The sequence below is a fragment of the Nerophis ophidion genome, linkage group LG02, assembly GCF_033978795.1.
Source record: "Nerophis ophidion isolate RoL-2023_Sa linkage group LG02, RoL_Noph_v1.0, whole genome shotgun sequence".
Taxonomy (NCBI): domain Eukaryota; kingdom Metazoa; phylum Chordata; class Actinopteri; order Syngnathiformes; family Syngnathidae; genus Nerophis; species Nerophis ophidion.
This window is the reverse complement of record NC_084612.1, coordinates 33,490,228-33,608,190: the sequence shown is the minus strand read 5'-3', so window position 1 is coordinate 33,608,190 and position 117,963 is coordinate 33,490,228. Positions and strand designations below refer to the sequence as shown.

The 117,963-nt window shown below is 39.9% G+C and overlaps 1 protein-coding gene and 1 long non-coding RNA gene across 2 annotated transcripts; one reads left to right on the top strand and one right to left on the bottom strand.

The window, feature by feature from the left end:
* Positions 1-10,920: 10,920 nt before the first annotated feature.
* phlpp2 (PH domain and leucine rich repeat protein phosphatase 2) lies at positions 10,921-107,936 on the bottom strand. The gene is made up of 18 exons (XM_061882311.1): positions 107,407-107,936; positions 99,081-99,214; positions 66,301-66,491; positions 66,000-66,125; positions 51,046-51,200; positions 43,954-44,100; positions 43,542-43,772; positions 39,202-39,404; positions 38,968-39,028; positions 38,262-38,357; positions 34,751-34,906; positions 27,643-27,843; positions 27,378-27,540; positions 27,179-27,309; positions 26,999-27,109; positions 17,238-17,432; positions 16,931-17,162; positions 10,921-13,461 (listed from the first exon to the last, which is right to left on the bottom strand). The coding sequence occupies exons 1-18, from the start codon at positions 107,730-107,732 to the stop codon at positions 12,187-12,189; spliced, it is 4,134 nt and encodes a 1,377-aa protein (XP_061738295.1). The 5' UTR covers positions 107,733-107,936; the 3' UTR covers positions 10,921-12,186.
* LOC133539941 (uncharacterized) lies at positions 17,058-23,742 on the top strand. The gene is made up of 2 exons (XR_009803513.1): positions 17,058-17,574; positions 23,357-23,742. It is a non-coding gene; the product is annotated as an uncharacterized LOC133539941 (long non-coding RNA).
* Positions 107,937-117,963: the final 10,027 nt, after the last annotated feature.

Here is a 117,963-nt window from a genome sequence, read left to right as displayed (position 1 = left end):
TTCCACCTATCCACAACATCCGCAGTTGAGGTCAGCAGAACACCATCCGCACCATACACGGTGTTGATAGTGCACTGCTTCCCCTTCCTGAGGCGGCGGATGGTGGTCCAGAATCGCTTCGAAGCTGTCCGGTAGTCGTTTTCCACGACTTCCCTGAACTCCTCCCATGTCCAAGTTTTTGCCTCCGCGACCGCTGAAGCTGCACACCGCTTGGCCTGTCGGTAGCTGTCCACTGCCTCCGGAGTCCTATGAGCCAAAAGGGCCCGATAGGACTCCTTCTTCAGCTTGACGGCATCCCTCACCGCTGGTGTCCACCAAGGGGTTTTAGGATTGCCGCCCCGACAGGCACCAACTACCTTGCAAATGTCCAGCCAATTAAAAAAAAAAAAAAAAAAAGGCCTTTTTCTTTTCAATTAATGACAAGGATTTCACTAAAAGATTTTTTTTTTTTTAAACATAAAAAGATAGGCTCCAGCACCCCCAGCGACTCCAAAAGGGACAAGCATTAGAACATGGATGGATGGATGAATATTTCAAATCCTCCATCATTAGTTCAGACCGTCATTCTGAGTTTCACCAACAGATGGCAGATTCAGCTTTTGTACAGTTTTCAACTTTTATTCAAGGGCTCTGATTATGTACTGTAAGGTGTAATATTTTTGCTCAGGTTTATTTTCTGCACTAATGTGTGGACATGACATTTGGCACAAATGACCACATAACACCCAATCCAATATAAAATTCTAACAATATTAAAAAATACATGACATTTGTACGAAATGACCATTAAATGTTGGACACTGGACAAAAAGATTCACAGTAAAAAGTTTTATTGCTACATGGCAGCATTTTTAATTAATTAACAGACATTTTTCACTCTCTCTTATTCTTTTTCCTAAAGATTTTCTCTTACTAATAATCCTAAATGAACAAAATGCAGCAGCAATGTGCATGCTATAGTAAAAACAACAGAAGTCTAGATAGGTATTCTCCACTTTATTATATATACACACACACATTTTATATATATATATATATATATATATATATATATATATATATGTATATGTGTGTGTATGATATATATATATATATATGTGTATATGTGTGTATGATATATATATATATATGTATCATATATATGATATAAATATATCATATGATATATCTATGTATATGATATATATGTATCATATATATGATACACATATATATCTCTATGTGATATATATACAAACCCCGTTTCCATATGAGTTGGGAAATGGTGTTAGATGTAAATATAAACGGAATACAATGATTTGCAAATAATTTTCAACCCATATTCAATTGAATGCACTACAAAGACAACATATTTGATGTTAAAACTCATAAACTTTATTTTTTTTTGCAAATAATAATTAACTTAGAATTTCATGGCTGCAACACGGGCCAAAGTGGTTGCGAAAGGACATGTTCACCACTGTGTTACATCATCTTTTCTTTTAACAACACTCAATAAACATTTGGGAACTGAGGAAACTAATTGTTGAAGCTTTGAAAGTGGAATTCTTTCCCATTCTTGTTTTATGTAGAGCTTCAGTTGTTCAACAGTCCGGGGTCTCCGATGTCGTATTTTAGGCTTCATAATGCACCACACATTTTCAATGGGAGACAGGTCTGGACTGCAGGCGGGCCAGGAAAGTACCCACACTCTTTTTTTTTTTTTACGAAGCCACACTGTTGTAACACTTGTCTTGTTGAAATAAGCAGGGACGTCCATGATAACGTTGCTTGGATGACAACATATGTTGTTCCAAAACCTGTATGGACCTTTCAGCATTAATGGTGCCTTCACAGATGTGTAAGTTACCCATGCCTTGGGCACTAATACACCCCCATACCATCTCAGATGCTGGCTTTTAAACTTTGCGCCTATAACAATCCGAATGGTTATTCTCCTCTTTGTTCTGGAGGACATCGTGTCCTCTGTTTCCAAATATAATTTGAAATGTGGACTCATCAGACCACAGAACACCTTTCCACTTTGCATCAGTCCATCTTAGGTGAGCTCGGGCCCAGCCAAGCCGGCGGCGTTTCAGGATATTGTTGATAAATGGGTTTGGCTTTGTATAGTAGAGTTTTAACTTACACTTACAGATGTAGCGACCAACTGTAGTTACTGAGAGTGGTTTTATGAAGTGTTCCTGAGCCCATGTGGTGATATCATTTGAACACTGATGTGGGGTTTGATGCAGTACCGCCTGAGGGATCAACGGTCTGTAATATCATCGCTTACGTGCAGTGATTTCTCCAGATTCTCTGGACTTTTTGATGATTTTACAGACCGGAGATGGTAAAATCCCTAAATTCCTTGCAATAGCTCGTTTAGAAATGTTGTTCTAAAAATGTTGGACAATTTGCTTACAAAGTGGTGACTCTCACCCCATCCTTGTTTGTGAATTACTTAGCATTTCATGGAAGCTGCTTTTATACCCAATCATGGCACCCAACTGTTCCCAATTAGCCTGCACACCTGTGGGATGTTCCATATAAGTGTTTGATGAGCATTCCTCCACATTATCAGTATTTATTGCCACCTCTCCCAACTTTTTTGTCACGTGTTGCTGGCATCAAATTCTAAAGTTGATTATTGTTTTCCCCCCCAAAATTTTTTTCTGTTTGAACATCAAATGTGTTGTCTTTGTAGCATATTCAACTGAATATGGGTTGAAAATGATTTGCAAATCATTGTATTCCGTTGATATTTACATCTAACACAATTTCCCAATTCATATGGAAACAGGGTTTGTAGATATGTATGATATTTATGTGATATACATGACATATGTATCATATATAGATATATTTAATATGTGTATATATTATGTATATGCATAAATAACATTTATATATATATATGTATATATATTACATATAAAAACTTATTTATCATATAAATGATATATATATATATATAATTATATATAATATGTGTATATATTATGTTTAGAGTATGCATAAATAACATATATGTACATATACACGCACAATGTGTATATGTATATACAGTATGTACATATATATGCATACATATATACATACATATAACACGTATATACATATATATATATATAATTTATGCTTATACATAATACATACATGTATATTATAATTGTATATATGATAAATATATATATATATGTATATATATGTGATATATAAAAATTTTATTTTTACATATACAATATATATACACATATATTAAATATATCTTTATATGATATATATGTCATGTATACATATATGTGTGTACATATATATATATATGTGTGTATATATATATATATATATGTGTGTATATATATATATATATATATATATATATATATATGTATATATATATATATATATATATATATATGTATATACAGTGGGGCAAAAAAGTATTTAGTAAGCCACCGATTGTGAAATTTGTCTCACTTAAAATGATGACAGAGGTCTGTAATTTTCATCATAGGTACACTTCAACTGTGAGAGGAATTTGATATTGTAGGAATTTTAAAGACTGTTTTTGTAAATTATGGTGGAAAATAAGTATTTGGTCAACCATTCAAAGCTCTCACTGATGGAAGGAGTTTTTGGCTCAAAATCTCACGATACATGGCCCCATTCATTCTTTCCTTAACACGGATCAATCGTCCTGTCCCCTTAGCAGAAAAACAGCCCCAAAGCATGATGATTCCACCCCAATGCTTCACAGTAGGTGTGGTGTTCTTGGGATGCAACTCTGTATTCTTCTTCCTCCAAACACGACGAGTTGAGTTTATACCAAAAAGTTCTATTTTGGTTTCATCTGACCACATGACGTTCTCCCAATCCTCTGCTGTATCATCCATGTATCCTTTTTGGTATAAACTCAACTCGTCGTGTTTGGAGGAAGAAGAATACTGAGTTGCATCCCAAGAACACCACACCTACTGTGAAGCATGGGGGTGGAAACATAATGCTTTGGGGTTGTTTTTCTGCTAAGGGGGCAGGACGATTGATCTGTGTTAAGGAAAGAATGAATGGGGCCATGTATCGTGAGATTTTGAGCCAAAACCTCCTTCCATCAGTGAGAGCTTTGAATGGTTGACCAAATACTTATTTTCCACCATAATTTACAAATAAATTCTTAAAAATTCCTAGAATGTGAATTCCTGGATTTTTTTTTCACATTTTGTCTCTCACAGTTGAAGTGTACCTATGATGAAATTTACAGACCTCTGTCATCATTTTAAGTGGGAGAACTTGCACAATCGGTGGCTGACTAAATACTTTTTTGCCCCACTGTATATATATGTATATATATATATATATGTATATATATATATATATATATATATATATATATATATATATATATATATATATATATGTATGTATGTATGTATATATATATATATATATATATATATATATATATATATATATATATATATTGCTGTCAACATTACATATAGTAAGATTTAGGACCATCCGGAAGTAGAATGAGACCTCATCATTAGAAATTCTGAAGGGGAGAGGGAAATGTTCATTTGCAATAAAATGTACAAAAATAAACATTAGCTTCTTGGTGTTGGGGAAAACAAAACATTCTCAAGCCACTCCAGACAACATGGTGATTGAGCAACGACTACTTTGGTCACACATGATTAATAACCCATGGGTCTCACAACATGCATACATTTACATACACTCTTTTTACACACACAAGACATTTTGTAACATTAATACAGGATTTTTGCAGAATGAAAACCGTTAATACTGTGTCATCTGCAACACGGCCATAATAAAGAGAATATAATGGACCCGCTCCACTGAAGAATTAAAGGGACTATTGTCAGCAATGCACTACCCTGTGCCCCTTATCTCCTATCTACACATAGAGTAGGCGCATCTACATGCACACACGCAATGTACAACATACAAACATTTTGAACTTGAGTAGAGTATAGATGGAAATGTAATGACACAAAGAGACTTGTATAAAAGCAGATATAATGAATGGTCGTGCATTGCAGTCCAGGCATTGAGTAAGGAAACAACACACATGTACATTCAATTCATCAGTGTCAGACACAATAACCACATTGTTTTATTGGTTCTGCAAACATGGCAATGCACTGCACATACAGTCTGCACAGTGTAGTTGTTAATGGTGAAGGACAGGCTAAAGAGCCTAAGAGGAGCTTATTACTAATCAGTTTTTAAAAAAACACCACCCAAACCATTTCAGTGTGATTTGATCATTCATTTTTTATTATTTTCTTTATAGTTAGAATCGCATTGTTTTGGTTGTCTTTGTAAAGAAACACATTGTGATAGCAGCTTTTTTGCAGTATTACAACAGACCACATTTAGTTTCTTACATGCACTCCATTGCACTTGTGGGTTTTTTAAATTATTTTTCTTTATATTTAATATTTTTTAAATTCTATTTTACATATTGATAATTGATTCTTATACCTGATTTTATTCAAGTTTTTACTATTTTGGCTTGTCTTTTGTACTTTTATATGTATTATTTTTAGTTTTTGTACCAAAAGTGACAAACGCCTCATCTGTGTAAAGCAGGGGTGTCCAACTCATTTTAGATCAGGGGCCACAGGGAGAAAAATCTACTCCCAAGTGGGCCGGACTGCTAAAATCACGGCATGATAACTTCAAAATAAAGACAACTTCAGATTGTTTTCTTTGTTAAAAGATAGAACAAACACATTCTGAAAATGTATAAATCATGTTTTTTTACACTTGCAAGTTGCGGTTAATAGTATTCTACCTTTATTTGTCACTATTTATACTTTCTGAATAAATTATGTGATAATGTTCATCAGTCAACTCATTGGTGTTAATTTTCAATGTATCAAGATAAAAAAAATAATATCAAATTGAAATAACAGTATGTTATTTATGTAGTTTGATCATTTTCCTCAACTGGAGCGCTAACATTGTGTGGTTTATTTTTTTTTTACATATGTAGCATCATCTACAAAGATACAAATAATTGCTATCGCGACATTAGGTGGACACATTTAGAACAGCAATTTCTTTCATTCAAAAATTTTGGCTCATTTTTATACTTTGCAAACTCATCCCGCAGGCCGGACAAAACCTGTTTGCCGGTCTAATCCGGCCCGCAGGCCGTACGTTTGACACCCCTGGTGTAAAGGATTCTAATTCTAAAAGTATCCTATAAAGAAAATGCATGTAAAATGTGTAGTGTGCCATTAATTTATTGTATTCAATATAAATTAGTCATAAAATCCAATAAATACTGATTCCAACCAGGAGTGCTGTATACTGTGGTGTTAATGGGCTTAAGGATGTTTGGGAAAAAAACAAATCATATTTATTTTTCCCAAATGTTCTTGTGATTAATATTTCTTATGTCTCATCTTCATTCCCGTTTAATTATTTCAGTACCTGTTGAGTACCTCTGTCTAAGACAATACAAATACATCTTGAGATTGTTTTGAGATAAAAGCTGTCATCCATCCATCCATCCATCTTCTTCCGCTTATCCGAGGTCGGGTCGCGGGGGCAGAAGCCTAAGCAGGGAAGCCGAGACTTCGCTCTCCCCAGCCACTTTGTCTAGCTCTTCCCGGGGGATCCCGAGGCGTTCCCAGGCCAGCCAGGAGACATAGTCTTCCCAACGTATCCTGGGTCTTCCCAGTGGCCTCCAACTGGTTGAACGTGCCCTAAACACCTCCCTAGGGAGGCGTTCAGGTGGCATCCTGACCAGATGCCCAAACCAACTCATCTGGCTCCTCTCGATGTGGAGGAGCAACGGCTTTACTTTGAGCTCCTCCTGGATGGCAGAACTTCTCACCCTATCTCTAAGGGAGAGCCCCGCCACCCGGCGGAGGAAACTCATTTCGGCCGCCTGTACCCGTGATCTTGTCCTTTCGGTCATAACCCAAAGCTCTTGACCATAGGTGAGGATGGGAACGTAGATCGACCGGTAAATTGAGAGCTTTGCCTTCCGGCTCAGCTCCTTCTTCACCACAACGGATCAATACAACGTCCGCATTACTGAAGACGCTGCACCGATCCGCCTGTCGATCTCACGATCCACTCTTCCCTCACTCGTGAACAAGACTCTGAGGTACTTAAACTCCTCCACCAGGGGCACGGTCTCCTCCCCAACCCGGAGATGGCACTCTACCCTTTTCCGGGAGAGAACCATGAATTCGGACTTGGAGGTGCTGATTCTCATTCCGGTCGCTTCACACACGGCTGCGAACCGATTCAGTGAGAGCTGAAGATCCCGGCCAGATGAAGCCATCAGGACCACATCATCTGCAAAAAGCAGAGACCTAATCCCGCTGCCACCAAACCGGAACCCCTCAACGCCTTGACTGCGCCTAGAAATTCTATCCATAAAAGTTATGAACAGAATCGGTGACAAAGGGCAGCCATGGCGGAGTCTAACCCTCACTGGAAACGTGTCCAACTTACGGCAATACGGACCAAGCTCTGACACTGATCGTACAGGGAGCGAACCGCCACAATCAGACAGTCAGATACCCCATACTCTCTGAACACTACCCAAAGGACTTCCCGGGGGACACGGTCGAATGCCTTCTCCAAGTCCACAAAGCACATGTAGACTGGTTGGGCAAACTCCCATGCACCCTCAAAAATCCTGCCAAAATTATAGAGCTGGTCCACAGTTCCACGACCAGGACGAAAACCACACTGTTCCTCCTGAATTTGAGGTTTGACTATCCGGCGTAGCCTCTTCTCCAGTACACCTGAATAGACCTTACCGGGAAGGCTGAGGAGTGTGATCCCACGATAGTTGGAACACACCCTCTGGTCCCCCTTCTTAAAGAGAGGGACCACCACCCCGGTCTGCCAATCCATAGGTACCGCCCCCGATGTCCATGCGATGCTGCAGAGTCTTGTCAACCAAGACGGCCCCACAGCATCCAGAGCCTTAAGGAACTCCGGGCGGATCTCATCCACCCCCGGGTCTTGCCACCGAGGAGCTTTTTAACTACTTCAGCAACATCAGCCCCAATTCGAAGACCTCTATGAATAACACAAGAAAAGGACTCAGATTTCCCTCGCCCGGACGCGGGTCACCAGGGCCCCCCTCTGGAGCCAGGCCCGGAGGTGGGGCACGATGGCTCAGCCCGAAGAGGCAACATGGGTCCCCACTCCAATGGGCTCACCACCCATTACAGGGGCCATAGAGGTCGGGTGCAATGTGACCTTGGCGGTCCGATCCTCGGCTACATAAGCTAGCTCTTGGGAGATAAAAGCTGTCTCTCGGCTAATTGTTAAGTTTTAAATTTCAAGCAAAAATTTGAGTTACAAACATCGCCGCCATTGATTTGTGTAGCAAAATATCACAGTGAACCCAGTACGTTCCGAGCAAAGCATAACATAACTCTGTTTTTCCAGCCATTTGACTGACAAAAGTGAGAGTGCTGAGATACGAAAGAGGATGATATTCATTGAATTAAAGAAAAAAATAATCAAAAACATGACAAAGTGTGTAGTTAAGTTGGTGCGTATCACTGCTAGTCTGCATCACACTAAAACAGAATGAGTCTTACGCCAGCCAAGAATGTTAAAATAATATATAAACGGTATACATTTATCCAGGAAAATATGGAAAAGCTGATGATGTGCTAGACGGAGAGGCGGCTGAAAGGAGACTCTCCAAAGTAAATGCTGTATATTATAATTACATTACTTCATAAAACTACTGCAATTGTTTGTAGTATATATCTATTGCTTTTCATTCTACATTAACTATATTATATTTGTGTTTCTTTTTAAAAGGAATGTTGAACGTAAAAAAAAAAAAATGCAGTTTTTTTAGACATTGATTTCAAGTCATTTGCAATGGGAGACATTGATTTGACATAGGTTGAGGTACAACTATAGTACCTCATCATTATTTACCATTTTTATGTCCCTTTGAGATACAGTCTTACTTAAAATTAGTGCACCCGCTATCAATCAATGTCGAACCCTGCAAATACTAAAATAAATGCTTGATATGATAACAAAAAAAAAAGTAAATGTATTTTCTTTCATTCATAACTCACGCACATTGTTTAATGGCCACATTCTCATATACTGAACTTGGTACAAAGTGCTTGACTATTGAGCGGTGAATCCATGAAGAAGACAACTTTAACAAGATAAACTCACATCAATTAAGGCTTCTGAGACAATCAACACAACATGAGTGGGATTCAAACAATGGCTCCTTTTCCTCTGAACAGATACTGAGCTGTGACGCTTTAAGGCTAAAAGGGAAAACTAACAAGTCCAACTGTGATATGTCACAACACTAAAACACGAGAGGCAAAAATCGAAATGTCATTGGAATGTGTAATTACCTGACTTTGGCTTTTTTTTTTAAAGCACAGCATACTCTTTTGGCACCAGGAACAAGAAATCCTATCAACATTCTTGTGTATGAACTAAAAGACGTGCAAAGCTGATCTAATAAGTTTGCGTGCCTCTTAAATGAGCACATTAGACAATGCAATCAATTTAGCGTGTGCGTCCTTATGTGAATGCAGAATATATGCTGATTATCAGAAAACTCACAATAGTAGTAGGAGGATATGCAAATATAATCCTTTAGCGCTCGCAATGTGATTTATCAAGACTGCTGTTTTGCGTCTCATTCAAACTGGCACAGTTAAGCACAAATGGCTGTAAGAAAGTAGGCTATCGTGCTGCAAAGGACAGACCATTGAGTCTGCGTGTGTGCCAACATATTTGGGCTGTCAGAAATGGAAAATCAGACATATTGTCTATTCAGCGATGGCATTTTATAATTTTACCATTTATGAATAATGGGCTTGATTAAAAACCGATTCATATGATTTGTTTTGGTGTCTGCTGGCTTTTTTTTAATTAAATGTTTCACTTTTAACGTGCTAAAAATAGGATTTGCTGTCCAACTCGTGCGTTCATATAGCCCAGAAAAGGTGCTACATGTTATATTTCTGTGCTGCATGTTAACAACATGAAAAAAACGCCACAGGTTGGATGATCTGATGCTGTAAATGTGGAGGGAAATAAGTGTCTCCATGGTGACAGCCGGTAAACACGACAAATCCTCATTTGAATATGGCCGTCTGCACCACTTTAGCACTTGTTGTCAATGATACACGCAGTCTTAGTAGATCACCCGCAACAAATCTACTACTAGTTTGCACGCTCTATTTAGCACGTGTTATTTGGAGTCCTTCCAAATACAATATCAATGCCATAATTAATTGAACTAAAAAGTAGGTCAATTGAATAAAAAAAAACACCATCACAGACTGCAGTGTGATGAAAACTCAATGTCGTGATGGCCTTGCACAGTTAAGACTTGAATACGAACCATATTCTTTATGCCAGTACTTGTTAGTTATGTGTGTGTATTCTATCAATAGAATGTTATGCTAAATCAAATCCTGTAATTTGTTTTCTGCAAGTGTTTTCTCCATACTTGCCAACCTTGAGACCTCCGAATTCGGGAGCTGGGGGGTTTGTTGAGGTACGGGGAGTTGGGTGGCGGGACTGGGACGGGGTTAAGGGGGAGGAGTATATTTATAGCTAGAATTCACTGAAATTCAAGTGTTTAACACACACACACATATATATATATATATATATATATATATATATATATATATATATATATATATATATATATATATATATATATATATATATATATATATATATATATATATATATATATATATATATATATATATATGTATATATGTATATGAATATATATAAATACTTGACTTTTATATATATATATATATATATATTTATATATATATATATATATATATACATATATATATATATATATATATATATATATATATATATATACACATACACATATATTTATTTTATTACTGTCCATCCTCGTTTTATTCTCTGTCACTATCTTTCTAACCATGCTGAACACCTTCTCTGATGACTTGCAAGCGTACTTCTTCTTCTTACTCGTCGTCGCCATGACTGTTCTTTGGCTTCATCTATGTTATGTTTTTGGACTTTTCTACTTGCCGTAGGTTTGAAGCAATGCATGATGGGAATCCGGATGTTGTGTGTCAGTGTATTAACGTGGCAGCTGGAATAAATACACGCTGAGAAATAGCTCCGTGCCTGCCTACTTTATGGGTTATAGATAAACCTATGGATAACGGAGACATATATAATAGTCTCCTTCTTGTTCTGTGTGCAGTTGTGCACACTCCAAAAGCCGTAGATGTTATGACGTGACTGGGCCGGCACGCTGTTTATATGGAGGAAAAGCGGACGTGACGAAAGGCTGTTCTCACTCAGGTCCGCATGGACCTGGAGGGGGCGTGCCTTGTTGTCTGTCTGGAAATCGGGAGACATTTGGGAGAATGGTTGTCCCGTGAGATTTTCGGGAGAGGTACTGTAATTCGGGAGTCTCCCGGAAAATTTAGGAGGGTTGGCAAGTATGGTTTTCTCTCCAGCAGTAGTACAGATTGGTTAATCACATTTTTTTTGCGTTTTCATTGTCAAGAGTGTCAAAACAAGAAATGCATACTAGACAACCACTATGTATCCCCAGAGGCATCCTTCAATTGCTTACATTAGTGTATCAATACTGAACTCCATTATGACACACTTCCATTGGGGACCAACCAGAGTGGAACCATAACAAAAAGGGTGTGGACACACATTACGGTCCTCGTCATCCTCAATCAGGGTTAAATGTTTCCAAACTATGTTATGGAAAACTGAATTGAAACAAACCACTTAGTGGAAATGTGATGAAAGGTGGTTGTGTTGTTTGATTTCATTTCATAAGACACATGAGGAAGATGATGGTCTTTCAGACACACCGTCCTTCCTTCTAATATTCTGTGAGTAAGAAGCTCTATACTAAGACTTGGGAGGCTGAGTCGTCTGCAAGAGGCACTTTTTCAAGAAGAATGTGACCTGCAATGAACACCATCCTGCACATGCTCGACCAAACTGAGGATTTCCAGGTAACAAAGGGTTGATTCATGACACTTCCATTTCATTTCACACATTACGTGAGAAAATGGAGTGTTGGTGACTTTACTGAAGAAGTATGTCCTTTGCTTCCCTGGGGAGGGAGGGGGGCACAATAACAGCATCGCAGCCAAGTTGGGCGGTGTTCCCCTTTTAGAGGGCAGTATCATACACCTGCTTTAGGATGGGAGTCGCTCCAGGGCCTGGCACCATGTTGGGGGCAAAGGGAGGAGGGTGGGATTGATTGCACCCTGAGTCTTTCAAAGAAGGGGGTATGGATGTAGCAGATGGGCCTGAGACAACAGGGCTCTGCCCTTTAAGCTGCTCCCGTACTTCCTGCTCCAGACAAGGAGGCACAATCAGCTGGTCTTCTGGGTCTTGCTGTGCTGGTGCAGTGAAATACCCAGACTTCTTCTTAGGAGCTTCCAGGGCCACTTCGATGAGATTATGACTGTCCTCTGGGGCCACCACTGAACCATTGGAGAGTTTCTTCCCGAATAAGCTTGATGCAGAAGGTGACTTCTTTAGGTCGGAGCTCTCTCTTCCACAAACCGCCAACAGACAGCCGTTTGTTGAAGAGACCACAACGCTGTTCTGCCTGCGCATCTTTCTATTGGGATAATCACAACCCCTCTTTTCCAGCTCAAGGTCCTTGGTACCCTCAGGGGCGCTTGACCGCAGCTGAAAAGCACAGCAGTGAATGTCCACCTCTACTTCCAACTTGCTGCCATTGGAGATGACGCCCTCCAGAGGAGTCTCGTCGTCACTGTCTAAGCCGTTGTCCGAGTGCTTGCTGGAGAATGTGGCACAGGACGGTTGCCGCTGGAATACTCCCATGTGGCTGACTAGTCCCACCGAGGCTGGGACAATGATGCCACACAGAGTCGTGCTAGGATGAAGGCTACACCGTCTTTCTGGGCGGGGAGCAGCTCCTGAGGATGGATGCTCATCAGAAGCAGTGGATCCCGCCTCGCTGCCTATTTCGGATGCTGACGTCTCACTGTTGAACTCTGAGACAACCCCACTAGTGGAGGACAGGGTAGCTGTGTCGCTAGGAGCTGGCGTCATGGACACAGGCAAAGGGACAGGCGGAGGACCGGTGGTGTCCACTGGTGGCCCGCAGGTGCAACTGTCCTCTGCAATGTTCAACGCCACAACTACAGCTCCAATGTTATCCTTGCATCCATAGCTCTGCGCCAGCGAGCAAAGCTTCTTGGCAGCAGCGTGTGGATCCCGCACGGCCTGAACGGTGCCTACAGCTTCCTGGTAGGACACCCGCTCAAACAACGCTCGGTTCCCCAGGATCAGGAAATCGTCGTGGGAAGAGAGCGGCTCAGTGTGTACCCAGGGCTTCGGAAGCACCCAGGGGGCCAGATAAGAGCAGCCCAGCAGGCGGGAACAGCATGTCACACCGCTCACTTTGTTATCCTACAAAACAGAAAATCCATCATGGTAAGTCTGGCTTTGAATGTGCAGCCAAACATTAGCTATAGAGCAGACCTTTTTAATCACCACTCAACACCGTGCTATTTTTATATGGCAGAAATAGGTAGGCTACGTGCCAGGGAAAACTGATCATAAAATTAACTAATTATTAAAAATGGCAGAAATTAGATTTGGTGGGAACTCTACAGTTGAATGACGCAACGTTCAGAATATGCACGATACTTGCATTCAAATCCGTAAGACTAAGATTTACTGTTTGTTTTCTTACACGTGTGTGACAATTAGAATGTAAACGAGTGAGAAATGTGTGAGGAACTTCTGTTGCAGCACATTTCGGCATGCATGATGCTTTTCTTTAAAAGTTAAAACTGGGAACTCAATCTACTAAATGTTTACGTCTATGACATAAAACACGTGCACACTTGATAGCGCATGCAAAGCGGATCAACTAATGCACAGAGAATTGCTTCTTTTAAATGAACAAAATAGAGAGCACAATCTATTAAGCGTGTCTGTCTTCATGTATATGCAGAATATTTGCATATTATCTGAACACCCACAATACTGATGAATCACAAATCCCAGTTTGATTTGTCAAGACTGAAACTGTTCTGCGGCCACTGTTAGGAGCTACATTTAACCAATTTGAAACAGTACGTGCAAACTGGCAGAGTTACACACAAATGGATGTAAGTAAGGAGGCGATAGCGCTGCAAAAACAGACAACTGAAAGTCTGTGTGCGTGTCAACATATTTGGACTGTCAGAAATAAAAAATATTAGACATCTATTTATTCTGTATTTTATCAATTTATAACTGTTGGATGACTTAAGGGGCTGATGAAAACCAATTTTGGTGTCTGCTGGCGTTTTTTTTTTAATGGTGTTAGTTTTTTGATATAAGAGATATATTATTATACTGTATTATATCCCCTTTATGAAAATGGAAAGTGCACCCAGAGTGCACCGTCAGTGTGCTAAAAGCAGGTTCTGTTGTCTAGATTGAGCTTCAGTATAACCTAGATAAGGTGGTACATATAATATGTGTGTGCTGCATGTCAACAACATGACGAAAAGCCACAGATTGGACTACATGATGTCATAAAGGTGGTGGGAAATGAGTGGCTCCATGGTGAAAGCCATTGTACATGCAAAAGCCTCATTTATTTGGGAGTTCTGGACTACTTTTGCACTTGTTATCAAATATACATGCAGTCTTATTAGATCACCCGCAACACACCCACTAATAGTGCATGCAATACTATGGTTTGCACAAGTTAGTTATTAGGTGTTATTTGGACCTTAGTAGATCAGCCCCTTTTTCTATTGCGTTTTATGTTTTACTATTGACAGCGGTTAACTTATTTTTACGCTTGTATGAATGTTAAAATGGTTCCCACAAACAATACACCGTTTTTATTATGGCTACAGTTTGACCCTGTAACTATTTTACGTCATAGAAAACTTGTTTTGAAATATTTGCAAATCGTAGGTAATATAGAGACAGTGTACAAGTCTAGAGGTGCCATGTTTTAAATAAACACAACAGTAAAGAGTCATAGTTGACCCATCGGTTAATAAAAACACTGTCAAACAGGAAGTCAGACGGACAGAACAGGATAAAGACAAGACAAACTAATCATCACACTTGAATTACACAATTTGATCACCGTATGAAATACAGTATATTGCCAAAATTATTTGGCCACCTGCCTTGACTCACATATGAACTTGAAGTGCCATCCCATTCCTAACTCATAGGGTTTAATATGATGTCGGTCCACCATTTGCAGCTATTACCGCTTCAACTCTTCTGGGAAGGCTGTCTACCAAGGATCTGGTTGTGGACCTGGGAAGGAGGAGTACTCCGGCGACCCCTGTTTCCATCAGGGGGGTCGATGTGGACATGGTTGAGGATTATTAATACCTCAGAGTACACATGGACAACAAGCTGAATGGGTCAAAACACGCTGAGGCCCTCAACAAGAAGGGACAGAGCTGCCTCTACTTCCTCAGGAGGCTAAGATCCTTCAATGTCTGTACTAAGATGTTGAAGATGTTCTACGAGTCGGTGGTGGCGAGCGCTTTCTTGTATGCCGTGGCTTGCTGGGGCAGCAGGCTGAGAGTGAGGGACGCAAACAGACTGGACAAGTTGGTAGAGAAGGCCAGTAACATTGTGGGAGTGGAGCTGGACTCTCTGGCGGTGGTGTCAGAGAGGAGAAGTCTAGCAAAACTCCTAGCCATTATGGACAACACCTCCCACCCACTACATTCGGACCTTGCGGAGAGAATGAGCACGTTCAGTGGAAGGCTCAGACTCCCACAATGTAACACGGAACGACACAGGAGGTCCTTCATACCGACAGCCATCAGACTGTATAATGCACATGTTCCTTGACTGCACTTAAATGTAGAATATATGTAGAATATATTTATATTATTCATGGTGGCAGAGGGGTTAGTGCGTGTGCCTCACAATACGAAGGCCATGCAGTCCTGGGTTCAATCCCAGTCTCGGAATCTTTCTGTGTGGAGTTTACATGTTCTCCCCGTGAATGCGTGGGTTCCCTCCGGGTACTCCGGCTTCCTCCCACTTCCAAAAACATGCACCTGGGGATAAGTTGATTGGCAACACTAAATTGGCCCTAGTGTGTGAATGTGAGTGTGAATGTTGTCTGTTTATCTGTGTTGGCCCTGCGATAAGTTGGCGACTTGTCCAGGGTGTACCCCGCCTTCTGCCCGATTGTAGCTGAGATAGGCGCCAGCGCCCCCCGCAACCCCAAAAGGGAATAAGCGGTAGGAAATGGATGGATATATTATACATTATATATATAATATATGGCATATATTATTTATTATTATTATTGTTTATTGTGAGCGAACTATGGTGCTGAATTTCCCCCAGGGATCAATAAAGTATTTTCTATTCTATTCTATTCTATTCTACAAGGCTGCAGAGTGTGTTTGTAGGAATTTTCGACCATTCTTCCAAAAGCACATTGGTGAGGTCACACACTGATGGCTTGGCTCTCAATCTCCGTTCTAATTCATCCCAAAGGTGTTCTATCGGGTTCAAGTCAGGACTCTGTACAGGCCAGTCAAGTTCATCCACACCAGACTCTGTCATCCATGTCTTTATGGACATTGCTTTGTGCACTGGTGCACAGTCATGTTGTAAGAGGAAGGGGTCCGCTCCAAACTGTTCCCACAAGGTTGGGAGCATGGAATTGTATAAAATGTTTTGATATCAGAGAGCGGCCCATTCTTTCACAAATGTTTGTCGAAACAGTCTCCATGCCTAAGTGCTTGATTTTATACACCTGTGGCCGGGCCAAGTGATTAGGACACCTGATTCTGATCATTTGGATGCGTGGCCAAATACTTTTGGCAATATAGTGTGTATAAAATATGGGGTAAAAAGAATCACTGCTTCCAATTAACGTTCTAAGTACCTCCGTAATAATGGCTTTGTTGAGTTTAACTCTCTCCATCTCCTCAGCGCAGTTCTCCAGGCTGTAAACCTTAGACAGTGGTACGGGTTGGCCGCCCCGACACAGCACCGCCTGGCAGGTCCCCACATTGGACACAGTCACACTCAGGTAGCCTCCTGGCTCTGAGGACTCATGGTGGAGATAACACAGCAAAGCAGAGGCCCCCAATTTCTGCCCGGCCATACCTAGTTTCCTGTTGCATAGGTCCGGACACACAAGCGGAGTCATGGATGAGAGTTTTGACATATTTGACATGAATCATACACACCTGTGTGACGTTAGGAAGGTGTTGCTCATATACACGCTGTCAATACTGGAATGTTGCACTTCTTCACACAGCACGTCACCCATGGTGCACTGAAGCAGCCGAGGCACTTCCTCATTGCGGTCGCCATCAAAGATGCCGTAACACGCTTCCACACTGTCTCCAAGGCGGTCGATGGCCAGCACGGACACGCACAACCTGACGAAAAATAAGAGATGGACAAGAGTTTCAAGACAGCTGACTGTTGGAAAGAAAACTGGAGTTTGCCCCTTCTTGCAGAAAACAAAAATGTCCATTTTTCTGGGACGACTTTCTACAGGATGTCCAAGTCTGGTAAAATGTATGTTCAACTAAAACAGTTGTGTCAAACATTGTGGGTCACATCGCAGTTCACATGTGAAACTATACAAGTGTATAATCCCCTACAATTATTATGACACAACTGACCCAGAATTTTACCAATAGGAATATTTTTACCCCAAATTGATAACTCGCTTTCAGACAGAAGTGTCAGTGTCAAGGGAATGATCAAGTATACTATTGTAGATTTTATTTTATGAATGGGTTTAATATCAAGGGCGTTTGGAATATCTTGATGGATTAAATATCAATGTGTTAAGGAGAATTGCAATTGCTTGAAGTACAATTTAAAGAACAAATACATGACGCAAGAAATAGGTAGTCCAGATTTTGCCCCTCGGCCTTGGGTTTGACATACTGGTATGTGGTCGAACATAGTGTTTCTTAACACCCTATAGGGCCGCCAATAAAATATTTGTCTCTCAGCTGTGGCCCGTATGAACCGCAGCGGTGCTCAATTGTAATCAACCTTTCCACCACTTGTGGGGGTAATGACAATATCAAACAAACAGAAGAAGTCTGCAGCTAAAGTCATAGAAAATTTTCTTAAGCACAAAAACAATGACTAATGTGGTGAAGCTGATTTTCATCTGCACTTCAATTTTAATGATGGTTTATTTAATCGGTATTATTTATTAATTATTTAGTTTGAATTTATTTATTTTAACACTGCGTAATTCTATGTAAATCTATTTAGTTATATATTTTTATGAGTTCTTTCTTTTGCAGTATATTGAATTAGTATGTATTTTTGTAATCAGCCTGATCTAATCCTTAATAAGAATCTTTGTGATTAACAGATGCTTTTATATCATTTAAAAACTTTAAGTAAGTTGAATATAATTATTGAATACGGTTAAAATCAAGAATAGAATTACTAATTCAGTGTTAATATTTGAGTGGACCTCGGGCCCCTCTGTAGTGGAAAGTTGGGCCCCAAGGTTCAAAAGGATAAGAACCCCTGGTCTAGAAGAACATTACTGGGGACATAGATCATTGATGTTGAACCTGAGTCCCAATGGGGCGTAATTTTAAAAGGCGTGGGTCATTGGCACCAATTGGCAGCCATGTTTTAGTTAGTCTATCAATGTAGCTAATCACCAACAGTGTGTAACTCTTGAAAGGCGCTACAGTATATAAATCACTCTATTAATACCTCTTCCAGGGGGTTATGTCATTGTTGGGATCAGTTAGTTCACAACAAAGTTCAAAAAGTTGTGGGTGGATTTTGATGAAACTTTGTCAGATGTGAAAAATAGGATAAGAAACAAGTAACTAAATTCTGGGGGTGAGCCCATATATCCGGTCTATATACATCCCATAACAGTGATTACAGTGGAACTTCGATTGATTGTACAAACCTCTCAATTTACGAACCACAGACTGAATACAAATATGCTTAGCTTCTGTATATGAACCTTGTCTCAATGTGCGCACCTTTCACAGCTGTTTTGTGCTTAACTACTATGCACAACATGTCTGTGTGTGTATGCTACCAGTACCGCCTCCACCTACAGGAACAAAGAGTGGACGATTGACAGGAGTGTTCACTCTGTTTATCTAATTTCGCTATAAAACCAAAGCAACCAGCAGCTGACACCAATAAAAAGAGAGATCCCTCCTGCAGCGGGTGACAGACAAACAAAACAAACACCAATATCATGCCAACATCATTCATCTTTCTACATGGACAAACTGACCATTGAGAGTTACGACAGTTTTCTCGGTGGGCCGATCATTACAAATACTGTTTGCAACTTGTTCACAGTTACATTTTTCAAAGCAAAATCAAATAAGAACCCCACCGGCTAGCTTCTGTTACCAACAGGGGTTTAACAGAAGACATTTGTTTTACAATTGTTTATATTTTTCACAATTACTAAATTTACTATGTTAATGTTCATGTTGAAATAATACATAATGTTGGATATAGAGAACATACAAATCCTTTATTTATTGAATCAAATATACTGAAATTCCACGACATAGTGAATTTGCAAACAGCTAAAATTATAGACAAAGCAAACTATAACCTGCTACCCAAGAATATACAACAATTCTTCTCAACAAAAGAGGAGAAACATAATGTTAGAGAAAAATGTAATTTAAAACATTTGTATGCACGTACAACACTTAAGACCTTCAGTATATCTGTATGTGGAATTAAATTATGGAATGGATTAAGCAAAGCAATCAAACAATGTACTAATATGATCCACTTCAAGAAACTCTTCAAACCTAAAGTGTTTACAAAGTACAAAAGGGAGAAAAACCATGATAAACATTCTGAATTTATTCATCCATCTATTCTTTCATTCTCAAAATAATCGTACTTATCTCATCGTATGGAATAAAACTTACTTCAGAAATGATTTATTTATTTATTTTGATTGGGATTACTTATGAAGTATACAGGGTTGTTGATTTAATTTTAAGTCCATAAAACATTTGAAAAAAATATGGTAAAATATATTTTAATACATTTTTTAGAATAAATAGAAAATAAATGTAATTCATTATTGACTGCATCCGCCATTGTCTGGAGCGTTGGACTTAATTTATATATATATATATATATATATATATATATATATACATATATTTATATACAATATACAAACGTATATCCCGCGGACGACAATCTACACCAGGGGTCTCAAACTCAATGTACCTGGGGGCCACTGGATGCAAAAACTGGCTGAGGCTGGGCCGCAAGAAAAGATTTCTTAAAAAAATCTAACATGCACTTTTTGATGATTTCAGCTTCTTTGAATGGCTTTCCCGCCCTAGCAACATACTTGCCAACTCTCACGATTTTTACGGGAAACACCCGAATATCAGTGCCCCTCCCGAGGCAAACATTCGCCCGGTTTTCACCCGGTCAATAATTTTAAGGGCGTGACGTGATGATACCGTCTTATACGTCTTCAATAACTTGCCGTCCGGTTTGCTTTTCCACCACACATAAGTGTGCCAACTCAGTCACATATTGTATGAAGCTTCTTCAGTTCCACGGAAGGGACTGCAAGACATATTTGATCAACAGCCATACAGGTCACACTGAGGGTGGCCATATAAACAACTTTATCACTGTTACAAATATGCGCCACACTGTGAACCCACACAAAACAAGAATGACAAACACATTTTGGGAGAACATCTGCACTGTAACCCAACATAAACACAATTGAACAAATACCCAGAATCCAATGCAACCCTAACTCTTCCGGGCTACAATAGGGGGCTGTAAATTGTAGCTTGGAAGAGTTAGGGCTGCATGGGATTTTGGGTATTTGTTCTGTTGTGTTTATGTTGTGTTACAGGGCAAAATGTGTTTGTCATTCTTGTTTGGTGTGGGTTCACAGGGTGGCAGATTTATAACAGTGTTAAAGTTGTGTATACGGCCACCCTCAGTGTGACCTGTGTGGCTGTTGATCAACTATGTCTTGCAGTCGCTTACTGCGTCTTCAGAAGCCTAATGCTACTTGTGGCTGGGCTGGCACACTGTTTGTACAGGTTGTGGAGGATGGCAAAGGCAGTGCCTCCTCGGTGCTCCCTCAATATATTAATTCGAGTGAAACTCGGGAGAAAGATTACCTCAGAGGGGGCACTAAAAAATGTGAATCTCCCAGAAATGTCTAGGGTATACCAATATAACGCTGTAAAGCACCATTCATATAGAACTCGCGGGCCGCAGCAACAGTAAATTTCCACATCAGTAAATTTTCACATCAAGGCGCGGGCCGCAATATAACGTCTCGCGGGCCGCAATTGGCCCGCGGGCCGCATGTTTGGGACCCCTGATCTACACAATGTTCAAATAAGTCCAACTGGAGCAACAGTGTGAAGCAAGCGTGACGTCATGCTCACTGCAGCTTGCCTTTCGTCAGGGTCATTTCGTCAGTGACAGAGGTAGTCTCTAAACACAAGTACATTTTAAAATAACACCAGAAAAAGATGCTAGATTTGTTGCTGGTTGTTTTTAAATAAAAAAATAAATAAAATCACAAAAAATCTCAACAAAAATACATTGAACAAAAAGCAGCAACAATATAGCAAACAATAATAAAATATATGTTAATACTGTTTAATGATAAGAGATTTGTTTTTAAATATATATATACATTTTCAAGCATTTTCAAAGAAATAAATATACATCCATCTATCCATCCATTTTCTACTGCTTGTCCCTATGTTATTATAGTAAATTATGCAAATTACTCAATGATGTCTTGGTGACCACGCCCATTACCACACCCCCACTGCCGCAGGTATCTTGGCATACTAGGGGATACCCTGGTTGTGGGATAGGCATGGTAGTGCTATGAGTTTCTGCTTTTGGAAGAAGCGGGGATCGATCTTGTGCCAGGGTTGTATCGGAAAGTAAAATCAGTGGGATAAAAGCCCACTGTCACATAACTTTTGGCTTTATTTGTAATTATTCTATTTTTACATTTGTTTGTTTTTCTTGTTATTTTGCACTAGAAACACATTATTGAACAAATTGTTTCTCATAGATGAAAGTATTACTTGAAAACAGGGATTGGAACAATTTCAGCTCAGGATTTAAATAGTATAACAATTGGCGGGCTTCACGGTGGCAGAGGAGTTAGTGCGTCTGCCTCACAATACTTAGTTCCTGTAGTCCTGGGTTCAAATCCAGGCTCGGGATCTTTCTGTGTGGAGTTTGCATGTTCTCCCCGTGAATGCGTGGGTTCCCTCCGGGAACTCCGGCTTGCTCCCACTTCCAAAGACATGCACCTGGGGAAAGGTTGATTGGCAACACTAAATTGGCCCTAGTGTGTGAATGTGAGTGTGAGTGTTGTCTGTCTATCTGTGTTGGCCCTGCGATGAGGTGGCGACTTGTCCAGGATGTACTCCGCCTTCCGCCCGATTGTAGCTGAGATAGGCGCCAGCGCCCCCCGCGACCCCGAAAGGGAATGAGCGGTAGAAAATGGATGGATGGAACAATTGGGGCTTTCTAGGAATGCATGGGCCAGTCTGGACCAAAATGTCCTCCCAGTCCCAGTCCTCCCTGTCTTTTTATTGATTACCTCTACCAGGAGGCTACTGCATTTATTCACTGAAAATGGAAAAAGTTTTAAGAAAGACGAAGTGATTACATATTTGTGGTTGATCCGGATCACCTTTTGGATTGAGGCTTTTTTTTAAAGGATTCTTTACTATTGGGTCTGGTAGAGGTCTGCGCTGCCACAGTGTTTTTCTATCCATCCATCCATCCATTTTCTACCGCTTAATCCCTTTCGGGGTCGCGGAGGGCGCTAGTTTGGTCATATTATTGCCATTGCTTAAAGGGGAACTGCACTTTTTGGGGAATTTTGGCCATCATTCACAATCCTAATATGAGACAAAAGCACCCATGTTTTCCTTTTTAAAGCATTCTGTTTATTTAATAAATTTGATCAAAAGTCAACTTACAATGGAGCCTATGTCAGTCGCTATATTCTGCCTATAAAGCCCTAAAAAAACATCCAGACACATCCATCAAGGTTTTATATACATGATGTAAGTATATATGTAACGTAGTAAAGGGCACAGTTATAATATAATTTAATTTTTAAGTTTTTTAATCATTTCAAGCATAGGCATTGCATTAATTTAAAAAAATGCATCACAACTGTCAGGCTTGCCATTGACAGTTTGTTTGTGTTTTAGTTTTTCCTCTGTGTTTGTTTAGTATTTCCTGTTTTTAGTTCCTGTCAGCGCTCTTATTTTGTCTGTTTTCTGTTTTTTTTCCCCAGTGCGCTGTTTTCCCCTCAGATGCGGCTGATTGGTACCTGGCCATACCTGGTACCTGCTTTGTTCCTCCAGTCAGTGGCTGGATTATTGTCGTTGCCACATGTCGGTCTTGTCGTTGCTACCTGTCGTGTCGTGTCGTATCATATCATGTCAATGCAGCGTTGCGGTAAGCTATATTTGATAGTGGTTTGTACCTTATTGTCTTTTGTTCCCTGCTTCCAAGTTTTTTTTCATACTATAAGTATAACTTCTGTTTCTTGCTCGATACCTGCTAGCTTCCACGCTAGGCCTTTTTGTTTGTTATCCGCCCATGTGCGCGCTTTTTGTTTGTACCCTTTGTTTGTTTTTTGTCTTAGTGTTTTAAATTAAATCATGTTTTCTCACTTCATGCCTGCCTCCTTCTCTCTCTACATCTTGGGGTTCGTCACAAACTAACTGAAAACAATGCTCGATTTTTCCCAATTATATCACGGACTACAACTCACAGCAAACTTTGAGAACCAAAAAACATAATAAAACATCACTTACTGTACAAGGTCTGCTGTCATTAGGATGCCGACTGATAGAATTGTGTTATATTACCATTTAGATGAAGAATGTCTCACAATCCTCACAAAGAAAAGGCTGGTGGACAAAGCATCGTTTTGTGTCGTTCTCACCATTTCCTGGTCTAAATTGGCTGTCAAAGTGTACCAACATCTCGGAATGTATCCTTATCATTATACTATCCAGGTGAGAGGCATGATTTATGATATACGATAAACGTTCACAACGTGAGAAAACAGCTGACCCTTGATGATGTATACATAGGCACACATGCCAGTGATCACGGCGCCGCTATAAATAGTTTTTCAGCGTTAGTAACAATCTCACTAATACTTGGTTAATAGGTCAAGTCATGAAATGTAATTGGAGTATTGTTGTTGCTTTTTGGGTGTTTTTTTTTATTGGGTTTTATAGGCTCCACTGTAAGTGGACTTTTACTAAAGTTTATTTATCGTTCACAATCATTATGTCTTTCATAATAAGCACAATTTAAAAAAAAAAAAAAGTGCAGTTTCCCTTTAAGTCCGGCTGAGGATGCATTCACTGACTGTAGTAACACTTAACTTGCTTAGAGCCAATCAGAGAATGTAGGTCTTTTCAGTAATTGTCGAGAATTGCCACAAATGACCATATGATTCATTTATTTAACTGTCCAAAAAATCAATAACTTGGTTGCATATGACGTCACATCCGTTTTTCTTCTTCACGGGTTAATTCACACAATGGTCAAGCAGTTTGAGCGTAGCATTAACACAAGTGAAAGTGAATGTAGAGTTTAAACAGAGAATGCCGTATTGCTGTTCTGTTCATGGGTGTTCCAGTCGTTCAAATAGAGGGATAGGAAAGAGCGTTCCTGAAAAAAGTGGCTTAAAAAGGTAATAAAGTCAGGGAAAAAAACGAAAGTGCGTCGAAGGAAATACTCCTTTCATCATCATTATCGTCAAATCAGACCATGTTCGTGTCTGCAGTGATCACTTTGTAAAATGTTTCAACATTTGATTTGCTTGATAGAATTTCTGTGATGCAATCAGATTTATTCTCTACTTTAATAGTAGTGTTTGATAGCAAAACTAAACGTAAAGAAAGGACAGGCGATTGTAATAAGTTTGAGTTCTTCTGTAGTTGCTGTGCCTAAATATACCTATAGAGAACTGCTTGTGCAAATAAACTATGGTCATGTTAAGTCTTTAGTGATAAATATTGTAATTGTTGGTCCAATCCACCATATTTCCCTTGTCCATGTTCATTACAGAAACTAAAAGCTAGTTGTCGTTGTGCAGGAAAGCCAAGTGCTTTATTCAAAACGGATGACCACATTATACCGTCTTTGGTGCTAATCCTTAGCATCAAGAAAATATCCTTAATAGTATTAAAAATTAGATGAATACATTTCTCGTAGGCTCAACAGTATATACTGAACCTTGAAGCACTTTGAGCTCCTTAATAAGGAGGCTATACAAGTACAACCCATTTACCATTTATCATTTGATATCACTCGCAAACATTGCTGAACAACATGGATATCTATAGCTAAATAATAACAAAAAATATGAACTTCACAGCATAAAAACAACTGCAGACATGAATTGTAGAGAAGGCTAATATTTGTAGCAGGAAATCAACTGCAAACAAACTAATCCTTTTTCTCATTAGTCATAATCACAGCAGCACGGCACGCGTTATGTCAATCAAATACGTTAATAAGCGATGCACAAATAAGTCCAACTTTGTCTTTCACCGATTAATGTTTAATTTGTGGACCCCTTAGACATGATGTGCCTTCAATCTTTTCTCCCATTTTAAATATATACCATATGTTTTTTTTTCTACAATCGCTTTCATATTTGTCTCTAAACCTTTCAAAATATGCCCAAATCTGGACTGATTCAGGTAAATAAAGAGTAGCCTGATGAGACTAGACCAGGGGTCCGCAAACCAAAATGTTGAAAAAGCCATCCATCCATCCATTTTCTACCACTTATTCCCTTTCGGGGTCGCGGGGGCGCTGGTGCCTATCTCAGCTACAATCGGGCGGAAGGCGGGCTACACCCTGGACAAGTCGCCACCTCATCGCAGGGCCAACACAGATAGACAGACAACATTCACACTCACATTCACACACTAGGGCCAATTTAGTGTTGCCAATCAACCTATCCCCAGGTGCATGTCTTTGGAAGTGGGAGGAAGCTGGAGTACCCGGAGGGAACCCACGCATTCACGGGGAGAACATGCAAACTCCACACAGAAAGATCCAGAGCCTGGATTTGAACCCAGGACTGCAGGACCTTCGTATTGTGAGGTAGACGCACTAACCCCTCTGCCACCGTGAAGCCATATTGGACCAAAAATACAAAAACAAATCTGTCTGGAGCCGCAAAAAATTAAAAGCCATCTTACATACAGATTGTCATTAGATATCAATTAAATTAAGAGGTCGTAAAGGAAACTGAATGAGCTCAAATATACCTACAAATGAAGCATAATGATGCAATAAGTACATACAGTTAGCCTAAATAGCATGTTAGCATCGATTAGCTGGCAGTCATGCAGTGACCAAATATGTCTGATTAGCACTTCACACAAGTCAATAACATCAACAAAACTCACTTTTGTGCATTCATGCACAACGTTAAAAGTTTGGTGGACAAAATGAGACAGAAAAAGAAGTGGCATAAAACACGTCTTAGAAAGTCGGACAAAGTTATACATGTAAACGAACTACGGTGAGTTCAAGGACCGCCAAAATTAGTAGGACAAAACGGCACTCGCCAAATACTCGAATCAGTGAAGCATGTTTAACACAAACAGTGTGAGTCATGTTTGTCCTCCTACAAAAACCATATTAAAACAAAAAATGTGTTTTTTTCCCCTCATCTTTTTCCATTTTCATAAATTTTTGAAAAAGCTCCAGAGAGCCACTAAGGCGGCGCTAAAGAGCCGCATACAGCTCTAGAGCCGCGGTTTGTCGACCCCGCTGTAGACCATCACTTGAAACCTGAAAATGCCCGAATGTGCCTCAGGTCACGTGATTGCAATCCACCAATAAGTTAATAATTCCCTAGTGCACAAAATATACGAATGAAGAAGAAAAAACTCACTTGTTCCTTTGACCTCTCATTTCCGAGTAGCCGTGGCTCCAGGGAGTGGAGGCGTTTTGTGAATCTCCTGTTGTGGTGGATTTCTGGTCCAATTTCAATGTGGTGATGTGACTTTAACAGGGAAGATCACATACAGTAAGTTATGTACAATAACATTGTTTAATCACAAACACGATTTACCTGAACAGATTAAGGGTTTTGTGTTCTAGTATCAGGCTGCTGTTGCCCGTCAAGTCAAGCTCCTGTAGGGTAGGCGGCAGCGAGTCGGGAAATTGGATCTCGTTTAGCTGGTTATAGCTCAGATCCACAAGCTACAAATGAGTGTGTTAGCAATGATGTCACCAGAGGCCATGCACAACCTTTCTCCAAACTGTCTGACCTTGATTTCTGGAAGGTTGAGGATCTCTGGAAAGCCCGTGATATTGTTGGAGTGTGCGATGAGGGTATGCAGTCTCTTACAGCTGGACACGGTGGATGGTATGCTCTTCAGCTGGTTGCCACTTAGATTGAGCTCCTCCAGCAGCTCCAGCTTACTCAGTTTACTTCAAGAAACAACAAAAAAGGAACCAATCTCATACAAATATCAACCACATTCAATTGTGAGGGTGTACCTAATATAAAGACTGCTGATTCAGCAAACAAACCTTGCAGGGAAGGAGAGCAGCTGGTTGTAGGCTATGTGCAGGACCCTCAGGTTGTGGTGTCCCACCAACAGAACACCACACTCTTCAGTGAGTTTGTTCCTCGTCAGGTAGAACTCCTGAAGCGTGCTGAGACTCTCGTCTGATTGGCCGCTGGGAGGTATAGTTTCCAAAGCATTGGCTGACGCATTTAAATGTTTTAGGCTGTGAAGGCAGGAACCGATAAAGGCAACATTATAACCGCACAATCTATTGTGTTCCAATACAAGATATCATCATCATCATCAGACTTTTTTTCATGCACAACATAATATTTAATACACCAAACGATAAAGACATAATAAAAACAGCACAATAAAGAAATTAAAAATGCGTATATATATATATATATATATACATACATATATATATATATATATATATATATACATATAAGCAGAAGAAGATAGATGGATATACATATATATATATATATATATATATATATATATATATATATATATATATATATATATATATATGTGTGTGTGTGTGTGTGTATGTATATATACATATATATTTAAATGTACAAATATATACACATATACAGTGGGGCAAAAAAGTATTTAGTCAGCCACCGATTGTGCAAGTTCTCCCACTTAAAATGATGACAGAGGTCTGTAATTTTCATCATAGGTACACTTCAACTGTGAGAGACAGAATGTAAAAAATAATCCAGGAACTCACATTGTAGGAATTTTTAAGAATTTATTTGTAAATTATGGTGGAAAATAAGTATTTTGTCAACCATTCAAAGCTCTCACTAATGGAAGGAGGTTTTGGCTCAAAATATCACGATACATGGCCCCATTCATTATATATATATATATATATGTATATATATATATATATATATATATATATATATATATATATATATATATATGTGGCTTCACGGTGGCAGAGGGGTTAGTGCGTCTGCCTCACAATACGAAGTTCCTGCATTCCTGGGTTCAAATCCAGGCTCGGGATCTTTCTGTGTGGAGTTTGCATGTTCTCCCCGTGAATGCGTGGGTTCCCTCCGGGTACTCCGGCTTCCTCCCACTTCCAAAGACATGCACCTGGGGATAGGTTGATTGGCAACACTAAAAATTGGCCCTAGTGTGTGAATGTGAGTGTGAATGTTGTCTGTCTATCTGTGTTGGCCCTGCGATGAGGTGGCGACTTGTCCAGGGTGTACCCCGCCTTCCGCCCGATTGTAGCTGAGATAGGCGCCAGCGCCCCCCCGCGACCCCGAAAGGGAATAAGCGGTAGAAAATGGATGGATGGATGGATATATATGTATATACATATACATATATATATATATATATACATATATATATATATATATATATATATATATATATATACACATATACATATTTATACATATATACATTTAGGGCTAAATAAACATTTATATATATATATATATATATATATATATATATATATATATATATATATATATATATATATATATATATATATATACAGTCAAGAAATTAAGTATTTGAACAGCCTGCTATTTTGCAAGTTCTCCCACTTAGAAATCATGGAGGGGTCTGAAATTTTCACGGTAGGTGCATGTCCACTGTATGAGAGATAACCTAATAAGAAAAATCCAGAAATCACAATCTATGATTTTTTAACAATTTATTCGTGTGATACAGCTGAAAATAAGTATTTGAACACCTGTCTATCAGCTAGAATTCTGACCCTCAAAGACCTGTTAGTCCGCCTTTAAAAGTCCTCCTCCACTCCACTGTATTATCCTGAATCAGATGCACCTGTGTGAGGTTGTTAGCTGCATAATGACACCTGTCCACCCCATACAATCAGTAAGACCCAAACATTCAGCATGGCTTAGAGCAAAGAGCTGTCCAAAGACACCAGAGACGAAATTGTACAACTCCATAAGGATGGAAAGGGCTCTGGAGAAATTGCCAAGCAGCTTGGTGAAAAAAGGTCCAAGAAGAATGATGCGTACTATACCAAGAACACCATACCTACTGTGAAGCATGGGGGTGGTAGCATCATGCTTTGGGGGTGTTTTTCTGCTCATGGGACAGAACGACTGTACTGCATTAAGGAGAGGATGACTGCAGCCATGCATTGTGAGATTTTGGCCAAAAACCTCCTTCCCTCAGTCAGATCATTGAAGATGAGTCGTGGCTGGATCTTCCGACATGACAATGACCCAAAGCACACAGCCAGGAAAACCAAGAAGTGGCTTCGTAAGAACCATATCAAGGTTCCGGAGTGGCCTAGCAGTCTCCAGACCTAAATCCAATTGAAAATCTTTGGAGGGAGCTGAAAGTCTGTGTTACTCAGCGACAACCCAGAAACCTGACTGAGCTAGAGAAGATATGTGTGGAGGAGTGGACCAAAATCCCTCCTGCAGTCTGTGCAAACCTGGTGAAGAACAACAGGAAACCTTTGACCTCTGTAATTGCAAACAAAGGCTACTCTACCAAATATTAATGTTGGTGTTCAAATACTTATTTTCAGCTTCATTACACATATAAATTGTTAAAAAATCATATATTTTAATTTCTGGATTTTTCCTTTTTAGGTTATCCCTCATACAGTGGACATGCACCTACCGTGAACATTTCAGACCCCTCCATGATTTCTAAGTGGGAGAACTTGCAAAATAGCAGGGTGTTAAAATGATTATTTTCTTCACTGTACATAAATAAATACAGTATATTAGACCTGCGAATCTTTGGGTGTCCCACGACTCGATTCAATATCGATTCTTGGGGTCACGATTCCATTTAAAATCGATTTTTTTTCAATTCAACACGATTCTCGATTCAAAAACGATTTTTTTACCCGATTTAAAAGGATTCTGTATTCATTCAATACATAGGATTTCAGCAGGATCTACCCCAGTCAGCTGACATGCAAGTAAAGTAGTAGATCTTTGTAAAAAAACGTTTATCATTGTAAAGGACAATGTTTTATCAACTGATTGCAATAAAGTAAATTTGGTTTAACTATTAAACGAACCAAAAATATGACTTATTTTATCTTTATAAAAATATTGGCCACAGTGTGTTGTCAAGCTTATGAGATGCGATGCAAGTGTAAGCCACTGTGACACTATTGTTCTTTTTTTATTTTTAAAAATGTGTAATGATAATGTCATTGAGGGATTTTAATCACTGCTATGCTGAAATTATAACAAATATTGATACTGTTGTTGATAATATACATTTTTGTTTCACTACTTTTGGTTTGTTCTGTGTCATGTTTGTGTCTCCTCAATTGCTCTGTTTATTGCAGTTCTGAGTGTTGCTGGGTCAGGTTTGGTTTTGGAATTGGATTGCATTGTTATGGTATTGCTGTGTGTTGTTTTGTTGGATAGAAAAAAACAAATCATTTTTTAAAAATGAGAATCGATTCTGAATCGCACAACGTGAGAATCGCGAATAATATTCGAATCGATTTTTCCCCACACCCCTAATATATATATATACATATACATATATATTGTGTATATATATATGTGTATACATATATATATATATATATACAGTATATACATGTATATATACATACATATACATATATATAAATACATATATATAGATATATCTCTGTTGGCCCTGCGATGAGTTGGCGACTTGTCCAGGGTGTAAACCGCCTTCCGCCCGATTGTAGCTGAGATAGGCGCCAGCGCCCCTCGCGACCCCAAAGGGAATAAGCGGTAGAAAATGGATGGATGGATGGATGGATACACACATACACAAACACACATATATATATATATGTATGTATGAATGTATAAAAATGTACATATATATGGAAGTATCTATATATATTTACATATATATATATGAATGTGTGTCTGTATGTATGTGTATATAGATATGTATGCATGTATATATATTTATATATATGTATGTGTGGGGAAAATCACAAGACTACTTCATCTCTACAGAACTGTTTCATGAGGGGTTCCCTCATTTATTTATATATATATATATATATATATATATGTTACCGTAGAACCGTTTCTTCTACGGTAAGCAGCCGCCGACCTTATTTTCCCCCGTAGAAGAAGTGCTCTACTTCTTCTACACACACATACATATATATATATATATATATATATGTATATATATATGCATGTGTATATATATATATATATATATATATATATATATGTATATATATATGCATGTGTATATATATATATATATATTTATACAGATATATATATGTATGTATGAATGTATAAAAATTTATATATATATGGAAGTATCTATATATATTTACATATATGTATGAATGTGTATATAGATATGTATGCATGTATATATATTTATATGTATATATGTTACCGTAGAAGCACTTCTTCTACAATAAGCAGCCGCCGACCTTATTTTCCCCCGTAGAAGAAGCGCTCTTCTTCTTCTACAGTAAGCAGCCGCCAACTTCCTTTTTCCCTCGTAGAAGAAGAAGCGCATGGTGAATGCTGGGATATACAGTATGACTGCGGGAGGCGTGCCGTTTCTGTGTGTTTATGTAAAGACCCCTAAATGGCTCCGATTAAGAGAAACGCTTACGACACAGAGTTTAAACTCAAGGCGATCAGTCACACAGTAGAACACGGGAATAGAGCAGCAGCGAGAGAATTTAACATTAACAGTAGCGACACTGACTCGTTTAATGACGACTTCGACGAAACGGAGCCGGGCATGTTGGATGCCGTATTCGCCCAACTGTTTGATTCGAACACTTAAGAAGACGAATTTGAGGGGTTCGTGGATGAGGAATAACTTAATAAAGTGAGCTTTACATGTTTATGTTGTGTGTTGTGTGACATTATTGTTTGAGCAACGTTGAGTTATTGATATATTATTGCTTTGCACTATTTCGAGTGTTACTATATTGTGATTGCACTAACGTTTGACTTACCGTAACAGTATTAGACTGTTTTTTTACGTGTTTATTGAATCGGGGAAAATAATAAAACAGCTGTTTATAAATTTTAGGAGTGAACAGAGTTGTCAGAACGCTGGTTTGTAATCTAGACATACATTCCAGACTATATTATACACCCCCGCTAGCACCAAACCCATGCGTCGGTTGAGGTGGGCGGGGTTTAGGGCACGGGGGTGTATAATATAGCCTGGCAGAGTCATGGATGCATGGGATTCTGGGTAATCATTATGTTGTGTTTATAATGTGTTACTGTGAGGATGTTCTCCCGAAATGTGTTTGTCATTCTTGTTTGGTGTGGGTTCACAGTGTGGTGCATATTAGTAAGATTGTTAAAGTTGTTTGTATCACAACCTTCAGTGTAACCTGTATCACCCAGTATGCCTTGCAATCTCGTACGTGTGATGATAGAGGCAGCAAAATGCATGCTTTCGGCCGGCACGCGGATAGCATAGCATAGCGTAGCATGGCGTAAAGGCGGCCGCGATGACATGTTGTAGAGGACGTTAAAAGTAAATCCATTAAAAGTAAATCCATCACGGCACGCCCTCAATATTGTAGTCCGAGTGAAAATCGGAAAATGTTGACCCCGGAAATCCGAAATCCCCCCGTAACAATCGGAGGTCGGCGATTATGCAGCTGAGCCACATCAGAGTGACCAAAGAGCCGCATGCGGCTCTGGAGCCGCAGGTTGCCGACCCCTGATCTAAAGGATGCATAACGTAACCCCAGCCTCTACTGTAGCATCTATTTTATGCGCCTTATATATGAACAAAGTTTTAAAATAGGCCATTCTTTGAAAGTGCACCTTATAATCCGGTGCGCCTTGTAGTGTGGAAAATACGGTATATATATTATGCATGTTTGCATTGTTTCTTAAAGCTGGGGTACCTAAATTATATTCTGGAACTAAAAAAAAAAAAATCCTATTAGCATCATAGAGTAATTCTTAAGAGTAATCATTTCTGAAAAAATTATATGTCTGTGTCTTGTCAGTGCGTTAAAATGAACTATTTTGGTAAATAAAATCCTCACCAATCCCTCCAGATCCAATCCCAGAAAATAGAGAAAGGGGGGTGATCAGAGCGATATAATGTGAAGCGCGTGCACGGTGCAAACTTTTTTTCAGTAAAGTATGGCTACCAAACACCCACCTGGAAAAATCGCAATACCTGCGCTTGCTGTTAAAGCACATACTGCCAAAAAATCCCTAAAGAGGAAATCGGAGGAAGAAAACAGATGCTGTATGTCTAACAAAAACAAAGAAGAGCTAAAACTCAAATAAATATTGGTCTGGCGTATTTAAGATGGAGAGCATTGCAGCTGTTGTAATTCTAGACAGTTAATCTAATGTTCCATTTTCTTATATTTTGTGTGTATCCTTTTGCGTTGCAACCATGTATATTCTAAGCAGAGACCTAGTTTGTGGTTTTTGCTTTTAGATGTTCAAGAACCAATTCATTTCATTATTCGAGATTTCACTATATGTATTTTGTAAGATGTAGAATTTATTGGATACCTTGCAGCTAAAAAGTAGATGATTTAAATAATTATCCATCTAGATTATAGACTTATGCGCAGTGTTTAAATATAAATAATACAAATCCTGAAGTAATTCCCCCAGTCAAAAATTGACACAGTTCCCTCAGTCTGGTTTCAAAATATGACCAAATAAAATACATAATATTTGTTAAGGCAAGAGCCTCCACTGCATGCCTTGGTTTAATGCAGATCTGCCGATAAAAATGACATGTTTGACACACTCCACAACTACAGGAATGTGTCCACACTGGGATATTGATTACTGAATGACTCTGGACTTTAGCTGCTTCTAATTGGAAAAGCAGCATTTAGAACAGAGGCCAACAAAGTGAACTTGCACCAATTATTATGTCTCAGGATTTGAGAGCAAAATGTCCATTAGAGCGCTTAGACGGCTAATGGGTGTTAAGTGATTTATTTCATAGGAAAGAGGCGGTTAAATAGTGCTCGCATTGCAGTTTGGAAATCCCTGCCGCATGCCTTTCATTCATGATTAGTTGTCACCTCAGAACAGGCATGGAACAATTTTGACCAATAAACAAACAGTGAGGTGGCACACAGTCATAAAGAGTTCAATGTGTAGGCTCTCTCTTACTTTAAAGCTTTGAAAAAAAGACCCTCTGGGAGTTCTCCTATCTTGTTGTGCTGGAGGTCCAGGACTTCCAGGGGGACGTGGTCCAGCAGGTCAGGCACTCTCTGCAAGCAGTTGTAGCCTGCCAGCAGCTTTTTCAAACTCAAGCTGTTGAGCAATCTGTTGGAAAGCAGACGTCAGAGAAAGCAGAACAAAGCAACACAGACAGAAACAGCAGCAAAGAGGAAAAGACCCAAAGAGCTTGATCTCCACATGTTCTAAGCTGTTCTGGGCCTTGGCCTAGGTTACAACATGAGAATTGGTAAATACAGTATACAGTATGATGATAGCTGATATTGATTATTATTATTACCATAGCAACACAGGCAATCTTACTGTCCTTTACACAAAGGTCCCTAGGCCTTAGGAGGTTAAGAAAGTCTGTTATATAAAGTTCCATCAAGCAGTACGGTTTGGTGCAAATGTCAAAGGTTGCAAAGTTCTCCAAAATAACAAATTTGTACCACTTTTTTGTGAACTACCATTCCAATAGGCTGGAGTTAAACTACATCGTCACCACCAGTGTTTAGTATAACCGCTGGTCAGTAAAAGGAGCTCTAATTAACCTGTCCCCAAAATGCAGGCTGGCCAATCACTGAGGTACATAGGACAGGCTTTATAGTTGGCAAATGTTCAAAGTGCTTTTTGATAGTCAAACTGCCCTAAGCGGCACATGGCACGGAAGGAAAGAAAATCTGCCGTATTTGTCTTCCACTCTTCAATTGTCCATCATTTCCCATCAACATTGAATTCTGCTTCGAAGGAATGGAAGAGTCTGAATCGGAAGGCCTGGACGAACTGCTAAAGACCAGTTTTTGCGGACCTCAATTGTTCTATGGGGTTATTTTCCGCCTCAGCAACTTCGGGCACTTTTCACCTGAATTGTAAGTCACCAACTGGTCGATGCACAAACTGTGAGTCATGATCTACATGACCGTTTGGTTTTTGTTCCCCCGTTTTTGTACCATTTCCTGTCATGCATAAAGAGTGTGTGCAAGCACAAAAAGATGGCGCACGCACTTCTTCACAGCAAAGTTGAGATGTATCAAGAGTGAACTATAAAAACATAGGCAAAGTGGTGCAAAAAAAAACATCCAATTATCGTAATGTTAGCCAGGTAAATGAAATTCCTATAGAAGGAAGCTGAACAGGGCAACAGTAAAGCTACATTTTATGCAAAAGCCGGTTTTCCTAATGTAATCGGAACTAATGACTGCACACACATTGCTCGCCATCATGTGACAAATATGCATACGTCAACAGGAAACATTCTCCTTCGATCAATGTACAGATCAAATGTTATGCGCAAATGCAATGAAGCAGCTTTAGAGCTATGTGGCCTGCAGGGTTCAACGTTTGATTCGAAGTAACAGCCTGGTTGGGAACAGACTACGGCTGGCGTTGTGCGCGTTCTGTGGCTTCTTGGTTTTATATCCTGTCTTTACAGCATCATTACAAGTCAGTGGTTAAAGTTAGTGACTTGCTGTTTTTTCTGGTTAAATTGTCTTAAAGCATAACGGCACATTTTTGGGGAATGTTGCCTATCGTTCACACTCATGAGAGACAAAAAAAGCGTGTTTTTTTTTTGTTTTTTTTTTGTTTTTTTTTTAAGATTTTAAAGATGATTAAAAAAACCGCTTGGAAGATGCGGCAAATGGGAATCACTATTGTAGCTTTTGAAGTCCTCTAAAACAATTTCAAAACCCTCCAGCAACGTTTTATATACACACTGCAAGTCTATATATAATGTAGTAACAGACACATTCATAACAATATTTAATATATACAATATTTAATGTATATTTTACATTTTAATAATTTTATGTTTCCTTAGCATTGCACATCTGAAGTCTGGCAATATGTGTGTTTCTACTTCCGTAATCAAACGTAACTGTCTTTTCTAATCATGGCAGAATTGGTAACAGACGACAAAGACGACTATTTTTGGACAAATGAGGATTCACAACCTTCTCTTTTTGAAGCTAAATATACTGCTGCTTATAGAAGCGAGCACGAAGCAAGAGTGAGACGGAGAAAGTGGAATTTTTCTGCTATACTTGAAGCCGAGCTATTTTGACATAAATGGAGTGCTTACCCAAAATCAACAGGAAGCAACCCCAGCCAGCTGGACCAGACGAACAACTGTTCATCGAGTGAGTCACTTTAATATTGATCATGATACACGCAACATGCCATGTGTGTGAGGACAACTGCAGTGTATACACTGTCTGGCTAGCTCAGCTTTATTCAAACAAAATATGAAAAGTGGGCTAATACTTTACAGCTACTGTAATATGATTGTTCATGTTTTTCAAAAAAAAAATTGGTGTTGTATTGCAGTGTTGTTCATTACATACTCAAACGTGTTTCATTTTGACATAGAAGCTAGCTTATCTTTTGTCGTAGCGAGCTTTTACGGCTAATACCATAGCATGGTGATGTGTTACTAAGTTGCAAAAATACTTTCTTTGTGTTCGCTCTTACAATAACAAGCTTGGTTATTATATGCGCTACGGAACGGAAAAGAAGTAGTGACGTTTTTTTGTTGCATTTTTAAAGTGATTAAGAGGTAGAATTGATTGCTCCCATTATCTGCATTGCTAACCACCTAGAACGAGCTGATTTTTGTAAGTTACAAAAGTGAAAAAATCAACAAACTTTTGTCCTCTTGTTTCTCATGATTGTGAACAATGGGCAACATTCCCCAAAAAAAGTTCCCCTTTAAGATATTTCAAACAAGCCCTTGACTGTCTCAGTGTGCAACATTTACTCATGTTAAAAACCTATGCGTAAAGTGTGAAATAGTAAACCACACCTTTTCCCCACTGCAGCACTAACTTGCAAACATAGTGCAACAGAGTATATGTTTGATCCCCTCCACTGCAGCAAGAAACACTGCCAACTCATTGTCCGTGAAAATATTTTAATTGTTCTATACCTACGTTAATCAGTTTTTTCTAGTTTCACCATGATTCGTCCTTCAGTGGTGGCTCAATAACTAGTGTATGCCAGCGTCCGAACTGTGTTACTTTTATTTTGCCTGCTACCTAATTAAACAACCTTCTACCTGCATGTCGCTTCTCTGTAACCTGGGATCATGCCAACAGCCACTATACACATATATCGTCATTCGTTATATTGTATTACGTCAAGCTGAGCTGAACTGAAGTGGAAACAAGCACCTTTTATTAGAGAATTATGTATGTTTTTACACTTCCACATTCCATTCCAGTGACGAATCTCTGACCAATCTGCAATCTGCAGTGTTTAGCGCCATCCATTATCATTCCAAAAACTAATGAGTTGGTTATTTTGTTTTTAAAAGAGAAACTCTGTCTATTGAATTAAACCGTCCCTGCAGTGGAAACAGGATTTAAATGACAGTTAAGCTGAGCCAAAGTCAAGTGTACCAACATACTGGCCTAACATAGCAGAAGGACTGCTTGTGAATCAGCAGTGGAACGGAGACAATAACCTGGAATGAAGCTCTGAAAGGAGGTTATGCGTGACATCCAGCATCTCTATGTTCTTGCAGTCACACACCCAGTCTGGGATATACTCCAGAAGGTTCCTGTCTCAACACACACAAATATATACATACACACACTTAAGTTTCTACAGTGCAATACATTACTGTATATCCAAATGTGATATTTTAACTGTCTTATATATTTTTCTTTTTATTACCAATGCAGAAGAGAAAGATGTGCAAGAGAGTCAAGAACTACGTAGTAACCAAGAAATTATAAGGATGTTGTTGAAGTGTTTGCTAGGCTGGATCAAGACATGAAATACTTATCCAAAAACAAAGGAAGTGAGGAAGAATACTGAAACACTTAAAAGTGAATGGCCTAGAGGAGAAAGGGAATGTTTTATAGAAGCAAAATGATGAAAAATATCTCAAATGATGTGTCAGATCCAAGAGTGCATGAATCCGTCCGCATGACCAATGTGAATGTGACTGGCCCTCAGATAATATACATGCCTAATTACATAACAGCTTTTCCTTATTCCTTTAAAAAATGTTGAATGGTGCAAATGTAACCACCTTAATGCTCCTTAATGTAACTTGTAAAACATGTCTGAAACAAATCAATCATAACCATAGTTAATTGATTGCATGTACTGTAGGCCCAGACTAATTGAAACCATGACAATACAGGATATTCCATAGAACTCACTGTGATAAATCCAAATGTGTCAGCTGGTTTGGCACTGGGTAAACGCTGACTGTACTAAGGCCTGTGGACAGATAGAATATTATGAGACAGAGTTATTGCTGAGTAGGCTTGGAACTCTTGCTGTACGTGGCATTCTTAAAGGTACACCTGGAAAATCTAATAATAATTTGGGACTTCATTCTTTTGTGCAAGTGTACTGACTTTTGCCAGTGAGTGACCCTCATTTACACTCACGGTTGCAGCTGGCGTGAAGCATTCGCAGGGTGAAACCGCTGACACTCAGCGCTCTCAGTTGATTACGTTGACAGTTAAGCATCTCCAGATTGCAGACAGAAGCGAGGTCCAGTGAGTCCAAACAGTTGTCTCGTAGGTCCAAGTGGGTCAGCTGGTTCACTGCTTCTGGACTTTCACCTTTTAGGCAGCGTAGTCCATTTAGCCTAAATAACAGAGGGAATACAAAGGACATAAAATATGAAAAATATACATAACAAAATAATCATAACCCAACAAAAATGATTAAAAATAATAAATGAATACATATACATACTTTATTTATCAAAGTGTACAGTGTCAATAATAAGAACATTCATATTATAATTATAATTACATTCAGATATAAAGGGAAGAAAACAGTGCCACTTAAAAATGGGCATTATGACTTCCAAGTAGAGATGTCCGATAATGGCTTTTTTGCCCATATCCGATATTGTCCAACTCTTAATTACTGTCAAGTTCTTCAGGTTTTTTTCGCAGCTGTGCTCAAATTTGAAAGGGCCAGTGGGACTCAAGAAGGACACAAAGGGACAACTCAATTCTCTTTTCTTGTGATTTATTGATGTTTGATTTGAAGCAATCAAATAAACTGGGTTCTCGGTGTAAATGAATGGATGAACAGAATGAATAGTCGAATAGTCGGTAGTTGAATAGTAAAATAGTTGAACAGTTGAATTGTTGAATAGCAGAATAGTTGATTAGTTGATTAGTTGAATAATTGGATAGTCGATTAGCCGATTAGGTTGATAACCAGTTGCGTCTTCTGAGTCCACACAGGAGCTGTCTTCCTTCCTCTTAGCAGCATGTCAAAAGGGGTGACTGACTGAAGCTCAAACATTTTGAGCATGTGCTCTGAAGCAGGTGAACAGGTGAACTCAATCAAACCAATCTGGTGGAAGCAGGTAGAGATGTTCAACCATCAGCTCTCACTGTTGCCCCTTCAGGCATGGAGTGTGCTCTGCAAATCAGTGGTGTTTTTCTGCTCTGTACTTTGACCTGTCAATTACCAATTCCAATATCAACCGATACCGATATATACAGAAAATGAATTAACACATTATTATGCCTAATTTTGTTGTGATGCCCCGCTGAATGCATTAAACAATGTAAGTCCTGAGCAAGACACTTCACCCTTGCTCCTGATGGGTGCTGGTTGGCGCCTTGCATGGCAGCTCCCTCCATCAGTGTGTGAATGTGTGTGTGAATGGGTAAATGTGGAAGTAGTGTCAAAGCGCTTTGAGTACGTTGAAGGTAGAAAAGCGCTATACAAGTACAACCCATTTATTTATTTATTTAACAAGGTTTTCCAAAATAAATCAACTCAAGTTATGGAAAAAAAATGCCAACATGGCACTGCCATATTTTTTTATTGGAGTCACAAAGTACATTATCTTTTTCAACATGCCTCAAAACAGCAGCTTGGAATTTGGGACATGCTCTCCCTGAGAGAGCATGAGGAGGTTGGTTGAGGTGGGCGGGGTTGGGAGGGTGTGGGGTTGGGGAATAGTAGGTGTAGGTTTACAGTGTGGCGCATATTTGTAACAGTGTTAAAGTTGTTTATACGGCCATCCTCAGTGTGACCTGTATGGCTGTTTACCAAGTATGCATTGCATTCACTTGTGAATGTGAACACCCGTAGATATTATGTGACTGGGCCGTCACGCAAAGGCACTCCCTTTAAGGTTTATTGACGCTCTGTACTTCTCCCTACACCCGTGTACACAGCGTTGTTTTAAAAAAGTAATACATTTTTCTTTTTGAAACAGATACTGATAATTTTGAAACTGATACCGATCATTTCCGATATTACATTTTAAATCATTTATCGGCCGATAATATCGACTGCCGATATTATCGGACATCTCTACTTCCAAGTCCGAACAAGCATTTAAACAGCAAAACATGAACTTTGGTTCTGAGAGCTTAAAGAGTTAATTAGCTAACCAATAACTAATTTAGGACAGGCAATAAATAAGTCATGGAATATAATTTATTATGTATTTATTTTTTTGCAAATCCAGTAAAATGTAAGGAATTTATTTTCACTTTTTGCTGTTAGTGATTTTGATTGATTGATTGATTGATACTTTTATAAGTAGATTGCACAGTTCAGTACATATTCCGTACAATTGACCACTAAATGGTAACACCCCAATAAGTTTTTCAACTTGTTTAAGTCGGGGTCCACGTTAATCAATTCATTGTACAAATATATACTATCAGCATAATACAGTCATCACACAAGTTAATCATCATAGTATATAAATTGAATTATTTACATTATTTACAATCCGGGGGGTGGGATGAGGAGCTTTGGTTGATATCAGTACTTCAGTCATCAACAATTGCATCATCAGAAAAATGGATATTGAAACAGTGTAGGTCTTTGCAGGATATGTACATCCAGCAGAGAAAATAGTGAGTTCAGATAGCATAAGAGCAAGTAAATACATTAGAAGTACATTTGATTATTTACATTAGGTTATTTATAATCCGGGGAGATGGGATGTGAATGGAGGAGGGTATTTGTAAAGGGTTGAAGTTGCCATGAGGTGTTGTTTTAGAGCGGTTTTGAAGAAATATAGAGATGCACTTACTTTTACACCTGTTGGGGGTGCATTCCACATTGATGTGGCATAGAAAGAAAATGAGTTAAGACCTTCGTTAGATCGGAATCTGGGTTTAACGTGGTTTGTGGAGCTCCCCTGGTGTTGTGGTTATGGCGGTCATTTACGTTAAGGAAGTAGTTTGACATATACTTCGGTATCAGGGAGGTATAGCGGATTTCATAGACTAGGCTCAGTGCAAGTTGTTTTACTCTGTCCTCCACCCTGAGCCAGCGTACTTTAGAGAAGTGGGTTGGAGTGAGGTGTGATCTGGGGTGGAGGTCTAAAAGTAACCGGACTAGCTTGTTCTGGGATGTTTGGAGTCTAGATTTGAGGGTTTTGGAGGTTCTGGGGTACCAGGAGGTGCAAGCGTAATCGAAAAAGGGCTGAACGAGAGTTCCCGCTAGAATCTTCAAGGTGCTTTTGTTGACCAGAGAGGAGATTCTGTAGAGGAATCTCGTTCTTTGGTTGACCTTTTTGATTACCTTGGTTGGCATTTTATCACAGGAAAGATTAGCCTCTAGAATGGAACCTAGGTAGGTGATCTCATCTTTCTTGGTGATAACAATGTCACCCACTTTTATAGTGAAGTCACTGACTTTCTTAAGGTTGATATGGGACCCAAATAGGATGGATCCTGTTTTACGTAAATATATGGATAGCTTGTTGTCAGCGAGCCAGGTGCAAATATTAAAGAGTTCAGCACTGAGGATTTGTTCCACCTGTGACTTGTCCTTGCCGGATACCAGCAGGGCCGAGTCATCCGCAAACAGGAACAATTCACAGTCGCATGCTGATGGCATGTCATTTACGTATATTAGGAACAGTAAAGGTCCTAGTATACTGCCTTGGGGGACTCCACAGTTTACTGAGCAGGGAGGGGACACGGTGCCGTTCACCTCTACAACCTGTTTCCTCCCCTCCAAGTAAGATTGCATCCAGCTCGGTGAGGTTTTATCGAATCCGATTGCTCTGAGCTTATCCAACAGTATAGCGTGGTTAACGGTGTCAAAGGCCTTCTGAATGTCCAGCATGACCATGCCGCAGTATTTACCCGCGTCCACCTCATGTTTGATGTGGTCGGTCAGATAGAGAAGGCATGTGTCAGTGGAGTGGTTAGTTCTGAAGCCGGATTGGAATTTGTACATTAGTTTATTAGTAGCAAGGTATCTATCAACCTGTTCATAAGCTATATTTTCCATTACTTTCGAAATGGAACTGAGAATAGAAACAGGTCGGTAGCTACCAGGTTCTAATTTGCTTCCTTTTTATAAAGGGGGGTTACTCTTGCTATCTTGAAATCCTTTGGTACTTGGCCGTGTTTGGATTTGTTCAAACTTGCTTGCATTGTGGCCAAGTAGAAGATGTGATTTGCCAGTTTTGGCAGATGGTGCTCTGGTGCTAAAAGCTTTGTGGCAGAAATCATATTCAATCAATCATATTGTGTTTTAAGGTAGAATTCCAACTGTGTTTAATCTCATTCTACCATGAATTGATTAACGTGGACCCCGACTTAAACAAGTTGAAAAACTTATTCGGGTGTTACCATTTAGTGGTCAATTGTACGGAATATGTACTGTACTGTGCAATCTACTAATAAAAGTTTCAATCAATCAATTCGAATTTGCAGGTGTACCTAATGAAGTGTCCTGTGAGTGTACTTTCCAAAAGAGAGACTTCAAAATGTTTATTTACCTGAGGTCAATGTGTTTTAGATGGCTCATAGAGAGCAGAGCACACACTTCCAGACACACCACTTGGTTTCCTGCCATGGACAACTTGTCCACGCCGCTCAGTCCCTGCAGCACAGCGGGGATGTGACTGAAGTTGTTGAAGGAGAGCCCCAGACTGCTGAGCTGGGAGAGAGCGCCCAGCTCAGCAGGCAGGGAGCTTAGGTGATTTCCATCTAAAGACAGAGTCTGGAGGCTGGGGGACATAGGACCAGAAATGAACAATATCAATTTGACATGCTATGTACATACTGTACGGCAGAGAGATAGTGTAGTGGGAATAAATAATGTGAGCTATTTGTGTGTGTATGCGTGTGTATGTGTGTGTAAGTGTGTGTGTGTGCGTGCGTGCGTGCGTGCGTGTGTGCGTGCCTCACCTTTGCAGGTTGCCGACCTGCACAGGCACAGTGTGGAGGTTGTTGCAGGAGAGGTTGAGCTCAGTGAGAGTTAGGATCTCACAAAGACATTCAGGAAAGGTTCCCAGACGGTTGTGAGACAAGTTCAAGCTCTTCAACTGAGAGAACCTACAGATGACAATACATCATTTGTTATTATTACTTTCCTAAATCATCTACTGTTCTACCTTGACACGCTCTAAATCCGAAGTTTTTAGCCATTTTTACCTCAGGGCCCCACTTTTCCACTACTAAAGGGCCCATGGTCCACTCAAATATTAACACTGAATAGGGATGGGCACAGGATCAGGTACTTTTTTGGTACAGAGCGAAACCAGCTGGTACTACCGGGCACCGATTCACGAAAGATCCAGCGGTGCCATGTTTCGGTGCCCAAGTTGCGCGTGCCGTCACCTCTGTTTGAATTTGCACTGGCGAGTGGTGAGTATTTGCTCACACTTAAAAGGAAAACAGACAATTTCGAAGCAGACATGCTTACTAATCTTGCAACCCATCAATGTTTAATGACAAAAACTCAACCATGCCAAATAGAAAACGTTCTAAAGTGTGGCTCGTATTTTCCAAATGTGATGCCGATGGAGATTACGCTCTCTGCTTTTGTGACGCCAAAATCAAGGCAAGTGGCGGGAATACTTCCGATCTGAGGAAAAACCTGGTTGAAGAGTGCAGCAAATTAGATGTGTGGCTGCAAGTCCTGCATAGCAACTCGGCTGCAGCCAACAACTCGGGGGAAGAAATGGCGTTAACATTTGATGATGATAACAGCGACATCATCATCCTCTTTGTGTGGTCCAGGTAAAAAGCCTACCGTATGAGAACACGTTAGCTTTATATTTTAAATTGTAATAGTTATCATAATAACCTCGGTTCCTCGTACTGTTAATGTAAAGTTGTTGCTTCACTTGCATTTGTACTTTAATACTTTTGAAAAATATTTAATTGATCTTTATTTTTACTCTATCCTCTTTTACTCATTTGTTATTAACTTAATTGCCTTAATTGTCTCCATGGACCCCCAGCACATATTTTCCAGATGGAAAAAGAAAGGAATACATGAAGCCGGGTTTTGTGCAATATTAAGAAAATAACACTGCATGGTTTTAGTTAAGTGTTTTTATGTTAAAGAAATTTGCAAAACAATTGCAAACATGTTACTATACAAACAATTGGATATTATTTTAATATACAGACGAATAAATGTTATATTTAAAAATTTTAAGATTTCATTATTACAAACCCTGTTTCCATATGAGTTGGAAAATTGTGTTTGATGTAAACATAAATGGAATATAATGATTTGCAAATCATTTTCACATTCAGTTGAATATGCTACAAAGACAACATACTTGATGTTCAAACTGATAAACGTTTGTTTTTTTGTGCAAATAATAATTAACTTTAGAATTTGATGCCAGCTATACGTGACAAAGAAGTTAGGAAAGGTGGCAATAAATACTGATAAAGTTGAGGAATGCTCATCAAACACTTATTTGGAACATCCCACAGGTGTGCAGGCTAATTGGGAACAGGTGGGTGCCATGATTGGGTATGAAAACATACAAAAAGCTTCCCAAAAAATGTTCAGTCTATCACAAGAAAAGATGGGGCGAGGTACACCCCTTTGTCCACAACTGCATGAGCAAATAGTCAAACAGTTTAAGAACAACGTTTCTCAAAGTACAATTGCAAGAAATTTTGGGATTTCAACAGCTACAGTCCATAATATCATCAAAAAGTTCAGAGAATCTGGAAAAAATCACTCCACGTAAGCGGCATGACCGGAAACCAATTGAATGACCGTAACCTTTGATCCCTCAGACGGCACTGTATCAAAAACTGACATCAATCTCTAAAAGATATCACCACATGGGCTCAGGAACACTTCAGAAAACCACTTTCCCTAAATACAGTTCGTTGCTACATCCGTGAGTGCAAGTTAAAGCTCTACTATGCAAAGCCAAAGCCATTTATCAACAACATCCAGAAACGCTGCCGGCTTCTGTGAGCCCGACTTCATCTAAGATGGACTGATGCAAAGGGGAAAAGTGTTCTGTGGTGTGACGAGTCCACATTTCAAAATGTTTTTGGAAATATTCGTCAATGTGTCATCCGGACCAAAGGAGAAGCGAACCATCCAGACTGTTATCGACGCAAAGTTCAAAACCAGCATCTGGGCATGGGTAACTTACACATCTGCGAAGGCACCATTAATGCTGAAAGGTACATACAGGTTTTGGAACAACATATGCTGCCATCTAAGCGCCGTCTTTTTCATGGACGCCCCTGCTAATTTCAGCAAGACAATATCAAGTCACATTCAGCACGTGTTACAACAGCGTGGCTTCGTAAAAAAAAGAGTTCAGGTACTTTCCTGGCCAGCCTGCAGTCCAGACCTGTCTCCCATCGAAAATGTGTGGCGCATTATGAAGCGTAAAATACGACACCGAAGACCCTGGACTGTTGAACGACTGAAGCTCTACATAAAACAAGAATGGGAAAGGATTCCACTTTCAAAGCTTCAACAATTAGTTTCTTCAGTTCCCAAACGTTTATTGAGTATTGTTAAAAGAAAAGGTGATGTAACACAGTGGTGAACATGCCCTTTCCCAACTATGTTGGCATGTTTTGTAGCCATGAAATATTAAGTTAATTATTATTTGCAAAAAAAATCAAGCTTATGAGTTTGAACATCAAATATCTTGTCTTTGTAGTGCATTCAAGTGAATATGGGTTGAAAAGGATTCGCAAATCATTGTATTTACATCTAACACAATTTTCCAACTCATATGGGAATGGGGTTTGTACACATTTTTACTACAAAAACACACACAAAAGTACCAAAACCGGTTCCGTATCGATTCAAATGTAAGCGGGACCCATACCTGACAGAAAATTTGTCATTTTACTCCTATTTTTTGTCATATTTAGTAATTATATCTAACCGACTTACAGTTTACAACCCTGTCCAATGACATGAAACAATGTGTTACTCACAGAGATTATTATTTGTTTAAGAAATAGGTTTAGGTCAAGCTGGTTATTAAAAAAAAATACTAATCAAATACACTGCATAAGAAGGGACGATTAATAACTGATGAATAATAAATTGACAAATTTTACATAAATGTTTTAAATGTGTTGTGCTAAACAAACTAAATAACGACTAAGTTTCTTAACTAAACTGTAAAATCAAATTAAAAGTGCAAATAAAAATACAGCTTCACAAAATGTGATGCATAACATTGTATCGTAAGCATGTTCAAAATAAAGTGAACTGAACTGAACCACCTCAGTCATATTTCTTGTGCTGAAAAATTTCTCCATGACTTTAGCTCCAGACTTTTTCGGTTAGATTTTTTTCATTACTTCCACAAATGGTGGAAAGTGCCCATACAGACCACAGCGAAAAAGGCACATTTTTTTGGCATCCCTCAACGGGGCATTTGCGGCCTAACAGTAGGCCCCGCCCCTATTGTTAAGAAACACTGATCAAAATGGCACCGCTTTAATCGCACATTAATTGACAACAACACATACAAATTGGGTCCCTAAGCAATTACTTTTTTTATTTATGAGAAACAATTTTTATATATATTTTTTTGAAAACTAAAACTTGTACGTTCTTATACCAAAACGAATTTGTGGAAATAAATTCTATCGATGTTTTTTAAGCGCAAAACGACAATATAAAAAACATTAAAACCTAAATTCACTGCCTTGCAAGGCGAACACTAACCCTGTGCACCACGGGAAGAAATATGCCATTATATTATTATTAGTGACGAAGCAGTGTTAGGAGAATTTTTTCCCACCTTTGAGAAAAATGGAACGCCTTAGAACACTGGTTCTCAAAGGTGGGTACGCGTACCCACCTTTGAGAACTTGAAGGTATGCCAAGGGGTACGTGAGATTTTTTTTAAATATTCTAAAAATAGCAACAATTCAAAAATTCTTTATAAATATATGTATTGAATAATACTTTAACAAAATATGAATGTAAGTTCATAAGCTGTGAAAATAAATGCAACAATGCAATATTCAGTGTTGACAGCTAGATTTTTTGTGGACATGTTCCATAAATAATGATGTTGAAGATTTCTTTTTTTGTGAAGAAAAGTTTAGAATTAAGTTCATGAATCCAGATGGATCTCTATTACAATCCCCAAAGAGGGAACTTTAAGTTGATGATTACTTCTATGTGTAGAAATCTTTATTTATAATTGAATCACTTGTTTATTTTTCAACACGTTTTTAGTCATTTTTATATCTTTTTTTTCCAAATAGTTCAAGAAAGACCACTACAAATGAGCAATATGTTGCACTGTTATACAATTTAATAAATCAGAAACTGATGACATAGAGCTGTATTTTACTTTTTTATCTCTTTTTTTTCAACCAAAAATGCTTTGTTCTGATTAGGGGGTACTTGAATTAAAAAAATGTTCACAGGGGGTACATCACTGAAAAAAAGGTTGAGAACCACTGCCTTAGAAGTTACTAGCTTTGGCCTAGGTGAAGCTTAAAGAAGATACAAACAATTATCTCTCTATTTAGCTTATCTATACGCAGACACACATTTTTATTCTCTCTATTAATGTGTGTGTGCTTAACAGTTACAAAAAGGTTACTTTGAGGTTCTATCTCCACCAAGGCGAGGCAGCAAGATGGACAAAAACATTTGAGGGTGGCGACCATTCTAGAGAATGCTCCAGAGTTAAGATGGCTCAGTCTTCTCTTCAGCTCTGGTATTGCTAATGTTTTTGTTTTTTTTACTGTTTTGTAGAATAAATTGTTAATCTTCAATGCTAGTCACCTCTCTTCATTTAAACAGCCTTAGAATAAAATATTTCGGAAGGACTCTTCCTTGTAAAAGGGAGTATTCCAATAGCAGTAAGCAACTAGGAATGTTTGCAGTAAAATGTTATATGAATAACTGATATTTTACATGTGCTTCTTCACGCAAAAGAGGGGATCACAGGGCTCTATGCACAGCTCGTGATATGCCTATAGGAAGGGGCCTTCACAATCGAATACAAAATCGCCTTTAAAGGTGCTGATTAACATGATGTTCTTATTAGGATTGTAGCTATAAGACTTGTATAATGGCAAAGCATCACTGAGGTATTATTATGACAATTAGAATTTAAGAGATCCAGTATGAATGCAAGTACAGAACATTAAATAGCCTATTTTAGAGAAAACTCAAGATAATTTCAGGTCACTTATACACTGACAGCTTGTTCAAATAACACAATTTGCTATAAAAAGACTGAAGTTGAGGCTAAAAGCGTATTGGATTGATGAAAAAGACTGTTTCACTTTAAGCATACTAATAAAGTTCTTATTTTCCAAACATCTAATGGGATGTTTCTCAAAGAGAAACCAGAGGCTTGATTTACTAATGGTTTGCTCGTACTAAAATATGTGCAAACTTAATAGCACATGCACTGCTGATCCACTAAACGTGTGCAAAGTAGATTGTGTCTGTTAAGTGAGCAGAATAAGGTGTGCAATGTATTTTGCGTCTGTCTTCATTAATATGCATAATATATGCTGCTCATTAAACCGCCCAGAATACTGGGGAGAGAAGCTGCAAATATATTTTTTTAGCACGTTCAATGTGATTTATCAACACTGAGCAATATTTAGCATTTTATTTTGCACACGTCAGAAGGACGTGTAAACTGACAGTTCCACACACGGCTGCAGGATCGTTGCTTGCTCTGCCCAGATGGACGATGGACAGATACAGTAGGTCGTGTGTGTGTCAGTATTTTAGACTAACAGAAATAAGACATAGTAGACATATCGTCTATTGAGCTACATCATTTTATAATTTTATACATGCGAGAAAACTAAAGGGGCTCATTAAAACAAATTCCATTGATGCATTTTGGTGTCCATTAGTATTTTCAATTACTTTTGTTTTATTATATTATTAAAATAAACTTCTTGAAATATGCATTTTTAGTCCATCCATCCATCCATCCATCATCTTCCGCTTATCCGAGGTCGGGTCGCGGGGGCAGCAGCCTAAGCAGGGAAGCCCAGACTTCCCCATCTCCAGCCACTTCGTCTAGCTCTTCCCGGGGGATCCCGAGGCGTTCCCAGGCCAGCCGGGAGACATAGTCTTTCCAACGTGTCCTGGGTCTTCCCCGTGGCCTCCTACCAGCTGGACGTGCCCTAAACACATCCCTAGGGAGGCGTTCGGGTGGCATCCTGACCAGATGCCCGAACCACCTCATCTGGCTCCTCTCGATGTGGAGGAGCAGCGGCTTTACGTTGAGCTCCTCCCGGATGGCAGAGCTTCTCACCCTATCTCTAAGGGAGAGCCCCGCCACCCGGCGGAGGAAACTCATTTCGGCCGCTTGTACCCGTGATCTTATCCTTTCGGTCATGACCCAAAGCTCATGACCATAGGTGAGGATGGGAACGTAGATCGACCGGTAAATTGAGAGCTTTGCCTTCCGGCTCAGCTCCTTCTTCACCACAACGGATCGATACAACGTCCGCATTACTGAAGACGCCGCACCGATCCGCCTGTCGATCTCACGATCCACTCTTCCCCCACTCGTGAACAAGACTCCTAGGTACTTGCATTTTTAGTGTTTTGAGCAAAGTAAGTGCAGCCTCCCTCCTAAGCACTTTCAGCGGTTAAAAAAAAAAAAAAAAAAGGGTGAAAAAAGTGGTTTCAATTTAGATGCACTGCACGACTGCTTCGAAAATGCCTATAAAAATTGGTAGATGTCTCCTGCTTCTTTAAAAAAAAAAAAAAAACTCCACAGGTTGGAGCATGATAACATGAATGTGCAGTAAATTAGAGTGTCTCCATAGTGATGCTCCATATAGTACACGCAAAATCCTCATTTAAATAGGGCGGTCTGCACCACACGCAGTAGATACACGCTTTTTCATAAATTGCACGCAATATTTACCGCGTGGTATTTAGATCTTAGTAAATCAGACCCTGAGTGTGTAAACTAAAATACAAAAATCCACTGTGTCCACCTTATTGTATGTTCCTAAAGGCAGATGATGTGTTGAGATTGTTACCTGGGGAGGTGGAGCAGACCTCCAGGCCCCAGCAGGTTCATGAAGTTGTGTCGCAAGTTGAGGTGTGTGACGTCTTGGCTGTAGAACAGATAATCAGGCAGCGCTTCCAGACTGTAGCAGGATAGGTCTACCAGGCTGACAGTCTGAGACACCACCTCAACACACACAAACACACAGGCTTAGAATATAATCATCCTTCAAATGGTAGCTAGAGTAGAGAGCCTGTATGCACAGTTTGAGTTAACATCTGAGCTTTGTGAGGGTGCTCTACAATTTACGGTCCCGAAGTTCAGCTGAAAACTTATGAAACAAAACTGTTTGTAGCAAATTCCTAAATCACTAGAATACATATATATGTATATATATATATATATATATATATATATATATATATATATATATATGTATATATATATATATATATATATATATATATATATATATATATATATATATATATATATATATATATATATATATACATATATATATATATCAGGGGTCTCAAACTCAATTGACCTGGGGGCCACTGGATGCAGAAACTGGCTGAGGCTGGGCCGCAAGAAAAGATTTCTTAAAAAAATCTAACATGCACTTTTTGATGAATTCAGCTTCTTTGAATGGCTTTCCCGCCCTAGCAACATACTTGCCAACTCTCACGATCTTTCCGGGAAACACCCGAATATCAGTGCCCCTCCTGAGGCAAACATTCGCCCGGTTTTCACCCGGTCAATAATTTTAAGGGCATGATGTGATGTTACCGTCTTATACGTCTTCAATAACCTGCCGCCCGGTTTGCTTTTCCACCACACATCAGTGTGCCAACTCAGTCACATATTGTGTGAAGCTTCTTCAGTTCCACGGAAGGGACTGCAAGACATACTTGATCAACAGCCATACAGGTCACACTGAGGGTGGCCATATAAACAACTTTATCACTGTTACAAATATGCGCCACACTGTGAACCCACACAAAACAAGAATGACAAACACATTTTGGGAGAACATCTGCACTGTAACACAACATAAACACAACAGAACAAATACCTAGAATCCAATGCAGCCCTAACTCTTCCGGGCTACGATTGGGGGCTGGGTTGGGGGGGGTGTAAATTGTAGCCCGGAAGAGTTAGGGCTGCATGGGATTCTGGGTATTTGTTCTGTTGTGTTTATGTTGTGTTAGGGTGCAGAATGTGTTTGTCTTGCAGTCGCTTACTGCGTCTTCAGAAGCCTAATGCTACTTGTGGCTGGGCTGGTACACTGTTTGTACAGGTTGTGGAGGACGGCAAAGGCAGCGCCTCCTCTGTGCTACCTCAATATTATAATTTGAGTGAAACTCGGGAGAAAGATTACCTCTGGGGGGGCACTAAAAAATGTGAGTCTCCCCATCGCCTCCCAGAATCCTTATCGAGGGCCACCATTTCTCTCATACTAAAAAAAGAGAAAGACCCCCAGCTTTGCAGCAGCTATAGACCAATTTCGCTCTTAAATGTAGATTTAAAAATTCTGTCCAAGGTTCTTAATCTCCGGCTCCAAAGGGTGATGCCTTCCATCATCTCGTTGGATCAAACAGGTTTTATGTTAGGTCGGCAATCCTCACACAACACTCGGCGCCTCCTAAACATTATTCATTCGCCAAACCCCTCGACCCTGGAAGTGGTGGTGTCCCTCGACGCGGAGAAAGCCTTTGATAGGGTCGAATGGGAATATCTATTTGATGTGATGGGTCGGTTTGGTTTTAATGAAGATTTTATTCTTTGGGTTAAACTTTATACTCGTCCCCTGTAGCTTCGGTACGCACAAATAATACACTGTCCTCCCCAGTTTTTCTTAAAAGAGGTACCAGACAAGGTTGCCCGCTGTCTCCATTACTGTTTGCTATTGCGATAGAACCCCTTGCACTTTGGCTGCGGGCGGAGAGGGGCTTTAAAGGTATCACCCGGTCGGACACGTTGCACAAAGTGTCGCTTTATGCGGACGACTTGTTCCTATACATCTCAGATCCTGCTAGCTCACTCCCAGTAATCTTTAACATTTTGGAGCGGTTTGGCACACACTCTGGCTACAAACTTAATTACCAAAAAAGTGAACTATTTCCGATCAATTCCCTAGCTAAACAGTTACCGCGATCTTTAGCTGCATTCAAATGGGCACATGACGGGATCCATTACTTGGGAATTTTTATTACTCCGGCTATGTCTGACATGCTCCGGGGAAATTTTCTACCCCTAGTTGAAAAAATGGAGAAGGACGTTGCCCGCTGGTCTGTTTTACCATTATCTCTCGCTGGCCAGATCAATCTTATCACAATGAACACTCTGCCTAAATTCCTTTACCTTTTCCAACATATCCCCATATTTATTACTAAATCTTTTTTTGATAAATTAGACAAATCAATATCCAAATTTTTATGGGGGGCCGGATCGGCCCGAATCCGCAAGTCGGTCCTACAATCTCCCAAATCTGAGGGAGGGCTTGCACTCCCTAATTTTAGACAGTACTATTGGGCGGCTAATGTACAGAAACTCCTATACTGGATGGACGGAAGCTCTCAGACCCTACCGGCCTGGGTATCCCTTGAAACGGCAGTCCCACACTTTTCATTACGTTCTTGCTTATGCTCACCACTCCCTTTTCCACTTAAACTTGAAGGCGCAAACACCATTGTATCGATCTCCTTGAAAATATGGATTCAGCTAAGGAAACATTTGGGTTTTCAGGGCCCCTCTATTTTTACTCCGCTACTTAAAAAACAATTATTTAAACCTTCCCGTACCGACTCCGCATTTATGACCTGGCAAGATCACGGTATCGCCACTGTGGAAGACCTCTATACAGACGGTGTGTTCTCATCCTTCGCTGAACTTTCTTCCAAATACGATTTGCCAAACTCCCACCTTTTTCGTTTCTTTCAGGTAAGGGACTTCGTAAAGAAGCAGTTCCCACACTTTCCAAGTCATCGTCCGGAAACTCTTATAGATACTTTGCTATCTCTGAGCCCAAATCATAAAAAATGTATCTCTGTGATATATACCTCCTTAAGCTCAGTTGCTCCAAACTCTTTATCAGGGATAAGAGCCTCGTGGGAGAGCGATCTTAACACCAATATATGTGATAAATTCTGGAACTCTGCCCTGAAACTGGTCCACTCCTCCTCGATATGTGCCCGTCATGGTCTCATCCAATGCAAAGTAATCCATAAAATTCACTACACTAATGCAAAACTATCCAAAATCTACCCCACTGTTAGCAATAACTGTAATAGATGCAAACAATCTCCGGCTGATCATGTCCATATGTTCTGGTCCTGCTCTAAATTATGTTCCTTTTGGGAGGACATTTTTTGACACTATCGGAAAGGCATACCGTCAAGACTTTCCCTCCAACCCATTATCAGCCATTTTCGGCATATGCCCTGATAACACATGCCCTGTACCACTAAAACGCGCTGTGGCTTTTACGACCTTGCTGGCCAGGCGACTGATCTTGTTCAATTGGAAGCTGGCTCACCCCCCATCACACGGCCCTTGGATTAAAGAGGTTCTTTACAATTTAAAATTGGAAAAGGTTAGGTTTTCACTAAATGGCTCTGCTCAAGTTTGAAAGTTCATGGAGTCCCTTCTTACTGTATGTCAACTCTCTTGACTTATGTCCAGACGCAGATGAGGAATAATCTCCCTTTTATTTACTATTATTATTATTTATTTTATTTATTTTTCTCCCTTTCTCTCTCCTTTTAGTCTCTTTCTGTTTTTGGTCTTGTATGGGTGTATGTGTGAATGTGTGTCTTTGTCGTCTTACTTGTTGTTTGTGCCATGTGTCCCTGGTTGGTTCGACCTGAGTGGGGTGGGAGGGTGGGCGGGTGGTTTTAAGGGTAAAGGTATGAAGAATTCACTGACTTTAAAATTGTACTATTTCGACTTGCACCTTTTTTCTGTATATGTGAAAAAGTCAATAAAAAAGTTGGATTAAAAATGTGAGTCTCCCAGAAATATTTAAGGTATATCAATATAACGCTGTAAAGCGCCATTCATATAGAACTCGTGGGCCGCACCAGCAGTAAATTTCCACATCAGTAAATTTTCACATCAGGGTGCGGGCTGCAAAGTAACGTCTCGCGGGCCGCGTGTTTGAGACCCCTGATATATATATATATATATATATATATATATATATATATATATATATATATATATATATATATATATATATATATTTAAATACACACATAAAGAATTATAAATTAAAGCTGTCAAAGTTAACGCGATAATAACACATAAAGTACACATTTTAATAATGCACTCATTTTTTTACGTCCAATTAACGCAAACACTTCCTTTTTGATACACGGCCCAATGCCGTAGTGGGGGAACTTGGCTGCAGTTCACTTGCTACTGATGAGCCACAAGCAAGCAGACATGGACCAAAGAAACCTTACTTTATGGAAATGATAGGTTCAAAGCCATGGCAAGTTGTTCTCCCAACAACAAAAGACTATTTTTTGCTGTGAGAAGAGGCAACATCCCTGCAGCAAACGCCTGATGCGTGTGTCGTTCAGAGGTAGATGGTGCTTCACTTCCGTGTTCAGATTACAATTAAGATGCAGTGATACAATAATAATAATAATAGATTAGATTTATATAGCGCTTTTCTATCGACTAGACACTCAGACAAATGTTAAAAGTAAATATAAATGTTACATATAAATATAAATGTTAACTATACACTGTTATATTTACATGTTAGATATAACAATAACTTACATTATAATGTTAGATATAAATGTTAAACATAAAGGTTAAATATAACTGGTAGATCTATATCTGAAATACAACTGTTAAATGTAAGTGTTAAATCTAAATCAAAATGTTATACATAACTGTTAGACCTATATGTGAAATATAAGTGTTGAAAGTAAATCTAAATGTTAAATATAATTCTAAATGTTAGCTATAAATAATAAATCTAAAAGTTAAATTTAAATGTTAAATCTACAGCAAATGTAGATAAACGTGATGAAGCAATTTACCCTTGGGGATCAATAAAGTTTGTCTAAATCTAAGTATCCTTGTGGGACTAAATAGTAGGGGACAACGGGGTTTGTTGTCACACTCATCGAAACAAATTTTGTTAATCATGACAGCCCTAATTATCAGTTATCAAAAATATTAGAAAGTGAGTTTGACTACCATAGAACTGAGGGGCTCAATATGAATTCATAGTTTGAAAGATTGTTAGCAGCCAATCAAAAATGAAGAAAGTGGAATTAGACCAGGGGTTCATTTTTTAACCCGCAGTATTAGAAACGTCAGTATGACGTAACGAAGTAGCGTAAATACAGTAACTTGCATAACCACGAACCACATCCACCAAAAGTCTTCAGTCTTGTCCCTGTGCCTCCTTAGAAACATCTCTGTCTAAATAGAGAGCACTCTAACCCAGTAATAGTCCATACAACCGTGGCAGAGAAAGACTGTAAAGACAATGCACTTAGAATAAATCTGCAGCTAATTGGATTCCTTTTTTGTTCGGTTGGCTTTCTTCTTTCATGGCTAATCATAGGCTGTGTCCATCTCAATGGACACTTTCAAAATGTCTGGCTTCAGTAAGAAGACCACAAAAGTCACTAAAATATTTCAAGCAAGCTTAGCATAAATGACTGACGACACACAAATTGATAAAGTACTTCTGATCTGATCTGATCTGATCTGATCTGAAAAGAAGGAATATTGGTCATTAATTATATTTGTCATATTTGCTTAAAAGGCTTTGATATACATAGCAGACATCTGATGCAGATGCTCTCACTGTGTTATAATCCTTACACTAATGATCAATGACCTATGGACTATTACACGGCGTAACCCCCAAGCCAATGCAAGGACGTGTTGCTTGATGTTATGTTTTTTAACCATCCATTAGGGGTCCAGGAAAAAAAATCGATTCAAATTCAAATCTCCATTCTCACGTTGTATGATTCAGTATCGATTCTCATTTTTCAAAAATCGATTTTCTTCTCCCACTACCGGCAATGTGTATGTGCCTTCTAGGCTACCCTAGGTTTTGCGCAATAAGCAGCGTGGCTACCTGGTGGCGAGCTACCAAGGGGAGTGTGGTGTTGTTGTGTCGCTGCTAAAATGACAATCATTGGTACTTTAACTTTGACTTTAAAATGCAGGTAGAAGAAAAAGAAACCGAGCAGCCTAAAGAAGAAATACAACCGCCTACGCGGACTTTGAAAGCAATCGTTTAGAGACACTTTGGATTTTACCGTGGCAAGAAAGGTGTTGACATGACTCATGCAATTTGCAGACTTTGCGACGCTAAAGTTAAGTATTTTGGGAATACTTCAAATCCCCGCGCTCACTTGAACAGACACCACCCAGTTATCAGAGGAAAAGGATCATCCACTAACAACACTAGCAGCTGATCAATGCATACTTCACCAGTTTACAAAATTACCACCCAGTTCTGAACGGGCAAAGATAACCAGATCCATCGCTTGTTTCCTTGCAAAACACCCGCGACCATACAGCGCAGTGGAGAGAGAAGGCTTCAGGTTCATGATCAAAATTATTGAGCCACGGTATGACATCCCATCACGCTTGGTTTTACAGACAATGTTGTACCTTCACTTCACAGAGAGACAAAGCTAAAAGTGGGGGAAGCTGTGAGTAAAGCTAGCAGAGTAGCTCTTAACTGTGATCAGTGGACCTCTAGCACCACCAAGTTCTGACACAGACTGGCAGCTAGCCTAGCCTACCAATTGTATTCCATTGATGTTACAGTCACAGAAGTTGTATTACTGTATGTTATTGTTCTGGTAACTGAGTGAGTAGTAACTGAGTGTCAAATTCAGTCACATGTTAAAACGTTTTGTTCTACTTTAAATTTGTGCAAACATGAAAAAATCAGACAACATATTGTTGTCTTGGATTTACATATTTGTGATTACATTATGGCAATCAGTTGATAAACATTGTCCTTTAAAATTATAAAAGCTATTTACAATAATCTACTACTCGGCTTGCATGTTAGCAGACTGGGGTAGATCCTGCTGAAATCCTATGTATTGAACGAATAGAGAATTGTTTTTAATCAGAAAAATATCGTTTTTGAATCGAGAATCGGGTTGAATAAAAAAAATCGATTTATAATCAAATCGTGATCCCAAGAACCGATATTGAATCGAATCGTGGGACACCCAAAGATTCGCAGCCCTACCATCCATCCATTTTCTTCCACTTATCCAAGGTCGGGTCACAGGGGCAGCAACCTAAGCAGAACGGCCCAGACTTCCCTCTCACCAGCCACTTTGCCCAGCTCCTCCCGGGGGTTCCCGAGGCTTTCCCAGGCCAGTTGGGAGACATACTCTTCCCAACGTGTCTTAGGTCTTTCCAGTGGCCTCCTACCGGTTGGACGTGCCCTACAAACCTCCCTAGGGAGGCGTTCGGGTGGCATCCTGACCAGATGCCCGAACCACCTCATCTGGCTCCTCTCGATGTGGAGGAGCAGCGGCTTTACTCTGATCTCCTCCCGGATGGCAGAGCTTCTCACCCGATCTCTAAGGGAGAGCCACGCCACCCGGCGGAGGAAACTCATTTTTGATGCTTGTACTCGTGATCTTGTCCTTTCGGTCATGGCCCAAAGTTCATGACCATAGGTTGGATAAATTGAGAGCTTTGCCTTTCGGCTCAGCTCCTTCTTCACCACAACGGATCGATACAGCGTCCGCATCACTGAAGACGCCGCACCGATCCGCCTGTCGATCTCACAATCCACTCTTCCCTCACTCGTGAACAAGAATCTGAGGTACTTAAACTCCTCCACTTGAGGCAAGATCTCCTCCTCAAGCCGGAGATAGCACTCCACCCTTTTACGGGCAAGAACCATGGACTCGGACTTGGAGGTGCTGATTCCCATCCCAGTCGCTTCACACTCGGTTGCAAACCGATCCAGTGAGAGCTGAAGTTCCTGGTCAAATGAAGCCATCAGGACCACATCATCTGCAAAAAGCAGAGACCTAATCCTGCAGCCACCAAACCGGATCCCCTAAACCAGTGGTTCTCAAATGGGGGTACGTGAGATTTTTTTTAAATATTCTAAAAATATCAACAATTCAAAAATATTTTATAAATATATTTATCGAATAATACTTCAACAAAATATGAATGTAAGTTCATAAACTGTGAAAAAAAATACAACAATGCAATATTCAGTGTTGACAGCTAGATGTTCCATAAATATTAATGTTAAAGATTTCTTTTTTTGTGAAATTTTTTTTAGAATTAAGTTCATGAATCCAGATGGATCTCTATTACAATCCCCAAAGAGGGCACTTTAAGTTGATGATTACTTTTATGTGTAGAAATCTTTCTTTATAATTGAATCACTTGTTTATTTTTCAACAAGTTTGTAGTTATTTTTTAGATCTTTTTTTCCAAATAGTTCAAGAAAGACCACTACAAATGAGCAATATTTTGCATTGTTATACAATTTATTAAATCAGAAACTGATGACATAGTGCTGTATTTTACTTCTTTATCTCTTTTTTTCAACCAAAAATGCTTTGCTCTGATTAGGGGGTACTTGAATTAAAAAAAATGTTCAGAGCGGGTACATCACTGAAAAAAGGTTGAGAACCACTGCCCTAAACGCCCTGACTACGCCTAGAAATTCTGACCATTAAAGTCATGAACAGAATCGGTGACAAACCAATTGTTTTTTTAAACAACTTTTTCAAATTGTACAGACATGTGCTTGTCTGTACGCTAAAGTTGTGGATAAGGTTCTCAGCTAAAACTACTTACAATACCAGTAGAGTGGAAAAACAAGTTGACTTAGTGTTTCAATGTATCAATTAAACCATATCCAACTGTATTTACAATCCACAAAGTATGTGAAAATACAGTCTAAACATCACAAAATGCCACAAATTCTTTCAGCCGTTTTGAATATTCTGAATACCTTGGGCTATTTCCGGAGATTGAAGTCACAGTACTAACGCTTCTGCACTCTGACCATATTATCAGATCAGTCATACTGGAAATTCGCAAATATTAGACAGACTTGGAAATAAATGTGCTGTCTGTCTATCATTCACAATTCCTAAACAAGACATTTACACATATGTACTTTGTCTTTTTAATGCATTTTAAGTTGTAAATAAATAAATCAATAAAATGTCAGCTAACAATGGAGTCTATGAGGGCTTTCTATTTCGCCCACACAACTCTCCAAATCACCATCCAAAACCTGCAAACAATACTATATTTACATCTTGTGACCTGAATATCAACCATATATTAGTAATGGTATTGCTGGTAACGCAGATAAAGTTCCTCTTTGTATGACTAAACAATATTAGAATACTTACCTGCAACCATCACACTCTTAAATAATGCATGGTGATCTTATTTATTTATTACACCATAACACATTTATGACAATGAATTTATTGGTTTATTATGTAATATGTTTTATTGTTTTACAGTGTGCCAGTGTACTGGTGATTGTTTGTGGTTATGAATGTTTGTGAATTACAAACGTCTGGGTAGCATTAAAGACACCTTGAACCTTAGAGTATTTTAGTATTGATTACCTAGAGCTTACTATACTTTATGCTGCACTGGACTCAAGGAGAGACTTTAATGAAATTATAAAAATAAACTTAAGATAGTAGTAACGGAAAATAAAATGGATGCAAATTGCCGTGAAACTGTAAAAAAGAAGAAGAAGCTTATGCAGCAGCATTGAGCCAGCAATGTCTAGTTAGCTGCTGGTCTGCTCCCTTGTCATCGAATCAGAGCTATTTTCATTATTAATCATTAACCATGCCGCTCATCTGGATAATAGGAGGGTTTAGCAATGCATCTAGAAGCTGTTCATCTGTGACATTCAGTTCATACGCAGATATGGAGACAAACACACTACGACAAAAGAGTGTCCGACTCCGCAGCAACTTTTTTAATCCTTCGTTGTGTAGATTAAAATACATTTTTCATCTAAACGAGAAGATATGGACATCCTATTAGTCATCATCACAGTGAGAGCAGACATAGTACAGTAAGCTATCGTTTTATTATGTTAATAGTTTGTACTTCTTGGTTAGCACTTAGCAATACTGCTACATGAGGCGTACTGTTTCACTAAAGCTGGATCTGTTTATATTCGGGATCAAAAATATAAGGTTCTGAACCATCATTTGCCCCAAAGTAGTTGTTATTGCCTCCCACAAAGTCTGCATGATTAGCAGTGTTGTTGGTAGGGAAGGGATCTGTGATTCCTACCTCTATGTCACACGATCACGTGTCTAACTCATTATCTCTCAAAATGGCACGGGAATCTCTGTGAGATTGATACTATTTTGATCTATTTACTCACAAACTTTTTAAGTCTTTTGGTGTCACACATCAGATATATATGATAATAGCTTCAATATAGAGGCAACTTGTTTTTCCACTCTACTTTAAGTTATACTGGGTGTTTTGCAGAGCAGTCAATGCAAACCACTGTGCCGCAGAATATTAATCAGTCCCGCTAAGATCTGCAGGATTTTTTTGTAATCGTTACAACCTAAATTGCCTGAAATTGCAGGAATGTTTTCAAAAAGTTGCAGCAAAAGTTGAATTGTTTTGTGGCTTTTTTTTTTTTTTTTTTTTTCAAAAACATCGAATCAACTTATGATTTTAAAGTTAAAGTACCACTGATAGTCACACACACACGAAGTGTGGTGAAATTACCCTCTGCATTTCACCCATCCCCTTGTTCCTCCCCCTAGGAGGTGAGGTGAGCAGGTGAGCTTGGGAAACATTTTTTGTGATTTAACCCACAATTCCAAACCTTGATGCTGTGTGCCAAGCAGGGAGGTAATGGGTCCCATTTTATAGTCTTTGGTATGACTCGGCCGGGGCAGACACTCTAACCACAAGGCCACTGAGCAGGTTATATTTTGTAAATTATATAATCATATATTATATTTTCTGAATTTGTTATCAATATTTTAACACTCCCTTGTTACCTCAACCTCAAAAAGCACAGGATTTCAACAAAAACACTCTTGTTGTTTTCGGGATGTAAAAGTATCAAATCTCACGGCGACAATATTACGGGATTAAGGCCATGGTATGGTATTATTGTGGCATATATCCAAAAAAAAAGGCTTAAAATGTTGTAGTGTGTAAAATGAAGTGGCAGGAATAATAATAATAATAATAATTAATATAAAATGTTCTAATCATATTTTTTACTACAAACATACATTTCTTTATGGGAAATAATTAAAAAAGGAAATCCACTGTTTCAAGCAAATATAAACCAAAAAACATACAGTTGAGTTTTTTTAAAGGGGAACTGTACTTTTTGGAGAATTTTGCCTATCATTCACAATCCTTATAAGAGACAAGAACACATACGTATTTTTATTTTATTTTAAAGACGATAAAAATCGCTTGGAAGATTGTAGCCTACAGAGCCCTCTAAGACAACTTAAAAAGCCTCCAACAGCTTTGTATATACACACTACAAGTATATAGATAATTCATAACAATATGTAATACAGGGGGTCTCAAACTCAATTTACCTGGGGTGAGGCTGGGCCGCGAGTAACTGGGTGAGGCTGGGCCGCAAGTAAAGATTTCTTTAAAAAATCTAACATGCACTTGTTAATGAATTCACCTTCTTTGAATGGCTTTCCCGCCCTAGCAACATACGTACTTGCCAACTCTCGCGTTCTTTCAGGGAAACACCCGAACATCAGTGCCCCTCCCGACAATCTCCAGGGGAAATCATTCTCCCGGTTTTCATTCGGACAACAATATTAAGGGCGTGCCATGATGGCACAGCCTTTAGAGTCCTCTACAACTTGTCGTCTCGTCTGCTTTTCCATCATACAGACAGTGTGCCGGCCCAGTCACATATTGTATGAGGTTTCTGCAGACCCACGGAAGTGACTGCAAGACATACTTGATCAACAGCCATACAGGTCACACTGAGGGTGGCCGTATAAACAACTTTATCACTGTTACTAATATGCGCCACACTGTGAACCCACACCAAACAAGATTGACAAACACATTTTGGGAGAACATCCGCACCGTAACACAACATGAACACAACAGAACAAATACCCCGAGTTAGGGCTGCATGGGATTCTGGGTATTTGTTCTGTTGTGTTTATGTTGTGTTACGGTGTGGATTTTCTACCAAAATGTGTTTGTCATTCTTGTTTGGTGTGGGTTCACAGTGTGGCACATACAGTATTTGTAACAGTGTTAAAGTTGTTTATACGGCCATCCTGAGTGTGACCTGTGTGGCTGTTGATCAACTATATCTTGCAGTCGCTTACTACGTCTACAGAAGCCAAATACAACATGTGGCTGGGCTGGCACGCTGTTTGTACAGGTTGTAAAGGACGCTAAAGGCAGTGCCTCCACGGTGACCCCTTAATATTGTTGATTGGGTGAAATTCGTGAGAATGATCATCACTGGAGGGGCGCTGAAAATTGGGAGTCACCCGGATAACCGCGATTCATATTAAACACGCAGGCCGCACCAACATTAAATTTTGATATTAAGGTGCGGGCCGCAAAATAACGTCTCACGGGCCGCAAGTGAGACCCCTGATGTAATATGTTCAATATTCACCATATTTTTATCATTTTAATATTTTCCGGGACTGACTTCTTTAGCGCACTGATTTCCAGTTCCATAGCAGCCCACGTCTGACTTATGGCATCATATGTTTGTTTCTACTTCCGGATTCAAACAGGAGTGTTTTTTAATCACCAGACTTTGTTGCGATCCGCTACTTGGATCACCACATATCATTGTTTATACTTCCAGTTGTTGTATCACTCCGTCGTTCTACCCTCTTACTTCCTGTTTAGTCAGTCACCATGGTTGATCATTGATCCCACCTGCTAATCACGGTTTCTGCACACCTGTCACTTTTTGATTACTTCCCTATTTAAGCCCGTCCCTTTTCATTATTCTTTCTGGGTTCATAGTTTGCTCTCACGCAACTGTACGTCTGGATTTTGATCATTTGCTTTCACGCAAGTATTTCTATTCTCGCTAACTTCTCACGTTAAGCCACTTGTTTTTTCCAATTTACATACTGATGATTTGTTTTCTCTTTTGTGCCAGCGTGCAATTTTAGTTTGTCTATTTTTACTTCCTAGTTTGCATACTAGCGTTTTTCGTTTGCCTTTTACTAGCACCAGTGTTTTGTTTCATAGATCCTTTCATTAAATAAATTGTTTATATCTTACCTTTGCTGTGTTCACTTGTTGACGCATCCACGAGGGAATCAAACCCGGCACCACGATGCCAAACGGGCGTAACAGACTTGGTAATAAAGTTAAAGTTAATGTACCAATGATTGTCACACACACTAGGTGTGGCAAAATTATTTTCTGCATGTGACCCATTACCCTTGATCACCCCCTAGGACAGGGGTCGGGAACCTTTTTGGCTGAGAGAGCCAAGAATCCAAATATTTTCAAATGTATTTCCGTAAGAGCCATATCATTTGTTTTTCAACACTGAACACAACTAAACGCGTGCATTTATAAGTAAGACCAACATTACTAGAGTATAATAGGTCTCGTATTCTTTGTAATAACGTTGATATTCTGAAGCTAACTGTGGAGGGGCGTGGCCTGTGGGCCTGCAGCGAAGCAGGGTGTGCCAGGACCGGCCTCGAAATCAGCGACAGGTGCGTAGATGGCCCACTTGGGCCTTGTTATCTGATCACCTGTCGCTCTGTTATAAGCAGTAGCCGGGAGGAGAGACAGGGTTGGAGCTGGAGCCAGAGCGCGAGGGAGAACGAAAGAGAAAAAGACAATTGCTGGAAAGCAACTGAGAGACTTATTGAAAAATAAAAAAATATTGTAACCCTGAAACAGGCTTTCATGTCGGTGCTTGGTGGTCTGAAGAACCCCCAGGGGGGCAAGCCCTAAAAAAAACAATAATAAATAAATCATGCAATTTCTTTAACAAGTGCGGTAGAAAAAGGATGGATGGATTCAAATGCATGAGAATGTTTGATATTTTGACCGTTATTTTTAACAATTTGATTACAAGTGGAATTAGTCATTACTTATCATGTTAAGCAGTGTCAGCTCAGATTTATCTGAGAGCCAGATGCAGTCATCAAAAGAGCCACGTCTGGCTCTAGAGCCATTGTTTCCCTACCCCTGCACTAGGAGGTGAGCGTAGCAGTGAGCAGCAGCGGTGGTCATTTTTGGTGATTCAACCCCCAATTCCAATGACTCGGAATGAATGAATTTAGAGAACGAAGACAACTTATTTTGGACAAATGAGGATACACAACCTTGTCTTTTTGAAACTGAATGAACAGAGGATGAACTACTATTTATTGATGCCAGCACAGAGAGAGGGTGAAACGTTGGAGCAGACAGAAGCCGAGAGAGTGAGGTCGGCCTGACACGAAGCTGCAAATGTGGAATATGGAGACCACTGTCCATCAAGTGAACCAAACTTTTTAAAATCGATCATGCGTGTTATTACAACTACAGTACATACGCCGTCTGGCTCGCTGTGTACAAACAAAACATGAAATGTGGGCTCATACGTAATTTATGAGATTATCATCACACTTTAAACACGTCATGTAAATGCTGCCTCTTTGTTAAGTGGTTATTTTTAATTCAAATATGTCCCTAATTGTGTTATCATGAAAATAAATATATATTTTGTTGATCCATCCATGCACCTGAACCTGTTTCTCCAACTATTTAAATTCAAACAAACTACAGTAATAAATAATGGCATACTTGGTGGTGTGTGGTGAGATTTTTCTAATGCAAACTATGTATTGCACAAAGATATACATAGTATGTATACTGTATATGTAGACTGTAGCTGTGGTGGAACAAACACAGCAAGGTAAACAAGATGGGTGAAAGACAAATTATTTGTCTCCTGCTTACTTTGGATGCCTGCCGATGCCATCGCTGGTAGTCAGTCAGTGTGTCAAAGTTGACAAAGTAGGTCTGAGCCTGCGATCCTGCAGAGCTGAACATCAGACAGTGTTGTCTCCTCTTCACCTCCTCCACCTCCACACAAACACACCATGAGGAATACATGTTAATTCATACAGTTGTAGTTGGCATGATACCGTAAATAGGCCGAAATATTAGAAACACCTCTGTATGATTCAGTACTCAATAATTGGGGGCTATTAGATTGTGCAGATGTGCTTTCAGCCTGCCCTGGACTCTGACCACTCACCTTTCCCCCCACCAGAGGCAGGATGTGCATCTTGCCCGTTAGGCTGTCTTTAACGGAGGCCACAATGAGACATGTTCCGCAGAGAATGACCTGCCGCTCAGCCCACTTGTGCAGCTGCGTCTTGCCCTTCCTGACGCTGAACACGCCCTTCAGTAGGGTGCGCTCCAGCTGGTCGGCATTTAGGGGTCGCTCTGGAGGACAGTGAGACAGAGAGAGAGCGAGAGAGAGAGTGAGTGAGTGAGTGAGTGAGTGAGTGAGTGAGTGAGTGAGTGAGTGAGTGAGTGAGTGAGTCCTGACTGTGAGGGTTAGTGCAGAACCACAAACATCGCACTAATGGACCGGAAGCCTCACCTCCGTCTGCGGTGATGAATAACTTCAGATCTTTCACAGCAACTGTTCTAAAGCTCAGTGAAGTCCCAGGTCAGTCAGATGTCATCTATAAATAAGTTCCCTTACTATGGCCACACTTGCTATTATTTTGTTATATGCCAGTTTTTTTATGTCAAAAGAGGGATGCATATGGAACATCTTCACCAATAGTCCAGTTTTTCACTTGGCCCCATAACAATCAGGACCTTTTAAAGAAACGATACAAATCATACTTAAATCACTGTCATGCTGCAGCTTAGAGTTAAAGTATCAATGATTGTCACACACACACTAGGTGTGGTGAAATGTGTCCTCTGTATTTGACCCATCCCCTTGTTCACCGCCTGGGAGGGGAGGGGAGCAGTGAGCTGCAGCGGTGGCCGCGCCCGGGAATAATATTAGTTAATTTAACCCCCAATTCCAACCCTTGGTGCTGAGTGCCAAGCAGGGAGGTAATGGAACTCACGACCCACCGGTTTCAGGGCAGACACTCTAACCACAAGGCCACTGAGCAGGTTTAGCAGCACTTGCAAGATTCTGCTACATTTAAAGACAGAAAGAGGTTTTGCTTTTGCCGTCAAGAAGTCATGACAGTGTGGATGCATACCGCTTTCCCTGGAAAACTCCCATAGTTTGCCCTCATGTTCCCTTATTTGTGGTACAGTATACTGTCATTAGGATTGTACGGTATACCGGTACTAATAAAGTACCACAATACTAATTAATTGCAATCGGTACTATACAATTTTTTTTAAATACCGGTACCGTTCTTTCATCTGAATGGTGCTGTGCGACGGTGACTACAGAGCCAAGGCGCATGATGTTGAGTGTGTCAAAACGCACACACAAAGTGCATACAAGCAATAACATCTTGGACAGAAAGAATGGCAAAAAACGAAAATTTTACTAGTTAATAAAAAGGGTGGTGAAGCGCAATATGGAGGTATTTGGGCTTCAAAACTAACAATAGAGGTTACGTTTTAAACAGGGAGCTGCTACTATGCAAGTGTTGCTTTAAAACACGCCTCGCCAAACCTGACGATTAGTATTACCACCTTTGCTTCAAACTTAGGTGAACATTTCAATGATAAGCATTCAGATCTGCACACAGAGTTATAAAGAGTGACATGTAAAAATGTAATTGTTACACCTGTCCTGCTCTTCGGCTCCGGTGCAGACCGTAGTCGAGGAGTACAGGGCAGACGTTCCCTCCACGGTCAATGTTTTTGCTAGGGGTAACACCCTTCACTTTACCCCAAAATGGGTCTGCTAAGCTCCGCTTTTGGCTCAGAATGACGAGTCCGCCAATCTGTGACAATCTGGTTGCTTTATTATTAGTTTTGCAGGACACCACCGGACTCGTTCATCACTCTACTGTGCAGTGCACACACTCCCTCTCCGTCTCTTTACCTGCCCACTCACTCACTGACGTCGCTCAGCCAACACGTTGACATTCTCACCAACACACACATGCTACTCTCATAAGTAAACCAGCTCCCCTGCTGTGCACATGCTACATAACATGTAGATACATAGACGCGCACACAGCTGCTTGGCTTGTTGCCAAATATTAGCAAAGTTAAGACCGCCCATCAAATGTCAACTAATGCAAGTGAAATGACTGAATTTTGTAACAAATTGCTACAATTTGTTTTTTTTCCTTAATAAATGTGTCTTACCTGCTACAAGTCTTATTGTTTACATGTATCTATACTTTTATTTTTAGTATTTACTAATAATTGTATGTTTCTTAAACCACAGACCAGGAGTGGCCACCATAAACCATGAATAATATAATACAATGTCAATAAAGCTTTTTATTGTATTTTAATCTAATCCTTGATTATGGCAATGGAAAATTGTAAATTGTTCTTTGAGTGTAACAAGAAAAACACAATGTGTTTAATGCTTTTTAATTTATATTTTAATCTTGTAAAATTGTTATTTGAGTGCAATAGGAAACATATGTTCATTGTATTGTAAGGTTTTCTGTTAAAACAAAGCCAATATTGACGTTTTTCATAGTTCCATTTATTTAGAAAAGTATCAAAAAGTATCAATATACATTTTGGTAATGGTACCAAATTATTGGTATCGGGAAAACCCTAACTGTCATAGCTTGTTACATTGTGCTTCACATGTTGCAGTGTTTTGTGTTTTTTACTTGTTTTTTAAGCAAATGATTGGACTAAATTAAGAGGTTAAATTATTTTTATTTAAGTAATATATTATTATAGTGCAATATTTGTCTTATTTTGTATTATGCTGATCGTTAAAGACAGTGGGTCTTCCATTTCCGTGTGACTGTTTGCAACCTACTCAAGTAACATTTTTATAAACAAGAAATATCAATCAATCAATGTTTACTTATGTAGCCCTAAATCACTAGTGTCTCAAAGGGCTGCACAAACCACAACACAACCACTACGACATCCTCGGTAGGCCCACATAAGGGCAAGGAAAACTCACACCCAGTGATCGTCGGTGACAATGATAACTATGAGAACCTTGGAGAGGACGAAAGCAATGGATGTCGAGCGGGTCTAACATGACACTGTGAAAGTTCAATCTATAGTGGATCCAACACAGCAGCGAGAGTCCCGTCCACAGCGGAGCCAGCAGGAAACCATCCCAAGCGGAGGCGGATCAGCAGCGCAGAGATGTCCCAAGCCAATACACAGGCAAGCGGTCCATCCTGGGTCCCGACTCTGGACAGCCAGTATGTCATCCATGGCCATGGGATCGGACCCCCTCCACTTATAGCTTATATTACAGTGTTTTAACAGAACATTTGTTTTTAAAGTGTCTATATTTAACACGATTAATAATTATATTGGATAAAAAGTTGAACCGTCTTGATTCAAGATTAGCTTCAACTTTGCTAACAACAACGCAGCTTTGGCATTAGCTACATACAATGACAACACAGGACATGCATTGCTAACAAGTGCGACTGTTGACCAAGTTTTTGCAGCCTGTGGTTTTAGCACATGGAAGCCTAGTTCTAACTTAGAGGAATTACCAAGGATGTGACTAAGTTTTTGCACGTCATGGCTGTGTTGTAGTGGCCGGATAATGGCCATACCAATAATGCTTGGTGGATCCTCCAGGCTGTTGCTCTGTACTGTAATCTCCAGTACAACACATTTAAGGCTATTATATTGGGTGAAAAGATTGTGAAGACTGAAGGGTGCTATTTCATGTTTAGAGGACTCTATGGTAAAAGAAAAAACATACATAGAAGGTCCTCAACAGTTTTGTTATGCTGTAGGAAAATATTTGATTTATTACCATCTGCTAGGTGGAAATGTTTTTTTTGCTGTCATGTCCGGTACCAATTAACCAGGATAAACAAGGGTCGACTGTAACCATAATACAACCAACGCAATATAATTTTCATGAGAGATCATGAGAACATAGTCAGTTTGTTGACACAACATGACTCATGTCCTCAATCTTATATTGTCATACTGGATTACTGAAATAATATTTTTTTGTTCCATTACATCATCCACCATTGCATCATTTATTCTTCTTTGTTTTTTTGTTTTTTTATTTAAACAGATACAATGGACAAATGACTTGTGGTGTAATATAGAGTCGTATGGAGTTAAACAATGTTATGTGGCATATGAAACAGCGATATGGTATGTATGGTAAAGCGATACACAAAAACACGGCATCATAAAACTTGTCCTATGTTTTCTTGCTTGAGTGCATGTCCTTAAATTGTTGACGTCGTGTCCTCCAGAACAAAAAGGAAAAGAACCATCCGGACTGTTATAGGCGCCAAGTTTCTAAAGCCAGTATCTGTGATGGTATGGGGTGCATTAGTGCCCAAGGCATGGGTAACTTACACATATGTGAAGACACCATTAATGCTGAAAGGTACATACAGGTTTTGGAGCAACATATGTTGTCATCCAAGCAACGTCTTTTTCATGGACGCCCCTGCTTATTTCAGCAGGACAATGCCAAGCCACATTCTGCATGTGTTACAACAGCGTGGCTGTGTAGTAAAAGAGTGCAGGTACTAGACTTGCCTGCATGTAGTCCAGACATGTCTCCCATTGAAAATATGTGGCGCATTATGAAGAACTGTAAAATACGACAGCGGAGACCCCGGACAGTTGAACAACTTGAGCTGTACATCAATCAAGAATGGGAAGGAATTTCACCTGAAAAGCTTAAAAAATTGGTCTCAGTTCCCAAACGTTTACTGAGTGTTGTTAAAAGGAAAGGCCATGTAACACAGTGGTAAAAATGCCCCTGTGCCAATGTTTTTTTCAATGTGTTGCATGGTATCGGTTCAATACAGCTGAATTTCCCCCAGGGATCAATAAAGTACTTTCTATTCTAATACCATATTTTGCAGTATAGCCCACCTCTATCAAGTGCAGGTTTCACTCATGCAGGACATCCAACTGAAAAGAAAGTCTGTTTTTTATGTTTGCCAGCAATAGTGATCATGAACTGACTGGCAAGCAGCACACCCGCTGCTCTGCCTCTTCATTACACACTTAAAGTCCTTCTGGAATACCTCAGTTAATAATCTTTTTTGATAGTTTCCATGATACACCCGACACATGAACGAGTGCTGCGGTACACCTCACATCTCCTACTGTCTCTATTACCATCGCTCAGTGGAGTGTGTTTGAACAAACTGCATTACTGCATCACAAACACAACAACCCTCCAGAGAGGCCTAAACACATCTTGGAGAAAGGAGGAAGCTTTTCTCCACACTAGAACATAAATTGACAATGGGACCAGAATCCAAAAGAGCTTTCACCCAAAGGTCGTCATCTGTAATTTGCTGAATGTGTTTACTGGGTGAAGGCACTAGAATCTGTCTATGCTGTAGCAGTGGTTCTCACATTTTTTTCAACAAGTACTGCCTCAGAAAACACTCGGCTCTCCAAGTACCACCATAATGACCAACAAGGGTTGTCTCAATACCAATACTTTGGTAACGGTACCAAAATGTATGTAGATACTTTTCTAAATAAAGGGGACCACAAAAAATTTAATTATTGGCTTTATTTTAACAAAAAATCTTAGGGTTCATTAAACATGTGTTTCTTATTGCAATCAAACAACAATTTTTTCCTTAAATAAAATAGTGAACATACTATACAACTTGTCTTTTAGTAGTAAGTAAACAAACAAAGGCTCCTAATTTAGTCTGCTGACGTATGCAGTAACATATTGTGGCATTCCCCATTCTATTATTTTGTCAAAATTATAAAGGACAAGCTGTAAAAATGTATTATTATTCTACAAGTTCATTTGCTGTTCATATTTGCTTATTTTCCGTTTCAACATGTTCTAGTTGGCAGGCTTGAACTGGGACGAGGGTTGTTTTCCCGAGGTGCGAAGCAAATGGAGTGGAAACGGCGTGAAGGTAGGTACATATTTAATTTATTTACTCATAGCAGGAATAAACCAAAAGCGTGCACGAGGGCGGAAGTACAAAAACTGGGCTATGAAACAAAAGACTAGGATAAAGGCTGCAAACTACAAACATGAAACAAAAACACTTGCGGTGTGGCATGAATAACGAAAACTTACGTGGACAAAATGAACAGCATAGCAAGGCATGAAGCAGATAATCGAGGGCGTGAAGGAAGTGATGTTGCCAGGACGAAGAAAGAAACAGAATGGCTTAAATAATAACTGTGATCATTACAAACAGGTGTGAGGGCTGAGGACCGGGGCATGACATGGAGACAAGGTGGAAACTAATGAGTTACTATGGAAACAAAAACAAACCAGGAAGTGCAAAAAAGGAAAGAAGTGTCCAAAAAACCAAACCGAACATGACCAAAAAAAACCATGATCCATAGGTGTGACAATAGTGGTTAGAGCTGGGGTGCCCATTACGTCGATCGCGAGCTACCGGTCGATCGCGGAGGGTGTGTCAGTCGATCCCAAATGAGGCATTAAAAAAATAGACATAATAATGAGCAATCATTAATGTTCACCAAGACTTCACTTTCGTCAGTTGTTTGACATTCTCGGCACCCGAGGATCTTGTGAGATGACGCTGGCTGCTGCGAGGTCATTATTACGAAAAAAATCACTTACAGGACGGAGAGAAACACTTTTTATTTCAACAGACTCTTGGGCCGTACCTGCTGTCAGAACTCTAAAGACCGACAGCACAGTTCCTGTCTTCACCATAAAAGACCTGATTCATACTGCCTGTGCTAACAAAATAAGAGTCTCAGAAAGCCAGCATGCACAAGCTAGCAATACGGAGTTTGATGCCAATGTATTTCTCCCCCGCCCTCAGCGATCGCTCCCTCACCTCGCTCGCCCACACACTCACCGACGTCACTCACCTGCTGTCAACTCATTAAAGGGCCACACACACATCTGCTGCTCTCATAATAAAGTGTTTGAAAACGAATATGCCAGTTGGACAAATGAGATGCCAAATCCAACCACTTTCATGTGGTATTGGACAGAAAGGAGGACTTTAGTTCTCCTCCATTTGAAAATGCGGACATTATCAGCACCACTGTCTGATTCCAATCAATGCAAGCCATCAGAATCAGGTAATACACCAACTTATATTGTTGTCTTCATGAAATAAAGGAATCTATATGTGTTAAATATGCTTGTATTATCATTAAACACCATTAACTTGTTAACAAAAATGTCCCTTTTCTAAATAAATAAATATAAATTATAAATATGAATGAGGTAGATCTCCTCGACTTGGTCTATTGAAAAGTAGCTCGCCTGCAGAAAAAGTGTGAGCACCCCTGGGTTAGAGTGTCCGCCCTGAGATCGGTAGGTTGTGAGTTCAAACCGCAGCCGAGTCATACCAAAGACTATAAAAATGGGAGCCATTACCTCCCTGCTCGGCACTCAGCACCAAGGGTTGGAATTGGGGGTTAAATCACCCAAAATAATTCCCGGGCGTGGCCACCGCTGCTGCTCACTGCTCCCCTCATCTCCCAGGGGATGATCAAGAGTGATGGGTCAAATGCAGAGAATGATTTCGCCACACCTAGTGTGTGTGTGACAATCATTGGTACTTTAACTTTAACTTCAACTATATACACTTCTGTAAAAATTTAATAATCACTTATTTTTCTGTTGTTTGGATACTTTACATTAGTTTTGGATGATACCACAAATGTGGGTATCGATCCGATACCAAGTAGTTACATTTGGTCATAATTTATGTTCTCATGTGTCCAGGGACGTATTTCCTGAGTTTAAGACTATAGTATGAATTTTTTTTTAAAAAAGGTTTTGTGATGATGAAAAATATTGATGTTATCATAGTAGTATCGACAAGATACGCTCTGGTACTTGGTATCATGACAGTGGATGTCAGGTGCAGATCCACCCATGGGGTTTGTTTACATTGTGACGCCGGTGAGCTACCGTATCTTCCCACGGTGTGTAGTGAACAATGTTTAGCTATTCCTCGTCCTGCAGGGATGATACTTGCAAGAACATACTTTCTTTGTCGCCATGGAGGCGAGGATTCGTGACTTAGAAGAAGTTTAACAGAGCCGATTGCGAATGAACATTAGCTGCTAACTAGCTAGCCATGTTTTAAAAGCACTTGTGGGTGTTTCCGTGTTATAACTTCACCTTTATCGTTAGTTTTTAAGCCAAAATGCATCCACTCTCCCTTTTCTGTCTACACACTGTCTGCTTGTAAGTACTCCGTGATTGTGCACTGCCGAACATGCTTCTCTGCTCGTAAACCAGCACTGTCACGATGTGAAGACGACGCACCTTCATGCTTGTAAAAAATGTTTCATGGCAACCCGGTACTTTTCAAACAGAGTATAGTACCGCCTTTAATTCATTGGTATCGCGATACTATACTAGTACTGGTATATTGTACAACCCTATGACCAACATTAAGATAAAGTAGTGTAGTAGGCCTAAGTATTCATTCAAAACAAGGTAGAGGTATTATTTTACAAGCATATTAAATATTTGTGGCCATTGTAACATTACACAAAGTTTGAACAGTAACACTGTGTTTGACTATAGCAACATTTCTGAGTCATAGAAAGGACTTCCATTGAAGGCTGTTAAACCTTTTGATAACTGCTGAATTCATGTCATTACAATATTTGGAGCCCGTCAGTTGGAGAATCACTGGTCTATAGGAACAAATCACATGTTGGTGCAGATCTGGATAAATGTGCTTACTTTCTCATCAACTATACATATTACCATGCAACTACTGCATTTGCTCTACTGTATTAGCAATTTTATAATGGTAATGTTTTGAGACTTAGCATGCAGTGTAACACAGTATTTGTTTGCTCCCTCCAGTAGCTGATCATAAACGTGCTCTGAAGGTGTTTGCTTGTTTCTGCTTTGCTAGACTGAATTGCCTCATGAGTAAAATTACACTACTTATATTCTGCAACATTTTTATTTAGTGGTGAGTCAACATGTCCATTTCCGTGTCCATTCAAAAGCCAACAGAGATAAGTGTTCCCTTTATTTCGAAAATCCTCGAAAAAATTGTTGCAGAGCAGCTAAATGAGCACTTAGCGTTTAACAATCTATGTGAAACCTTTCAATCCGGTTTCAGGGCAAATCACTCGACTGAGACAGCCCTCGCAAAACTGACTAATGATCTATTGCTAACGATGGACTCTGATGCGTCATCTATGTTGCTGCTCCTCGATCTTAGCGCTGCTTTCGATACCGTCGATCATAATATTTTATTAGAGCGTATCAAAATACGAATTGGTATTTCAGACTCAGCCCTGTCATGGTTTAACTCTTATCTTACTGATAGGATGCAGTGCGTCTCCTATAACAGTGTGACCTCGGACTATGGACTATGTTAAGGTAACGTGTGGAGTTCCCCAGGGTTCGGTCCTTGGCCCTGTACTCTTCAGCATCTACATGCTGCCGCTAGGTGACGTCATACGCAAATACGGTATTAGCTTTCACTGTTATGCTGATGACACCCAACTTTACATGCCCCTAAAGCTGACCAACACGCCGGACTGTAGTCAGTTGGAAGCGTGTCTTAATGAAATTAAACAATGGATGTCCGCTAACTTTTTGCAACTTAATGCCAAAAAAACGGAAATGCTGATTATCGGTCCTGCTAGACACCGACCTCTATTTAATAATACAACTTTAACATTTGACAACCAAATAATAAAACAAGGTGACTCTGTAAAAAATCTGGGTATTATCTTCGACCCAACTCTCTCCTTTGAGTCACACATTAAAAGCGTTACTAAAACGGCCTTCTTTCATCTCCGTAATATCGCTAAAATTCGCTCCATTTTGTCCACTAAAGACGCCGAGATCATTATCCATGCGTTTGTTACGTCTCGTCTCGATTACTGTAACGTATTATTTTCGGGTCTCCCAATGTCTAGCATTAAAAGATTACAGTTGGTACAAAATGCGGCTGCTAGACTTTTGACAAGAACAAGAAAGTTTGATCATATTACGCCTGTACTGGCTCACCTGCACTGGCTTCCTGTGCACTTAAGATGTGACTTTAAGGTTTTACTACTTACGTATAAAATACTACACGGTCTAGCTCCAGCCTATCTTGCCGATTGTATTGTACCGTATGTCCCGGCAAGAAATCTGCGTTCAAAAGACTCCGGCTTATTAGTGATTCCTAGAGCTCAAAAAAAAGTCTGCGGGCTATAGAGCGTTTTCCGTTCGGGCTCCAGTACTCTGGAATGCCCTCCCGGTAACAGTTCGAGATGCTACCTCAGTAGAAGCATTTAAGTCTCATCTTAAAACTCATCTGTATACTCTAGCCTTTAAATAGACCTCCTTTTTAGACCAGTTGATCTGCCGCTTCTTTTCTTTCTCCTATGTCCCCCCCTCCCTTGTGGAGGGGGTCCGGTCCGATGACCATGGATGAAGTACTGACTGTCCAGAGTCGAGACCCAGGATGGACCGCTCGTCGGGACCCAGGATGGACCGCTCGCCTGTATCGGTTGGGGACATCTCTACGCTGCTGATCCGCTTGAGATGGTTTCCTGTGGACGGGACTCTCACTGCTGTCTTGGAGCCACTATGGATTGAACTTTCACAGTATCATGTTAGACCCGCTCGACATCCATTGCTTTCGGTCCCCTAGAGGGGGGGGGTTGCCCACATCTGAGGTCCTCTCCAAGGTTTCTCATAGTCAGCATTGTCGCTGGCGTCCCACTGAATGTGAATTCTCCCTGCCCACTGGGTGTGAGTTTTCCTTGCCCTTTTGTGGGTTCTTCCGAGGATGTTGTAGTCGTAATGATTTGTGCAGTCCTTTGAGACATTTGTGATTTGGGGCTATATAAATAAACATTGATTGATTGATTGAAGTGCTAATTTAGCATCACTTCTAATGCCAACATTGTAACTAATTCACAGCCGTGTTTCTAAAACAATCATACTATTTCAATGGTAAATGGTAAATGGGTTGTACTTGTATAGCGCTTTTCTAACCCTTTTTAAGGAGCCCAAAGCGCTTTGACAGTATTTCCACATTCACCCATTCTCACACCCATTCACACACTGACGGTGGGAGCTGCCATGCAGGGCGCTCACCAGGACCCATCAGGAGCAAGGTTGAAGTGTCTTGCCCAAGGATGCAACGGACGTGACAAGGATGGTAGAAGGTGGGGGATTGAACCAATAACCCTCAGATTGCTGGCACAGCCACTCTACCAACTTTGCCACGCCGTCCCGTTTAAGTTTATATTGTAGATGAACATTTTCCTTACATATATATTGTCTGAAGAACATTTGTTTTTTTGAATAGTTTTTGCTCAATATTGTGTTTTATTTACTTTTTCAATTAATACCCCCCCCCCCCCCCCGTTTACCTGTATCTCATCTTTTTTGTAAGGGGCGCTGGAAGCCGACAGAACCGTCAGCGATCCTGTTCTGTCTCCCTGTAATGTTTGTCTGCTCTTGAATGGGATTGTGCTGAAAATTGTAATTTTTCTGAAGGAATAAATAAAGTACTATATAATTTAATCTAATCTAAAATAATCTAATCTAGCAGTTTTGAATTGGCTTCACTTCAGTAGGAGATATTGAACAAGTTTCTGTCTCCTTGGATTTAAGAATCTTTTTTTTTTTTTTTTTTACATATTTATATGAACTTTGGACATTTTCTGGAATATAAACAGAAACCTATTGAATTGAACTGTAGTTTTCAATGTAGTCTTTTGCTCATACATAATTATTTACAGTAAATGCAAAGCTTTACATAACTTGTAAAATATTATCAATACATTATCATATATTGATATATATTTGTTAAATGGCTCCAGGCCTGGCCATGGTAAATAATTTTCTATTAAGTGGCAATTATTCATTATAAACTGAATATGTTTATAGCTACAGCATAAACAAACTATTTACAAATGTCTAAATAGGGTTTTGAAGAAAGCCCTCAAGACATGAAATAACAGCCCATAGTCATCTTTACAACTTGGTAGCGCAATGTGGCGAGAGACGACTGTATTTCAATACTCACAAGGCTCTAGTTAGCCCTATACCTCCTTGCATGTTACACAAATGGGGCCACGGACAAAATCTTTTTGAAGGCCACAAAAAGCCTGTACATAATGCACAGTATTAAAAAGGATCTTACAGCATCTGAAGATCTACACATGACATTCCTCGAGGGTCACTCCACAGTGTTGTGTGTATCCATGTTTAAAGTATCTGAGAACGTCCACCATATTTCAACAACTGTTTTTTTTTATAAAGCGTCTTCTTAAGGGATAATAAGAAAAATACCTTTAGATACACTTTAGGGTAGTCAATGTACAGCTCATTAAGTTTCATTAACCCCTGAAAACAAAACTAAGTTGAGTACAATCATTGTCTAAATAGCTAGGATGCATTGTTCTGGGTCACAGGTGCTTTGGGTAAGAGGTGGCGTCCACCCTGGATTGGTCACCAGTCAATCACATGACATTTAAACTCACATTCACACCAATGGAACCTTTAGAGGGTATATAATTAAGCCTAGGCTGTTCAACTGGCGGCCCGGGGGCCAAATCCAGCCCAGAAATTACAACATACTGGTGGTTCAAAACCTATGAAAAAAACAGTTTTGCAGCAAATTCCTGAAAACACTATAGAGCTTATGTTATAAAGAGGAACTTCGACCACTGTAAACACATTGGCAGATCTTTGCATTGACACTTTAACCTTATTAGCAAACATAAGCTCCGAGTTGTGATTTACATAACTGAGGCATTCCTCAAGGCACCCCTTTAAGTCATCTCCTTTTTAGCGGTCCCATCCATCCATCCATTTCCTACCGCTTATTCCCTTTGGGGTAGGCGGGGGGCGCTGGCGTCTATCTCAGCTACAATCGGGCGGAAGGAATGGTACATCCTGGACAAGTCGCCACCTCATCGCAGGGCCAACACAGATAGACAGACAACATTCACATTCACATTCACATTCACACACTAGGGCCAATTTAGTTTTGCCAATCAACCTATCCCCAGGTGCATGTCTTTGGAAGTGGAAGAAAGCCGGAGTACCCGGAGGGAACCCACGCAGTCACGGGGAGGACATGCAAACTCCACACATAAAGATCCCGAGCCCAGGATTGAACCCAGGACTACTCAGGACTTTCGTATTGTGAGGCAGGTGCACTAACCCCTCTTACACCATGTTGCCCCTTTTTAGCAGGTATAATATTTAATTGTAATGTGATTTATGTAACTAAGGTGTTGCGGTAGCTTGTTTACTTCAGATGCAGTCAATATTCATTTGTTCAACTTCTTTAGTCGTACACTCAAAGCTCGATATAAAGCGGCTCAATATGACGCCATATTCTATACAAGATGATCATGCCATGAACCCCCAATTGATCACCCCCGTTTACATCGCTGTGTGGTGGCTGGTCGACTGGTGTGTAGGAATAGCTAACGGGCTAAATCTGTTATGCGTCTTAGCCAACTCACCATAGCTTGTAGGCCGTTTAGGGCTGCTACAACCTGGGCTGGTTAGCTCAATATAGCACACTGCAAAAACAGAAATCTAAGTAAGATTAAATATCTCAAATAAGGGTGATATTTGCTTATTTTCTGTCTGATAAGATAATTCTTCTCACTAAGCAGATTTTATGCTAGAGTGTAAATGATCTCAGTAAGATATTACAGCTTGTTGCTGAGATTTTATGACCTATATTGAGTATAACATGCTTGAAACTAGAATATCAACTGTTGCAAAGCTGTGTCATCAACACTCACAGGTATAAAACTACTTTTTTAAAGTAATATTTTCTTATTTCAAGCATGAAAAAAAAAAATCACGATGCTGAGCGCATATCATTATGTCAAGATAATGGCACTAGCATTTACTTAATTTAAGTATATTTTTCAAAATATTGAGCAAAAAAAGTCTGTTTTTCTCCTACCAAGAAAAGTACACTTGTTATTAGTGAGAATATAATTATTTTAAGGTACTATTGGGTTCATCGAAGTTAGTTAATTTTACCTGTTTTGGAAAGTCTTGACAACCCCAATGTTCTTGTTCTATTGGCAGATAATTTTACTTAGTTCAAATAAAATACCCCTAATTTTTGTATTTTTTTTTCTTGTTTTGTAACACTGACATTTTGCAGTGCAAACGTGTCAACAGCTTTAAAAGTTCCGAAGTTACTCTGCTATAACCGGCAGACATGTCCCTCTAGCAGGGACAACTTGTCTTCGGAGCATGGAGCTTTAGACCAGGACTAGCTTAGCTGCTAGCTAGCTGAGTATAGAGCTAAATCAGGGTCAAAAGTTTTGTACTCGGAAAAAAATAACTTTGAAACCTAAAGTTCAAGTTTTGATTTTACATTTATAAAAAATACATTAGTGTATTCCAAATAAAAAGAAGTGAACATATTTTTTTAGATCGACTATAACTTTAATCCACAAATAAAAAAACATTTTGAAAACATTTTGAATTTTAATCTTTTACTTTTATATATTTTGACATTTGCACGTGATTTTTCCAGATGTTTTTCTTTATTTTTTCAGCTTCAAATATTTTTATTTCAAATTCAAAATGTTTTTTTTGGGGAGTTTCAGACTTTTGACTAATTTTTTACGTGTGGTGCGAGGGACAGGGCTTCATGACAGACCAAACAGCAAAAGGATAAGGAGTGTCCCCCATAATGTTGCCTTCAAGGAACTTAGGAACTAATTCAGTTCAAGCCAACACTTTATATAAACAACACCATGTGATTATCAGTGAAATAAAAGATGCCAGTGAGAAGTGAAGGCTCTTTTAAACAGCAGTGAAAACAAATTACAGCAACTAATTATGCATTTTAACTGCAAAATGTGTGAACATTAGGCTAGTATGTACAAAGTTATGGTGGACTAAATGTGCTGACACTTCATTGCGCCTGTCATTAGATGGAGATGTCGACCGGTTCAAGATAGCGGCCCCAAGGCTCGTGAGCTCCAAAAGACAGTCGTGGAGCAGTTAATGCAGTTCTGCAATTTGTTCTGTTAAAAACAGCCTTCACCTCTCACTGGTATCATTTCTTTCACTGACACTCGCATCCTGTAGTTTATATAAAGTATTTGATTAAACTGAATTAGTTCCTGAGTTCCCTGGAGGCACCGTGACAGGGGACTTTTGCTGATTGGTTTGTCATGAGGCAGCGCCACTCACCCGTGCTACGCAGAAAGAAAAAACAAAACAAATGTATTACATTAAAAAAAAAAAGATTTGGATATGGAAAAACAGGATTTGATTTTGAAAAACAAAAAATTAAACAGTAAAAAACGTACTTTGAATCTGAAAGAAAAAAGCTAAAATATAAAAAATAAATTATGAAAGTGAAACATGGAAAAAAATAGAAATCATTCAATGTGTGAATCAAAATGGTATAAAACCTGAAAAAAATTTGTTCACTTTTTTTTTTAATAGACTGGACTGTTTTCCAAATTCAACATCAAAACCTGGACTTTTGGTTATATATATATATATATATATATATATATATATATATATATATATTATGTATATTATGTACTATATGTATGATATGGAGCCCTGCGATGAGGTGGTTACTTGTCATGGGTGTACTCCGCATTCCGCCCGAATGCAGCTGAGATAGGCTCCAGCGACCCCCCGTGACCCTAAAAGGGTCAAGCGGTAGGATATGGATGGATGATATGGAACTGACTACGACATACGTAGGCACTATAGAAAGCCTACTGACCAACAGCATCTCTGTCTGGACTGGAGCCTGCAGTGCCTCAGACTGGAAGTCTCTCCAGAGGGTGGTGACAGCGGCGGAAAAGATCATCAGGACTCGTCTTCCTCCTATCCAGGAAATCGCAAAAAGCTGCTGCCTGACCAGTGCCCAGAAAATCTGCAAAGACTCCTCCCACACCCACCAAGGACTGTTTTCACTGCTGGACTCTAGAAAGAGGTTCCGCAGCCTCCGTAGCAGAACCTCCAGGTTCTGTAACAGCTTCTTCTCTCAGGCCATAAGACTCTTGAAAACATCATAATAATCACCTCAATTCCCCCCAAAAATTGTCTAACTCGCTGGAATATAAAGACAATATAACATACATCCATAAACATGGATGCATTTGAAAAAGTGCAATGTATTTATCTGTACAGTAATCTATTTATTTATATCTGCACCTTATTGCTCTTTTATCCTGCACTACAAGCTAATGCAATAAAATTCCGTTCTTATCTGTACTGTAAAGTTCAAATTTGAATAACAATAAAAATAAGTCTAAGTCTAATACTCAATAAACAACAATATCTAATATCTATTTCCACAGATTGCATGTTGTCATTTGTAAAATCATGAGTCAACTTGCACATGTCTTCTTCGCCATAAAGAACTTCTCTAAAACAAGGGTTCTCCCTTGGTTGGTGTGGAAATAGGTTTGTCCTCTCAATCAAAGTCCAGTCAGAGCTCGTAATCCCGCAAATAAATTTGACCATCCCTTGTGACGTGCCAGGGGTTAGAGTGGGTTCAATACTCCTCCACGCTCGTTTCATTACTTTATGGGTTTGGGAGAGCAGGATGACAGATCTGTTTGCCACACACACCAAACTAATTGCCACCTTGTGTGGAACGCCCTCTGTGGGGAGGCGGCCAAGCCACGCAGACAGTGAGACAAGTGACAGATCAGCGTGGGCCGCAGCCTTTACTCCAGAGAGTCGTTTGGAGACGTGGCGTGCATAGTGCGCAGCGACAATGATGCAAAGTTAGAATTGTGATAGTTAATTAAAAAAAATAGGAAGTGGACATTTTAACTACAACAGGGTGGAGGACTATTTAACTTGACATAACAGGAAAACTGTGGTCCTTCACGCCTCATTGCTTTGGCCATTGACTCATAGACTAACATACACAGGAAGAACACAATTATTGAGACATGTTCAGGAAGTAAAAATAAAAGAATATACATAGTTGATCCCCGTCTTTGCAGCTATAAGTCTAACCGCTAAAAGACGTAAGAGTTCTTCCACACCAATCTCATCCAAGCATGCCTTGGCCGTCCCCAATCTGTTCCCACGAAGATGAGAGCCGTTTGCAAAATGTCTTCTTGATGAATAATTTAGACCATGGGTGTCAAACTCTCGCCCGCGGGCCAAATTTGGCCCGCCGTGTAATTTCATTTGGCCCTTGAGGCAATAATAAATTAACATTAGAGCTGGCCCGCCGGTATTATACAGTGGCGGTGCCGCTGTATCACCACATTCAACGCTAATTTTCATACTTGCCAACCCTCCCAATTCTTCCAGGAGAATCCCGAATTTCAGTGCCCCCCCCCGAAAATCTCCCGGGGCAACATTCTCCTGAATTTCCACCCGGACAACAATATTGGGAGCGTGCCTTAAAGCTACTGCTTTTAGCATCCTCTACAACCTGTCGTCACGTCCGCTTTTCCTCCATACAAACAGCGTACCCGCCCAGTCACGTAATATATGCGGCTTCTACACACACACACAAGTGAATGCAAGGCATACTTGGTCAACAACCATACAGGTCACACTGTATGGCTACTTTAACACTGTTACACCACACTGTGAACCCACACCAAACAAAAATGACAAACACATTTCGGGAGAACATCTGCACCGTAACACAACATAAACATAACAGAAAAAATACCCAGAACCCCTTGCAGCACTAACTCTTTAATATACCCCCCCGCTACCAACAAAACTCGATTTTGCATGTCACTATAAAGTTATATAAGCCTTGCTTGTTCAATTCTCAATGCAAAACTTGTGTGGGTCCCTATTAAAAGGTTAAGTTGTTCAACTTTGGCCTGCGGCTTTGTTCAGTTTAGAATTTTGGCCCACTCTGTATTTGAGTTTGACACCCCTGATTTACACTCACGGATTTAGTGCTACCAATGGGGGTGTCCACATTTTTTCGCATCACAGTTAAATTATGGGTATCCAAACATCAAAGATTTCAGACGCAATTAAAAAAAAGAAACACACTCACTCTTGTATCTAACTTTATTGTTGTTGTTTTTTGTAAATATCTGTTGAACCAAATGCAAACGAAACTGTGCATAATTCGTTTTTCAATTTCAACTGAACAAAAAACAAAAAAAAATTAAACACTTTTTTTTTTTTTTCAAATGGCATCCATCTGCAAACAGATAAAAGCATTTAAACTATATCTATATAATATCTCTGTATTTTTAGGCCATATCGTGATGTATGATATACTGTATATCTCGGTATTTTGCCTTAGCCTTGAATGAACACTTGATGCATATAATCACAGCAGTATGATGATTCTATGTGTCTACATCAAAACATTCCTCTTCATACTGCAATAATAGCTGCTCATTTCAAACTTTCATGCAGAGAAGGAAATCACAACTAAGTCAATTGACCAAAACTGTATTTATTAAACAGTTATTAGCAGTGACTTTTCAAATGATGCTACATATGCTGACAAATTAAAGTTGTCTATTCGACATCTTCCTGCTTGAAGCCGAACCACCGCCAGACGATGGACCCCGTGCTGGTTTTTTTGGGAATTAATTCTTCCTTAATTTGTTACCAGATTCGCACCTTCTTTCGCTCGTATTACCACTCGCACGGCTTCGCTAGCGTCACAGCTAACGTTACCCATGGTACCTCTCTGCTGGGCGAGGGCATATACGTATGTGACGTATGACGTGACAGTATGTGACGTATGTAAGAATCTGCGCTTACTGTCTGTGAGAAGGAGACACGGGAAAGAGCAAGGAGAGCCGGTAGTGTAATGCCCGCAGCTAAAAGCAACTGCATTAAAACGTATACTCAAATATTAAGATATAGTCATTTTCTATATCGCAAAGAGACAAACCCGCGATATATCCTGCATATCGATATATCGCCCAGCCCTAATTTAAACTCACGTTTGCTCGCTGAGCTCACGCAAATGGTGGTCTGATTCTCGGCAGGCTAAATTTTCCATACACAAAGGTCGATAATTTAGAGCATGGGTGTCAAACTCTGGCCCGCGGGCCAAATTTGGCCCGCCATGTAATTTCATTTGGTCTTTGAGGCAATATCAAATTAACATTACAACTGGCCCGTCGTTATTACACAGCAGCGGTGCCGCTCTAACACCGCAATTTCCCACACTTGTCAACCCTCCCGAAGTTCAGTGCCCCTCCCGAAAATCTCCCGGGGCAAGCATTCTCCCGATTTCCACCCGGACAACAATATTGAGGGCGTGCCTTAAAGGCACTGCCTTTAGCCTTCTCTACAACTTGTCGTCACGTCCGCATTTCCGCCATACAAACAGCGTGCAGGCCCACTCGCATAATATATGCGGCTATTACACACACATAAGTGAATGCAAGGCATACTTGGTCAACAGACATACAGGTCACACTGAGGGTGGCCGTATAAACAACTTTAACACTGTTACAAATATGCGCCACACTGTGAACTCACACCAAACAAGAATGACAAACACATTTCGTGAGAACATCTGCACTGTAACATAACATAAACACAACAGAACAAATACCCAGAATCCCTTGCAACACTAACTCTTTTGGGACGCTACAATATATTTGGATATTTACCTCAGAAGGCTGAAAATACAAAAGAGGCATTACATTTTTATTTAAATTTTATTTGATATGCCATTGATATTTTTTAATAATAATTATTATTATTATTTGAAACTCGATTTTGCATGTCCCTATAAAGTTACTGTATGTAGTATATAAGCCTTGCTTGTTCAATGTTCAATGCAAAACTTGTTTGGGTCCCTATTAAAAGGTTAATTTGTTCAACCTTGGCCCGCGGCTTTGTTCAGTTTTAAATTTTGGCCCACTCTGCATTTGAGTTTGACACCCCTGATTAAGAGTGAAACCCAAATGTTCTCATTGGATTAATGATTGTTATGTTTACTGAAGAAATTTAAACTGTCTTAGTTAAAACCATTTTTAACTTGTTTTAATTGTACATATTCTTTTTTTCATGTAGATGGATTTTATTTTATTCTCTTGTGTACCCCGCCTTCCGCCCGAATGCAGCTGAGATACAGTAGGGTCCACTACCCCTGCGAACCCGAAAGGGACAGGCGGTAGACAATGGATGGATGGGTGTATTGTCTCTTATATTTTTGATTGTATGAGAATTGTTTAAAATTTGATTTATGATAATTGATCGGCCTGATCGTTAACATTGGATCTGGGATCGTGAACATTGGATCTATGATTTGTATATTGGAACTGCCTCAATGCGTTTGTACAGGTATGTTCATTGTTTAATAAAAAAAAAAAATTTAAATCCTGCCATAGCTACCCGCTGCTAGCTAATAGCGAGTAGCTGCCACAACTCGATCAATACCGGAAGACACAATCGGTCCACCCTTACGCAAAGATTATGTCACTATTTTCTGCGTGTGCCTCACAATACGAAGGTCCTGGGTTCAATCCTCGTCCAGAGTGAAACCTGCCTTCCGCCCGATTGTAGCTGAGATAGGGGGGGTCCTTTTTTTTAATTTTATTTTTTTTTATTCTTTGTCATGAAAAAAGGACGTTTTTGTCATGAAAAAGGGAGTTTTTTGTGGTTGGTGCACTATTTGTAAGTGTATATTGTGTTTTTTATGTTGATTTAATAAAAATTAAAAAATCAAATATTTTTTATTTTTTGTTTTTTTATAAAAAATTCTTCTGCGGCCTGGTACCAATCGGGCCACGGCCCGGTACCGGGCCATGGCCCGGTGGTTGGGGACCACTGGTCTAAAGAGTAGTGTAAGCAAGGCGATGTGTCATGACAAAGTCGTTCTTCTGTGTTAGATTTTTTAGAGGGGTTTATTTGAATCTCATTAGCGACATTGTTAGCTGCCTCTTACTAGCATCCATCCGTTTTCTATTGCGTGCTGGGGTGCTGGAGCCTATCCCAGCTGCACACGGGTGGAAGGGGGGTTACGCCCTGGACAAGTCACCACCTCATCACAGGGCCAACACAGATAGACAGACAACATTCACACTCACATTCACACACTAGGGCACATTTAGTGTTGCCAATCAACCTATCCCCAGGTGCATGTCTTTGGAGGTGGGAGGAAGCCGGAGTACCCGGAGGGAACCCACGCAGTCATGGGGAGGACATGCAAACTCCACACAGAAAGACCCTGAGTCTGGGGATCGAATCCAAGACCTTCATAATTGTAGTGGCACACAGCATTATTTCAATATGTAGAACGTACAGAAAAATTTGTTTTTGTCGCACAAAGGTTGTGGGTGATGGGCAAAATTCCATCCATCCATCCATCCATTTTCTACCGCTTATTCCCTTTTGGGGTCGCGGGGGGCGCTGGCGCCTATCTCAGCTACAATCGGGCGGAAGGCGGGGTACACTCTGGACAAGTCGCCACCTCATCACAGGGCCAACACGGATAGACAGACAACATTCACACTCACATTCACACACCAGGGTCAATTTAGTGTTGCCAATCAACTTATCCCCAGGTGCATGTCTTTGGATGTGGGAGGAAGCCGGAGTACCCGGAGGGAACCCACGCAGTCACGGGGAGGACATGCAACTCCACACAGAAAGACCCTGAGCCTGGGGATCGAACCCAAGACTTTTTTATTGTGAGGCACACAGCATTATTTCAATATGTAGAACGCACAGAAAAGTGTGTTTTTGTCTCAGAAAGGTTGTGGGTGATGGGCAAAATTCCCCCCAAAAATGCAGTTCCCCTTAAGAAATACGCGGGTTGTTTTGTAAAGAACACTAAACTGTGTGAGAAATTTATCATCTAAGATCACCATCAATTGATTATAAAACATGTGAATTTCAAGACGAGTACAAAATAAGATTACGAACTTTTGATGGACACTGTGAGACATTTAAGCCAACTCAGCATTTCTTTAGTACGTCAGTCTGGTCTGCCAGTTCCTGCCTCGTCTCCTATAACTACACGGATCTCCGTCTAAGTGATATTTACACTTTTCAAATCTTTTTTTCATCAAATAATGGCTTTTTTTTTTTTGCAAATAAACTGACAAGTACTGAAAAGTCAGAACTCAGAATAGCAAACTAGGAAGCTCCTCTTGGTTGGACTGTGGACTCTTGTTAAAAGACAATATTGTAGACCAGCATGCAAGAGTGTACTATTTCATAACAATCATTCTGTGTTCTTAACATTGACTTTTACAGCTTCCAGACTTGTAAAAAGGTACAACGTTACCTTGCAGGGGCACACTAGTGTGTATGGTAAGCTCAGTGGTTCTCAAACTTTTTTCACCAAGTACCACCTCAGAAAACATAGTAGGCTTAAATATTCATCAAAAAACAAGGCAGAGGCATTATTTAACAAGTATATTTTTGGCCACTGTAACATTACACGCAGTTTGAACAGTAACACTGGGTTTGAAAATTTAATTAAGTGATTATTTGGCATACCACCAGATGGAGCCCGGATACCACTACCGTTTGAGAATCACTGGTACAGACTGAGTGGTACAAAAGAGAGACTGACTGCTCCATCACAAACATCATATGGGGGGCGGTATATCTCGGTTGGTAGAGTGGCGGTGCCAGCAACTTGAGGGTTCCAGGTTCGATCCCCGCTTCTGCCATCCTAGTCACTGCCGTTGCGCCCTTGGGCAAGACACTTTACCCATCTGCTCCCAGTGCCACCCACACTGGTTTAAATGAAACTTAGATATAGGGTTTCACTATGTAAAAGCGCTTTGAGTAACTGAGGAAAAACACAATATAAATATAATTCACTTTACTTCATATGTCAGGAAATGAGCAACTCATCGTAAAGCTCTTCCATGTCAAGTCAAGTCATAAAAAACATCTCGTGTTCATTTAATAATATGACCTTGAAAACAGACTGGTGTCAAATCCGGCTGAAACTGACTTCCATCCAAATGTACAATAGTTTCCAGTCTTTGTGGCACAGCTGATCAAATGAACGACATCATCGAGTAACATCACTTTGATGGAGAATTAATCATTTATAGCAAAGTGGCCAAAAAGGTTGTATGAGCCTGCAACATTTCCAGAAGTGTTTAGTAAGAATACACAATTAAAGGTGCCGTTAAAAGAGCTTTTAGTGAGTCCTGCTGGGAACAGATTGTTTTGTGTGTGTGTCTGTAGCTTTAATGCTAATGAGCTGTGTTTGTCCACAGCTGTCTCAGTAGATTTTGAGTGGCTCCAAGAAGTGCTATTGTGCACTCAATCAACTTTTTGCATATATTCTTTAATATCGCACTGGTCCTATGCAATAGATGACATATCATATATAAAGTACAGTGCAACCTCAAATTACAGTGCGAACCCCTAAATGTGCACATTTTTAGATATACGAACCACAAACCAAATAAAAATAGGTTTTGGTGTACGAACCTTTTCTCAGTGTAATGAAGTGAAGTGAAGTGAAGTGAATTATATTTCTATAGCGCTTTTTCTCAAGTGACTCAAAGCGCTTTACATAGTGAAACCCAATATCTAAGTTACATTCAAACCAGTGTGGGTGGCACTGGAAGCAGGTGAGTAAAGTGTCTTGCCCAAGGACACAACGGCAGTGACTAAGATGGCGGAAGCGGGAATCGAACCTGCAACCCTCAAGTTGCTGGCACAGCCACTCTACAAACCAAGCTAAACGTTTCATCGACCCATTGTGTGCCTGCAGCGCAGCCATCCAATATCAAAAGTCATTCAGTCCTACTGTGTTCAGTACAAATTTCTGTGCTTGGCATATGTTTAAGCCTTTTTAAACATTTTGCTCACTCCATATGAGTCTAAAGACAGCAAAGGACAAGCGATGTGTGGTTTGAAACATTCAGGGAGTATACACAGCGTTGTCAACTCTGCCTCCTCCCCCGTCCTCCTCTCCCTTCCACTGCATGCCAAGAAGATTAACCAACAACTAACCACTAACTTTTTGCAACTCAACGCCAAGAAAACGGAAATTCTGATTATCGGTCCTGCTAGACACAGACACTTATTTAATAATACCACCTTAACATTTGACAACCAAACAATTACAGAAGGCGACTCGGTAAAGATTATTGGTATTATTTTTGACCCAACTCTCTCGTTTGATTCACGCATCAAGAGTGTCATTTCTGTAATATTACTAAAATTTGTTCCGTTTTGTCGACGCTGAGATCATTATTAATGCGTTCGTTACGTCTCGTCTCGATTACTGTAACTTATTATTTTCAGGTCTCCCTATGTCTATCTAGCATTAAAAGATTACAGTCTTTAAAAAATGCAGCTGCTAGACTTTTGACAAGAACAAGAAAGTTTGATCATATTACGCCTGTACTGGCTCACCTGCACTGGCTTCCTGTGCACTTAAGATGTGACTTTAAGGTTTTACTACTTACGTATAAAATACTACACGGTGTAGCTCCAGCCTATCTTGCCGATTGTATTGTACCATATGTCCCGGCAAGAAATCTGCGTTCAAAGAACTCCGGCCTATTAATTATTCCCAGAGGCCAAAATCTGGGGGGGGGGGGGGGTTCACCCACATCTGCGGTCCTCTCCAAGGATTCTCATTGACATCCGATTGGGTTGTGATTTTTTTCCTTGCCCTGATGTGGGCTCTGAACCGAGGATGTCGTTGTGGCTTGTGCAGCCCTTTGAGACACTTGTGATTTAGGGCTATGTAAATAAACATCAATTGATTGATTGAAGATAAAGTGGATTTTATTTTTTATTCCTAGTCATTGTAGTGACATGGGTGTTCAATTTAAGGAGCTTTGTGATTTTATGTTGTGAATGCATCACAGAGCTAGTGCCAGTGTGTGCGTGTCGGCAGGGTAGCTAAAATGAGGACAGTTGAGCTCGTTGTTGTTGTTTCGGCTTTGTTATTAGATAGAAAGTTGATCCATCACCTCCTTGTTATGTGTATTTTATATACAGTACTGTATAGGGCTTTAATATGTGCTCAAAGTGTACAAACATTTACTAAAATATAGACTTGACCATGCTCTGATCCATTATTCATGGCTACAGAGAAATTGCCTATGTACAAAATGTTCTATTCGCGAACCCTGTTCAAGGACCAATTAAGTTCCTAAATTGAGGTTCCATTGTAGCATGGAGTGGGAAAAGAGAACACAAACGTTAACAACATTAGCATAGTTACAGTGCAAGCATTACACTCACTTTTTAACAGCAACATCATGCTAGGTTAGCCAATTTGATGAAGAAAAAAAAATATATTATTTGTAGATGGATGACAGTCGGTGGAACTTCAGGCTTTATTTATAGCTGTGTAGCGAAGCCTTTCTGTTTTGTTTTTTTAGCTATACTAGTTGCCGGCAGGAAGTCGAACACATTTCCAGTGAGGGTTGGACTCCGCCAAGGCTGTCCTTTGTCACTGATTCTGTTCATAACTTTTATGGACAGAATTTCTAGGCACAGCCAAGGCGTTGAGGGGTTCCGGTTTGGTAACCGCAGGATTAGGTCTCTGCTTTTTGCAGATGATGTGGTCCTGATGGCTTCATCTGACCGGGATCTTCAGCTCTCGCTGGATCGGTTCGCAGCAGAGTGTGAAGCGACCGGAATGAGAATCAGCACCTCCAAGTCCGAGTCCATGGTTCTCGCCTGGAAAAGGGTGGAATGCCATCTCCGGGTTGGGGAGGAGACCCTGCCTCAAGTGGAGGAGTTCAAGTACCTAGGAGTCTTGTTCACGAGTGAGGGAAGAGTGGATCGTGAGATCGACAGGCGGATCGGTGCGGCGTCTTCAGTAATGCAGACATTATACCGATCCGTTGTGGTGAAAAATGAGCTGAGCCGGAAGGCAAAGCTCTCAATTTACCGGTCGATCTACGTTCCCATCCTCACCTATGGTCATGAGCTTTGGGTCATGACCGAAAGGATAAGATCACGGGTACAAGCGGCCGAAATGAGTTTCCTCCGCCGTGTGGCGGGGTTCTCCCTTAGAGATAGGGTGAGAAGCTCTGCCATCCGGGAGGAGCTCAAAGTAAAGCCGCTGCTCCTCTACATCGAGAGGAGCCAGATGAGGTGGTTCGGGCATCTGGTCAGGATGCCACCCGAACGCCTACCTATGGAGGTGTTTAGGGCACGTCCAACCGGTAGGAGGCCACGGGGAAGACCAAGGACACGTTGGGAAGACTATGTCCCCGGCTGGCCTGGGAACGCCTCAGGATCCCCCGGGAAGAGCTAGACGAAGTGGCTGGGGAGAGGGAAGTCTGGGTTTCCCTGCTTAGGCTGTTGCCCCCGCGACCTGACCTCGGATAAGCGGAAGAAGATGGATGGATGGATAGTTGAATTTGTGGGGGTGTATGAGTGGGTCAAAAGGTGATCACGTCCATTAGGGAGGTTTTTTGATGTCATGAGAACTCCGTATGCCATATTTTGAGCACCTCTTCTAATAAAAGTGGAGCATACAAGTGAGAGGTGATGGATTTTTCTCCAGGGACATACACATTATTGCTAAAAGAATTTGGCCACCCATCCAAATGATGAGAATCAGGTGTCCTAATCACTTGGCCCGGTTGATCCAGTCAAGCACTTAGGCATTGAGACTGTTTCTACAAACATTTGTGAAGGAATGGGCCGCTCTCAGTGATTTCCAGCGTGGAACTGTCATAGGATGCCACCTGTGCAACAAATCCAGTCGCGAAATTTCCTCGCTCCTACACATTACAAAGTCAACTTTATTATAAGAAAAGTGAAGAGTTTGGGAACAACAGCAAGTCAGCCACCAAGTGGTAGGCCACGTAAACTGACAGAGAGGGGTCGGTTGGGACTGAAGCGCATAATGCAAAGACTTTCTGCACAGTCAGTTGCTACAGAGCTCCAAACTTCATGTTGCCTTCCAATTAGCCCACGTACAGTACGCAGAGAGCTTCATGGAATGGGTTTCCATGGCCGAGCAGCTGCATCTAAGCCATATATCACCAAGTCCAATGCAAAGCGTTAGATGGAGTGGTGTAAAGCATGTTGCCACTGGACTCTAGAGCGGTGGAGACGCCTCCTCTGGACTGATGAGTCACACTTTTCCATCTGGCAATTTGATGGACTAGTCTGGGTTTGGAGGTTGCCAGGAGATCACTAAATTTCTGACGACATGGTGCACAGTGTGATATTTAGTGGAGAAGGTATTATGTTGTGGGGTTGGTTTTTTAGGAGTTGGGCTTGGCCTCTTAGTTCCAGTGAACGGAACTTTGAATACTGCAGGATACCAAAAAAATTTGGACAATTCCATGAGATGGCACTTGAAGTTCATATGTGAGTAAAGGCAGGTGGCCAAATACTTTTGGCAATATAGTGTATATCATATACCAACATTATTCAAATCTCTATTAATGTGGATAGATAGACATAGTGATTTAAAAAAGAAGAGGGCTAAGGGTGTCAGAAATTGGGTCCGCAATACAATATCTTCTATTTTACCACACTGAAGCTTTCATTGTGAGCCAAATTCCATCCATCCATTTTCTACCGCTTATTCCCTTTTGGGGTCGCGGGGGGCGCTGGTGCCTATCTCAGCTACAATCGAGCAGAAGGCGGCATACACCCTGGACAAGTCGCCATCTCATCACAGGGCCTGAGCCAAATTCTTCCCTTTTTTGTTTAATTGCTCTCTAACTACTCCTGCACGACGCCTTCACACACACCGGCGGTGAGTCTCTCGTAACTATGCAGCCCAGGTGGATCTGCGCCAGAGATTACAGCAGGTCACGTCACCGAGCTCCCAGCAGATGCACAGGCTGACCCACACGAGCACTGGCCCTGGAGCCCGCGTCGTTTGTTTGCACTCGCAACATTTTGATGAAGTCAGCATTTGGTAATGATATTCCCTCATCCATGTTTTGTTTTCATCTCAGCAGGGTTGTGCGGGGAAGGCTCACAGAGCGCTCACAATGAGTTTCTTCATAAAATAGGAGGATGAGGTAAGGAGATGTGTAGTCGTATTTTAGGACAAACATATCAATGGTCTGTATGTATATTGGATTTAAGTTATATTTATTAAAAGCCACAAGCATTATTTGCTACATCTTAGTTAACTTTGGATGAACACTAAATTGTCCGGGTGTACCCTGCCTCTCCAAAGCCTGCTGGGATAAGCTCCAGCTCACCCGTGACCCTAATGGGGATGAGTGGTCTTGAATATGAACATGAAGTATTAGTAGCTCTAATCCTAGTTTTATGATACCGGACTTGTTTTTTGTTTAACATAGTAGGCTACTTTCCGGTTCATCTGCATGGCATAGGTCAGTGATTCTCAAACTGAGGTACGCACACCATTTGTGGTAAACAGGCTCCATCTATGCCCAAGAATGACATAATCAAATATTAAAACACAGTGTTACTGTTCAAACTGGGTGTAATTGTACAGGGGTCAAACATTTTAAATATACTTGTTAAATAAAACATTAGTCTTGTTTTAATTAATATTTAAGCCTACTCATTATGGTGGCAGGGCAGCACTGTGGAACATGGGTTTGTGCGTGTGCCTCACAATACGAAGATCCTGGTTTTGATTCTGAGCGCGGGATCTTCCTGTGTGGAGTTTGCATGTTCTCTTTATGACTGCATGGGTTCCCTCCGGGTACTCCGGCTTCCTCCCACTTCCAAAGACATGCACCTGGGGATAGGTTGATTGGCAACACTAAGTTGGCCCTAGAGTGTGAATGTGAGTGTGAATGTTGTCTGTCTATCTGTGTTGGCCCTGTGATGAGTTGGTGACTTGTCCAGTGTGTACCTCGCCTTCTGCCAGAGATAGGCTCCCGCGACCCCGAAAGGGACAAGCGGTATAAAATGGATGTATGGATTATGGTGGCACTCAGAGAGCTATGTTTTTTTCTGAGGTGGTACTTGTTGAAAAAAGTTTGAGAACCTGTGACGTAGGTTGTTTGTAATACTGAGGGTTTACCAGTTTTTACGGTAACCCACTTACATTGACATTTTTCCAACACTGTGGTACCTTCGACAAGTTTGTACCCCTTCACTATTTTTTTTCTGCAAACATGTGCTTTGTTTTTCGCATACCATCTTGGTTATTGTACAGCCAAACAGCACTTGATGTACTTTATTTTAAATGTTTTGTTTCATGTCGCGGCACGGTAGCTGTAGTTTTGACACCAAGATGGGTATGGACAGCAGACAGTGTGTAGGTAAAAATGGATATTCTTATACAAAAAAAAAACAACTAGTGCAGCTGGTAGTGTAGACAAAAGTCTACATGTGGTAGCCAAAAGCACAGAGTAAACATGGCAAGCTTCTTCTTAGTTTAGTGTTTCCGTTCTCAGCGCTTCTTTCCTCCATTGTTTACCTTCCTTGTAGCTAAGGCCACTAAGTACACACACAAAACTCTTGTTTAATTTATTAGTGTCCCCACCAGCTGCCGACACTCATCATGCACCTTATATACCTAGTCTTGCCTTAGGCGACAGTTTGTGTTTCAAGTTTGTTGTTTTCTTTTAGCTTGTTCACCACTGGCAACAGGTATGTTGTCCAGTCTATGCTATTGTAATTTTTGCATGTTAGCTTAGTACTACTTCCTACGTCCATGCGTTTTTGATGCTATGCTAAACAAATCTGAGTTCTTCCAGTGCGCCTCTGAGCGATACGCCGTTTTGTATTTTGCCTTGTCATTGTAACCAAAAGAACTCTGACAATTTGCCCGAATATTATTCTGCAGAATTCTGTTCTCAAACAAAGAATCTCACGGGTCAGTCAGTATCTGTTTTTCTCTGTGGGTACAACAACAAAATAAGCCATCTTGGGACCAAAGAAAGCTGTGAGGTTGTGCAGTCATGACAGTGTGACTCGTGCCTTAAACTGTGGTCAATAAAGTCGCATAAGCATATTTAGGAACCACAGGCCGAGTTAACAATATGCTTTGGTGTACAAACCTTGTCTCTGTGTACGGACGTCTCATCTCCCCAATGTGGGCGCCTCGGATTGCAGCAATTTGGTGTCCGGCAGCACATCCATTTTGACAGGCTGTTCAATCTCCGATGCTCATTAAGTTAGCAGAGCAGTCTCGTTAGCTCCTGTTCTACTTTGTGTGCTGTTTAGGTGGGTTTCTTTTTCATTTTTACACAATTTTTTCGAGTTTTGCTAGTCCAAAGAAAGCAATGGACAAGTTGTGTGGGGTTTGAAACATTCAGGAAGTATCTACAGCTCCTCTCTCCTTATCTTTTGCTGCACACCAAGAAAATTAACCAACAAGGTAAAGTGGATATTTTTAGGGCCCAAGCAGCAGAGCAAGCCGGGAAGGGGTGATGCAGAGCCCCACAAAGGCCCTATTGAAATTGATGTGTTTTTTTCTTCTATGGGTCTGAACACCTTTTTGAGGAACTTAACATGCACAAAAAGTCCCCATATTTTGCAGGTATACTAAAAATGTTATATTTTTGGAGTCCCAAAAATGAAATTTAAAAGTTGGCCGTCTAGCGCCACCTTTAAGATTAGAAAAAATGATCCCCTCCTACCAGGTCCAAGTATCAACACAAAAACCGCAGGAGATGTCTGTCATGACGGGCCGCACATAAAAGTCTCAAGAACCCATACCTGAAAACGTGCAGGAAGTCGCCTATCTTCATTTTCGTCTTCCATTTTTCGCCGAAAAAACAGGCTCGTACTTTAACAAACTCCTCCTAGGGCAGGGGTCAGCAACCCAAAACGTTGAAAGAGCCATATTAAACCAAAAATACAAAAAACAAATCTTTCGGGAGCCGCAAAACTGTAAAAGCCGTATATAAGTCTTATAATGAAGGCAATATTAGCTATAATAACCTACTATCAAAATTACAATGTGTCGCAGGCTTAAGCAAATCAAGTGTTGCTAATGTTTTCTGTGGTCTGGAACAACATAGCACACAAACAACTGTGTGAAATGCAGCCAGTATTACATACAGATAATGTGTCATGAGACATGCAAAACTAAATTATATACAAAGAGGATAAAAGGTAAAGGATATTAAATTAGCTTAAATATAGCTACAAATGAGGCATAATGATGCAATATGTACATACAGCTAGCCTCAATAGCATGGTAGCATTGATTAGCTTGCAGTCATGCACTGACCAAATATGCCTGATTAGCACTCCAACAAGTCAATAAAATCAAAAAAGTGCATCTTTGTGCATTCACGCACAGTATAAAACTTTTGGTGGACAAAATGAGACAAAGACGGAGTGGAAAATTTTACATGTAAACAAACTGTTGCGTCTCAGTCCACACTATGGTGAATTCAAGAACCGCTGAAATTCGTAGAACAAAACAATGTACACCAAATACTCTAATCCGTGAAGCATACACAAACATATTACACAGTGGGCTTTCTAACAATTGGGAATGTTTGTGTCATGTTTGTCCTCAAACAAAAAACATACTAAAACAAAAAAAAAATATTTTTCTCCAATCCATTTCCATTTTCAATCCTTTTCTAAAAATTGTTCCAGAGAGCCACTAGGTTGGCACTTAAGAGCCGCACGCGGCTCAAGAGCCGTGGGTTGCTGACCCCCGTCCTAGGGACTTTGAACAAATGAGACATGGTTAATATTACAGATACTACACACAGGCGATGATTAATTGCGAACACATTTTTCTTATGTCATAAGATGTGGCCGTGGTATGGCGCCAAACTTTGTTTTGATCATTTGTGGCTAATTTTCCGCAAAAAAATGGGCTGTTAATTTAAGAACTCCTTCTAGGAACTTTGGCCAAATGAGTTGCTATTAAAATTACAGATACAATACAGAGGTGACGATAATTTGCGAAAAATGTTGCTTATGCAATAAGATGTGGGCGTGGCATAATGCCAAACATTACTCTGATGATTCGCCACAAAACCAAAAACGTTATTAACTCGGCTCCACAAATTCAGATCTTGATCTTATTTGGTAGAAATGATGATGCTGATATCCTGAAGTGCCCCATGGTTCGTACCTGTTCCTACTTACTCATAGTGGGTGGAGCCTAATGGCAAAAACTGCCCCACGCCAACTGTCATTTCTACACTTTAGGTGATCAGAGACGGTTCAGCAAGTTGTTGCTTTGGCTTTGTTTTTAATTGAAAGTTGATCCACCTGTATAGTGCTTTATATTGTACTTAAAGTGTAAAACTTTTACTAAAATATGGACTTTTGTCGAGACCGGAAGTCATTCATATTTACATTGTTTCTTAAGGACAAATGTGCTTCAATAAATAAACTTATTTACGAACCCTGTTCAAGAACCAATTAAGTTCGTAAATCAAGGTTTCGCTGTAGTTGTCTCTGCATTCTTTAATATAACGTGAGTGACATGACTTTGTTAAAGAAGGTGAAATTGAAACACTATTGAATTCAAGCAATATCTTGTAGTAAAGTTAGAAGGTGGTGTTCTTGTAGCTCTCCCCTCAGTTTTTGCCAAATAGTCTTTAGTAAAGGTAAAAGCGATTGTTAATGCTAATTCATCCATTTAATTTGTCATTAATATGTATTTCTCATTGGTTTCTAAGTTTTGGGACTTGCTATTTTTTTGGTCTCTGGAACGGATTGTTAGATTTATATTATTTGCGATTGAAAAAATGGCTTCAGTTTTAGCACAATTCAGCACCACAATCTGTTCGTATCCACATTTACAGTATTTGCCTTGGTTTCTTGCTTTCTGCGTGTCACATCTCAACAAACACCCTGTTGCGTTTCTGCACTTTTGTTATTTTTAGTCCAATGTGTACCCAGCATGTGTCAGCCATTGTTTACCAGGTGTAATAAACACTTTTAAAAGTCACATGATACTTGTATTACTCTTATTTACCCCAAAATAGTAAGCACACAAATGATGACTGACACAGCCACAACATTAGGAACACCTGCAAAATGAAAACTGTGCCTCAATCGCACGTGGAGGAAACGCGACTTCTATCAGTTCCCATTGAGCAGACAATGAAGACGGATGATGATGAGGAGCCCTGTGGGTGTGTGGTACTCACCACTGTAGAAGCGGATCAAGCAGCTGAGGTCTGAATTGGCTGCCTCCTGCTGCACACGCACTGGGTCTGCATAGCCCATAGCAGTCAGATAGTCATAAACCATCTGGAGAGGACGCTCTGCGGGCTCCAGCCTCCTGCACGACAGAAGCAGGAGGGAGGATGCAAAATTGCAGTATTTGTACATGTGGAAATCTGCTGGGCCTCCGCTGTAATAACATCATTATTTTATAAGAAAACAGCCGTGCTGCTCTGCAGAGGCCCACAGCATGCACTAATGTGTACCTAATGTTGCGGCCAGGCTATTCTTTCAGCTTTGACACACATATTATAAAAGTGAAAGTATGATTTATTTATTTAGAGCAAGAGGTCCTCAGCTTTGCATCCTGTAGAGAAGTGACTCACAAACGTACTGTGGTACACCAAATAACTTATTTAAATATTCCAACACAGTGTTACCTGTATTTTAATGTTGGTCATCATGGTCAAGTGTTTTATGAGGGGCTGGTTGGTGCAAAAAGTCTGAGAACCACTGATGTAGAGCACACAGAAAGCTAAAACGATGGCACTTCTCAGTCAGCTGGCTGACCTCAATTTATTAGTCAGGGTCGTTTAGTAGGCCATTTGTACTAAGCTGCACTAGCTGAGAAGAGAAGTCTGGGAGTCTCCCTGTTGGAAAGCTGCTGGGCATTACCAAGTGGGAGGAAACCGGAGACTGGCCGAGCAGGACAAACTTGTCACGTCTAAGCACTTGAAGCAATGACCGGGATGGGTGGCCGTCTTCCAACATGGAGCGATCAAGACAGACAGAATAGTTTTTTGGGGGAAATAAGCTATAAAAAAGACCATAACAGTATCATGTCCTTATTTATCCCTCCATCTTCAGTGTTTCCTCATTAAAACAGCTTCTATGGTGTCAGAAACTATATTATATACAGCTCATTTAAGGCAAGACAAATGTATTTAATAGAGGCCAATTTGCATAAAGGGCAAATTAAAGTTCTTTACCTTAAAGAACAATAAAAACATTCAATAAAAAAAAAGTAATCTGTGCCTATATAGTAAAAAGTACAGATACGATCATTCGATATATCTATTCTAAGTCTGGGCACTAGCAGGAGACCTTTACCTAAAGTTATCTGAGCCGGAGATGGTGCATGTGGTTCTAACATACTTTGGCGCTAGACCATGAATAGAATTGTACACAAGCAGTGCTTGTTAAAGGCCTACTGAAACCCACTACTACCCACCCCGCAGTCTGATAGTTTATATATCAATGATGAAATATTAACATTGCAACACATGCCAATACAGCCTTTTTAGTTTACTAAATTACAATTTTAAATTTCCCAGGAGTTTCGTCTTCGAAACGTCGTGTAAGGATGACGTGTACGCAAGACTTCACAGGGTTTCAGGAAGTATGAGCACTACACACACACTCAGCTAAAAGTCGTCTGCTTTAATGGCATAATTACACAGTATTTTGGAGATCTGTGTTGCTGAATCTTTTGCAATTTGTTCAATTAATATTGGAGAAGTCACAGTAGAAAGATGGAGTTGGGAAGCTTTAGCCTTTACCCACACAAACACACAGTGATTCCTTGTTTAAAATTCCCGGAGGTGAAAATTTACTATGGATCAGAGCGCGGTCAAGCGAGCATGAATCCAGACCAAATGTCAACTAGCAGGTTTCGGTGAGAAAATTGTGGTTAAAAAGTCGCTTCTTACCGAATATAAGCGGAGCTTCCGTCCTGCTGCAGCTTCGTGACTTCCCTCAGAGACACTGCGCGTCAACACGCCAGTGGACACACTTCTCCGACTATCAGGTACTATTTAACTCACTAAAACACTAGCAACACAATAGAAAGATAAGGGATTTCCCAGAATTATCCTAGTAAATGTGTTTAAAAACATCGGAATCCTTCCCAATGCAATGGCGTTTGTTTTTTTTTAACTCTTTTCTTTTTTTTTTTCTAGTCCGTTGTTATCAATATCCTCAAACACGAATCTTTCATCCTCGCTCAAATTAATGGGGAAATTGTCATTTTCTCAGTCCAAATAGCACTTTTTGTTGGAGGCTCCCATTATAAACAATGTGAATATGTGAGGAGCCATCAAACATGTGACGTCATCGTCTGCGACTTCCGGTAGAGGCAGGACATTTCTCTTAGCACCAAAAGTTGCGAACTTTATCGTGGATGTTCTCTACTAAATCCTTTCAGCAAAAATATGGCAATATCGCGAAATGATCAAGTATGACACATAGAACGGATTTGCTATCCCCGTTTAAATAAGAAAATCTCATTTCAGTAGGCCTTTAAAGTCTGGGCGACAGACAGTCACAAAAACCTAAGCACTGGATGAATGTGGTCATTGCGCGATATAACAGCGTCTCCTTCCTGGCTGGATGTGAATACTAACCTGCAGATTAAACTTGGTTTCAATTGTTATTGGAACCACCCCAATGTTTTTTGTGACGTTAAGAGTTTGTTCTGTCAAATCCATTAATCCAATCCAATCCACTTTATTTATGTAGCACATTTAAACAACAAAATGTTTCCAAAGTGCTGCACAACAATATTAAAAACAACATTCAAATACTATCCTGAGCTCCACCAATGACTGAATGAAAACAAAAACTAAAAAATAATAAATAAATACATATAACACCAAAAAAAACCAATATAAATAAATATGATTAAAAACGATTTTAAGGGTGAAACCAATTAAAACAGTAAACAGAAATTAAAATTTTAAAACACAGAGGGCAACAGAGGACCACACAACTCACGTAGTGTTAAAAGCCAGAGAATAAAAATGGGTCTTAAGACGAGACTTAAAACACTCCACTGTGGGAGCAGTTCGAACATGGAGGGGCAGAGTGTTCCAGAGCTTAGGGCCGACCACAGAGAAGGCCCTGTCTCCCCTGGTCTTAAGTCTGGTCTTGGGCACCAGGAGCTGGAACTGGCTCTCGGACCTCAAAGCGCGCGCAGGATTGTAAAGTTGGATGAGGTCTGAGATATAATGAGGTACCAGTCCATGTACAGCTTTAAAAACAAAGAGCAAGGTTTTAAAATCAATTCTAAAATTAACAGGGAGCCGGTACAAACTCAAGGATTGGGGTTGTATCCTGGCGTTTCCTGGTCCCTATTAAAAGTCGTGCTGCCGCATTCTGGAGTAACTGCAACCAGGAGAGAGCTTTTTGGCTAATGCCAGCATAAAGTGCATTGCAGTAGTCCAGGCGACTTGAAATAAAAGCATGCACAACTTGTTCAAAAAGGTTAAAAGATGAAAACGGTTTTACCTTTGCTAAAAGACAAAGATGATAAAAACACGATTTTAAAACGCCATTGACTTGTTTGTCAAGTTTAAAATCGCTATCTAAAGTGACGCCAAGGCTGGTGATCTTGAGGCGCACATAATTTTGCAATGGTCCCAAATCAGTTAGTCAAAAACTAAAATTTCAGTTTTTCCCTCATTTATTATTGAAAAATTCTGGCCAAACCAAGCCTTTACGTCACATAGACAGTTGAGAAGGGGAGTCAGGGGGCCGTGGCCTTCTGAAATCTGCATATAAATTTGGCAGTCGTCCGCATAAAAGTGATAAGACACTCTATGCCTCCTAAAAATCTCTCCAAGAGGGAGGAGATATAGAGCGAACAGGATGGGGCCTAGAATAGATCCCTGGGGGACACCACAGTAAAGCGGAGCAAAAGAAGAGGTTGGCGTCTCCCAGCCTGACAGAGGAGGACATTTCTGACAGGTAGGATCTGAACCCCCTAATGCCCACGCAGTCTCTCAGGCGCTCTAAAAGAATTGTGTGGTCAAAGGCGGCTGTAAGATCTAAGAGCACAAAAATGGCAGAGCTGCCAGAATCAGACATTAAAAGCAAATCATTAAAAACCTTTGAAAGTGCAGATTCAGTACTGTGCAAAGCTTTTTATCCAGACTGAAGTGGATTTCAAGTGCCATTTTAATCTAAAAAAGGTTGCAGTTGCATCAAAACACATTTCTCCAAAATTTTTGACGGAAAAGGTAATTTAGAAATGGGCCGATAATTTGACAAACTTGTAAGATCAAGACCTGTTTTTTTTTTAATCAAAGGCTCAACAACAGTTCCTTTACAAAAAGATGGCACACTGCCAGAAATCAAGCTGCAGTTGATGATTAATAGACACTACATCATGTACAGCGCTCAAATTTTACCGCGGCACCGCAGCATTTTCCGCTGGCATTTGCCGTAATGCCCCAAAAAATTGACCAACATTTGCAGCAAGAACATGCCGTGACTGCCCTTGACTTGTAACTTGTTAATGGACGAAGGATGTAAGAGTAAACGGTATAATGATAATTTGCGATAACTTCCAACAGTTAGTAATACCATCTAATTTTTTAATGACCGAAAAAACGTCATTTATTAATTTATTTTCGGCATCACGAAGTCAGGTGCATGCGCACTAGTGTCATTTGGCTTGATAATCATGGTGGACAAGCTCCACGGATTTTGCTGCGGAGATTTCCCCTTGGATTAAACGGAGCCAAGCGCTTGATTTGACGTCATTTTCCCTCGCTTCCCGCCGTGCGTTTGAAAGCGCACTGCTGTGTTTGGATGGAGACAGGTGTTGACAATATTGGAGACACTTGTCCCCACACTAGAAGTATACAGAAAAGGAGAAAACGCAGTGTTGTTTTGCAGCAGGCGATGTGTCGTGAACGTTGACACATTTTTTTTTATAAAGTCTTTATTTTGTTTACTGGGATGTTCACTCCTTTATTTAACTGCTAACTGTATCAGTGTTCAAATAACATCAATACTAGCTAAAATGTTTTGTCATCTCATCGAATTGAACGTGGTGAAGATTGTTTATTCGATGTTTGAGGTATCACTTCGGGGTTTTTTTGTTGGCCAAACTGTGGTACTGAACCACTAGGAGGGGATGGAGAAGAACAAAACTTGTTTATTAGACTTAATCTTCATTAGCCAAACTGCTTTGTGTTATATTTTGATACCAAAAAGTAAACACCAGGTTTTGTTTACATTAACTGTGTTTTTTTTTTCATGTCACTTCAAAAACATTCATGTGACATCATTTTGTTAATGTTTTATTGTGTATAGTTAATTCCTATATGACATATTTATTCTCAAACTCATAATGGATCTGTCGTGATACATCATCTACATGATGTACATAATTATAAATAAATAATAACGCTATCAATAAAGGCATCATGTAATGACAAAAAGCTGACAAGTTGATGTTATTAAAGAATAATAAAACCTAATATTTGTCTATAAATATATGGATAACTATCTATAGACTTTTTATTAGACATTACAAATGGCATGATGGTATTACGTTTACAGACCAACACTGCTTTACCTAACAATCAGTAATCATGAGTTCAATATCGATAATAATCTTGGCCATAATTGGAAGCGCTAGATCTCATACATTAACCTCGAAAGAAATTCATGTTTGCCTCGGTGCCCTTCTAACTTGCCTTGGTGCCCAAAAATATGAGCCCTCCTTTAAGGCAACACTTGCCTTGACCTTAAAAAGTTAAAAATCGAGGCCTGCATCTATGTATTGTCTATTAAATAGTAATATATCACGGTACAGATTCATTGAACGTTCATTAGTACCAAAATATGCACGGTCACCTTTCTTCCGCTACAGTCGCACTCACTACAAAACAATGTGCATTTTGATTTTTGATAGTTAATTCAGTGAGGCATTATGGTCCTTTTGTCCTCATCTCATTGGATGTTTACAGGTTTATCAATTAAATTGATTAGAAAAAAATTAGATAGCTTTCTGAAAGTATTTTATCATTTTCTTACATGTGGTGTACACTGCATCCAAACTTTAAGTGCAATATAATGTTTAACCTTCAAGAGGTGCTGGACTTATTCCAGCTTCAGAGGCGTGTAAGAACAAAAGTACTTAAGTCGATGGGAGAATGAGCAGAAGGCCAGCTTTAAAACAGGGACGCCCACATTTAAGCATTGCGCCACCCAAAGTGCGCATCTTGGATGAAGGCGCGCAGTGACAATCTTAAGTCAAGGCGGAGAATGCTGCAGAGCCAGAATCCGAGAAGAAGTGCACATTTTCCCGCTATGGTGAGGCTTCGTATCTTAGAAGCAGCGTCACACTGTGGTTGGATGACGCTTTTGCTGCAGCTTGGTCTCAAATTCCAACCGGTGGTCTGGCAAAACATGCACCTTCCAGGAATTCACACACACACCTCCTGCATGCGTGAAGCAAGGAATATGGAAAGTGGAAATGTAATTGTGTCTCCCTGAGCGTTCATCGCTTTAGAAGTGAGTACAAGTTTAGTCATGTAAACACTGGGACACAGCTGCAGTAAAGCCTGGCTGGGCTCGGCAGATCTTTAGCCGATCACCGATCAGTTAAAAACATGCAAATATTAAACTTCGATCCGATCATGTGTTTGGGATTAGTACATGTCTAATATTTTACCATCAGGGGTTATATTTTACCATATAGTGTGATATTTGTCGACTAAATACTATGCAGCCCAGGTGTCAAACTCAAGGCCAGATCTGGTCGGCAACATCATTTAACGTGGTCCACCACCTTATTTTAAAGACGTCCGCCACAATATTTATTTTGGCCCACCACGTAATTAAATGTGGTCTGCCACATTATTCTAAATGGCCCACCACATCATTTATGTCGTCCACAACATTTATTTTGGCCCACCACGTAATTATATGTGGTCTGCCACATTATTCTAAATGGCCCACCACATCATTTATGTCGTCCACCGCACCATTTAAGGTGGCCCGCCACATAATCAATTATGTTAGCTGGCCCGCTATGTATGTAGCGGGCCATTTATGTAGTCAGCCACCTTATTTGCCATGGCCCGCCATGTAATTAACGTGGCCTGCCAAGTTATCTAAAATGTCCCTGTCATTTACGTGGTCTGCCACTTTATTTTAAGTTGCCCGCCACATTATTTATTGTCCGCCAGATAATATAATTTGGCCCGCCATATGTTTTATGTTGTCCGCCACATCATTTAATATAGCCCACCTGACCATTTAGTTGCACCGCCATGTCATTTTTGTCACATCTGCCACGTCATTTTAATTAGTACGCCACATAATTTATTGTGGCCTGCCACATAATTTACTGCATCTCCGCCACACCTTTTAATGGTGCCCGCCCCATCATATATGGGGTCCGCCACATCATTTGAAATAGGCCTGTCACATCATTTATATGGCACCACACTTAATTTTTGTGGCCTACCACGTCATTTATGTCGTATGCCAAATTCTTTAATTTGGCCCGCCACGTTTTGTATGTGGTCCGCCACAACATTTAGTTGGCCCGCCACATTTTACGTGGTCCGCTACATCATTTAAGGTAGCCCGCCACATAATTTTATGTGGTCAACCATATTATCTAATTTGACTCCCCACATCATTTTATGTGGTCCGCTACTTTAAAGTGCTCCGCCAGATGATTTTAAGTGGTCGGCCACAGTATTTATATGTCCTACTAGTTATTTCATGTAGCCCCACCACGCCATTTCATGTAGTCCCCCACATTATTTCAAGTGGTCGGCCACGATATTTTAAATGGCCCACCACATCATTTACGTGGCCTGCATACGGCTGGAATTAATGAAGCACTTTTCTGTTCAATTAGTTTTCAATTTTGACAGAAAATTGTACTGCATGCAACTGAATATGTTTTACACTTTAATATTATCTGATCATGCAAAAAAATGTTCTTAACTTTCTTTAGTAATCAAAAACTTAAATATCTGCTTGTCATCTTGACTTGAAAAAAGTTATCCATCAATCTGTTAGTAAAAATTATAATCAAAAACCTTTGTAACTTGTAAATGTAAATTGTGTAGCAAGGCTGTTATAATTTTGTTTTCGTATATATTTACTGAAACAAGCGGCCTTCTGGGGACTGCCATAGTTCAAAATAAAAGACAATGCAAATTTGTTTGACAACCGCTGCTGTATAGTATATTGCAATATTACTACGATATTATTTGTGCATAAAACATTACATTTTAAAAATGCTACATTGTAATTTTTCAAAACAAATCCTATATTTTGCCATATTTACAAGGTTTTGGGGTAAGATATATTGTTTGTCCTGCTAAACGGAGACTTAAAAAATGTTGATGGATTGTTTTTTTACTGGCAAGCAGAGAACCAATTTAGAAGTGAACTGACTCAGCAAATCCTTAATCATAATAACATGAGCGTATTATTTGTTGGCAGTCTGCAAGAGACAGGATGTACCTGCTCGACTGAAAGTGAAGAGGAAATATTTACCTGAGCAAGTCTCCATGCAGTTGGACATAGATTTCATGTCCATCCCTCTGGGCGCTCATCTCCTCCACGCTGGTGCTGGTGGAGCACAGCACCAGCTGCAGGTCTGGCTGAGGAGTAGACGAGGCCTGGGGTCCTGATGCAGGTAGCTGGGGGTCCACAGTGGCCCCATACAGACACACACAGCCCCGCTGGGTGTCACTCTTCAGCCAGTCACGCTCCCTGGATCCAAATCTGCTCTTTCTGGTCATGCAGCCCCGACTGCCATTACGCTTCATGTTGCGCTGTATGGACACAGATGCAGAAAAAAACATTACACTGACTTGCATTCTTTTCCAGCAACTTCAATCATGTCTCGCTTACTAAAAATGTCAGGATTGATGAAGTGCATCTACGCACGCACATACACACACTTGCTGCTGTCGTGTTTGTCAAGGACACACCTTGACTTATCTCACTCCCTCATCTATTCAGAATATTCATGGACAAGGCTATGAAGGTACAAGTCACATGATTTGTGTGCTCACCTACCTGGACATGAACTATTCAATACGACAGCAGCTATATGTCGTGAATAAATGCTATATTTTAGACTAGAAATTATATATTCTGAAATATATTTCTCAATTGTACTATCAAGTGCCATATGTGAAAGAAAACGATATTTCGCATACAATTATATTTTTGCAATTAAAGTGCCATATTTTACAGTGACAAAACTTCCAATTTTGCTGTAAAGGTTGGACATTTTGCCAGGTTATTTTAATTTTTCAATGAATATACTTTTACCAAATGACAACATTATATATTACAATTAAAATGGTAGATATTGCCATGTAGAACGTCACCATTGAATGTTATATGTCACGACTGGTGAAGCAGTACCCTCTACCATGAATTGATTACATAAGTTGAAAAACTTATTCGGGTGTTACCATTTAGTGGTCAATTGTACGGAATATGTACTGAACTGTGCAATCTACTAATAAAAGTATCAATCATTCAATCAATCAAAGCATGACCCCAAAGACGCATAGAGTGGCAGGCAGATTGCAGATAAGAGTGTATATAATTTCAAAGAAAAATAAGTGCAGCTTGGAAGGGCACAGGAACAATTCTAGTATAAAATAAGCACACTGTCAATAGAGCAGCAAAGGATGAACTTACATAGACAACCGAGTACAAGGAACAATGATCAAGCACTGACAGGTAGGGCAGGCATATAAAGGAGCCTGATTAGCAATCAAAAATGGGAGCCAGCACGCAGTGTCCAGACGGGAAGTGAAATAACAAATTAAGAGGACTGGACAGGAACTTAAACACCATGCAAACGGGAAAAAAACAACACAAATCCATCCTATCACACTCTTGCGACAGGTTGTGCCCACAAACAATATAGATTCCAGACGTCCATCCATCCATCCATCCATCTTCCGCTTATCCGAGGTTGGGTCGCGGGGGCAGCAGCCTAAACAGGGAAACCCAGACTTCCCTTTCCCCAGCCACTTTGTCCAGCTCCATCCCGAGGCGTTCCCAGGCCAGCCTTGAGACAGTCTTCCCAACGTGTCCTGGGTCTTCCACTTGGCCTCCGACCGGTCGGACGTGCCCGAAACACCTCCCTAGGGAGAGTTAGGGTTAGGGTTAGGGTTAACCCTAACGTTCAAGTGGCATCCTGACCAGATGCCCGAACCACCTCATCTGGCTCCTCTCGATGTGGAGGCGCAGCGGCTTTAGTTTGAGCTCCTCAAACGGAGAGCCCCGCCACTCGGCAGAGGAAGCTCATTTCGGCCGCTTGTACCCATGATCTTGTCCTTTTGGTCATAACCCAAGGCTCATGACCATAGGTGAGGATGGGAATGTAGATCGACTGAGGGCGTGGCTAAATGCAGCGTCGGACCCACTGGAGGAGCTGCTGGCATTGTGGGACCCACTGGAAACAGTACTGGAGATGGCGTTGGCGGCAGACCCACTGGAAGTAGCACTGGAGATGGCGTCTGCGTCTTCTCCCGCTGCACAGTCCCCACCGCCTCCAGGGAATCTCAAAGAGATGGGTGGATGGGAGCTTGAGGAAGAGCAAAGAAGTCCGATGGTGTGGCCAGAAGATTAAATAAATTGTCCAAGAGGGCGGTCCCCTCAGCAGCGTCTGGCCATCATCTGGCTGGCTAGCTCTTCCAACTCCACAGCAGTCTGGGGGTATGGAGTCCTGCGAGGTCACTCGGATTGATCATTCTGTGCAGCGGGGCTTGCAGCGGGAGTCCAAGGCGCAGATTGCAGGTAGGAGCATATTTTATTACAACGAAAGGTAAGTGCAGTTGGGAAGTGCAGAGGAACAAAACTAGTCGAAAATAAACATACTCTCAATAGAGAAGCAAAGGATAAACTTACGTAGACGACCGTGTACAAGGAATAATAATCAAGCACTGAGAGGCAGGCAGGGCAGGCAGATAAAGGAGCCTGATTAGCCAATCAAGGACAGGTGTGGGAGCCTGTAATCACTGTTTAGACAGGGGAAGTGAAACTACAAATTAAGAGTACTGGACGGGCAAAAAAACAACAAAAGTTCCAAACAGTCACAAGTTTGACATTATCTTTTCAAATAAAAAGAATATTGCTGTATAATGCTGCATTCTACTATCTGGCAACAAAAATGTTACATTCTGCAAAACCAATTGTTATAGTAGGCATAAAGCATTATATTCATGCAATTACAATCCTTAAATATTGCCGTAAAAGTCCTACATTATTTAAAGAATATGCTATTTCCGCATGAAACATTATAGTTTGAAATTAAAATTTGAGATTTGGCCATACAGTATGTTTCCATTAAATTCTATAATTCCATCTATCCATCAATTTTCTACCGCTTACACCCTTTGGAGTGGCGGGGGGGCGCTGGTGCCCATCTCAGCTACAATCGGGTGGAAGGCACGGTACACCCTGGACAAGTCGCCACCTCATCACAGGGCCAACACAGATAGACAGACAACATGCACACTCACATTCAAACACTAGGGACCATTTTGTGTTGCCAATCAACCTATTCCCAGGTGCATGTCTTTGGAGGTGGGAGGAAGCCGGAGTACCCGGAGGGAACCCACGCAGTCACGGGGAGGACATGCAAACTCCACACAGAAAGATCCCGAGCCCAGGATTGAACCCAGGACTACTCATATTCATATTGTGAGGCAGACGCACTAACTACTGTGCTCTGAACTAAAAATAATATTGCTGTATGATGCTACATTTTACTATTAAGTACGGCTGTCAATGTTAACGCGTTAACGCATGTGATAAACCAATAAAATAATCCAGTTTTTATAAATGAATGCAGTTTTATCATTTTTTTGTTTTGACGGCGTGCATTGCACAAGCAGTGATCACGTCCCACCTGTGTGATGATAGTTAGAGTGGTGTGCCTTGTTTGACTTCAAAACAAACTGATGACATTTTTTATAAAACTGAGTAATTAGTTGGTATTTCAGGGACAAACTTTCTTATAATCAACACACAACAAGTTTAAAATGGCAATCTTAATACAAAACATGAAGGTGAGGATGACGTCACTATCATGAATGCTATATCGATAGCACACAGAGGACAACAAACTATGTTGGCTGAGTTTACCTAAGTTTACCACAGGTAAGTTAAAAAATGCCTTTGTGAAATGGACAGCCACTACATGTAGGCCGCTTAACATCTGTGAAGACCAGGTACAACAAAATGTCCTTTGTGTCCAGTGTTGGGACTAATGCGTTATTTTTTTATATTCAGTAACTCAGTTACCGTTACTACATGTTGCATTACTGCGTTATTTTACGTTGTTTTTTTATGTAGTATCGGCTAGAAAGCGAGAAGATCTGAGTATGTTTTACTGGAGCGCTGCAGTGTCGTCCTGATTCTTTCTGTGTCACAAGAGGCACACTCTGTGTGGGTGGGGTGTGGGGGTCGTGTCTGTGTTTACTAACAAGACATCATGGCGATGCCGAACATGGAGATATTCTCACTACTTTTCTTTTGTCGAGCACAAAGATAAGAACATTTTAGTTAAATGTAAATTGTGTCGTGCCAGGACAGCATTGATACAGCCATTGCAGTGTAAGTGCTAGAAGACACGCAGGCTATTTCTACAATGGGGTCACCCGCTTTTAGGCAACTAATTAGCATGATAGCGGGCATCAAACGGCAAACGGCATGGAGAACATGTTCCAAGTACCTGGACACAGTGGACAGTGAGCACATAAAAATGGAAAGTGAGCTAAAGAAAACACTCTAAACTGCCTCTGTTCATCATTCAGCACTGAAGGTACACAGACTCTGTCAATTCTCTAATATATTCTTTCATTCTAGACTTCTCGAGTGTTTGATTATCACATCACTCTAAATGTATAGACTATAAAGTTCTCAAACATAAAGAGTGATCCTGGTAGCCCAGGCCAATCTTTCCTTTTCTCTAAACTAAAACTAGGGAAATGCATAGAATGTTCTGGGCTTCCCTGAAGACATGATTTTATTTCACAATTCCTTGAGGGGAAAAAAAACCGCCACGTTATGCGTGTATGTATATAGCAGTATGTGTGCTGTATATAGTGACATGACATATGATCATGTTGTGACATGTTGTTATTATGCGGTTTATTACTTATGTATGTTTTGTTGCAACCATCCATCCATCCAGCCATCCATTTTCTACCGCTTATTCCCCTTTGGGGTCGCGGGGGGGCCCATCCATCCATCCATTTTCTACAGCTTATTCCCTTTTGAGGTCACGGGGGGCGCTGGTGCCTATCTCAGCTACAATCGGGCGGAAGGCTTAGTACATCCTGGACAAGTCGCCACCTCATCGCAGGGCTAAATGTTTAATGTAAATTAAATTTTTCATGCAGGACTAATACATGTATGGACAATTAGTTTATAGCTTTATGTTAGTTGTAAGAAATATTTTTATAATCAATTAAAAATAATTAAAGAAAAAACATCACCTATAAATATGTCAATTCAGATGGATTGTCTTCAACAACTCCATGACCTTGTTATTGTATATACAGTACAGTACTTTTTACAATACACTGCTCTACACTCAAGGCGGACCCAAATGACAAATGTCGAGCATTTACCATGTGAAAGCGGATCCCAGGGTGAGAGGCGAGGTTGTGATTATGATTTGTGTTGTTTTTTTAAGTGAAAATAGAAAAACTTCCTGGTTACAGATGTTGGTATATTAAATTGAATGATTTGGGGAAGTATTCGGGTAGTTTAGTTTTTCTTCTAACGAGGTTCGCATAAAATTTAGTATTGTCAATTTGTTCTGGCCCAAAATAAATTGGCCCTTTGAAACATATCTTTGTCTTTGTGTGTTGAATGTAGACCACATTGCTTTGCAGAGTTCTGTGATGCAAATGCATTTCAAGTTGCTCAACAGATTGTATTATTCTGCAGTGCAATAACAGTACTGAAATGAAGGCTAAAAGGGCATAAATGGGCGCCTTAAAAAAAATAAAAAGAGAAGTAACTAAATAGTTACTTTTCAAGGTAATGCATTACTTTTTGGTGTAAGTAACTGAGTTAGTAACTGAGTTACTTTTGAAATAAAGTGACTAATAACTGTCACTAGTTACTAGTTTTCAGTAACTAACCCAACACTGTTCGTGTCACCAACAACCATAGTTTGTACAAAAAAGATTTCAGCCCTGTCATCTGAAAAGGTAAATAGTCTTGTTTGTTTAAGCAACTGGTTAAACTAAAGAAGAGTAAATGCCGATGTAAATGTTGAACTATGTAAAGTTTCTTATGGGTGTGTTTACAACATTATCCAAGAATATACATCTGTATGTTGTTAGCCTTATTATGACTTTCAAAATGTATACTATACCTACTGTCAACAAGTTAAATCAACAAGCAAATCAATGAATTGCAATTCAGTAAAACATTTTAAAAATGTTCCTGTATGACATTCTGACAACAAAATTGCTTTTGTATCTAAATATTTTTTATTTATGAAAGCACATAACCTGAAGAGTGTGATTAATATGACATTAAAAAAATAATTACTTGACTGCCCTACTATTAAGTGCTATATCTGGCTATACAATGCCATATTATGTGAAATATATCACTATATTTTGTATAAAACATTCTATTTTTGCAATTCAAGAGCTAAATTGTAACCATGACAATGCAACATTTTGTAATAAATGCCATACGTTTTAAAAAAAAAAACATGGGAACTTTCATGGGAAACGTAATGTTTTACGATTAACATGGTAGGTTTTGCCACACTTCACTATTAAAAAAGAAATAATGTTGCTGTAAAATGTTGCATTTGACTACTGGGTGTTTTATCTGGCCACAAAATGTTATTATATGCAAAACAAAACGCTATATTTTGCATAAAACATATGTTTGCAGTGTAATTACAATTTTTAACAGGACAATGGTAAATGTTGCCAAAAAAGTCGTAAATTATGCAAGGAATATGCTATTTCCGTATGAGACGTTATTCACCGTTACATGCTATCTTTTAAACAAAAAATACAATTTTACCATAAATACATCATACAGTAAAATTAACATATTATGCAAAATGAGACGTGTGGCTCAGATGATAAAGTTGTTGTCCAGAAACTTGCGAGCGCATGGTGCGAATAAAGCTCCAGGTTCCGCCATTGTAGTCACTGTTGGGGCGGCATAGCTAGGTTGGTAGAGCGGCTGTGCCAGCAACTTGAGGGTTGCAGGTTCGATTCCCGCTTCTGACATCCTAGTCACTGCCGTTGTGTCCTTGGGCAAGACACTTTACCCACCGGCTCCCAGTGCCACCCACACTGGTTTAAATGTAACTTAGATATTGGGTTTCACTATGTAAAGCGCTTTGAGTCACTAGAGAAAAGCGCTATATAAATATAATTCACTTCACTTCACTGTTGTTGTGTCTTTGAGCAAGACACTTTACCCACCTTGCTCACAGTGCCACCCACACTAATCTATGAATGTGCGTCAGTGAAACTTTCCTGGGTAAATGAATATTAAAAAATGCTATTTGTGGTAAAGAATAAGCTATTTCTAAATTAAATAGCTTGTTATGCACATAAAAATACACGCTTTGACATAAAACGCTACATTTACCCTAAAAACCATTTATACTTTGAAGAGGTACAGCATATATTATTATGTCCAACAATATACTGTGTTTACCATATGATTAAAATTATATAGTTTGCCAAAGAAAAACTATACAATAATTATACCGTTTACTAATGCCATAAGTTGTCACAAAAAGTTGTATTTTACATTGCGCTTCAAATATTGCAGCTTCACCACATTGCATATTTTTTGGGGATGGTATATTTTACTTATATATATATAAATAAATATATATATATATATGTACATATATATATATATATATATATATATACCTATATACATATATATATATGTATAGGTATATATATATATATACATACATATATATATACACACATAGACAGACAGACAGACAGACAGACAGACAGACAGACAGCTAGATGGATGGATGGATGGATGGATGGATGGATGGATGGATGGATGGATGATAGATAGATAGATAGATAGATAGATAGATAGATGGATGGATGGATGGATGGATGGATGGATGGATGGATGGATGGATGGATGGATGGATGGATGGATGGATGGATGGATGGATGGATGGATGGATGGATGGATGGATGGATGGATGGATGGATGGATGGATGGATGGATGGATGGATGGATGGATGGATGGATGGATGGATGGATGGATGGATGGATGGATGGATGGATGGATGGATGGATGGATGGATGGATGGATGGATGGATGGATGGATGGATGGATGGATGGATGGATGGATGGATGGATGGATGGATGGATGGATGGATGGATGGATGGATGGATGGATGGATGGATGGATGGATGGATGGATGGATGGATGGATAGATAGATAGATAGATAGATAGATAGATAGATAGATAGATAGATAGATAGATAGATAGATAGATAGATAGATAGATAGATAGATAGATAGATAGATAGATAGATAGATAGATAGATAGATAGATAGATAGATAGATAGATAGATAGATAGATAGATAGATAGATAGATAGATAGATAGATAGATAGATAGATAGATAGATAGATAGATAGATAGATAGATAGATAGATAGATAGATAGATAGATAGATAGATAGATAGATAGATAGATAGATAGATAGATAGATAGATAGATAGATAGATAGATAGATAGATAGATAGATAGATAGATAGATAGATAGATAGATAGATAGATAGATAGATAGATAGATAGATAGATAGATGGATAGATAGATAGATAGATAGATAGATAGATAGATAGATAGATAGATAGATAGTCAACAGACTTATTGGTAACCTGTAACCTGACGCTACTTATTGTAGGGTCGGGCCACCGGGGACTTAACCGGTACCCCCACCAACTCCTTTTGGAGCATGGTGTGGAGGGTGGCTTGACATGGTGTGGAGGGTGGCTTGACGCCCAGTTGGTACTAAAACAAAAAACAACTTCATGGGCACCGGTTCAGGAGAACCAATAATGGCCAAATCCAGCAAAACCCTGCCAGCCGGACAGGAGATAGGCACCACTGGGAGACATAGCTTATGCCCGTGTATCGTATCATGATTAGTAAAAGCAGTAATTTCTCTATACCGGATCGACTAGGCTTAGGTTAAAAACATCCGCACTTCTGTCACCCAGGGTGATAGTGAAAAGCATGCTACTGGTGGAAAATTAACCAGACTAATTTATGAACTAATTCAGTAATTTCGTTACAATTGGTACGTACTGCAGAACAGGGGTGTCCAAAGTGCGGCCAGGGGGCCATTTGCGGCCCGCAGCTAATCGTTTACCGGCCCGCCACACATTGATTGATTGATTGATTGATACTTTTATTAGTAGATTGCACAGTACAGTACATATTCCGTACAATTGACCACTAAATGGTAACACCCGAATAAGTTTTTCAACTTGTTTAAGTCGGGGTCCACGTTAATCAATTCATGGTAACAATTGCAAAATTGATAGTATTGCAAAAATAAAAAATAAAACATTTTAAAAAAGTGGAATGAGGTGAAATCTAATGAGAAAATGTGGCAATGTTAACACAAAGCTGCCATGCAGGCAGTTTTTTTGTTCCTTTTGTCTTTATTTTCTTTTTTTTCCCATTGCTCAAAAAAAAAAGAAAAGGACAAAAAAATATATGTTATAATGAATTATTACTTAAAAATTATCACTTTAAAATGTTTTATGTGGAAAAAATATTGCATGTGTTGTGTGGTTGCCATATGAAAACATCAAAGTTTTGACAAAAGAGCATAAAACCAACAAAATAATAGTTCAAACTTAAAATTGACAGATATATCGGAAGTTGATCTTGAAATGTAAGTGTTAAAAGTAAAAAAACAACTAATAAAAATGCATCACTTTATGAGTGGGAAACCTTCCGGATCTCAAATATATTTAGTAGGATTTTATTTAACTTTTCAGTGTGATTACTCAAAAAATATTAAATAATTAAAATCAATGGTGTCCTGCATTATTGATCTTTGAGGGCTTTAATTGCTAAATAAAAGGAACTCTCCTGAAGGAATTAATAAAGTACTATCTATCTATCCATCCATCTAAATACTGCATATTTCAGTTTTACTATAAAAAACAAAGTTGTCTTTGACAGAAAAGGCATAAAACCTCATTTGTTATACTTTATATCAACCTCAAGTTAATATAGAGATTTACTGTAAGCATTAAAAAATAATAATAATAATAATTTGACTTATTTTTAACATTTTAGTGACTGAGACCTTCTATGCTCCCCAGGAGCCCTAAGGATTTAAAAAAAAATCCATATATTTTGTTATGGTTTGAAAACGAAAAATATCAAAATGGCCCCCGCATGCTTAAATTTTTCCGTGTGCGGCCCTCTGTGGAAAAAGTTTGGACACCCCTGCAGTAGAAAGTCCGTACACTACATGCAACTGGACAGTTGGAAGTACTCACACATGAGATGGAAAGATACAAGTGGTATAGCGTTTATTCTACACAAAGACAGTACAAGATCAGTGATGGAATGCTGCCTGTTCAAAAGCAGGATGATGAGTATTCGTATTGCTGCCAGACCAAAACAATTTGACAATTATACAGGTTTATGGTGTATGCACCAACATCAGATCATACAGATGAGGAGATAGAGGATGTATATGACCAAATAGAGCAACATATTGCCAAAACACCAAAGAGACATATTGATCATCCAGGGAGACTGGAATGCCAAAGTAGGTACGTGACATTTGGATAAAAAGACTGGAGAGAAACACCTGGGAAATACAGAGTACGAACAACTAATGAAAGAGGCTTTGGATTTCTGGAAATTGAAAGACTTGCTTGACGTGTTCTTGCCAACACCGTGCATCCTAATAAACTTTACAGCAGGACCACTTGGCATGCTCCCACAGGTTTATACCATCATCAGATAGACTATGTTCTGATGCCCATAGGCACTTCCAAAGCGGTATC

Excerpts from the sequence above, each read along its gene's own strand:
- phlpp2 (XM_061882311.1), bottom strand. The coding sequence starts at position 107,732 with ATGCAAGTCAGTGTAATGTTTTTTTCTGCATCTGTGTCCATACAGCGC. Across the intron at positions 17,163-17,237 it reads ACCTTCCTAACGTCACACAG|GAAACTAGGTATGGCCGGGC; the intron begins GTGTGTATGATT and ends CCTATGCAACAG. Across the intron at positions 13,462-16,930 it reads ACAAAGCCATTATTACGGAG|GATAACAAAGTGAGCGGTGT; the intron begins GTACTTAGAACG and ends TCTGTTTTGTAG.